Source organism: Oncorhynchus kisutch, linkage group LG24 (assembly GCF_002021735.2).
Source record: "Oncorhynchus kisutch isolate 150728-3 linkage group LG24, Okis_V2, whole genome shotgun sequence".
Lineage (NCBI taxonomy): Eukaryota > Metazoa > Chordata > Actinopteri > Salmoniformes > Salmonidae > Oncorhynchus > Oncorhynchus kisutch.
Window position 1 is genome coordinate 21959379 of NC_034197.2, and position 121896 is coordinate 22081274.

Genomic DNA, 121896 nt, shown 5'->3' on the forward strand with positions numbered 1-121896 from the left:
GTACAAAGCTTGGACAATTACACAGATTAGTTTTCATTACAGTTTCATATCAGGTGACTGTTGTAAGAGACCCTACATTACGGAGCGAGACAGGCCCTGAGGTTCTGCGTAGTTGTAGTTCAGTGTCTCCCTCACCCACAAAGACTGTAAGGCGAAGTCTTTGCATACCGAGGTCATTGGTAGTCATGGAGCGGTTACACACTTAATTTGCATCAAAAGAGAAATTAGGTTGTGGCAAGGAAAAGCTCCCTTCACAGAGGAGAGCATAGTCAATGTATCTAAAGCCAAACTAAGAGCATTACTACACTGAACAAAAATATAAATGCAACATGTTAAGTGTTGGTCTCATGTTTCATGAGCTGAAATAAAATATCCCAGAAATGTTCCATACCCACAAAAAGCTTTTTCTCTCATTTTGTGCACAAATGAGTTTATATCCCTGTTAGTGAGCATTTCTCCATTGCCAATAATATGTGGCATATCAAGAAGCTGATTAAACAGCATGATCATTGCACCTTGCGCTGTGAACAATAAAAGGCCACTCTAAAATGTGCAGTTTTGTCACACAACACAATGCCACAGATGTCTTGTGTTTTGAGGGAGAGTGCAATTGACATGCTAACTGCAGGAATGTCCAGAACTGTTGCCAGATAATTCAATGTTAATTTCTCGACCAGAATGTCATTTTAGAGAATATGGCTGTATGTCAAACTGACCTCACAACAGCAGACCATGCATAACCACGCCAGCCCAGGACCTCCACATCCATCTTCTTAACCTGCGGGATCATCTGAGACCAGCCACCTGGACAGCTGATGAAACTGGGTTAGCACAACCGAAGAATTTCTGCACAAACTGTCAGAAACCGTCTCAGGGAATCTCATCTGTGTGCTCGTCGTCCACACCAGGGTCTTGACCTGGCTGCAGTTCGACGTTGTGACCAACTTCAGTTGTTAAATGCTCACCTTCGATGGCCGCTGGAGAAGTGTGCTCTTCACGGATGAACCCTGGTTTCAACTGTACCAGGCTGATGGCCGACAGTGTGTATGGGACAACATTCCACAGGCCACAATCAACAGACTGATCAACTCTATGCGAAGAAGATGTGTCGCGCTCTGCATAAGGCAAATGGTAGTCACACCAGATAACTGACTTGCTTTCTGATCCACACTACCTTTCTTTAAAGGTATCTGTGACCAACAGATGCATATCTCTTCCCAGTCATGGTGTAAGCTGTTTTAGTCCGTCTCTCGCAGCATCCCACTTCTCCTCTACTTTCACAAGTCAGACAAGAGTTTTGTGAATGTGAAAGGCTGGTAATTGATGGACCACTCGTCCACCTGAGCCTCCACTCAATTACCGGTCTTTCACATTCTTGTCTGACTTGTGAAACTAGAGCAAAAGGTGGATGCTGCGAGGGACGGACCAAAACATCTTACACCATGGCCCATGTGGTAGACAGACAATGTACCCATACAAAATACACTGAACAAAAATAACGCAACATGCAACCATTTCTAAGATTGATTTCCTTATATGAACTGTAACAGTACAGTCAATTGAAGTCAATTCATAAGGCCTTAAATCGATGGATTCCACATGACTGGGAATAGAGATACCTTGGTCACAGATACCTTAAAGAAAAGATAGGGGCGTGGATCAGAAAACCAGTCCGTATCTGACCACCATTTGCCTTATGCAGCGGCAGAGCTGCCTGCCTGTCCAGGCGTCAGGGTGAAGAGTTCAGCACCGGGGGAGTCATCTGTTTGTCCAACCACCGCCTCAAATCTGTCTGCTGTTTGGCTAACCTTGCTCTGACCTCGACCCCTGAGATTTGAGCTGTCTTCTCCAACACACACTCACAGAGACTGTTTAGGGTCTAGATTCAATCCGATCAAGCATTAACCGGCGATAGCAGACACCTGCATAGCGGATGTTTTGGTGGTGTCAGAGGTGCTTTGGAGCTGTCAAATCGGTAAGCAACTACTCTTGCAATTGTTTAAAAAAATATATAAAAAAATAAAATAAAAATTATTTAACCAGGTAGGCTAGTTGAGAACACCTTTATTTAACCAGGTAGGCTAGTTGAGAACACCTTTATTTAACCAGGTAGGCTAGTTGAGAACACCTTTATTTAACCAGGTAGGCTAGTTGAGAACACCTTTATTTAACCAGGTAGGCCAGTTGAGAACACCTTTATTTAACCAGGTAGGCCAGTTGAGAACACCTTTATTTAACCAGGTAGGCCAGTTGAGAACAAGTTCTCATTTACAACTGCGACCTGGCCAAGATAAAGCAAAGCAGTGCGACACAAACAACACAGAGTTACACATGGGATAAACAAATGCACAGGCAATAACATACAGTGGGGCAAAAAAGTATTCAGTCAGCCACCAAAAATCCAGAAAATCACATTGTAGGATTTTTAATGAATCTATTTGCAAATTGTGGTGGGAAATGGCAATGACAGATGTCAAATGTTTTCTGTAAGTCTTCACAAGGTTTTCACACACTGTTGCTGGTATTTTGGCCCATTCCTCCATGCAGATCTCCTCTAGAGCAGTAATGTTTTGGGGCTGTTGCTGGGCAACACGGACTTTCAACTCCCTCCAAAGACTTTCTATGGGGATGAGATCTGGAGACTGGCCAGGCCACTCCAGGACCTTAAAATGCTTCTTATAAAGCCACTCCTTCGTTGCCTGGGCGGAGTGTTTGGGATCATTGTCATGCTGAAAGACCCAGCCACGTTTCATCTTCTATGCCCTTGCTGATGGTAGGCTTTGTTACTTTGGTCCCAGCTCTCTGCAGGCCATTCACTAGGTCCCCCGTGTGGTTCTGGGATTTTTGCTCACCGTTCTTGTGATCATTTTGACCCCACGGGGTGAGATCTTGTGTGGAGCCCCAGATCGAGGGACATTATCAGTGGTCTTGTATGTCTTCCATTTCCTAATAATTGCTCCCACAGTTGATTTCTTCAAACCAATCTGCTTACCTATTGCAGATTCACTCTTCCCAGCCTGGTGCAGGTCTACAATTTTGTTTCTGGTGTCCTTTGACAGCTCTTTGGTCTTGGCCATAGTGGAGTTTGGAGTGTGACTGTTTGAGGTTGTGGACAGGTGTCTTTTATACTGATAACAAGTTCAAACAGGTGCCATTAATAATGGTAATGAGTGGAGGACAGAGGAGCCTCTTAAAGAAGAAGTTGCAGGTCTGTGAGAGCCAGAAATCTTGCTTGTTTGTAGGTGACCAAATACTTATTTTCCATAATTTGCAAATAAATTCATTAAGAATCCTACAATGTGATTTTCTGGATTTTTTTCTCTCATTTTGTCTGTCATTGTTGAAGTGTACCTATGATGAAAATTACAGGCCTCTCATCTTTTGAAGTGGGAGAACTTGCACAATTGGTGGCTGACTAAATAAATGTTGCCCCACTGTAAGGGAAGGTCTATAAACAGTGTGTGCAAATGAGGTAAGATTTAGGGAGGTAAGGCAATAAATAGGCCATAGTGGTGAAATAATTACAATTTAGCAATTAAACACTGGAGTGATAGATGTGCAGAAGAAGAATGTGCAGTAGAGATACTGGGGTGCAAAGGAGCAAAGAAAATAAATAACATGGGGATGAGGTAGTTGGATGGGCAATTTACAGATGGACTATGTACAGGTGCAATGATCTGTAAGCTGCTCAGACAGCTGATTCTTAAAGTTAGTGAGGGAGATATGAGTCTCCAGCTTCAGTGATTTTTGCAATACGTTCCAGTCATTGGTAGCAGAGAACTGGAAGGAAAGGCAGCCAAAGGAGGAATTTGCTCTGGGGGTGACCAGTGAAATATACCTGCTAGAGCGAGTGCTATGTGCTATGGGTGTGTGCCGCTATGGTGACCAGTGAGCTGAGATAAGGCAGGGCGTTACCTAGCAGAGACTTATAGATGACCTGGAGCCAGTGGGCTTGGCGACAAATATGAAGCGAGGGCCAGCCAACGAGAGCATACAGGTCGTAGTGGATAGGTAGGATAGTCAGTTTTACAAGGATATGTTTGGCAGCACGTTTCTAGATTTAATTTTGGATTGGAGAAGCTTGATTACAGTCTGGAAGGAGAGTTTACAGTCTAACCAGACACCTAGGTACAGTGCCTTGCGAAAGTATTCGGCCCCCTTGAACTTTGCGACCTTTTGCCACATTTCAGGCTTCAAACATAAAGATATAAAACTGTATTTTTTTATGAAGAATCAACAACAAGTGGGACACAATCATGAAGTGGAACGACATTTATTGGATATTTCAAACTTTTTTAACAAAGCAAAAACGGAAAAATTGGGCGTGCAAAATTATTCAGCCCCCTTAAGTTAATACCTTGTAGTGCCACCTTTTGCTGCGATTACAGCTGTAAGTTGCTTGGGGTATGTCTCTATCAGTTTTGCACATCGAGAGACTGAAATGTTTTCCCATTCCTCCTTGCAAAACAGCTCGAGCTCAGTGAGGTTGGATGGAGAGCATTTGTGAACAGCAGTTTTCAGTTCTTTCCACAGATTCTCGATTGGATTCAGGTCTGGACTTTGACTTGGCCATTCTAACACCTGGATATGTTTATTTTTTAACCATTCCATTGTAGATTTTGCTTTATGTTTTGGATCATTGTCTTGTTGGAAGACAAATCTCCGTCCCAGTCTCAGGTCTTTTGCAGACTCCATCAGGTTTTCTTCCAGAATGGTCCTGTATTTGGCTCCATCCATCTTCCCATCAATTTTAACCATCTTCCCTGTCCCTGCTGAAGAAAAGCAGGCCCAAACCATGATGCTGCCACCACCATGTTTGACAGTGGGGATGGTGTGTTCAGGGTGATGAGCTGTGTTGCTTTTACACCAAACATAACGTTTTGCATTGTTGCCAAAAAGGGTAGGATAGATATAGGTCTGTAACAGTTTGGGTCAAGAGTGTCTCCCCCTTTGAAGAGGGGGATGACCACGGCAGCTTTCCAATCTTTCCGATCTCAGACGATACAAAAGAGAGGTTGAACAGGCTAGTAATGGGGGTTGTAACAATTGCGGCAGATAATTTTTGAAAGAGAGGGTCCAGATTGTCTAGCCCAGCTGATTTGTAGGAATCCAGATTTTGCAGCTCTTTCAGAACATCAGCTATCTGGATTTGGGTGAAGGAGAAATGGGGAGGCTTGGGCGAGTTGCTGTGGGTGGTGCAGAGCTGTTGATCGGGATAGGAGTAGCCAGGTGGAAAGCATGGTCAGCCGTAGAAAAAATGCTTATTGAAATTCTCGATTATCGTGGATTTATCGGTGGTGACAGTGTTTCCTAGCCTCAGTGCAGTGGGCAGCTGGGATGAGGTGCTCTTATTCTCCATGGACTTTAGTGTCCCAGAACCTTTTGGAGTTTGTGTTACGGAATGCAAATTTCTGTTCGAAAAAGCTAGCCTTTGCTTTCCTAACTGCCTGTGTGTAAATTGGTTCCTAACTTCCTTGAAAATGTACATATCGCGGGGGCTATTCGATGCTAATGCAGTACGCCACAGGATGTTTTTGTGCTGGTCAAGTGAGGTAAGGTCTGGAGCGAACTAAGAGCTATATCTGTTCCTGGTTCTACATTTTTTTGAATGGGGCATGTTTATTTAAGATGGTGAGGAAAGCACTTTTAAAGAACAACCAGGCATCCTCTACTGACAGAATGAGGTCAATATCCTTCCAGGATATCCGGGCCAGGTCGATTAGAAAGGCCTGCTCGCTGAAGTGTTTTAGGGAGCATTTGACAGTGATGAGGGTTGGTCGTTTGACCGTGGACCCATTACGGACGCAGGCAATGAGGCAGTGATCGCTGAGATCCTGGTTGAAGACAGCAGAGGTGTATTTAGAGGGCAGGTTGGTCAGGATGATATCTATGAGGATGCCTGTGTTTACGGATTTGGGGTTGTACCTGGTAGGCTCCATGATAATTTGTGTGAGATTGAGGGCATCTAGCTTAGATTGTAGGATGGCCGGGGTGTTAAGCATGTCCCAGTTTAGGTCACCTAACAGTACAACCTCTGAAGATAAATGGGGGCAATTAATTTACATATGGTGTCCAGGGCACAGCTGGGGACTGAGGGGGGTCTGTAACAAGCGGCGGGCGAAAGAGCGATAAGGTAATTTGAGCAGGACTGAGGGCTCTAAGTGAAATAAAACAATAAAAACTAGCCAAGACAGCAGTAGACGAGGCATATTGACAGAGAGAGGCATAAAGCAATCACAGGTGTTGATTAGGAGAGCTAAGACAACGGGTAAATGGCAAGGAATGGGCAGAGCGGGTTAGTTAGGTACATACAGGACCTGAGTTCGAGGCTGGGGCCGACAGGTAAACAAAATGAGGTACCGTGTTATTGAAGCAGTCCAGGGGGCATCAGCTGTGTGATCGAGTGATCATAGGGTCAAAAGAGTAGCAATAGGTGAGTCATGGTGCAGTTCAGTAGTCACTACTACGCTGGGCAAGCAGCGTTCAGAAAAAGCTAGCGGGCCGGGGCTAGTAGATGGTTCTGTGGTGATATTGTAACAGAATATCCTGTTGAGATCACATCGGGCGATCACGTCGACAGTCCAGTCATGATGGATTGGCGGGGCTCCGTGTCGACAATAAAGGGGTCCAGGCCAATTGGCAGAGGAGGTATTGTAGCCCTAGAATTAGCTGGTATATGGGCCTAGCTCAAGGCCATCTGGTGCTTGCTTCAGGACAGAGGCGTTAGATTACAGTAGCCACTCGTTTGCAGCTCTAACACAGTTCCACCCCCGCTATGCAGATGTTGGCTAAAGCGGATCTGATTGAAACCAGCCCTATATATAAATATATATTTTTTAAATCTCATACACACACGCACACTCTAGATGACTGACAGGGTGCTTTTTTCAATCCACCACCCCTCCATCTTGACACTCGCCCACCATTGTATTTTGGAAGCTATAGAAATGGATTTATTAATGTCTACATTTGTTTTGCCATGTTCATTCTGTTACAGACACCTTAATGCATATGTTTATATTATGTGAGCTAAAACAAACATTTAAAATATTTAAACATTTTTCTTAAAATCAAATAATTAGAAAGTTCTGTTACTGACCCCACTACAACAGGTTATTTTATCCTTGAAACATTTAATTGAAATACTGTGGAATTCCATTCATTTTTATGGAGGGCTGCTCCAACTGGGGAGTGCCAATATGGCCAACTGGTGGCTTCAAAGCCTCCCATTGGGCATTACATAGCATCTGCAATCCAAGGTGTATATACACACACACACACACACACCACATCATTGGTTGGACCATTCCATTCTGAAACATTTCTGGTCTAAAACAGTATGATTGTGCCTCCCTTGCTTTTGTGCACTAAATGTGTCCAAGTGAGTTTGTTTTATCAAAGAATTCCTGAATGGGAGAAAGTTTTGATCAAGATACATCATTGAATGTTCAATATCTACGCCTACTTAAGATGCTAACCATAACCACCGTAACCCTAGATAACCCGAAGTTCAACATAATGTGGGAAAACTGATATTGGACAATAGAGCCCACCAGGCCAGGTATGATTCTCCAGCTGTCTGTGCTCCAGATGGATGACCATACTAAAGAAGATTAAGACAGAGCCGAGAGGGACAGATAAAGAGGGTACCAACAAGTGTGTTCAGTAGGCACAGTATAGGGTCAAATGAATGATGAATCTGAGAAAGTTGATTGTATTGCCTGTGTCCCCCTGAAACCATTTCTATGGGTCTTCAAATGGAAGGAACTTCTCCGGTATACTTTCCTATGGAGCAGAGAGTGTTATGACAACCCTTACAAAACGAACAATGAGCTCACAATTGGCAGGGCTGCAGCACAGGAATGTTGACCATGAGAAGGCTGGAGTCTTTAGCAGACAATAAAAATAAAAAACTCAAGACTGGATCTGCGCAAACACAAGACAGCATATTCACAATACTGTCAAGTGGTAAATCCCCCAAAATATGACTATTGAATACAGATTTAACACCAGTTTTTTCTTTTTTGGGGGTGAAATGCAACTACCAGATGTTACTCATTTGTTAACATACAGAGTACAATCCATTCAACCTAATCTCTGCATTTTCAAATTAGTAATGGTATCATTAGTAAGACAGATGGGAAGTTAACCACAGTGGTAAGGCTTGATCAGTTCTGAATACCAGTCCATCTGGTGCTTAGGCCATGATCCCAAACTGAAAGGCTTTGGAGGAAACACCAACCAACTCCAAGCAGCATAGAAATCAGTTTGGGGCCACCCAATCTGCCAACCCAAACACCACTATTCAATTCAAGATTCCACAGCAAATCTCTTCTTGCACCATCAGGGCACTGTGACCCCAAGTACCCATAGTTCCTAAGGCCTCTGTTGTCTTGGAGATACTTCCACTCATTTGATAGGAAGCTGTTGTGCGGTTCTTAGTGCCAAGCCACAATGTTCGTGCTTCTGATGCCCACTACTCGTGTGTAGCCTCTCCGTTCTTATGTACGTCCCTTGAAGGTGTCCATGCAGGTGTAGCACCCTGAGAAACGCTGGATCTCCTCCAGAGCTGCCTGAGGCAGGAAGCTGTTGGAGATGGGAATGGAGCATGTTAGTGTAACAGAGGTACTTAAGTGAACTTAAATAATTAACATTGTCTGAGACCTGAAGACTTGCGTTAGCACCCTAGACTAATCCCTACGGCTTTAGCTCAGAGGACTAACAGTTTCCGGCGCTCAGAAAACCTGTTGTTACAGCTTCATTAATCTAACCCAGTACACTACTTTGGTGTCATGACAGATTGGGTCCCCCTACCTCTTGAGAATAACGAGAGCATGCATGGTCCAAGGTAAGTAGATGAACGGAGTGTTGGTCCGGACTGCGTCCACCGTCCGCTGGGCCACCAGCTCAGGATTTAGCGGGGGGAAGAGCTGAGGGAACCTGGGGGATGAACACAACACTTCACCGTCACTCTTTTTTCGGCAGCAGGTAGCCTAGTGGTTAGAGAGTTGGGCCAGTAACCGAAAGGTTCTGCCCCTGAACAAGGCAGTTAACCCACCGTTCCCCGGTAGGCCATCATTAACTGACTTGTCTCATTAAATAAAGGTTAAATTAAAAATATATATATTTAGCCATGCAAGACATGTGAAATGTGTCATGAATTTATCCCAAAATGGATGAATCAACAATACTGAACTTATTCCTCCAGCCATTGGTGTGTGAATGGGATTGGTTATTCCATCTATGGTTTTCTTAAGGAACCTCTATCTGAGCCCATGTGTCATTTCTGTGTGCTGACTCACTATACACTGGTTGACCCATAGCAAAACTAGAGTGCCATGTATAGTAGGCCCAATGTATGGGAGGCCCATGGTGGTCCGACTTACCTGACTCTCATGCCCTGGAACATGTCAGTGTTGGTGTGGAAGGGGAGCACGGTGGTGCAGCCCACCCCAGGGCAGTCCAGCAGGCCCAGGGTCAGGCTCTCCATGAACGCCAGGGACGAGGCCTTGGAGGTGCAATAATCTATGGCCCCCGGGATGGAGGACAGGGACAGGATGGAGTTGATACACACCACATGGCCATGGCAAAGCTCTAGCATGCGGGGTAGGAAGGCTTTGGTGGTCTAAAGAAAGAGACTACAATTAAATAAGGAAATAATCTCAGCAAAAAAAATAATCTCTCCTGTGTGCTACCTATATCCCCCCACTAGAATCCCCATACTTTAATGAAGACAGCTTCTCTATCCTAGAAGGGGAGATCAATCATTTCCAGATCCAGGGACATGTACTAGTCTGTGGTGACCCAAAATGCCAGAACTGGACAAGAACCTGACATCAAGACACAGGGGGGAGGGGTGGGGGGACACCTACTTGAAGATGACAGCATTCCTGCCCCAATATGCCACCTCTACGACAAAACCACCAACAAAAACGGGTCACAACTCCTTCAGCTCTGTCACATGCTGGGTAGGTATAGTCAATAGTAGGCTTTGAGGGGATTCCTATGGTAGGTACACCTATAGCTAATTTCTTGGAAGCAGTACAGTAGACTACTTTATCACAAACCTCAACCCAGAGTCTCAGTCAGCCCACTGACATCCCTATCAGATCACAGCAGAATCACAGTCTACATGAACAGAGCAATACTCAATGATTGAGGCATCAAAGCAAACAACTTGCATACTATAGATGGGAGGGTAGTGCAGAAACCTAACAAAAAACAATTAGCCAAAAACCAATTCAATCCCTTTACGACAACATCCTGGACAAAACATGTCACTATGGTGAAACAATACAGAAATACACTAAGAAAAAGAAAGAACAGCATGTCAGACATCAGCTCAATGTAATTGAAGAATCAATAGAATCTAACCACTTCTGGGAAAATTGGAACACACTATACAAACATGAAGAGCTATCTACCCAAAATGGAGATGTACAGATAAACCACTTCTCCAAACTTCTTGGCCCTATAATAACATTAAAAACATATACATGATCAATTAAACAATCTTAGAGTCAGCTTTTAAAGACAACCAGAACCCACTGGATTCTCCAATTACATTGAATGAACTACTAAACCCTTCAACCCAAAAAGGCCTGTGATGTTGATGGGATCCTAAATGAAATGATCAAATATACAGACCACAAATTCCAATTGACTATACTTAAACTCTTCAACAACAACATCCTTAGCTCAGGCATCTTGCCCATTACTTGGAACCAAGGACTGATCACCCCATATCCACAAAAGTGGAGACAAATTCAACCCCAATAACTAATGGGATATGATTTAACAGAAACCTTGGGAAAGGTTTTAAAATCCATGTACACAAACAAGTCTGCTGTTAAAATTGGCAGAAACAGATTTGCGCCTTCAGGGGGGGGGTACTCCCGCGTGGTAAGACAGGGATGCAGCTTGAGCCCCACCATCTTCAAAGTTTATAGCAACATATCGGTGAGGGATATAGAACAGTCTGAAGCACCCGGCCTCACCCTACTTGATTCTGAAGTCAAATGTTTACTGTTTGGTTGGTGCTTCTGTCCCCAACCAAGGATGGCAGCAACTAGATCTTCACAGAGTCTGCCAGACCTTGGCCCTGACAGTTAATCTCAGTACGACAAAAATAATGGCGTTCCAAACTATTTCCAGTTGCCAGGACCACAAATTCTACCTCGACACTGTTGTCCTAAAGCATATGACAATACATACCTCGGCCTAAACACCACAGGTAACTTCCACAAAGCTGTGAACGATCTGAGAGACAAGGCAAGAAGGGCCTTCTATGCCATCAAAAGGAACATAAAATTCAGCATCCCAATTAGAATCTGGCTAAAAATGCTTGAATCAGTTATAGAACCCATTGCCCTCTATGGATGTGAGGTCAACTCACCAACCAATAATTCACAAAATAGGACAAACACCAAATTGAGAGTGCATGAACAATTCAGCAAAAACATCAGTGTACAACATACAGTAAAACACCAATAATAATAAATGCTGAGCACAATTAGGTCAATTCACGCCAAGTATCAAAATTCAGAAAAAGCAATCGAATTTTACAACCACCTAGATGGAAGTGATTCTCAAACCTTCCATAACAAAGCCCTCACCTACAGAGAGATTAACCTGGAGGAGAGTGCACTCTGTCAGCTTGTCCTGGGACTCTGTTCAAACGCAAAACACCTACAGAGAGATTAACCTGGAGGAGAGTGCACTCTGTCAGCTTGTCCTGGGACTCTGTTCAAACACAAAACACCTACAGAGAGATTAACCTGGAGGAGAGTGCACTCTGTCAGCTTGTCCTGGGACTCTGTTCAAACGCAAAACACCTACAGAGAGATTAACCTGGAGGAGAGTGCACTCTGTCAGCTTGTCCTGGGACTCTGTTCAAACACAAAACACCTACAGAGAGATTAACCTGGAGGAGAGTGCACTCTGTCAGCTTGTCCTGGGACTCTGTTCAAACACAAAACACCTACAGAGAGATTAACCTGGAGGAGAGTGCACTCTGTCAGCTTGTCCTGGGACTCTGTTCAAACACAAAACACCTACAGAGAGATTAACCTGGAGGAGAGTGCACTCTGTCAGCTTGTCCTGGGACTCTGTTCAAACGCAAAACACCTACAGAGAGATTAACCTGGAGGAGAGTGCACTCTGTCAGCTTGTCCTGGGACTCTGTTCAAACACAAAACACCTACAGAGAGATTAACCTGGAGGAGAGTGCACTCTGTCAGCTTGTCCTGGGACTCTGTTCAAACACAAAACACCTACAGAGAGATTAACCTGGAGGAGAGTGCACTCTGTCAGCTTGTCCTGGGACTCTGTTCAAACACAAAACACCTACAGAGAGATTAACCTGGAGGAGAGTGCACTCTGTCAGCTTGTCCTGGGACTCTGTTCAAACACAAAACACCTACAGAGAGATTAACCTGGAGGAGAGTGCACTCTGTCAGCTTGTCCTGGGACTCTGTTCAAACACAAAACACCTACAGAGAGATTAACCTGGAGGAGAGTGCACTCTGTCAGCTTGTCCTGGGACTCTGTTCAAACACAAAACAGACCCAACCAAATCCTGAGAAAAGACTTGACACACAGGAAAGAACAAAACAAAAACAAGCAAACTGGAATGTTGTTTGGCCCTAAAACGAGAATATACAGTAGCAGAATACCTGACCACTGACTGAACCAAAATGAAAACCTTTGACTATGTACAGACTCTGAGCATGGTCTTGCTATCAGAAAAAGGCCACCATGGCCTGTCTTCGAGAGCCAGGTCTGCCTATGTGCCCACAAAAATTAGGCGGAAATTGAGCTGCACTTTCTTACGTCCTGCCAAATGTATGACTATAGTAGAGACACATATTTCCCTCAGATTACAAAAACCCACAAAGAATTTGAAAGCAAATCCGATCTTGATAAAATCCCATATATTTTAGGTGAAATACCACAGTGCCACCAAAGCAGCAAGATGTGTGACCTGTTGCCACAGAAAAAAAGACAACCAGTGGAGCACAAACACCATTGTAAATACAACCCATATTTATCTGTTTATTTTCCCTTTCATACTTCATCTATTTGTACATTGTTACAACTGTACATAGCCAATAATAACAATTGAAATGTCTATATTCTTTTAAAACTTTTTTGAGTAATGTTTACTGTTAATTTCTTATTGCCAAAGCACGTGAAATTGACAATGTAAACATATGATTCCCATGGCAATAACGCCGATTGAATTGGAGAGAGCGAGAGAAACGTGACAGTCTGCACATTGTTCTGCTCCACTCACTACTATTCCCTAGCTGTTCCTTCACTCTTCTCTCATACTAGGTTCCCTCCCTACTTCCTGGAATTGGCAACCTTAACAGAAGGGTTGCAGCACTCAGAGAGAAGGGGAACCAAACCTGTTCCACATTCCATCTGTGTAGATCAGAGGACAAACACCAATATCATGTAAGATCCTTTTATTAAGAGTGTCAACCAGCACTCTGTTGCCAGCATTTTACCTCAGGTCCAATGATTCAGTACTTAGAGTAAAGTATAGTTTCTCCCCTTCACATGTGGGATCAATACATATTGAAAGATGACCCTAATATTTCCAATACTGAGCCTCGGAACTGAAACAAATCTAAATTCAGACAAGCTTCAAAACATAATGCCATAATGAATGAGCACTTTTCTGCATACTTATCTTTTTAACACTCACCCAGAACTGGCCCAGCGTGTTGATGTGTTGAGTCTTCATCAGAGCATCATCGTCACTGGCCATCAGACTCTTCCCATGAACCACTGCGGCGTTATTCACTAGAATGGTGACATCGCCCACCTAAGATACAAAAATAAACAGATTTAGTTGTAAAAACCCAAATCTTGTTTTATGCCAGAAGCAAGCATTTCACTGTTCGTCTACAACGGCTGTTTACGAAGCATTTCACAAATAATATTTATCACTTTGTTTCCCTTCGTATAATTGAAAGGCTGATAAGTGAGCGATAATTACATCATGGTAATCCTTGTCTTATTATAAGACTTGAGTTAAACTCAGTGGTGTAGGAGGGTATACACAGGTATAGACCCACGTATTTCAGTGTTTATTGCGCATACTCACTTCATACTGTGTATCCCTGTGAAACACTGGAAGATTCCAAAGGCAACCTTTTTGAAAGACTGGTTGGATGTGTAAGACAATTTATTACTGTCAGGTGTTTGTTATCTACTGTAAATGACTTTGGAACTAGGTCATTAATTTGGGTGCAGCTCTCTCTACTGTACCTTCTCTCGGATCACCTTGGCCTGCTTGTACACCTCCTCCCGATTGGCCACGTCACACAGGAAGTAATGGCACTCGGCTCCGGTGGTGAGAGAGATCTCCTCGCAGGTCTCCATCAGACACCTCTCAGTGCGGCCCCACAGGATCAACTGACAACAGGCAGAGCGGTCAAAAAGGGCAGTCCATTGACATGAGAATGCATATTTGGATTTGTGTTATCTTGTAGGAATCACAAATAAACATAGGCTTTCTGGGTGGTAAGAGGAAGGTTGTTTTTAATTTAATGGTTATATATATGGGTTGTAGATTAATATTCTAAAAATAATTTTGTCAAACCAAAATGTATCATTTTATGTTTCAAATTGCATTGGTAAAATGTTGCATGCATTCTTAAACCAGTGCTCAGGTAGCTTACAGTAGATTCAAACTATACTCTACGTTAACATCTTTGCCATCTGTTTGAGATTGCTGTGCGTTGCAGAGTTCTATATGATTAATTGCTAATTGAGGAGGCATTAGCTAGAGGTTGCGCAACCACAGACAAGTTATTTGATGTGCAGTTGAGGGAAATCCAATGATTTAGGGCTCTGAACTTTAGTGTTTGAAATTTGAAGGCAACGTTCACACTTTAGCGGAGACTATTTACGGTCAATTCTGCATGTCAGCTCAATCTAAAAGTATCATGAGTCTAGCGCTTCAGCTTTATGGATTGAGTAGAGCCCTAATTAATCAAATGTTGACCGGCGATAGCCAACATGCGCATAGCTGATGTGTCTGAGCTGTAAACATGGTTGGTGCCATCAAATCATTGAGCAGCTGCTCTTGATCATTGTCATGAAGCCACACTTGTCCCACTCGCGTTAGAAATTCAGAATGAGAAAATGTAGGCTATATAGAAATAATGCTCAAATTGAAAATCATTACATACAAATAATGATTTCTATCAGCCTAATCAAGGTGTAAATTATGTCGCACATTCCAGTGTTTGAACTTGTAAACAAGGCTGCATGGAATTTCTCTTAATGCGACGCCGTGCAGCCAACGACAAGGTCCGCTTTAGGTATAAAGTCATGAGCCGCTTGGGGATTTGACTGCTCTAATGCAGTTCTACCTCCGACACCGCCAAAACAACTGCTATGCGTTTTGTCGGCTAAAGTGGGTCTAATTGAAGAAACTTTAAGATCTAATTTCTTCTCCAGAGGGGTCCCTGTGCACTGATAACCCAGGATGGATGGCTACTGGCCAGACACACACACACACACACCAGATCATTTTACAACAATGACAAATGCTTTGATGATAAAAGGAATATTTTCACCTTACTCTGAACTGTGCGTTCCACTACCCTGTCAGTGAACTTTATTGAACAGTCACTGGGGACCCAGAGGAGCTAGAGTTGAGGTTAAAAAGGCAACATTGTAGTTCCACGGAGCCATCCACCCAACCTGTCATCGCCCCCATTGTAAAGCACAGGGACCGAGGAAACACCTGTGTTTGTGTGCCTTTACAATAAAAGAGGAGGAGAACACTACACATCATACATCACCCAGGTCAGCTAGGGGCTAAGAGAGTCCAGGCTCCTTTCCACTAGTGTAGTAAGTACTGGGGCTTTCCCAATACTTTTCACATGGAAAAGAAAAGAAAAACTGAAGAAAAAAAAAAAAAACACACCGAAGGTGAATATCAAGTTTTTAATCGAACTGAAGTAATACAAAAATACTCGATTCTGAAGTTATGCTAGAATAGAATAAGATATAAATCATAAAACACTTCCAAACAACTGCCCTTTCTTTCCCCCCCAACTTTCAGATTATTCCATTGTTTTTGGAATTCCTGTTAATATTCTATTTATGAAAACCAGGATAACAAAGGTGCTGTGTGAAGCGATGTGAGTCGTCTGTCTGTTAATGCTTTGCCTTTTTGTTATTATTACTGGGCGTTTATCAAGTAGAAAACAGAAATTGGTAATACAAAGCGCAGTAATTAGTTTACCTTTTTTGCTCCATGTTTTGCAAACTCTTTCCCCAAATGCCGACCGATGCCCCGTCCACCGCCGGTGATCAATACCACCTCTCCGCGAAGATCTTTCCGTCTGCTCGGGAGCAACAACCCCAAGCATGCTTTCAATATGCAGAAGATGATGTGGAACGTGAAAAGCACCGCGTTTCCGAAATTGTTTAAATCCATTACGACTTTGTTAGGTATAAAGATGCCTTTTTCTGAGAATAAAATTAGAGTAGCCACATAGACAATCCACACCTTCCCAAAGTGCGTGGCTCATGCCAGATGGATGTCTAAGTGTTCTCCATACCACTACCCCTCTACGACAAAAGTCTTATCAATCCAGTTTTAATATCAGAGGTACGACACACATACGTATTTGTCATAATAGGAACAGTACGAAAATGCAGTGATAATAGCTGACTTGGAGCGCCAATGCCAACACAGTGCGTGCGTCAACCAACAGAACGACTGGATCTCGCGTCTACAACTGCCTATAAGCTCAGACTGTTCTATTCCAGCACTGTCTAACTACCGGTACTATGGCTTTATATAGCCCTTTCATCTTGATTGACAGTTTGAATGTTGGAGATTAGCCAATAGCCCCTCCGACTTGACAGTGCGTGAGCTGCTATGGCGCATTTCCTTCTTCCAATAAAGCTGCTAGAGAAAGTCGCAGAAAAACAATCAATGATTTGCCGGGGTTACGTCAGTGTTGTCAACCTCAGTCCACGCAGGGACGAGTGTCTGAGGACTTAGACAACCAGGTGAAGTGAGTTACTAAGCAGTAACCTTCATTTGTCAATCAGAGGGTGGAGCGAAAACCCTCAGTGACTCCGCCGTCCGTGAAATGAGTGACATGATCCAAGTTTACAACCACCACTGTTTTCATGGTATGAATTGCCAATAGACTCCAGTAACCATATAGTCTGTAGCCTGTAATTGAAATTGTCTCGGGTGATATTCATTACCTGGGTGTTATACGCAATCACTAATGCCATAAAGATCCAATTACATATTCATGAAGTTTTTAGCTGACAATATTCAACATGACATATCATGTCATCGTAGGCTTAAGTTTCATCACAGATCTCTATGCCCCGCACAGCACATATCCAAACGATAGGCGGAATATTGGTATTTTATTAAGATCCCAAATAACTGTTGCTAAAGTAGCAGCTACTCTTCCTGTGGTCCACACAAAACCTGATAATACAGAACATTTATAGACAATAACAGCTCAAAGACAGAACTACACCAATTAAAAACATCACACATAGCTTACATATCAGTACATACACACAAAATATCTAGGTCAAATAGCAGAGAGGCATTGTGCCATGAAGTGATGCTTTATCTATTTTTTTAAACCAGGTTCGCTGTTCATTTGATCCATCTGAGATAGGAGTTCCATGCAATCATGGCTCTATTTAATACTGTACGTTTTCTTGAATTTGTTTGGGGACTGTGAAAAGAGCCCTGGTGGCATTTATGGTGGGGTAAGTGTGTGTAAGTTTACTGTGCAAACATTTTGGAATTTACAACACATTATTTCTTATAAAAAGAAGTGATGCAGTCAGTGTCTCCTCTACTTTTAGCCAAGAGAGACTGGCATGCATAGTATTAATATTAGCCCTCTGATTACAGTGAAGAGTAAGACATGCCGCTCTGATCTGGGCCAGCTGCAGTTTTTCTATGTCCTTCTTTGCAGCACCTGACCTGACGGGGCAATAATCAACATAATATAAAAATAAAGCCTGCAGGCCTTGCTTTGTGGTGTCAACAAAGCAAAGCATCTCTTTATCACAGACAGACCTCTCCCCATCTTTCCAACCATTGAATCAATGTCACATTGGCTCCGTGACTAAGATTTCTCATTGGTAAAAGAAACTGGGCTGTGCATTAAAGTAGGGCCAGTAGGCCTACCACAGACCATACATTTTCCTTAAAGAATTGCAAGCATTTTAGCCAATGGCCTAAAATATACAGCTCTTTACCTATTTCAATTATTATTTTTCCGACCAAACATTTATTTCAATCAAGGTCTGGCTGACCAAGATATTTCAAAAACATGTCACATTGTATGTGTTCTGGCCTTCAAATAACAGGAAGATGGGGAAAAGCATCTAATGTGGGCCAGCCCACACCAACTCGGTTAAAAAGACCTGTAACACACATTGGGGTCAACCATAAAACATAGCCACTGTGATAGTTGATCGTAGGATGTTGACAAGACGAAAAGGGAACATGCAGTTAGACAGGCAGAGTGACAACAAACACGAAGAGAGTTAGAATGCATGTAGTTCTTATCTCTCATATTTCTGACAATGTTTTTATTTTCAGACGTTGCTTCTATGAAAAGTGAACCGTGCTTTTTCAGGTCCAGTGGCTGGAACTCCAGAAGATGTGGAAGTGAGTGACGAGGGAGAGACTGGAGAGATTAGAGTGACTGAAGAAGGTCATGGGTCCTTTTTGCTGCTCACGTCATCTCCCATGTCAGGGCTAACATTAGCACCATGGTGGTCAGCCCCAGTCCCTCATTGCAATAGGCTGTATCTACTAATAGAAGGAAATAAGTGTTAGTTACCTCATCTTCAGTAGGATGATATGTCTTACTTTGACCATGTAAAGAATTGAGTTCTCTTTTTTCCATTCTCTCTATGCTTACCAACAAAATTGTGTCTCCCCTTCTTAAGTCTGGGGTTCTCTGTTAAAACAGAGAAAACAAAGTAAGTCATGTGCATGAGGAGAGAGGGTAACCTGACACAGAGAACCCTCACACACTCACCAAACACGATAAGCCGTGTGTATGTGTCTGTGGAGCCCAGAGGGTTCTGGGCAGTGCATCGAAACATGGAGCCGTTGAGCTTGGCCGGTACTCGCTCCAGCACCAGCTCCCTCCCAATATGATCCTCTCTCCCGTCCAGCAGAGGACCTCCCACTCTGGTCCAGGTGAACAATGGCTCGGGGAACACCATGTTCTGGGAAGTGCATATGGAAAAGCATCCTTTGTAAATAATTTGTGTAATGAGATTGACAACATTGCAGTCAGACTGCACAAGATCACTGATATGCAAGACACCTTGACTCCCAAATAAATAGTATGTGGTCAAGATGATCAATTGTAGGCCTTGCCAGCTCGCATTACTCTTACAAATTCCCTCAAACATGCGGAATGACTTTCATTCAAATGTACATACGACTTTCATTCAGATGTATCTCCCAGTTGTATTATATAGTTGTAGAGCGACACCTGCTGGAGAAATGTTGTATTTTTTAAGAAGGTTTTCTTTCAATGATGGCGATATATGGTTGTCTTTCCTACAGTTGAATGTACTTACTGGTATGAATAATTTAAAAATAAAGCATTTATTTTGTACTCACCCCAGTGGATGAGATCTGGAGGCCCTGAACTGTAATGCGGACAGTGTCTCCTACTTTAGCCTTACCAGGCGTCATGGACAGTTTGGGGCCCCTGGGAGCAGCTAAAGGGAAGCAAATAAACAAATATATAAAAAAATAAATGTTACATATTTTCAATCTTTTAGCATTTTAACAAAACACTATTTTTCCTTATGTGTCAAATTATTTCTAAAGGAATAAATTAAGCATCTATATTCTCAGCCTTAGAATCCATTTTTATTTGAGCATGCTTGCTAAACCATGGCTGACTGGGAATAACTGTTTTTGATGATGATGAAGTCTCCACTATATCTAGTAATCCACTCAAACTAACTGATATGAGGTTCGACGTGTATTCATCATGAACTGATGCCGGTGGCTGTGCTGCATACAGACCATGTTTGTGTAGGTGTGTGTGCTTATGGAATTACATATGTAACTGTGCAGAAAATGGCTAATCTACTGTGAGATTTCTCGAGCATTTCTAAGCAGAACTAATGGATCCTCTGAACAAAATACTCCATTAAGGAGCATCCTCATTAAGTGAGTCACTGCCTATAAACAGTTGCTGGCTGCTACTGGATCCTGAGCTAAAGCAGTGATCAGGTTCTCTGTATTATATATTCCTGTAGTTGGCTGTAGTTGGGAAGTGCCTATTTTCTGCCATTACTGAATGCATTAGCTCTAAGTAGGGTTGTACATACACTGAGCACACCAAACATTAGGTACACCTTCCTAATATTGAGTTGCACTCCACCTTTTTGCCATCAGAAAGAACAGCCTCAATTTGTCAGGGCATGGACTCTACAAGGTGTCGAAAGCGTTCCACAGGGATGCTGGCCCTGTTGACTCAAATGCTTCCCACAGTTGTGTCAAGTTGGCTAGATGTCTTTTGGGTGGTGGACCAATTCTTGATACACACAGGAAACTGTTGAGCGTGAAAAAAGCAGTAGCGTTGCAGTGGTTGACACAAACCGGTGCACCTGGCACCTACTACCATACCCTGTTCAAAGGCACATAAATAGTAGTCTTGCCCATTCACCCTCTGAATGGCACACATACACAATCCATGTCTCAATTTTCTCAAGGCTTAACAATCCTTCTTTAACCTTTCTCCACCCCTTCATCAACACTTCATAATGTTTTGTATACTCAGTGTATATTCCCCAAATTACGAGCTTTCAGACACCATGTTCATTTTCCGTTAATTCAGGAATTTGAACTATTATTTTAACAAGCTATTATTTTAGAATGTTCTCTCCCCTTGCATCCCTAGCTCTGATAGGTTAATACAGACATGGACTCCTTGGGTAGCCAGTATTTGGGTGGCATTAAAAAGTGGGTTAATGTCCTCATGGAGGAGATATTTGGTATCCAGCTGATTGTCATGTTCTAATTCGGTACTCACACAGAGTGACCTCAGCCTGCATGGGCATGGACAGAGCTGGGTGCTTAACCTCGCAGCTGTACAGGGCGTCGTTGTCCAGCTGGGGGTTGAGGCTCCAGGTGAGCATGGCTCTGACCTCCATGGTGCCGTCGCTGGACACCTGCCGCCGGTGCTGGAAGTAGTAGAGCGGGTCAGTGCTCTGCATCCAGCGAGGGAACTCCCGGCTTACCACTGTCTCTGGGATCACCTCCGGGGTGGTGGGGCTGGGTTCAGACCCCTCCAGACTTCCTGGCTCCCTCCCGGCCCCTACCATCTTCCCCATCCCTCCTTTCCCAGGGGTGTCATGGTCCAGACGGGGTGGCTTCCCCTGGTCAAGCAGGGAGAGGGACTTCTTCAGCTTGGTATCATCCAGGTCTCTACTGATCGGGGGCCTAGAGATACGTAGCCCTGCCTGGCCCCTGCCCTGGGATTTGCCCCCGCCACCCTCCATAATAGAGGGGTCCACCTCGATCAGCTCGCCGTCACGCTTGAAGTACACCTGAAAGGATAAAGACATAGTATGAGCCCGTAACAACCAATCACACCCATCATTTCAAAAGTGTTTTACTTCAAAACATATTTCAGTATGAGTACTGTTTGCATGTGGGCAAACTCACCATAGGGGCTGGCTTTCCTCCCATGACGATGCAGACTAGAGTGAAGTTCTGGGTGTCATAGCGACTGAAGGGGGCCGGGCAGTCTGCTGCCACTACAGAAATTGACTTAGGAGGAACTATGGAGGAAAAATAGCATAGAACCTGTGACTCAAAACGAGAGAACCATCTACATATAGGCACATTTTGCATCTAGTATTTTCAGAAGGGCTACATATAAAACTAACTGAAACATGAAACAAACATGTCTGTACTGTACTTGAGGGCATAACGTTAGTCTCGTAGACCTGGTATACAAGATGTTAGTCTGGTATACAATATGGACTCTCTTGGTAACCTTTATCGCGGGGAGGGATTCCAGGGTGTCAGACAGACAACTCTCCAACAAATCACAAGGTAGACATGCCAGAATGTCGCAATTCGAAACCAACGTTATAAGGCAAAACATTTGCAGTGGTTTAAGTTAAGTTAGTTGTTGCAAACTAGCCACTTGCGAAATGCACTCATTCAAAATAACCTCCGTGATCACCATCTTGCTAGATACTATTTTGTGTTGTATTCATGCAGATCAGGCAGTGGCGTGGTCCCTGTATGCCAAACAGACGTTCTATTACGTACAGACGTGTTAAACGGGAACATTGTGGGAGGCAACACGGATTTATATAAAAGACTATCAGAAAGTAGTCTCCTGTGCATTTCCCACATCTCAACAGTGGGGGGAGGCAGAGGTGATTAAAATACCACATGATCATATCATTATAGCGTTAATTCTCTTGAATCTTACCCATGACAGTGAGCACGATGCTGCCAGAGGCTAAGACCACCCTGTCTCTAGAGGCCTTGTCGTAGATCCCCACGTGGCACTCATAAGGCCCATCATCATCCATCTGGACCTCAGGGAGCCTGGCAGTACAACAACAAACCCCACGAAGATAATAGCGATATATGTTAGGAGTTTTCCAGGTACTCAAAGCATTGAATAAGATCAGATAAAATACAATAAGATACGATCAAATAATTTAAGCTCAAATAAAATAAGCCTACACTTGCGAGTGAAAACACTGACCAATGTTCTCTTTCTTGAGGCTGCCGCCTACAGTTCAAGCTTACCGGACAGTTGATTGGTAGACCAAGTCTTCTCGTCTGCGGAAGTCCTCCATATGGGAGAAGTTGGTGTTGGTCATGGCATCATAGGTGAAGATCTTCTGCTTGGCACTGCCACCCTCTGTCACCTAGAAAGTGAAGGAATACCTCATATTACACAGCCTGGACATGTATCCACCTACTTGTAACACAAGTTTCTACACAAAACACGACCTTGGTATTTGGTATTATATTAGGATCCCCATTAGCTGTTTCGAAAGCAACAGCTACTCTTCCTGGGGTCCAACACAAAACATGAAACATGACAAAATACAGAACATTAATAGACAAGAACAGCTCAAGGACAGAACTACATACATTTAAAAACGGCACGCATAGAGTACATATCAATGCATACACACTAAATATCAAGGTCAAATAGTGGAGAGGCGTTGTGCTGTGAGATGAATCCGTTTTTTTAATCGATGCACACAGTTATTCTTTTCCAATTCATGAAGGCTAGAGAGCTTTGAAGCCTCTTCTTTTGCCACTTTAATCAGTTTAGTTAGTTGTTACTAGGTATTCATTTTATTTTGGAGGAGCTGGGAGCTCAGGGTGAAACAAACTGTCCGTGTGGACTACATTACATATCGCTACATACATTCATAGTTTAAGGAGCTTATCAAACCTAGTAGCTCTTCAGAAGCCATTAGATATAGTACAGTTATGTACTGTATATTAATGCACTCTCTCTTTGCATCAAAAGCTTTGATGCGTTTGTCAGCGTTTTAATTGAAGTGTCAATGGAAAATGTCAGAGAACAAAGCCGACCTAATCAAAAGCTTCTCCTAGAGGTAAACACAAGATACAGTATGTGCTGTTGCAAACAACCACACGCTTCGTACAGGGACATCAAGGCCACCCTACTCACCCGAAACCACACAATCTCTCGCAGGTTGCCATCTGTCATGAAATTGCACTTGAGCGTTACCGTGTCTCCAATGACAACGGGAGGGAGAGGTTCAAGAGTGACAGTTAAATAGCCTGTGGGTCAAAGAAAGAAGTAAAATATGTTACACACATTTCCACACATGTTTATCTCTACAACATACAGTCCCTTCTATGAAACCCATAACATAGTCCAGCACAAAACTTGCTAAAGGCATTCATTAGACATAAAGTTGTTCTATTGTATTTTATGATTCTTAAAGACCCTCTTGTGTTTGTGTTACTATAGTTCGCAAATGACCATACCACCCTGTCTCTGGAGCATTTGAAATCAAACCTCATAGGCTAGCTGTAATTACATGGATTGTTAATAGTGCACAATCAAGGCTAAATGGCCCAAAGTTTTTTTTCGCAGGCTATTACAGCTTTGGATAGGAATATTGTGTGCACACATTTCCCCCTTTTACTTTCATGATCATTATGGACTTGTTCCTTCATTAACCCTGGTGCTGTAGTAGGTGTCCATATCTGTGTAAAGGTAGGGTGGCAATGGCAATGGCAGCACAAGTGCATGTTTATGTCTCGCTATTTCTCCCATTATTGTGGTCTTAGTGTGTGCTAAGTGCTGTGGCTCTGGGTAAAAAGTAAAGTATGGTCAATTAAAAACCAACCTGTTTCCTAAACAAGCCAAAGACATGATATAGTGCTGAGAAGCACAGATCTCTATCTCTAACCTGGAGAGGCAGAGATAACCTAGTAGCGACCTCATTCTCTCTGAGAATTAATGCACTGTCATGATGTGTTTTCATTTATAATAATTAGGTGGTTGCTTATATTTGTCCTATTTCCCATTTACAAGTGTGTATTATGTGCATGTGTGAGTTGGAAACTCCCCCTGAGACACCCTTAGAGAGTGGGGTCATGGCCAGGGTCTGCCATTATCAACGGTGACCCTGGAGCAATTAGGGTTACATTCCTTGCTCTTGGGCACATTAATAGATTTTTCAGCTTGGTGATTGGAACTAGCCACCTTTTGGTTTCCTGGCCTAATGCTCTAACTGCTAGGTTATCTGCTGCACTTTCATCAGCGTATTCTGTGGCAGAAAGAATCTCTAGCTTTACACTAAGTAAATGTTGTCAGTGTTATAGTGTTGTATGGGTCATTCCTCAAAATGAGTCCCTTCTGCACCAATATTGGATTTTAAAAGCCTGTTATATTAAATAAAGTGCCATATCATATAGACCATATGGAAAATTCAATAAATCAGCATTTTGACATGTCCCTCTGTGGACTCTCTGTGACTTCTTTGAAGATTTTAACCCACTTAACCCCAACATTTCTCCAAGTTTTCACCATCATTTGACAACTTCATTTCTGAAGACTATTATTTGGGAGGCAGGGTAGCCTAGTGGTTAGAGCGTTGGACTAGTAACCAGAAGGTTGCAAGTTCAAACCCCTGAGCTGACAAGATACAAATCTGTCGTTCTGCCCCTGAACAGGCAGTTAACCCACTGTTCCTAGGCCGTCATTGAAAATAAGAATTTGTTCTTAACTGACTTGCCTAGTTAAATAAAGGTAAAAAATAAAATGTATTTTTTGTGATTAGTGATTCATTTTTAGATAAAAATACATGTCCCTTATTTGAAGGTCCACCCTGTTATGTGAACTGAACTCTCGTTTTATAATGGTAAAACTATTCCTTTTTAAATACATTTTTATTATTCACATTTTTTTTACCCCCCTTTTCTCCTAAATTGCGTGATTACGGTCTTGTCTCATTACTGCAAGTCTACAACGGGCTCGGGAGAGGGGAAGGTCAAGTCATGTGTCCTCTGAAACATGACCAGCCACGCTTCTTAACACCCGCCCACTTAACCCGGAAGCCAGCTGCACCAATGTGTCAGAGGAAACACTGTTCAACTGATGACTGAAGTCAGCCTGCAGGCGCCCAGGCCCGCCACAAGGAGTCGCTAGAGCGCAATGAGCCAAGTAATGCGCCCCTGGCCAAACCTTCCCCTAACCCGGATAGCGCTGGGCCAATTGTGCGCCGCCCTATGGGACTTCTAGCCACAGCCGATCGCAGTCTGTAGTGACACCGCAACACTGCGATGCAGAGCTTTAGACCGCTGCGCCACTCGGGAGGCCTTAAATACATTTTCCTAAAGAGATATTGAACCTCTAATAGTCAAATCAGGTTCTACACTTTTTGACAATTTTCTGGTGTTTTGTGGTGGAAACTGAGTGGGTCGAGCATAACACGTCAACCCTGTTACCCATAGGTAGACAGCATAGAAATATTTGAACAATTATAACAGCTTGCATTCAATTGCCCCTCCCGGTTGTACACAACAAGCTTCCATTCCTCCTGTCACAAGGGGATTTATGGCTTATTTAAGGTTAAATTGTCAACCCTGTTACAGTCAACTCTGTTATTTTATTTGGCACTTAATTAGGCATTTCCTATAGTCCTTTTTGTTATTTAACCTCTTTATATAGTAAAACATGTTTTTTTATTAAGTTAAACATGTGCTCATCAGAGGGCCTCTCGGGTGGCTTAAGGGTGCTGTACTCAGCGCCAGCTGTGCCATCAGAGACTCTGGGTTCGCGCCCAGTGCGGCTTGGTTGGGTTGTGTATCGGAGGACGCATGACTTTCAACCTTCGTCTCTCCTGAGCCCGTAGCCCGAGTTGCGGCGATGAGACAAGATAGTAGCTACTAAAACAATTGGATACCACAAAATTGAGGAGAAAAAGGGGTAAAATGTATTAAAAAAAATTTTTTTTAAACATGTGCTCATCAGGACAGAATGTTAAAATAAGTTAAATTAACCCAAAAGGACTTATAAACGACCTATATAATAATAATATATAATAATATAATAACCTATATAATAACACCAGGGTGTACATAGTACAGATTAAATCTGTAGGATCAGGTATCCACGATGACCCTTGACTTTTTGGCATGTTGAGTGTGATGGTGTGATGGCCCAGGACTGATCCCAGAGCACTTAAAGAGACCTAAGCGTAGCACAGTGCAGGGCAGCTGGTAAAGAGTGTAATCTCCTGTTTCATACTGCTACTCCAGTATAGAATCCCCACCCCTCCTCCCACCTTGGCCTCTACACCCTGACGTCAAGGTGGATTATTTTTCCTCATGTTTTTCCCGCTAATCCCCCATTTTTCATCAACAGACCCAGGAGAGAACTGGAGGGAGCTTTATACTCACAAACATTTGAAAAAGAAATAAAGAAAATGCTGCATTTTGGAGCAAAGAGAGCTGCCATTCAACCATGTAAGCGTGAGCCCTGTAGGTGGATGCAAAAATACTTGACTCAGATGTTTTTATGATGTCAGTTGACATTTCTTAAAGGGGCCCTTCCACTAAGAATATACAATCCCAATCAGAGTTGTATTTATAAGGGTTTCTTATAGAACAAGGTAGTCCGTCCCTATTTAGGTCCGTTTTCAACTGTTTGGTGACTATCGAACATAACATAACTATTGAGGCTGTCAGCTACATCCTCCTCATCAGTTACTGTTGGTGAGGTTAGGTCTTGAGGGCCCGAATCTGACCAGAATTAAGCTTGCGTAAATGGAAAGTAATTAAGTTTTTATGCCTATTCTGACCTTGAACTTAAGCATGAGAATAGCATGCAATTCAACCTCTATTCCTTGGGGGTGGAGATCAAATAAATGAAGGTGTGACAGAGGATGTCTAGAGATACACTGTAATTCCACCACCTTTATGCGCGAGGAAACCATGAATAATGTCTAGCGAACCTACCGGTTACAAGTGGGAAAAGCATCTAGGCCTACTTATTTTTTTCAGATAGAAATTATACCATTCTCCATGCACTGTAATTTACAACTTGAAAAGAGCTATTGATAAGAGCTGGTTAAATTAGTAATTCGTTTGGATAAGTAAATATAAATTACATATGTTTTAGATATATTTTACCTTATAATCGATGGAGACAAATGTGAAACCAGTCATATGGCAGCAAACTGAAGCATATCAACATATCAACTTTCCCACAGTGAAGTTGATGAAATGCTGTGCCATTATGCAGAATTTAAATTGTACGGCCATTTAACTTGCAGTTTCTCTGTTTTCTATTGTTAAATATTAGCCTCTATCAGTATCGATTTAAAGGGATGGCTTACGATAAATGTACTGAAAAAAAAACCCTATTGAATGAAAACTCAACAAGAAAATCTGTTAGCCAGCAAGTGGGAGGGCTTTCAGGTAGCCAGCCACACCTGCAGATTACTCATTTATTTGTCTCCAGCGACACGACTGAATTAGGTAACGCCTCGATCCTACCGATAGTGTCATTGTGTTTCAGAAGTACTTTAATTTCCAATGGAATACTGCTTTTCCAGCAGAGACAGCTGCAGTGCGTTCTATGTGGTGCATACGGTGGATTTATCAAAGGTGTGCATCAAATTGTATGCGTAGACAGCTTGAAAGAAATGGTAGCTGAAGGTGAATGTTTAACTTTTCTTGCACACATATCCAGATGATGCTGCGTTCCATTTTGAGCAATGACACTGTAGGTGTGAGTATGAATACCAAATACTTACCAAATACTGAGAAGTGCGTAGGAAAGGTATGCATAGGAATGGTATGCGTAGGAAAGGTATGCGTAGGAATGGTATGCGTAGGAAAGGTATGCGTAGGAAAGGTATGCGTAGGAATGGTATGCGTAGGAAAGGTATGCGTAGGAAAGGTATGCGTAGGAAAGGTATGCGTAGGAATGGCGTAAATTCTTATGTCAGAATTGGCCCCTGAATGCATCACCATTGTCTTACGCAGTTAACAAAAGGCAGCGATAGTCCCTACTCACCCAACTAGAGCCCAGACTCACTATATTACCACCAGGAAATATAAATGAATGCGAGTTAATGATGAATGGTTTAAGTACAGTAGTTTTTGTACTTACAGTTGAAGTCGGAAGTTTTACATACACCTTAGCCAAATACATTTAAACTCAAGAACTTTAAGAATGCGAAATGTCAGAATAACAGTAGAGAGAATTATTTATTTCAGCTTTAATTTCTTTCATCACATTCCCAGTGGGTCAGAAGTCTACATACACTCAATTAGTATTTGGTAGCATTGCCTTTAAATTGTTAAACTTGGGTCAAACGTTTCAGGTAGCCTTCCACAAGCTTCCCACAATAAGTTGGGTGAATTTTGGTTCATTCTTCCTGACAGAGCTTGTGTAACTGAGTCAGGTTTGTAGGCCTCCTTGCTTGCACACGCTTTTTCAGTTCTGCCCACACATTTTCTATCGGATGGAGGTCAGGGTTTTGTGATGGCCGCTCTAATACCTTGACTTTCTTGTCCTTAAGCCACAACTTTGGAAATATGCAACTTTTGTCACAACTTTTACCACGGAAGTATGCTTGAGGTCATTTTCCATTTGGAAGTCCCAATTGCGACCAAGCTTTAACTTCCCGACTGATGTCCTGAGATGTTGCTTCAATATATTCACATAATTTTCCTCCCACATGATGCCATCTATTTTGTGAAGTGCGCCAGTCCCTCCTGCAGCAAAGCACCCCCACAACATGATGTTGCCACCCCAGTGCTTCACGGTTGGGATGGTGTTCTTCGGCTTGCAGCCTCCCCCTTTTTACTCCAAACATAACGATGGTCATTATGGCCAAACAGTTCTATTTTTGTTTCATCAGACCAGAGGACATTTCTCCAAAAAGTACGATATTTGTCCCCATGTGCAGTTGCAAACCGTAGTCTGGCTTTTTTATGGCGGTTTTTGAGCAGTGGCTTCTTCCTTGCTGAGTGGTCTTTCAGGTTATGTCGATATAGGACTCGTTTTGCTATGGCTATAGATACTTTTGTTTCCTCCATCTTCACAAGATCCTTTGCTGTTGTTCTGGGATTGATTTACACTTTTCGCACCAAAATACCTTAATCTCTAGGTGACATAACGCGTCTCCTTCCTGAGAGGTATGATGGCTGCGTGGTCCCATGGTGTTTATACTTACGTACTATTGTTTGTACAGATGAACGTGGTACCTTCAGACATTTGGAAATTGCTCCCAAGGATGAACCAGACTTGTGGAGGTCTACAATTTATTTTCGGAGGTCTTGGCTGATTTCTTTGGATTTTCCCATGATGTCAAGTAGAGAGGCACTGAGTTTGAAGGTAGGCCTTGAAATACATCCACAGTTACACCTCCAATTGACTCAAATTATGGCAATTAGCTTCTAAAGCCATTACATAATTTTCTGGAATTTTCCAAGCTGTTTAAAGGCACAGACAACTTAGTGTATGTAAACTTCTGACCCACTGTAATTGTGATACAGTGAATTATAAGTGAAATAATCTGTTTGTAAACAATTATTTGGAAAAATTACTTGTGTCATGCACAAAGTAGATGTCCTAACCGACTTGCCAACACTATAGTTTGTTAACAAGAAATTTAACGAGTGGTTGAAAAATGAGTTTTAATGACTCCAACATAAGTGTATGTACACTTCCAACTTCAACTGTATGTATTGTATATAGTTTTTTTTGTGATGAAGCCCTTGGGCTTCAAACCTCACCTGCACATCTTTTAAAAATTTGTTTTAATCTGTATATCACTTGTTTTCTTTGGTGCAAATAAATGTAACTAAATTAAACAGTAGAAGACCCACTGCAAATACCCAGGGTGCACTTCATCTCATGTTAGTGCGCTACAATGAACAACAAGCTTCTCAGGCTCGCTCCGTCTTCTGAGCAGACACCATGACAGACAACTGTCATCTACTGTATCTAACAGAGGACATTGTAGGCCTTCAATACAGTACACCCAGTCCAATTATTTTGAATTATACGGTGATCAGAGAAATAAACACTGGCACTGTTGTGAGACTTGATTCTTCTGAAAATAGGCACACTCAAGGCCTAAGCTTATGCTTGAAGCCTGCAAGCATTGACTCTGCGAAGGAGGAGGTCGTGAATGAAGCACTGACAGAAAGCTAGCAAGGAGATTACTTTCTCTCTCTCTCTCTCTCTCTCTCTCTCTCTCTCTCTCTCTCTCTCTCCCACTCACAGACCAACTTGATCTCACGAGCCGCTGGTGGTGGAGTGCAAGCGAGACTACAGAGCCAGACTCAGATCCAGAGACACACAGATCCAGGCAGACACACGTGCAAACACACATGTGCAAACACACACGCACACACATGTGACAGAGCAACTTCAATAGGAACTGCATTCACTGAAATCACAATTATGCTCTCCCTCCCCTCAATTTCTATAGCATATATTATTGCCATATGATGGGATTGAAATGCTATACTTACATGTTATCACAGATCCTGATTGCAAATCATGTTACTTATATTAGATGCTTGAAATAATGCATATCCGCAATGTTTTGTTGGCTTGCATTCTGTCAGGTCCTAGAGCCTTGGGACAGTGGCATTTAATCATTTTAGAGTACAGATTACCTGTAAAATGGGTCAGCCAAATAGCCTTTATCCCTCAGATAATCAATCAAAAACTGGATTGGGTAACTAGGATTGTGACATCATAGCCTCACTAGCATGAAACAACTTTTAGCCTATTTAAGTCAAACATGCATTCAACGAGTGTACTCAATGTACAGTCTACAGAAATTGCTGTATGATACAGTGCATCTCCTCGTGGACAAACTAATCGTTTTGGATGGCTGTCAATACCTTGGAACTGTTTACGGTCAATCTAGGCTAGTGTAATGAGTTTCAAATATGTAAGACAGGTAAGAAAATAACGTTTGCAGCCTATAATCATTGCAATGGCATTTCAATCTGCAGGCTTTAGAGCTACAGCCTAACACAGAAGAATGTTAAATGTGAAATATATAGTTTAGTAAAAATGGTCTACAGCAAGGAGCTTTAGAAATAAAATCAAAACTTTTTAGCTAATAACAACAAAATGCTCCATGTAGTACAAAAAACGGAGACATACCAACAGCTAAATCCAAAACATATACGAGGATACACAGAGAAAACGCACAAGTCATCTTCCCCGTTCGTGTGGTCAAATTGACACTCCATCTGTTTTTCAGGCGATAAATCGTGGATAAAGTGCCATCCACAATGTCCACGGCACGGGGTCTGGTCCACATTCGGAGCGCTTCATTCTGCACCGAAACGCAGAGCTACTTTTCTGTTTCTGTCAAGCGACCAGTGAGAAAATAAATCCTCATCCCGATATTGCTTCCAGAATAGTGTGAGGATTAAAAACTACAACAGATTTGATGTGAATAAAGTCTCATCAGCTCTTTCGCGCTCTCTCAACACACGCTTACGCGTGCGTGCGCACACACCTTGGTGCTTCCCCTCTCTCTCACGTTACACACACACACACATATATATATATATATATATATATATATATATATATATATATATATATACGGTACCATTCAAATGTTGACACACCTACTCATTCCATTGTAGAATAATAGTGAATACATCAAAACTATGAAATAACACATATGGAATCATGTAGTAACAGAAAAAAAGTGTTATAAAATATAATTGGATTTGTTTATTTGAGATTCTTCAAAGTAGCCACCCTTTGCCTTTGCACAGCTTTGCACACTCTCGGCATTCTCTCAACCAGCTTCATGAGGTAGTCATCTGGAATACATTTGAATTTCAAACAGGTGTGCCTTGTTAAAAGTTAATTTGTGGAATTTCTTTCCTCCTTAATGTGTTTGAGCCTAACAGTTGTGTTGTGACAAGGTAGGGGTGTTATACTACTATACTACTACTACTCTGGACGGCTCTGACTTAGAATACGTGGACAACTACAAATACTTAGGTGTCTGGTTAGACTGTAAACTCTCCAATCCAAAGTTAAATCTAGAATTGGCTTCCTATTTCGCAACAAAGCATCCTTCACTCATGCTGCCAAACATACCCTTGTAAAACTGACCATCCTACCAATCCTCGACTTTGGCGATGTCATTTACAAAATAGCCTCCAATACCCTACTCAACAAATTAGATGCAGTCTATCACAGTGCAATCCGTTTTGTCACCAAAGCCCCATATACTACCCACCATTGCGACCTGTACGCTCTCGTTGGCTGGCCCTCGCTTCATACTCGTCGCCAAACCCACTGGCTCCATGTCATCTACAAGACCCTGCTAGGTAAAGTCCCCCCTTATCTCAGCTCGCTGGTCACCATAGCATCTCCCACCTGTAGCACACGCTCCAGCAGGTATATCTCTCTAGTCACCCCCAAAACCAATTCTTTCTTTGGCCGCCTCTCCTTCTAGTTCTCTGCTGCCAATGACTGGAACAAACTACAAAAATCTCTGAAACTGGAAACACTTATCTCCCTCACTAGCTTTAAGCACCAACTGTCAGAGCAGCTCACAGATTACTGCACCTCTACATAGCCCACCTATAATTTAGCCCAAACAACTACCTCTTTCCCAACTGTATTTAATTTTTATTTATTTATTTATTTTGCTCCTTTGCACCCCATTATTTTTATTTCTACTTTGCACATTCTTCCATTGCAAAACTACCATTCCAGTGTTTTACTTGCTATATTGTATTTACTTTGCCACCATGGCCTTTTTTGCCTTTACCTCCCTTCTCACCTAATTTGCTCACATTGTATATAGACTTGTTTATACTGTATTATTGACTGTATGTTTGTTTTACTCCATGTGTAACTCTGTGTCATTGTATCTGTCGAACTGCTTTGCTTTATCTTGGCCAGGTCGCAATTGTAAATGAGAACTTGTTCTCAACTTGCCTACCTGGTTAAATAAAGGTAAAATAAAAAATAAAATAAATACAGAAGATAGCCCTGTTTGGTAAAAGTCCCTATTACGGCAAGAACAGCTCAAATAAGCAAAGAGAAACAACAGACCATCATTAGACATGAAGGTCAGTCAATCTGGAAAAGTTCTAGAACTTTGAACGTTTCTTCAAGTGCAGTCGCAAAAACCATTGCTATGATGAAACTGGCTCTCATGAGGACCGCCACAGGAAAGGAAGACCCAGAGTTACCTCAGCTGCAGAGGATACGTTCATTAGAGTTACCAGTCTCAGAAATTGCAGCCCAAATAAATGCTTCAGAGTGTTCAATTAACAGGCACATCTCAACATCAACTGTTAAGAAACTGCGTGAATCAGGCCTTCATGGTACAATTGCTGCAAAGAAACCACTACTAAAGGACACCTTTAAGAAGAGACTTGCTTGGGCCAAGAAACACGAGCAAAGGACATCAGACCGGTGTAAATCTGTCCTTTGATCTGATGAATCCAAATGTGAGATTTTTGGTTCCAACTGCATGTCTTTGTGAGATGCAGAGTAGATGAAAGGATGATTTCTGCATGTGTGGTTCCTACAGTGAAGCAAGGAGGAGGTGTGATGGTGTGGGGGTGCTGGTGACACTGTCAGTGATTTATTTATAATTCAAGGCACACTTAACCAGCATGGCTACCACAGCATTCTGTAGTGATGCACCGTCCCATCTGGTTTGCGCTTGTTTTTCAACAATGTCCCAACACACCTCCAGGCTGTGTAAGGGCTATTTGACCAAGAAGGAGAGTGATGGAGTGCTGCATCAGATGACCTGGCCTCCACAATCACCCGACCTCAACCCAATAGAGATAGTTTGGGATGAGTTGGACCGCAGAGTGAAGGAAAAACAGCCAATAAGTGCTCAGCATATGTGGGAACTCCTTCAAGACTGTTGGAAAAGCATTCCAAGCTGGTTAAGCGAATGCCAAGAGTGTGCAAAGCTGTTATCAAGGCAAAGGGTGGCTACTTTGAAGAATATGAAATATATTTTGATTTGTTTAACACTCTTTTGGTTCCTACAGGATTCCATATGTGTTATTTCATAGTTTAGAAGTCTTCACTAATATGCTACAATGTAGAAAATAGTAAAAATAAAGAAAAACCCTTGAATGAGTAGGTGTGTCCAAACTTTTGACTGGTACTGCATATATATATACACTGAGTGTACAAAACATTAAGGACGCCTTCTTAATATTGAGTTGCACCCCCCTCCCACCCATACCCCTCCCCAATTTGTCAGGACTCTACATGGTGTCGAAAGCATTCCACAGGTTAGCTGGCCCATTTTGACTTCAATACTTCCAACAGTTGTGTCATGTAGGCTGGATGTCATTTTGGTGGTGGACCATTCTTGATAAACACAAGAAACTGTTGAGCATGAAAAACCCAGTAGTGTTGCAGTTCTTGACACAAACCGGTGCACCTGGCACCTACTACCATACTCTGTTCAAAGGCACTTAAATATTTTGGGTTGTCCATTCACCCTCTGAATGGCACACATACATAATCCATGTCTCAGGTCTTCAAATCTCCTCTCCTTCATCTACACGGATTGATGCCACTTGTTAAATCCACTTCAATAAATATAAGGGATCATAGCTTTCACCTGGTCAGTCTATTCCATGGAAAGAACAAGTGTCCTTAATGGTTTGTACTCTGTGTATTTATTTAATGCATTTTAGGATACATGATGTGAAATATAAAAACATTGGCCAAATTTATTTTGTATGCATTTTTAAATGTATTTTAATGCTTGACATACATTTGTTTGTAAAAAAAACTTTTCACATGTATTTTTTTCACACACACACACAGTAGCACCATCTCCCCCTCGGTGTCCAAGATAATAATAGTAGTCTGTTAGCTTGTATCTCAACTGCCTCCCCAAAGGCATTCACTGAGTTGGCAAAAATCAGCAAAAGAGCTTGTATCAGACCATGATCTCTTTATTCAAATAACAAAGTAACACACTGTAAACACACTGTCCAAAATAAGTACCTGTCAAGCATAAAGTAGCTGAGACATTCTTTCCCTTGGTGCTTTTTCTTCTTCACATCTTCTGGATTATTGAAATGGAAAACAGGACATTAGACTAAATTCTCACAGAAAGACAGGACAAGATGTTATTACACAGTATGTTGATCATCAAGTTGATTTTAGAGAAATGTTATATGTAGATTTAGCTTTTTCCCCCAAAAGCGGGATACCTGTCAGTGTACTGTATCTCTACTTTACATTAAGTTAACTGGTAACACTTTATATGAACGTACTCTTTAAGGGGGGGGGGGGGGTGTAAAGAGTTTAGAAGTACTTTATAAACATGCTCCCATACACCCTAACATTAACATTAACATTAGCTGTCATGTTCTGTGTTAGCAACACACGTGATACACTGGCAATAGGAGTCAATTAGAGTGACAATCGAAATCTAACATTCGTAACTGTCACTTTTCAATCACTTGTCAATTATACTTTTTTCAAGAACGTGCAAAATGCAAAATCATGTTGAGTGAACCTCCTCAAATTCCATTTGACGAGACCCCCTGGTCTATATCTGCCAGACTGAAGAAGCATCTGCTGGGAGGAGTGTGTGTGAGGTCCTGAAACATGTCAAACACAGTTTGCAGCACACCACTACTCCCTCAGAAATCCATCCAGAAATCCAACCACCAAGGTGGTAGAGGAATGTAGAGGAATGTACCATCCTGTATAGCCCTTCCTGACAGTCTAGTCATCCTGAATATATATTGTTTAATAGTCTCTTCTTCATAGAGCACGCAATACATCAGGCGAGTGGGAGGAGCCTTGCGGAGCCAGCTCTCGCCTCGTCCAATCAGTCTTGTTTCCTCATGGACTCACTGTTAGTGGGAGTTGCCAAACCATGAGCGTACTTTCATCTGGGTCCCCATTGGCTGCTATAGTCTCCTCCCCAAGTCGACGGAACCCCCTGCCTCCGGAGAAGACGGCAGCCGAGGTCACCTTGTCCTTCCCACGCCCCTCCCTGGCCGGGGGCTGCCCCCGTACCCATACCTCAGGGTCCTCGCTCAGCTCGTAGATAGAGCCGTCCTCAGGGCTGTGCTCCGGGGTCTCCGGTGGGGCGTCACATGGGCTCTGGTCGGGTTCGGCTGTCAGCAGCTTGCCGGGCAGCTGGGTGGTTGAGCGGAGGCGATACTGAAGCAGCATTCCCTTGGCCTTGGTGGGCTCTCCCTGAGGGGAGGAGCAGTCAGGTTGCGAGAGTGACTCCTGGGACAATTCATTCCTCCGCTCCCCACCCTCTCCTCCTCCCGCTCCCCCATTGGCCTGGTCGGCAGTCTCGCAGACAGAATCCCGTTTGAGCATGTCTGGGGACAGGGTGCTGGAGGTGACCACAAGGAAATCCACAGGGCCACAGTGAGCGTTTAGAGACGTCATCCCTTTACCTATGGGACAAATAGCACACAAGGCCTCGGTTAGAAAACACACAACTTGATTGGTGGGTTGGTTGGTTGATTTTATTAGACAATTATAATACAGCCAGTCACACCAATGCAATGGGAGTAACCGGATGCCACCTGATGCCAGTTTTCACGTGAAAACGTCAGTTGTGTCTGTGCTAAGCCTGACCTGTTATTTTGGGGATACCCTCCAGTTTGGGCACGGGCAGGGTAACGATGATGCCCTGGGCAGTGCCCACCCACAGCAGCCCCTGGCAAATGAGTAGGCTGGTGACCCGGACGCTGCCCTGCTGCCCTGGAAGAGAGACACAACCACCATTCTGTCACTTCCTCCTGTTCATGTCAACGTTACAGTTGCCCTCGTCAACATTTATGATCCATTCCTAGCCTCTTTGCCAGCCTCTTGTGTATATCTGAAATAATGTAATAGATTATCACCAGGGGTTAAATTACACCTAGCCTTACATAGGGCAATGTGGAGCTAATGTGGAGCTAATACCTGTATCCAATCCTTTTAGACCTACACAAGTGTCTAAGGACTGGTTTTGAATCATGTAAGTGAAACAAGTGGTCGGTAACCTGTGACCTTCTACACTGTACTTGCCTGGGCTGAGGAAGGTGGAGCGTGTGGAGATGTTGATCTCCTGCAGGTGCTCCAGTGTCTCCGTGTGGAACAGGCGGATGGATGAGCCCTCGGAGAAGGCCATCCACACCCCTCCCCCCGCCCGCACCATGTGACTCACACTGACCAGTGGCTCAGGGTGCGCGTCAAAACTCTTTCAGAGGGGGAGAGAGAATTAGTGAATGAATGAGAAAGAGGTGTTATGAGCAAGCGAGATAGGAGAGAGGTTGTCAATTCACGTGTCCTTTCCTTACTAGCTACAGTATCATATTACACCTATCCAATCCTTTTCGGGTCATATAGTCGCTCTGTCCCTCTTCTCTTCCTCATTCCTTCAGCCCTCTGTAAATGAGGGTGTATAGAAGGGTGTGTTTTGCCAACCTGTGTGTGGAGGCTGGAGCCCTGGATGACGGTGACGTGGTTGGCACAGCTGGCCCACACAGCATTCTCTAGGGTTAGGAGGGTGCGGATGGGGCCACTGCCCACAGTCACCAGCCTGCACGATTCAGGGTCCCACAGCCCCTCTGGAAAAAAGAGAAAATGGTCAATGTTAATGGTTACTTATTTATCCATCACATTGACTTAACCAGGTAGATTATTGAGAACACCATAGAGAAACATCATTATTATATTCAATTTAAGTCTGAGAGCACTGTTCAGGAGAGTGTAGTGGTACAACAGCAGACTGAGAGGCAGACCTATAGGCCTATAGTATGTTCATCTTGATGTTGTCTTGTAACTTGTAATGGAATACCTTGATTATACAAGGACATGGCAGGATACAATATTATACAGTTGGTTTGCGGTCTCACCTCCACTCTTCCGAGCATAAACAGACACTTTTCCATTCCCCAGGCCAGCGAACAGGAAGGAGGCAGAGTGTTTCAGGCACAGAACTGGACAACTGTCTGGGTTGGAGAAGGTCAGCAGGCACTGGGTCGAAGTGTCCACGGTACCGTACACATGAATGCTGGGAAATGGAGTTCATGAGAAATAGGGTGACCTTTTACTAGTTATATGACAATGACAATAACATGAGGCAACTTGAATTCTACTGATAGAGTTGTGTGTGGCCACTTGGGCTGATACGTTCTGGTTTCTACTAACATTGATATGGACAATACAAAAGTCACAATGAACTGAATGGTAAATGTTAAGTCTGGCACTTTTTTCTGATTTGTTGGTTCCTTGGAGAATAGTGGATAACCAAATCCAAAAGGTGCAGCATGAAAAATTCAGCCATGTTCACTAAACACATGGGTGTCAGCATATTGTGTAAACTCATTCTGCAGTGTGTGCTTGTACTACAGTACACACAATGACTCACTTGCCATCCTGCAGGCCTACACAGATGGTGTTGCCAGTCCTGGCTGTGCTCGTGACAGCAGCCTCCGCCTCCCCTTCCTCCTCTGTGGGACAAGGCTCCATCACGTGATCCAGACACAGGACTGGCGCCCCCATCTGGATGGACTTGACCATGCGCGGCATGGAGCGGTTCAGAGAGAAGATTTCCACTTGACCATGGTTGCGGTCACCTCCACTGGCCACCTGGTCATGACAGATACAGGATGTTAATGGGGCTGACCAGCTATCGAACACAGGTCTACTGCGTGACTCTAGATCACATGAGCCCGCTGAGCAAAAAAAGAGCTAAAGCCTAGGCTTAGGTTACTCATCACATGAACCATTATAGTGAATTGGACCACCTTCGCTAGACTTCACCACAACTCAACCACGGTTTGCAGTACTCACCCAAAGGTAGCCCTGCGGCAGAGAGGTGCTGGCTGCAGAGAATGCCAGCAGGGCACATTGGACCGGGTTGTGAAGGGCCGTCTCCAGCTACAGACACAACAAAAGCTCACTTTTACCCACAGACCTACTGTACTCAATTATATAGATACACAGAGTGTACGAAACATTAGGAATACCTTCTTAATATTGAGTTGTACCACCTTTTACCCTCAGAACAGCCTGAATTCATAGGGCATGGACTCTACAAGGTGTTGAAAGCGTTCCATAGGGAAGCTGGCCCTTGTTGACTCCAGTGTGTCCCACAGTTCTGTCAAGTTGGCTGGATGTCCTTTGGGTGGTGGACCATTTTTGATACACACGGGAAACTGTTTAGCGTGAAAAACCCAGCAGCGTTGCAGTTGACACTCAAACCGGTGCTTTTGGCACTTACTACCAATACCCCGTTCAAAGGCACTTAAATATTTAGTGTTGCCCATTCACCCTCTGAATGGCACACGTACATGTCTCAATTCTCTCAAGGCTTACATATCCTTCTTTAACCTGTCTTCTCCCCTTCATCTACACTGATTGAAGTGGATTTAATGTTTTGTAATCTCAATGTATATGTATTCGGGATTATAGACAATATATTGTATATTATAGCTAAATTCTCTCTATGAACGCGATATAACAGCAGCCCATTGAATGTTTTAGCGGACCGTTCCTTTACCTCAATAGCTTTACTTTAATGACATTATAAGAACATCATCCTGCTAGACTTGATGTTCAGAATCAGAGGAAAGTAATTGGCAGTATTTCGAGTATGGATCTAATGCACTATTAAATCCAAAATAATATCAAGCATTTTTTCTGACACTGAAGACTCATAACAAATGACTCATTCAAATGAAGCTGAGCTGTGGTTCTGGGTGCTAAGATTACACTCTGTGTAGTAAATTGTTTTGTTGAATAATTGAATCCAAACATGTATTTATATTTGCATCTGAAGACTAATTAGATTTCCAATGGGGTTTGATTGGACGAGGCAGACGGTATTAGAGGAACAGGGATCAAAACAAATCAGCATTTTCTTTTTACACACACACACACACACACACACACACACATACATACACAGAATGAAGCCATATAACAAGTTTGTTGACCCACAATAATGCAGAATATGGATGCAAATTGGAACATTGTGTGTGTCCTCAAACAGAGTCTAGTCCATCGTCTCCGTATACCCTGCAGTGGTGTGAAGTCCCATGATAACTAGCATCTGCCACTGCTGCTGCATTATCATACAAATGGTGTACATGTATATTTTCGCCAGGAGGACATTTTTTAAACGCCATCCAACACACACAAACGCTCTTTTCAGAGACAGAGGCATCTGAATTTCAAATAGTTAAGATGAAGGGAATGGTGGTGAACAGTATGTAAGAGCTTGGAGGAGTGGAGGGAGTGTGGATACCCTTCCAGAAAAGAACACTGGGTTGCATACAAAATGGCACCCTATTCCCTATATAGTGCACTACTTTTCACCAGAGCCCACACAGGGGGAATAGGGTGCCATTTTGGATGCATGCTGGTCTGTGATTTACTGTTTACTTGTAATTTATGCAGGCATAATTGTGGGAGAGCCTTTCCGGAGAGTCCAGGGGGGGGTTTAGTTTAGAGAAACCAGCCGTTAGTCTTTCAATTTCAACTTGAAAAGACTACTTGGAATGCCATCCAGCATTTTCCTCGCTTCGTGGATTATCTTCAGGAGTCAATGGCCTCAGCCGAGTCCCCAGAAATAAGGTGCTTACCCTTTGATCTCTCCTTTATCCCTAGACACAGATACTATGAAAGCGGAAACTGAATCAGATTAAAATAAGTTAAAGGTAGAGTATGACCAGCAGTTGAGTATGTTGATACGTTTTTGGCAGTGTGTGTTCAAACCTCAATCAAATGTATTTATAAAGCCCTTTTTACATCAGCAGTCACAAAGTGCTATACAGATAGCCGGTATAAAATCCAAAAGAGCAAGCCATGCAGATGTACAAGCACAGTGGCTAGGAAAAACTCTAGAAAGGCAGGAACCTATGAAGGAACCTAGAGAAGAACCAGGCTCCGAGGGGTGGCCAGACCTCTTCTGAAAGGGGGGGGGGACTTAGATTATCACTAGATCGGACTGATGACATGACTCCAGATTGAAACAAACTATGTCATTAATTTTTGTGCATCTTTTAGTGGAGGCTGTGGGTGATCTCTTTGCTCAAAAAATTAAACAGAAGAATAATAGTATCCCATCTCCTTAACAGGACATGTACGCACACACAAGCACACACTCCCAAAGGCTTTTACAAATAGTTTACTTTCAACTACAACTGCATTATTCTAATATAATGAGTAAGTTTGGCACATTCAAGGTGCCAACAATGCATATTTCATATCCTCTTCAATCCTTGTTTCTTTAACCCTGCCAGGCAAACTAAGGGGGTGTGTTAGCATGGCATATCATTACACCTTTCATCTCAACATATTTGCTTTTTCCTCAATAATGGCTTCTTTTGTGACAGCTCAAAATACTGCTTTAAAGTTACGGTGCAGATCTTTTCTCTCTGAGTAACGGAAATGTGCCGGGGGAAATGCGTAGATGAGACCAAGACTTCATATCATCATACCAATCATAATATAGATGAACTCAACTCAGCAGTCTTGAAATACAATCAAGTGTCGGTCATTGCAATGGTAATGTAGTGGTCCCTTAGATGAGCAAGGACTGCTGTTCTGCTCATGTGAGTGAAGGATTCCATTTCCTTTATCAAACAGCTTCCATCTCATCAGTCAGCCTTATCCAGCTCAGCTGCCAGGATCCGTAGAAGAGACTGGCAATGAATAAGATGGGACTATAGCATAAACTGCTAATCATAGCCTGTGACACACAAAGAAACCCCAGTCACACTTCCTTGAGTGGCAATTACTTGGTGTTCCGATTCCCGTTGGATCCAGCCAACGCCTGCTACCTCTTGCCTCTGCTCTCCGTTCGACAGCAAATCCAGCACTGTATCAGACACCTTCACTGAGCTTCCTCACAGCTGTAGCTGCTTACCTTTTGGTCTTGTGTTTTGGAGGAGAAGATGGGAAGTCGGCAGGCTAGCAGGGGACACCAAAATGGATGTCTAGTCTTCCCATCATCCTCTGCAAACACCCAGCCTGGCGTGTTCTCTTCCCCTGTATCAACAGTGATACGTTTAGTTGTACACCTCTGCAACATCCTATCCCAGTGGACAAATTATGACCAATATGCCAAAACGTGCCAACATTTATTATTTCTGTGTTATGAGTCAAAGCTAAGCTAGGTTTACTATCATGTTAAATGGCATTGTTGGAGAGCTCAACTTACTCTTGGCTATCTTGGCGAGGTGTAGGCGGTTGACCCAGGAGATCTTGCTGAGGGGACTGGGAGTGTTGAAAACCACCATGAAACTGACCGGTCGTCCAGATCTGAGGAGCAACAAAATACATGCATTAACATGTAACACACGTGCATGAACACAGACAATCACAATGAAGGATGGTGTGGATGGGAGAGGGGGTGTGAGAGGGACTTCATGAACATCCAGACTACCCCTCAGCTCTCCCTGATCTAGCCCTGTCCCTACTTTCTAGGGCTATGGGCTAGTGGATATCTTTGTTAATGCTGGACCTTGAATTGCTTCAGTGGAGATTGAGTTTCAATCAGAAACATGAATAAACGTGTAAGCTCTAACTGCCCATTTTGGCATTTAAATGGAGAGTTGTAAAGATTCCAATATCAAACCACACAGGAATAGACTAGAGCTGAGAGAGTTCCATCCACAGCTTGGCAGTAGAGGATTAAGAATGTGCCAGGCCTTGCCACCCACTCCAAGCTGCCCTGCCATCTTCTTACAACCTACCCACACATACACACCCCCCACACATACACAGGGCCCCAGTTAACCTCCTGGGCACTCACTTGTCAGGCTTGCCTGGCACAGCCAGCCGCAGGCGGCACTTGTTGGCACACTGGATCTGTTCATCTTTGATGTGGATGAGCCTCTGCAGTGCAAGGCACCAGTCCTGCCCTACTGTTGTGTTCAGGTTCTGGAGAAAAAAAAAGAGAAAAAAAAAAGAGGGTGGTAGAGGGATGGTATCACATGATAAACTGCCAATGTGATACTGTCTGTCCAATAAACAGTTGGAAAGAAAAGAAAAGTTGAACAGTTGAAAAGAAAACGTAGGTGTGTGAGTGTGTGTTTCTCTAACCTGGTAGGTGCCTTGTAAAGTCCCCACCAGCAGGGTGATGCTTTCAACCACATACAGGTCGTGTTGTAGCTCCTCCAGCTCCTGGTACAGTCTGGGAGGGCCCAGGAACACTTTACCTGGCACACACAGTCACATCTTTACTGTCTGCGTCATCATCACCATCCTCCATCTCATCCTATTCTTACTCCTCTTAAAGCAGGCGTGTCCAGTCTTATTTACAAAGGTCCGTTGTGGTTGAAGTCTTTCTCTGTCGTACATCTGATTCAACTAATTCTCTTTCTTGAGGTGTGGACTGTGATCAGCTGAATCAGGTGGCTGGAGAAAAAGACGACACCTATACCTGCCCTTTGCGGTAGGATATCCTGTCTCTGTCACCATCATTCTCTGGCATTTCAACAGTTAGGAAATGTCCTGCTGGGTTTCTCCACCAAAAGACTTCCACAGTAAGTTAACTCCAAATGAGACTGAACCGCAAAATAATACAGGGATGTTTATCTCAGAAATGAGACCGGAGGGACAACATCTGAACTACTCCCAGAGGGTTACAATGTAGCCTCTTTTATCACTCAATTATGGAACTGAAGCCTTTAGAGAGATTTCAAAACTAGTCCGTTCCTCCCAAGCAGGTACCCGGTAATAGAGTGGGAAAAGTTGCTTTTCATTACAATAGTATTTTGTCTTGAATGTGAAAGTGTACAATGCATACTTTTTTTATTGAACTGAATGTGTGTTCTTACCTGGAACATTAGCAACGTTTGGCCGTTTCCCAGTATCTTTGCTCTGGAAGCTCTCCTGTCCCACCTCCACTACCTGCGTCTGCAGCAAGGGGGCACTCCACTTCACTGTGTATTTAGGACCAATGGGAACTAGACTGCTGATATCAGGGGGACCCCTAGTGGAGGAAACAGGAACACATTTCACTGGCCTGAACATAGAGATGTTCCCAAAACTTGTTCTCAATGGCGCCTCCCATGCTGTCCAAGAAGCCGTCACTACAAAGATATTGTCCTCTCTTTTTCCATCTCTATGGTCCTGAACTATAAACAGGTTGGTTGTTTAGCAACAAAACGATGTGTGTGCAACTATGGGGCAAAACATAAAGGGTTGGCTTAGATTGTTGACAACATGTCAATTATATTTAGTCTCCAAATAGTTTTTTAATAGAACTCTTGAGCAGTGGTTGTTTCACAAATACATTGTCACAGATGTTGGTTAGTTAGCTATCACATTTGTCATATTAGCATAGACATGACATGAGTCAAAACAAGACATGGTATCAATAACAGCGAGCTGAAACGAGCCACCTGCGATTCTCCACATGGCAGCTTCTTGTCATTGTTGCTAGTTATCTGACCGTTCAGAATCTTAACACTGTCACACTGGCTTCTGCCTCGTCGATGCCTGCATAATTTTTGTGAAAAAACTTTGAATGTAAGTGATAATGCAAATGCAGTTCATTCTCTTGGTTGTTGGTGTATTGGGGGGGTTATTGGTAGTGGGGGAATGGAATTGTTTTTCTTCGGGGGGGGGGGGGGGGGGGCTGTGGGAGGGGTCTCGAATGGTTGAGGGACAGCTATTGGGGAAAGTGGGGGGGGATCTTGGAGGGTTCGGGATTCACAAGATTGTGATCGTCTAAAAGGAAACTATGACATATTTTATATCACTATCATGCACACGCACCCTCACACATGAGGATGGCTCTGTTGCAGAAAGACTGATACATGTTTGATAGTGTCTTGATGCTGTATTGTTTGTCCTTCATGTTCTAATACTTTAATGTTACCCCTTCCTTGTGTTTTATGTAATAAATAAATAAAAACAATTAAAGAATAGAAAAAGAGATAATGCCATCCTAACAGCAATTGAGAAATCATGTTAAAAGTGTCAGGGCTCTTTGACTCAACAGCATGAAAGGAGGTCAAGGAATACGTAATGCAATTACAGCCCTTCTGATAAGTTGAATCCTTCTCCAAACACCAGCACCCCCAACTGATTTTCAGGGCACATTACTAATCATCAATCCCCATAATTGTGCATGAGAAGAATTGTGATCTGTTCCTCCGGAAATGTGAAAGTTGGGGGCAAAGTTGGCATGAGGCATGAGCCGAATCAAGTAGGGTGCAACAAATAATTTATCAGGCTCTCTGATCAAAACTGAGGTTTTGAAGCGCAAAGTTGCAATACATTTTGGGGGAAACTTTACCTTTGTTCATTTATGACATTATCAGTGCCGTGATTCTCATATCTACAATAGTTGTGTTGGACAAGATGGAGAAAAAGAGAGTTGGTCGACGTGAATACACAGTGTGGTTGTCATTCCACAACATGACATTAGACCAGTGGAGGCTGGTAGGAGGAGCTATAAGAGGACAGGCTCATTGTAATGGCTGGAATGGAATAAATAGAACAGAGTCAAACATGTGGTTTCCATATGTTTGATGTGTTTGATACCGTTCCATTTATTCCATTGCAGCCCGTCCTCCTATAGCTCCTCCCACCAGCTTCCTCCGCATGAGACAGTATGTCTCGTACATAGATGATCTATTTCTATGGTCTCATCCTGGTAGTGCTGACTCACTTGACGTTGACGTTTGCACAGATGAGGGTGTCGTTCAGCAGGAAAACTTTGCGCTCCTTGGACTTAAGGACCTGTCCTTTCTCCCCGTACACTGTCTCAATCAGTACCTCACACAGTATCAGCTGCCTCTGGTCTGAGTTCAAGAGCTATAGAGGGGACACAAATATCACACATCACACTTCCTCACTTACTCTTACACACAATGGAATTGACTAAAACATTTGTTTTTCAAATTTACCTTAAAAAGAAAAGATGTTGTTTTGAGAAAGACAGACAGACATTGGAAATCATTGGTGGTGTCTTTAGCATATGTATATACGTCACCTTGCTCAGTTGACGGTCACCAATGCTGCGTGCCAGCTGCTGGATTTCAGCGACCTGGTCAGCGACTCGTTTCTGCTCGTTCAGCCTCTCGGCCAACGTCTCCAGCTCAGTGAGGGCCAACTGCAGGGGCAGGCGGTCAGGGTGGGCCCGGGGAGTGTTCTTCAGCATGTCCTGAAGGAGGGAGGGAGAGAGCAAGTGGGGGGAGAAGGAGAGAGAGAGAGTGTGTGTGTGTGTGTGTGTGTGTGTGTGTGAGAGAGAATGAGAGAGAGAGAGATAGAAAACAGTCTTTAGTAACAGAGTATTCGGAAAGTATTCAGACCCCTTGACTTTTCCCCACAATTCCTTCGACCTCATAGCTTGGTTTTTGCTCTGACATGCACTGTCAACTGTGGGACCTTATATAGACAGGTGTGAGCCTTTCCAAATCATATCCAATCAATTGAATTTACCACAGGTGGACTCCAATCAAGTTGTAGAAACATCTCAAGGATGATCAATGGAAACAGGATGCACCGGAGATCAATTTCGAGTCCCATAGCAAAGGGTCTGAATACTTATGTAAATAAGTTCTGTTTTTGCTTTGTAATACATTTGCAAAAATATCAAAAAAACTGTTTTCGCTTTGTCATTATGAGGTATTACATGTAGATTGATGAGTGAAAAAATGTATTTAATCCATTTTAGAATAAGGCTGTAATGTAACAAAATGTGGAAAAGGGAAGGGGTCTGAATACTTTCCAAATGCACTGAAGGGAGCCACATTTCACTACAAACACTCGCCCTCTCACTTCCTCAGTATTAATGAACTCATAGGATTCCCCTAAGAAAGCTGTCTGGGTTTCTACCTGACATGCTTGGCAGAGCACACTATAATAAGGCCTTTTTCCAAATACATGTTTATGAGAAGGTTTTAAATAGTTTTGTTTTTTCTTTGTTCCTCTTCTCGACACATGCTTTGTTCCATGGAGCTTAATAAAGAATACTTCAACATAATCAACACAAACTAAAATAGAAGTAAAGATGAGTAAATGTTAGTGTATTTATATAGGTCATGAACAAGTATTATACATGACTCTACAAAAAGATAAGATGCTTGTTTTTGCTGTGTCTTGGTACTAACCTGTAGCAGCAGGATGAACTGAGGGAAGCGCTGGATTGGTTTAACCATAAGGCCATAAAGCGTGATTCTGTCAGGACTTGACACTTGCTTCTTCTGTGGGGGCACAAGCATAGAGGCCAAGTCAACAGGGAGTTCATTACATCGTATCTAAGAGGATGATATACAGTATATAGTAGCCCTGAGATGTCAAACACATTCTCACTTTCAAATTCAGAATTAATCGTCTGGAGGCGAATCTGACTGACCATTTCACCAAATGCTACAAGAAAACACTGAATGCAAATAGATGCCGAACTTTGAACTTATTGCATACGAATAGATGTACTGTAGCAGCAAACAATTCTACAGCCTTGGGAGAGGAAAGAAGTCTAATTCATTGTAAACTGAATGATCAAAGAGGAGAGAGTAGGCCACCTTGAGAAACTCCAGGAAAGCTGGCTTGGAAATGCAGGCTTTCTTGATGAGCGCCATAGCGTTAGTGAAGTTGTTGACGTAGTCGCTGTACACATCTAGTACCATTGACTTGGAAAACTGTGGAGAGAAAAATGGATGCAACATCCAGTCATATAATATTAGTGGAAGGATACAGAGAAGGAAAGGATAGATTTTCTAAGTATTCCAACAGGGCTGTGTTCATTTGCGTTGTGTGCCCTAATGAACTGGAGCCTGGTCCCTGCACTTAGATAGATCCATCCTCCATACTGACCGAGGCCACAAAGAGGTCTCCGATCTTCTCACTGAGGTCCCACTCGGCCACACGGGATGCCAGGGCGATTTGGAACATTGAGTGGCACTGCAGGATCTCCCGCAGCCGGTAAAATATGGGCCGCACCTTCTTATCGCTCAGGATCCGGGCCTCTGGCTCAAGCAAGGGCTTCTGGTACTCCTGAGAGCAGCAAGGAGGAGAACCAATCAGAGTGATGCTCACTGATATCTGGTTAGCTGGACTCATCATCAGTGTTAACACCTATCCAGTCAGTTCAGATCTACACAAGTGCTGGGGGGGGGGGGGTTAGGTGCTGCAACCAGCCACCTGGAGGATGACCTCTGAAGTTAATGTCAGTGAATCAAAATGACTTCAGACTGTCTGGGTATGGTTCAAATGAAGTGTTGAAAAAAAGAACAGTGGAGGTCACTCACCACTAAGATTCTCTTGAGAGAGTCCACATAACTCCTCTCACTTTGTACAATGGAACCAACGATGTGGCGTCTGATAATCTGTTGGGTGCTAAGCCCCTTTGGCATAGGGCTCAGCTGGGGCGGTGGGTGCTTCACTTCAGACACCATCACGTCCAGATAACCAGCGTCATCATCACTCTCCTCTGTATGGTGACAGTGACATACCTTTAAACTCCTTTGCCTGTCTACCCAATACTGCCCTCTTCTCACATGGCCTGAGGATATAGTGTAGCCCCAGCCCAGGGCCCTATTCATTAGGGAATGCAAATGTTTTGCAATAGAAAACATAAAATATGTGTTATTGAACATGTCAAGGTTGTCCCCGTATGTTTCAATCCATTTTCTACCATTTGGTGCCCAATGAATACGACCCAGCCCTCGCCTTGTGTCCTTGTCTGTGGTTGTCTGACACCTTGATGATGGAATTGACAGCCCAGTGCCTACCACAGCCACTTCTTTGATAACTGGGACATTTCACTTTTACATTTGTTTAACCAGCATTGACTAGTGATATTGACAACAACAACGATGCTAAAAACCATGACAATATATGAGCTATGACAACTGACATTAACCAATACATACTGTGTTTAAAAAGAAGAAGCTGGTAATAATAATAATGCTTACCCGTGGTTTCTTTTTTCTGCAGGAAAGAGACTTTACGCATCATAGCTAACTTTGTCTTTTCCAGTCCGTCCTTGGTGCCATTTCTCGCTGCTTTCATCAGCATCTGGACCTGAAAGAGAAGTGAAGGGGAAAGTAGAGAGAGAGAGAGAGAGAGACAGGGTGAGAGAATAATGCTCTGTAAATATGTGAGAAAAGAGAGGAGACACCACAGAGCTATGCTTCCCCTTTACAGAGACCACATCAACCATCCTTTGACCAGAGCTAGGCTAGTCGGAGGGTGTGTCCAAACAGTTTTACACTGCCTCCTATCCCTTTTGACCACTTGATACCCAAACAATCCAGATAACAATTATAGACTAGTCTTTTCACTTACCAGCAGTCAAGGCAGGTAAGATAATGTAAAGGAGCCAGTGAAGAGAAATGGGACACAGTCGCTGTCATACAGTATTTTTACTGTACTCTACAACAATGATTCAGTACCTTGAAGTCACAGCTGCGCATGGCCAGATCCTGCTTGGTCTTGGCACAGCGCTCTTTCAGTCGCCACATGTCCTGAGAAAGCTAAGTTCATCGCCATGCCAATGCCCCCGACCCCACAACCAAGGATGAAGGACAGGACACCAGATCAGGAGAGCGGACAGAAGGGTTGAGGGAAAGAGAGAGGAAGGAGAGAGGAAAGGAGAAGGATAGTCAAGGTGAAAGCAAGAGAGGCAACCAGTGAAATCACAAGATGTGAAAAGGGTTGCCAAAATTATGTCAATTGAAGGTAGAACAATGATTGGTTTCAGAAAGTACAGAGAATCTCAAATCTTGTCATTCTCCTTAGATAGTCATTATAAAAATACATTGGTTCTATTTGTTGAATTGTCTTATGAATAGTCTTTCATTCAGCAAGCAAAGACAAGACACTTTTGTTGCCTTCCCTTAAAAAAAAAAGAGACCATTTCCCCTTGCTCCTAACCCACACAAAATATAATTTCAAATCTCCAATTAAACCTTTTTTGAAATGTTGAAAAACCTTGTGATACATTTTTTTTAAACATACATGCATATCAACAATACCTCATATTATAAGAACCATACTCCTGCCTCTTCAGAAAAACATATCTTAAATCAACACAGATTCAGGGAAGAAAGAAACTTAAGCAGCAGCAGTGGGAGGAGCAGCAGTAAGTGGATGGACAGGGAATATCCAGAGAGGAAGAAGAGGAACCAAGAGAGACTGCTGACAAAGCCACTAACTACTGAACCCACGTGTATCACTTCCTCATCCAGCGAGCAAGGCAGTGCATTTAAACCAGCTGTGTACAGTTCCTCCTCAGTATATAAACATTCATTCACTACATTACCAAAAGTATGCTGGGGTCACACCATGAGGGCACTAGACAACACCACACACACACTCAACAAACTAACTAAACTGCACCATGTTGTTCCTACATGTATTGTTGTCTATAGGTATACAGTGTAAGTATACTCTAGGGTCCCCCAGCTGGCGGCCCGTGGGTGATTTTATTTGCCCGCCCCCCCCCCCCCCCCCCCCCCAAGTAAAAAATGTCAATTGTTGCACATAAGACTATAAAAACACAAGCAAATCAGCTCCAAGTGATTATAATCTGGGAAATCTGTTCCAAAGTATTCCCATGCGTAATAGAGAGATACACTACATGACCAAAAGTATGTGGACACCTGCTCGTCGAACATCTCAATCCAAAATGATGGGCATTAATATGGGGTTGGTCCCCTTTCGCTGCTATAACAGCCTCCACTCTTATGGGAAGGCTTTCCATTAGATGTTGGAACATTGCTGCGGGGACTTGCTTCCATTCAGCCATAAGAGCACTACTGTGGTCAGGCACTGATGTTGAGGGATTAGGCCTGGCTCGCAGTCGGTGTTCCAATTCATCGCAAAAGTGTTCGATGGGGTTGAGGTCTGGTCTCTGTGAAGGCCAGTCAAGTTCTTCCACACCGATCTAGACAAACCATTTTTGGCTTCGCTTTGTGCATAGGGCATTGTCATACTGAAACAGGAAAGAGCCTTCCCCAAACTTTTGCCACAAAGTTGGAAGCATAGAAATATAGACATAGAATTGTCTAGAATGTCATTGTACGCTGTAGCGTTAAGATTTCCCTTCACTGGAACAAAGGGGCCTAGCCCGAACCATGAAAAACAACCCCAAACTATTATTCCTCCTCCACCAAACTTTACAGTTTGCATTTGGGCAGGTAGCGTTCTCCTGGCATCCGCCAAACCCAGATTGCCAGATGGTGAAGCGTGATTCATCACTCCAGAGAACGCGTTTCCACTGCTCCAGAGTCCAATGGCAGCGATGTTTACACCACTCCAGCCAACACTTGGCATTGAGCATGGTGATCTTAGGCTTTATGTTCAGCCATGGAAACCCATTTCATAGAGGTTAGCCTGTGTTGGGGGTATGATATAAAATGCTAACCTCGCCTGTTATTGTAATGGTGAGAGGTTAGCCTGTGTTGGGGGTATGATATAAAATGCTAACCTCGCCTGTTATTGTAATGGTGAGAGGTTAGCCTGTGTTGGGGGTATGATATAAAATGCTAACCTCGCCTGTTATTGTAATGGTGAGAGGTTAGCCTGTGTTGGGGGTATGATATAAAATGCTAACCTCGCCTGTTATTGTAATGGTGAGAGGTTAGCCTGTGTTGGGGGTATGATATAAAATGCTAACCTCGCCTGTTATTGTAATGGTGAGAGGTTAGCCTGTGTTGGGGGTATGATATAAAATGCTAACCTCGCCTGTTATTGTAATGGTGAGAGGTTAGCCTGTGTTGGGGGTATGATATAAAATGCTAACCTCGCCTGTTATTGTAATGGTGAGAGGTTAGCCTGTGTTGGGGGTATGATATAAAATGCTAACCTCGCCTGTTATTGTAATGGTGAGAGGTTAGCCTGTGTTGGGGGTATGATATAAAATGCTAACCTCGCCTGTTATTGTAATGGTGAGAGGTTAGCCTGTGTTGGGGGTATGATATAAAATGCTAACCTCGCCTGTTATTGTAATGGTGAGAGGTTAGCCTGTGTTGGGGGTATGATATAAAATGCTAACCTCGCCTGTTATTGTAATGGTGAGAGGTTAGCCTGTGTTGGGGGTATGATATAAAATGCTAACCTCGCCTGTTATTGTAATGGTGAGAGGTTAGCCTGTGTTGGGGGTATGATATAAAATGCTAACCTCGCCTGTTATTGTAATGGTGAGAGGTTAGCCTGTGTTGGGGGTATGATATAAAATGCTAACCTCGCCTGTTATTGTAATGGTGAGAGGTTAGCCTGTGTTGGGGGTATGATATAAAATGCTAACCTCGCCTGTTATTGTAATGGTGAGAGGTTAGCCTGTGTTGGGGGTATGATATAAAATGCTAACCTCGCCTGTTATTGTAATGGTGAGAGGTTAGCCTGTGTTGGGGGTATGATATAAAATGCTAACCTCGCCTGTTATTGTAATGGTGAGAGGTTAGCCTGTGTTGGGGGTATGATATAAAATGCTAACCTCGCCTGTTATTGTAATGGTGAGAGGTTAGCCTGTGTTGGGGGTATGATATAAAATGCTAACCTCGCCTGTTATTGTAATGGTGAGAGGTTAGCCTGTGTTGGGGGTATGATATAAAATGCTAACCTCGCCTGTTATTGTAATGGTGAGAGGTTAGCCTGTGTTGGGGGTATGATATAAAATGCTAACCTCGCCTGTTATTGTAATGGTGAGAGGTTAGCCTGTGTTGGGGGTATGATATAAAATGCTAACCTCGCCTGTTATTGTAATGGTGAGAGGTTAGCCTGTGTTGGGGGTATGATATAAAATGCTAACCTCGCCTGTTATTGTAATGGTGAGAGGTTAGCCTGTGTTGGGGGTATGATATAAAATGCTAACCTCGCCTGTTATTGTAATGGTGAGAGGTTAGCCTGTGTTGGGGGTATGATATAAAATGCTAACCTCGCCTGTTATTGTAATGGTGAGAGGTTAGCCTGTGTTGGGGGTATGATATAAAATGCTAACCTCGCCTGTTATTGTAATGGTGAGAGGTTAGCCTGTGTTGGGGGTATGATATAAAATGCTAACCTCGCCTGTTATTGTAATGGTGAGAGGTTAGCCTGTGTTGGGGGTATGATATAAAATGCTAACCTCGCCTGTTATTGTAATGGTGAGAGGTTAGCCTGTGTTGGGGGTATGATATAAAATGCTAACCTCGCCTGTTATTGTAATGGTGAGAGGTTAGCCTGTGTTGGGGGTATGATATAAAATGCTAACCTCGCCTGTTATTGTAATGGTGAGAGGTTAGCCTGTGTTGGGGGTATGATATAAAATGCTAACCTCGCCTGTTATTGTAATGGTGAGAGGTTAGCCTGTGTTGGGGGTATGATATAAAATGCTAACCTCGCCTGTTATTGTAATGGTGAGAGGTTAGCCTGTGTTGGGGGTATGATATAAAATGCTAACCTCGCCTGTTATTGTAATGGTGAGAGGTTAGCCTGTGTTGGGGGTATGATATAAAATGCTAACCTCGCCTGTTATTGTAATGGTGAGAGGTTAGCCTGTGTTGGGGGTATGATATAAAATGCTAACCTCGCCTGTTATTGTAATGGTGAGAGGTTAGCCTGTGTTGGGGGTATGATATAAAATGCTAACCTCGCCTGTTATTGTAATGGTGAGAGGTTAGCCTGTGTTGGGGGTATGATATAAAATGCTAACCTCGCCTGTTATTGTAATGGTGAGAGGTTAGCCTGTGTTGGGGGTATGATATAAAATGCTAACCTCGCCTGTTATTGTAATGGTGAGAGGTTAGCCTGTGTTGGGGGTATGATATAAAATGCTAACCTCGCCTGTTATTGTAATGGTGAGAGGTTAGCCTGTGTTGGGGGTATGATATAAAATGCTAACCTCGCCTGTTATTGTAATGGTGAGAGGTTAGCCTGTGTTGGGGGTATGATATAAAATGCTAACCTCGCCTGTTATTGTAATGGTGAGAGGTTAGCCTGTGTTGGGGGTATGATATAAAATGCTAACCTCGCCTGTTATTGTAATGGTGAGAGGTTAGCCTGTGTTGGGGGTATGATATAAAATGCTAACCTCGCCTGTTATTGTAATGGTGAGAGGTTAGCCTGTGTTGGGGGTATGATATAAAATGCTAACCTCGCCTGTTATTGTAATGGTGAGAGGTTAGCCTGTGTTGGGGGTATGATATAAAATGCTAACCTCGCCTGTTATTGTAATGGTGAGAGGTTAGCCTGTGTTGGGGGTATGATATAAAATGCTAACCTCGCCTGTTATTGTAATGGTGAGAGGTTAGCCTGTGTTGGGGGTATGATATAAAATGCTAACCTCGCCTGTTATTGTAATGGTGAGAGGTTAGCCTGTGTTGGGGGTATGATATAAAATGCTAACCTCGCCTGTTATTGTAATGGTGAGAGGTTAGCCTGTGTTGGGGGTATGATATAAAATGCTAACCTCGCCTGTTATTGTAATGGTGAGAGGTTAGCCTGTGTTGGGGGTATGATATAAAATGCTAACCTCGCCTGTTATTGTAATGGTGAGAGGTTAGCCTGTGTTGGGGGTATGATATAAAATGCTAACCTCGCCTGTTATTGTAATGGTGAGAGGTTAGCCTGTGTTGGGGGTATGATATAAAATGCTAACCTCGCCTGTTATTGTAATGGTGAGAGGTTAGCCTGTGTTGGGGGTATGATATAAAATGCTAACCTCGCCTGTTATTGTAATGGTGAGAGGTTAGCCTGTGTTGGGGGTATGATATAAAATGCTAACCTCGCCTGTTATTGTAATGGTGAGAGGTTAGCCTGTGTTGGGGGTATGATATAAAATGCTAACCTCGCCTGTTATTGTAATGGTGAGAGGTTAGCCTGTGTTGGGGGTATGATATAAAATGCTAACCTCGCCTGTTATTGTAATGGTGAGAGGTTAGCCTGTGTTGGGGGTATGATATAAAATGCTAACCTCGCCTGTTATTGTAATGGTGAGAGGTTAGCCTGTGTTGGGGGTATGATATAAAATGCTAACCTCGCCTGTTATTGTAATGGTGAGAGGTTAGCCTGTGTTGGGGGTATGATATAAAATGCTAACCTCGCCTGTTATTGTAATGGTGAGAGGTTAGCCTGTGTTGGGGGTATGATATAAAATGCTAACCTCGCCTGTTATTGTAATGGTGAGAGGTTAGCCTGTGTTGGGGGTATGATATAAAATGCTAACCTCGCCTGTTATTGTAATGGTGAGAGGTTAGCCTGTGTTGGGGGTATGATATAAAATGCTAACCTCGCCTGTTATTGTAATGGTGAGAGGTTAGCCTGTGTTGGGGGTATGATATAAAATGCTAACCTCGCCTGTTATTGTAATGGTGAGAGGTTAGCCTGTGTTGGGGGTATGATATAAAATGCTAACCTCGCCTGTTATTGTAATGGTGAGAGGTTAGCCTGTGTTGGGGGTATGATATAAAATGCTAACCTCGCCTGTTATTGTAATGGTGAGAGGTTAGCCTGTGTTGGGGGTATGATATAAAATGCTAACCTCGCCTGTTATTGTAATGGTGAGAGGTTAGCCTGTGTTGGGGGTATGATATAAAATGCTAACCTCGCCTGTTATTGTAATGGTGAGAGGTTAGCCTGTGTTGGGGGTATGATATAAAATGCTAACCTCGCCTGTTATTGTAATGGTGAGAGGTTAGCCTGTGTTGGGGGTATGATATAAAATGCTAACCTCGCCTGTTATTGTAATGGTGAGAGGTTAGCCTGTGTTGGGGGTATGATATAAAATGCTAACCTCGCCTGTTATTGTAATGGTGAGAGGTTAGCCTGTGTTGGGGGTATGATATAAAATGCTAACCTCGCCTGTTATTGTAATGGTGAGAGGTTAGCCTGTGTTGGGGGTATGATATAAAATGCTAACCTCGCCTGTTATTGTAATGGTGAGAGGTTAGCCTGTGTTGGGGGTATGATATAAAATGCTAACCTCGCCTGTTATTGTAATGGTGAGAGGTTAGCCTGTGTTGGGGGTATGATATAAAATGCTAACCTCGCCTGTTATTGTAATGGTGAGAGGTTAGCCTGTGTTGGGGGTATGATATAAAATGCTAACCTCGCCTGTTATTGTAATGGTGAGAGGTTAGCCTGTGTTGGGGGTATGATATAAAATGCTAACCTCGCCTGTTATTGTAATGGTGAGAGGTTAGCCTGTGTTGGGGGTATGATATAAAATGCTAACCTCGCCTGTTATTGTAATGGTGAGAGGTTAGCCTGTGTTGGGGGTATGATATAAAATGCTAACCTCGCCTGTTATTGTAATGGTGAGAGGTTAGCCTGTGTTGGGGGTATGATATAAAATGCTAACCTCGCCTGTTATTGTAATGGTGAGAGGTTAGCCTGTGTTGGGGGTATGATATAAAATGCTAACCTCGCCTGTTATTGTAATGGTGAGAGGTTAGCCTGTGTTGGGGGTATGATATAAAATGCTAACCTCGCCTGTTATTGTAATGGTGAGAGGTTAGCCTGTGTTGGGGGTATGATATAAAATGCTAACCTCGCCTGTTATTGTAATGGTGAGAGGTTAGCCTGTGTTGGGGGTATGATATAAAATGCTAACCTCGCCTGTTATTGTAATGGTGAGAGGTTAGCCTGTGTTGGGGGTATGATATAAAATGCTAACCTCGCCTGTTATTGTAATGGTGAGAGGTTAGCCTGTGTTGGGGGTATGATATAAAATGCTAACCTCGCCTGTTATTGTAATGGTGAGAGGTTAGCCTGTGTTGGGGGTATGATATAAAATGCTAACCTCGCCTGTTATTGTAATGGTGAGAGGTTAGCCTGTGTTGGGGGTATGATATAAAATGCTAACCTCGCCTGTTATTGTAATGGTGAGAGGTTAGCCTGTGTTGGGGGTATGATATAAAATGCTAACCTCGCCTGTTATTGTAATGGTGAGAGGTTAGCCTGTGTTGGGGGTATGATATAAAATGCTAACCTCGCCTGTTATTGTAATGGTGAGAGGTTAGCCTGTGTTGGGGGTATGATATAAAATGCTAACCTCGCCTGTTATTGTAATGGTGAGAGGTTAGCCTGTGTTGGGGGTATGATATAAAATGCTAACCTCGCCTGTTATTGTAATGGTGAGAGGTTAGCCTGTGTTGGGGGTATGATATAAAATGCTAACCTCGCCTGTTATTGTAATGGTGAGAGGTTAGCCTGTGTTGGGGGTATGATATAAAATGCTAACCTCGCCTGTTATTGTAATGGTGAGAGGTTAGCCTGTGTTGGGGGTATGATATAAAATGCTAACCTCGCCTGTTATTGTAATGGTGAGAGGTTAGCCTGTGTTGGGGGTATGATATAAAATGCTAACCTCGCCTGTTATTGTAATGGTGAGAGGTTAGCCTGTGTTGGGGGTATGATATAAAATGCTAACCTCGCCTGTTATTGTAATGGTGAGAGGTTAGCCTGTGTTGGGGGTATGATATAAAATGCTAACCTCGCCTGTTATTGTAATGGTGAGAGGTTAGCCTGTGTTGGGGGTATGATATAAAATGCTAACCTCGCCTGTTATTGTAATGGTGAGAGGTTAGCCTGTGTTGGGGGTATGATATAAAATGCTAACCTCGCCTGTTATTGTAATGGTGAGAGGTTAGCCTGTGTTGGGGGTATGATATAAAATGCTAACCTCGCCTGTTATTGTAATGGTGAGAGGTTAGCCTGTGTTGGGGGTATGATATAAAATGCTAACCTCGCCTGTTATTGTAATGGTGAGAGGTTAGCCTGTGTTGGGGGTATGATATAAAATGCTAACCTCGCCTGTTATTGTAATGGTGAGAGGTTAGCCTGTGTTGGGGGTATGATATAAAATGCTAACCTCGCCTGTTATTGTAATGGTGAGAGGTTAGCCTGTGTTGGGGGTATGATATAAAATGCTAACCTCGCCTGTTATTGTAATGGTGAGAGGTTAGCCTGTGTTGGGGGTATGATATAAAATGCTAACCTCGCCTGTTATTGTAATGGTGAGAGGTTAGCCTGTGTTGGGGGTATGATATAAAATGCTAACCTCGCCTGTTATTGTAATGGTGAGAGGTTAGCCTGTGTTGGGGGTATGATATAAAATGCTAACCTCGCCTGTTATTGTAATGGTGAGAGGTTAGCCTGTGTTGGGGGTATGATATAAAATGCTAACCTCGCCTGTTATTGTAATGGTGAGAGGTTAGCCTGTGTTGGGGGTATGATATAAAATGCTAACCTCGCCTGTTATTGTAATGGTGAGAGGTTAGCCTGTGTTGGGGGTATGATATAAAATGCTAACCTCGCCTGTTATTGTAATGGTGAGAGGTTAGCCTGTGTTGGGGGTATGATATAAAATGCTAACCTCGCCTGTTATTGTAATGGTGAGAGGTTAGCCTGTGTTGGGGGTATGATATAAAATGCTAACCTCGCCTGTTATTGTAATGGTGAGAGGTTAGCCTGTGTTGGGGGTATGATATAAAATGCTAACCTCGCCTGTTATTGTAATGGTGAGAGGTTAGCCTGTGTTGGGGGTATGATATAAAATGCTAACCTCGCCTGTTATTGTAATGGTGAGAGGTTAGCCTGTGTTGGGGGTATGATATAAAATGCTAACCTCGCCTGTTATTGTAATGGTGAGAGGTTAGCCTGTGTTGGGGGTATGATATAAAATGCTAACCTCGCCTGTTATTGTAATGGTGAGAGGTTAGCCTGTGTTGGGGGTATGATATAAAATGCTAACCTCGCCTGTTATTGTAATGGTGAGAGGTTAGCCTGTGTTGGGGGTATGATATAAAATGCTAACCTCGCCTGTTATTGTAATGGTGAGAGGTTAGCCTGTGTTGGGGGTATGATATAAAATGCTAACCTCGCCTGTTATTGTAATGGTGAGAGGTTAGCCTGTGTTGGGGGTATGATATAAAATGCTAACCTCGCCTGTTATTGTAATGGTGAGAGGTTAGCCTGTGTTGGGGGTATGATATAAAATGCTAACCTCGCCTGTTATTGTAATGGTGAGAGGTTAGCCTGTGTTGGGGGTATGATATAAAATGCTAACCTCGCCTGTTATTGTAATGGTGAGAGGTTAGCCTGTGTTGGGGGTATGATATAAAATGCTAACCTCGCCTGTTATTGTAATGGTGAGAGGTTAGCCTGTGTTGGGGGTATGATATAAAATGCTAACCTCGCCTGTTATTGTAATGGTGAGAGGTTAGCCTGTGTTGGGGGTATGATATAAAATGCTAACCTCGCCTGTTATTGTAATGGTGAGAGGTTAGCCTGTGTTGGGGGTATGATATAAAATGCTAACCTCGCCTGTTATTGTAATGGTGAGAGGTTAGCCTGTGTTGGGGGTATGATATAAAATGCTAACCTCGCCTGTTATTGTAATGGTGAGAGGTTAGCCTGTGTTGGGGGTATGATATAAAATGCTAACCTCGCCTGTTATTGTAATGGTGAGAGGTTAGCCTGTGTTGGGGGTATGATATAAAATGCTAACCTCGCCTGTTATTGTAATGGTGAGAGGTTAGCCTGTGTTGGGGGTATGATATAAAATGCTAACCTCGCCTGTTATTGTAATGGTGAGAGGTTAGCCTGTGTTGGGGGTATGATATAAAATGCTAACCTCGCCTGTTATTGTAATGGTGAGAGGTTAGCCTGTGTTGGGGGTATGATATAAAATGCTAACCTCGCCTGTTATTGTAATGGTGAGAGGTTAGCCTGTGTTGGGGGTATGATATAAAATGCTAACCTCCCCTGTTATTGTAATGGTGAGAGGTTAGCCTGTGTTGGGGGTATGATATAAAATGCTAACCTCCCCTGTTATTGTAATGGTGAGAGGTTAGCCTGTGTTGGGGGTATGATATAAAATGCTAACCTCCCCTGTTATTGTAATGGTGAGAGGTTAGCCTGTGTTGGGGGTATGATATAAAATGCTAACCTCCCCTGTTATTGTAATGGTGAGAGGTTAGCCTGTGTTGGGGGTATGATATAAAATGCTAACCTCCCCTGTTATTGTAATGGTGAGAGGTTAGCATGTGTTGGGGGTATGATATAAATTGCTAACCTCTCCCTGTTATTGTAATTGCAAGAGGTTAGCATGTCTTGGGGGTATGTATTTGGGCATATTCTATTCTCATTTAACATAAATGGGACTCCAAAATTACATAATACATTATTTACCATTATTGTCTATTTGGCACAAAATAATCTTAAACACAACCAAAACAAACGCATTCAACAGTTCGTAGAGAGTCACAAGCTTGATGTAATCATTGCATGCTAGGAATATGGGAGCAAATACTAAACTTTTGACAACCTTAATATAAACATACGTGAATTTGTACCAATCTTTTTGGTACCATAAAAAACTAAATCGGTGGACTGTGTACAAAAAGTGCTGTAGTTTCTAAACTATTCACCTGGTATGGATGGAAATACCTTCAAATTAAAGCTGACAGTCTGTACTTTAACCTCAGTCATTGTATCATTTCAAATTCAAAGCACTGGAGTATAGAGGCAAAACAGCAAAAAAAGTGTCACCGTCCCAACACTTTTGGAGCTCAGTGTATGCGAGCCGACATAGCATCAGACAATGCCTACATTGATTCAACTGACATCATTGGGTGTCATTAAATAATTGTAGCAAGTATTGAGCAAAAAGGTCTGAGCAACAAATAATATAGACATTGCAAAAGCAGCAGAGTGGAGTATACAAGACAGGAGGCTTACCTTACTACTGCTTCGGGCAACAGTGGGTATTTTGGTCTCGCTGTCTGACTGCTCATCATAACTCTCAAACTCACTGTCGCTCCAGCCGTTGTTGGTGCCATGATGGCTTTCTGGCCTCTGGACGTCCTCGTAGATGTCATCTGACACAACAGGGGAGACATTAATCACACACACACAAACATGCATCCATGCACAAACACACACCACTGTATCAGAGTCCCCACCTTCCAGAGGAGAGAGAAGGCTCTCACAGGGCACGTCATCATAGATGACCTCTGGACGACTGGACCTAAAGATGGCCTCTGGACTAGTCATGATGATGTCATCAGGGCTGGTCGAGTTGGTCATGTCATGGCGGAGGGTTGGATCAGTCATGACGTTATCGGGACTGGTGGGGCTGGGTGGGCTGTCTGTGCAGGCCAGACCATCTGGACTTTGCAGGCCCTCTGGACTAGACACATTTTCATTTTCAGGACTTGCTGCATCACCTGGACCTCCTACATCAAGAATAGGGGGAGGTTTCCCTGGAAGAGAGAAGTGCACCATTCCAACCTTAGATAATTGGCTAAAAGGCTCAATTGGGCACTAATTCCAGTCCCAGGTTTATTTTGCCGTAAACATAGTAAATAGCAAAGTAACCAGACTAAAATGGTGGGTAGTAGGCCAATAGACTACGCTCAAGGTTACTACAAGATTACCAAAGCAAGGTCACTAGAAGAGACAGAGCAGAGGCAAGTTAATCTGGTGTACAATCCCACTGGATTTTCCTCTGCAATGGGTATCGTGGGCCACTTTCTGAAGAGTATGCAGTCATGGCACATCATCATCATCATCGAGGACGTCACGTACCAAAGCGAGGCGTCTGAGGGAAAGTGTTTATGCTGGCAGGAATCTGCAGGGTGACCGAAGGCAGCTGTATCTCACAGGCATTTCTGCCGGGCACCAAGAGCATTAGAGACAGGAGTCTCTGAAAATCTCAACCATCCCTACGAGCCTGACTAGCGTGGGGCGAATTAGCTATGGCCCTCTCAGCGTGGAAAAGTATGCCCTATCGATGAAGAATAGGATTCATGTCCTGGTCAATAAATACACATCCATTACAGAGGTGAAGGTGGCTGAATTGTAAAGTGACAGATCTCTGGCCCCTGTAAGAAGTCCAGTTGTATATCTAGCTCTACAGCACATGTTTTGTATTTATATTAGGGAGTATTCAGTTTGCCAAGGGGTGTAATATATTTAATATCCAATAATGAGGTTTGCACAGTGCAATGTCTATTTTCTAACTTTAACCCACACTTACCTGTATAACTAGGGATATCTAAAGAAATAAAAAGCATGACCAAGAAAGACAAATTCCCAATATTTCAAAATGAATTTTACTAGGGCTTCATTGGGTAGGATTTTGCTACGCTGGGTAGGATTGAGGTTGAGGTGATACTGACTAGGGTTGCAAAATTCCAGGAACTTTCAATAAATTCCCTGCTTTTCCAGAAATCATGGTTGGATGATTCAGGGTATTTATTGAAAGTTCACAGAATTTTGAAACCCTAATAGTGACAGGTGCCTTATACTAGAGGAGCTTAGACTGTGGGTCACGTACAGGGTGGCTAAACTAGACTAGTCTGGTGTTTAATATACCTTTATGCAGTCGCAGAGTGAGCTCTGAGACCACACTGAACCACTCCTTGGCTGAGGTGGCTCCATACGGTGCCTGAACTGAACAAATAATGCACACACTGCTGTGAGGACACACACCCCTGAGATCACACATAAGTGGAATCCGGATATCTCATATATATATATATATACACACACACACACACACACACACACACACACACACACACACACGCATGCACGCACCCACGCGTGGGAGAAATCACACATGCAACAGATCTCTCATAAACATGCGTACGCACACACAAAGCGGAGAGACTCTGCCTATGAGAGAGAGAGACTGCCTATGAGAGAGAGAGACTGCCTATGAGAGAGAGAGACTGCCTATGAGAGAGAGAGAGACTGCCTATGAGAGAGAGAGAGACTGCCTATGAGAGAGAGAGAGACTGCCTATGAGAGAGAGAGAGAGACTGCCTATGAGAGAGAGAGAGACTGCCTATGAGAGAGAGGGACTGCATATACAGGGATTTGTAGCCTATCATGTACTATTATACTCAAATAGATGTCTCTGTTTTAGAGCAATGATTACTCTGTACTTGATTAATACAGCCTAGATTTGTCTGCAATTGATTGATAAGCCATCCATTTCCATTGGATGGATAAGGATCTGATTGGTTAAGTGTGATTCTGGGCTGGTGCCCCATGCAGTGCTGATGTCACATTTTTATTTTTTGTTTCACCTTTATTTAACCAGGTAGGCCAGTTGAGAACAAGTTCTCATTGACAACTGCGAACTGGCCAGGATAAAGCAAAGCAGTGCGACACAAACAACACAGAGTTACACATAAACAAACATACAGTAAATAACACAATAGAAAAATCTATGTACAGTGTGTGCAAATGTAGAAGAGTAGGGAGGTAGGCAATAAATAGGCCATAGAGATGAAATAATTACAATTTAGCATTAATACTGGAGTGATATATGTGCAGATGATGATGGGCAAGTAGAGATACTGGGGTGCAAAAGAGCAAGAGGGTAAGTAATAATATGGGGATGAGGTAGTTGGGTGTGCTATTTACAGATTGGCTGTGTACAAGTACAGTGATCGTGCTACTTGTGACTCAGTATGATTGTAAAAGTAGGGAAGTACACAATGTGTGACACCACAGCCCTGCTGAAACAGGGTCACAGACCTGTCTGAGTGTCTATGTGGTCAGCCTTTAAGATAGGGGTGTAGTAGCACTCATTCATAGATCCTGCTGGAGATGGCATTGACAAAGGGGCGAACATTACAATGTGTACTGGCTTATGGCATTGTATCACACAAAGTCAAATTACCAGGGAAAGTTGTCTCAATAGACTATAAAACAACAAGGAAATGTCAGATGTACTGTATAATATGATTACACTCAGAAGTAACATGTACAGTGGGCCTTGGGCCTACAATTTGAACAAAGCGTTCAAGAGTGTCCCTTACCTTCATAAATGCTATTTCTTCTCCCAGAGCCCTCTGTGTCTCCTGACAGTCCCAGCTCAGAGCGGCTGAAACATTGACAACAAATATGGGCATCAAAAAATCTGGGAGTGACACTGCTGCCATGCGTGGTTAATTAAGGGGAGATGACATTTGAGCAGTAATTGATGTCACAGATGACAATTAATGTATTCATTTATTTTTATTTTACTAGGCAAGTCGGTTAAGAACAAATTCTTATTTACAATGACGGCCTACCCTGGCCAAACCCTGTCACAGACGCTGGGCCAATTGTGCGCCGCCCTATGGGACTCCAAATCAAGGCCGGTTGTGATACAGCCTGGAATCTAACCAGGGTCTGTAGTGACGCCTGTAGCAGTGAGATGCAGTGCCTTAAACCGCTGCACCATTCGGGAGCCCCAATACAGTGGACATTGTGGTGTGTAACAACATTACAGTGGACATTGTGGTGTGTAACAACATTAAAGTGGACATTGTGGTGTGTAACAACATTACAGTGGACATTGTGGTGTACTGTATAACATTGTATAGCTAAGTTGATCAATAGTGTTTGTGACACTGAGCAGTAAAAGTGACTAGATTCTCCTCAGAGTTAATGATCTCTAGTAACTTATGAGAACATCTGCTACTGTTTAACTTCTGCTCTCACCCAATTGAAACAAAGTTTGGGAAGAAATTGTGATGATATTACAGATAAGGTGTTTGAATAAATATATGAATGGGTTTCGTCTATACAGTTTAATCATAAGTCATTATAGATATAAAAAGGTAAATATCCTACCCCTCAGGAGACCTTCTTCCAGCCATCTCTGTGGAAAACAAAACATTCACGTTTAGACTAAGTTATTACCTAGATAAAAAACAATGCAGTCAATAGCAGTCTCATTCTACAAGCTTATCTATGATAGCATGGCAGAGCTCACCCAAGCAATTATGAATGAGATCCAATGGGACCATGACCATGCTGAGACAGACTCACCTGAGCTATTGGAATGAGGGAGTGAGTGCATGCTCTGGTCCTCCTTTCCAGCAGACGGCCATCCATTGAGCCTTGGCTTTACTGTTGGGTCTTGGGCAGAACTAGGGCCCATTGTGTTCCTTTTTGATGCAAGCCCCGCCATCACAGTGGCTTCAAAGCCCTTGGCCATGGTAGAGACAGAGTTCGCTGGTGTCGTACTGCACTCTTCGTCACTGTTGTCAAAGTCAAACTTCATACCTTCCTCTTCCTCCTCCATCTTAGAGGCCATGTTGGACATAGGCACTGGAAACATGAGGGGAGAAAGTTAAACAAAATGAGACGTGCTGTTACAAATTACAATTACACAATGCATCGTCAATCATTCCGGAGACACCACATTATTTCCAAAACACTGCAGTGATCTCATATGTTGTCAGTGTACTATTGACTACCAGCGCATTTGTTACTGATCAGCCTTTTCTCTCAACAAATACTGTATGTCTAAATGAGGTATTCTCACACTAAGGCAAAGTATTGTGAGGATTGAGGTCTGCAACAGCATTTACAGTATACAGTGCATTCTGAAAGTATTCAGACCGTTTCCCTTTTTCCACATTGTGTTACGTTACAGCCTTACACCAAGATTGATTAAATAAATACAATATCTCATCAATCTACCCCATAACGACAAAGTGAAAACAGGTATTTAGACATTTTTGCAAATTTATTACAAATAAAAAACAGAAACACCTTCCTTACATAAGTATTCAGACTCTTTGCTATGAGACTCGAAATTGAGCTTAGGTGCATCCTGTTTCCATTGATCATCCTTGAGATGTTTCTACAACTTGATTGGAGTCCACCTGTGGTAAATTCAATTGATTGGACATGATTTGGAAAGGCAAAGATCTGTCTATATAAGGTCCAACAGTTAACAGTGCATGCCAGAGACAAAATCAAGCCGAGAGGTCGAAGGAATTGTCCATAGAGCTCCGAGACAGGATTGTGTCGAGGCACAGATCTGGGGAGGGTACCAAAAAAAAATGTCTGCAGCATTAAAGGTCCCCAAGAACACAGTGGCCTCCATCATTATTAAATGAAAGAAGTTTGGAACCACTAAGACTCTTCATACAGCTGGCCACCCGGCAAACTAAACAATCCTGTTGGAAGGTGAACCTTCGCCCCAGTCCGAGTTCCTTAGCGCTCTGGAACAGGTTGTCATCAAGGATCTCTGTATCTCATGGTCTGTGTAGACAGGTGTGTGCCTTTCCAAATCATGTCCAATCAGTTGAATTTACCACAGGTGGACTCCAATCAAGTTGTAGAAACATCAAGGATGATCATTGGAAACAGGATGCACCTGAGTTCAATTTTGAGTCTCATAGCAAAGGGTCTGAATTCTTATGTAAATAAGGTATTTCAGTTTATTTGTAATAACTTTGCAAAAAATTCTAAAACCTGTTTTTACTTTGTCATTATGAAGTATTGTCTGTAGATTGATGACAATTTTTTTTATCCATTTAAGAATAAGGCTGTAACGTAACAGTCTGAAACGGTCTGAATACTTTCCGAATGCACTGTTGGTGATTTATATACTGTGTTATATTTTAATGCTGGGTTGGAACAAAAGCCTGTACACCTGGTACTGTAGCTCTCCAGGAACAGGGTAGGTGACTACCACATTAAACACAATGGTCTAGTCCAGCCATACTCAATAGGCAGACTGCGCCACTGCAGTTTGCATCCAGACCCAGAACAGGGTCAAAATGGACCGCGGATCCCGACCAAAATAAACACCAAAAACATTTTACTTCTTAAGCCTCCCGGCAGTCTGTCATTTTATTTTTTAAATCATGTGTTTAATGAAAATAACTCATATTTTCATAATTTCCCTGCGCCTTGTTTGGTCCTTGAAATGCTCAGTCTGATCGTGTGGGTGTAATGAAACAAATTTGAAGATATTTACACAGCCCTGACTGGCTGAAAGGATGGCTTAGAGCCCACCCCCTTACACAGATGAAAAAGTAATTGGTCTATTATAAATCAGATCACATTAGAATGTCATGATGTGAGCCAAAAGTTCCATCCTACCTGAAATTCAGAGTGTTATTTAGAGGTTGTCCTTGTCCTATCGCACTCTAGCGACTCGTGGCGGGCCTGGCGCAATGCACGCTGACACGGTCGCCAGGTGTACGGTGTTTCCTCTGACACATTGGTGCGGCTGGCTTCCGGGTTAAGCGAGCATTGTGTCAAGAAGCAGTGCGGCTTGGCGGTTTGTGTTTCAAATTGTATTCGAGTACCACTTGTCTAGCCGCTATAGGTCTGGCGGATTATAGGTCATTGTGGTGCCAAGTCTAATAAGGAAAACAGTCGCTGGGCAGGACTAAACCTTAACATATGGTAGCATTTCATTTTAAGGAGTGTAGCCTATGCCTGGATCTGCCTGACAGTCAGAATCAAGCAGGAATAACATCACCTTGCTGACTTGCCTGGGATCAATCAACTTAGACATATACATCCCAGGACTCTCGGCCCTGTAGATGACAGTGGCTAACTGACTCGCCACGCACTGTTATTCTGCTCCATTAAACCTTACCCTGTCTAAAAAGTTATTCGGCCATCCTCTTTCATGCCACAAAAAAAAATATAGGAGCAATGAACCTACCTAAAAGAGAAGCATTTCATGTCAGGGGCCTAATATTGCTCTGGCTAGTGCATGTTAACTGCCCATACTCCTATTCTCTGCAGGTGGATTCATGTGGAGGGTGAGACATATGGCCCGGGTGGCAGCAGGAGTTCTTCTGACGCAGCATATGGTCAGTAGGCTAAGACCCCATGCCGGGAGCTCTCACCTTTTCCCCTAGCCCTCCCCTAGCCATCCCCTAGCCCTCCCCTAGCCATCCCCTAGCCATGAAGGGATTAAGTAGCTCCAGACTGGAGCCTGTTAGCTGCCAGGATGTTATCAGCACTGCACTCTATTTGTCTGGGACAGGTTCCTTGTTTATGTTTGAGTGTACAGATTCCTCAGGTAGCACGTAACACTAGTACTGCTGCTGCCACTGCTATGTCACTGTGTGGCTGCTGACCTAATTTAATGGTAAAACTCACAAGTCAATGTTTGTCTCCACATTGTTACCAAATAGGGTTTGTAAGGAATGCTTCTCAGATGGAACTTCTGCTTGAGGAAGCCCAAATAGATTCACAAATCCTTTATCACACATGGACATACAGTATGTACATTACTACAACCTGAACCACCTACCACCCGCCTCTGTTACATAGTACTAATCGCTTTGTAATTGTATATAAATGGGAAGTTGTTACAGAATAGTCCCCATAACTCTTGTTTATTTATGACCGTTTTAAATAAGATTTGACCTAAATCTCCTCTTTGTAAGGCAGAAATCTACAGCACATAACGATACTGACGAAAGTAGAAACTCACCTGAGGTTGGAGGGGGTGAAGAAGCCATTGGTGTACTCTGTGGTCACATCAGCCTCTGTAAAAACAAACCAACCCAATGAATCACTGAGTACATTCTTTAACCTGATACGATGTGACAAAATGTCAATATCAGATTTGCTCCAATATAGATTTTTTTAGGCCATTGGACTTTTGGGTCTATTGGATTTTTGGGTCCGTTTCATAATGACCTTTTTGAAAGTATCAGCATAAAAGTTTGTTTTTCTTATAAATATCCATAAATGTTACATCAGTGACTTATGGTAACATACTTTTCCAGGGCTAACTATCCACTAAATAACTCCATGAAAACATATTGCTGCATTTCATGGTGACGAAACTCTGAACAACTCACTCAAATGGTCTGTAATAGTTGACACTTCACCTCTCTCAACCTCAAACCTACACTTAGGAAGACAGCCTGTGAAGACTAGACTGACCAGACAGTTTATTAGGTACACCCATCTAGTACCGGGTCGGAGCGCCCTTTGCCTCCAGAACAGCCGGAATTATTTGGGGCATGCTACAGGGTATTGGAAAAATTCCACAGGGATGGTGGTCCATGCTGACGCGATGGCATCACGCAGATGCTGCAGATTGGACAGCGGTACATTCATGCAGTGAAGATGCTCTATTGGGTTGAGGTCTGGGGACTGCGCAGGCCAGTCAAGTAAACTGAACTTGCTGTCATGTTCCAGGCAATGTTTTTCCACTCTTCAGTTGTCCAGTGTTGGTGATCGCGTGCCCACTAGAGCCAGTAACTTCTAGGTTTTAGCTGATAGGAGTGGAACCCAGTGTTGTCGTCTGCTGCAATAGCCCAACCGTGACAAGGACCGACGAGTTGTGCGTTCCGAGATGCCGTTCTGCACACCACTGTTGTACTGCACTGTTACTTGTCTGTTTGTGGCCCGCCTGTTAGCTTGCACGATTTTTGCCATTCTCCTTCGACCTCTCTCATTTACAAGCTGTTTTTGCCCACGGGACTGGTGCTGACTGGATGTTTTTGTTTGTAGCACCATTCCCGGTAAACCCTAGACACTGTTGTGCGTGAAAAGCCCAGGAGGGCTTCCATTTCTGAGATACTGGGTCCGGCAATCATACCCGACTCAAAGTCGCTATGGTCACTCGTTTAGCCCATTCTAACATTCAATCGAACAGTAACTGAATGCCTTGATGCCTGTCTGCCTGCTTTATATAACAAGCCACGTCTGTAGGAGTGATCCAGTTTTGTGAACGGGCGGATGTACCTAATAAACTGTCCGGTGAATTTATATGTACAGTACAAACACACACATATACCTTGCGACAGTTCCTTGCATGCTCACAGTTGACTGTTCTGCCATAGGCTACCTGCGTGTGTTACATTCTTCAGATGTGTGTGGCAGATCCAGACATGCAGTACAGACTGACTTCACTCAACTGTGATCTGGGCAAGGCAGGCAGAAACTATAAACACATCATAACACAGGATGACTATCATCTCAGGCATGAAAGATCATAAATGCTCCTCATTAATGATTAACAAATCAAAATGGCTCCCAACTCGGTGGACCTTTTAATTCTAAAGACACACCCACACTGTGGTCAAAGGTCTTCATTCAAAGAACACTTATCAAAACAACTAGCGGCTGTAGCTGAATGCAAACACTCTGATAAATGAAGGTGGTAGCAGCGTGCTGTTCGAGGGGGCGTATTGAACTTCTAGCTCTCACACTCCAGGGAGGGTCATTCCTGGCCTGTGTCCCAAATGAAATATCATTGCCTATATAGTGCACTACTTTTGACCAGAGACCATAGGCCCCCAGGGCTATGGTCAAAAGTAGTGCACTATATAGATAATAGGGTGCCATTTGGGATGCAACTTTGATGAATAATTCACAAGGCTATGGGGAGAAGGACGCCCATAGATGGAGCGGTCTTATGAATAGACCCCAACGGAGAGAAACCTCTGATCTACAGTCAGTCTGAGAACAGAGAACAGCGCATGGATTGTTTGGCTGAAGGGAACCCCAGTCAGTGACTGACTCCATACTCCCACACCAAGGACATTACTCAATCGAAACCTCTATCCCGGTTTCTGGGATGTATGTCGCAAACATCACTGCCCCACTGTAGCAAGAAAGCATGTAAAAACTACTGACAACATGTGTTACAGCGGCAACACTGAAGTTTTAATAGTTCATACATGTGTCACTTTTAATATTGATATCTATAACTATATTCAACTAGCAGATTAGTTGTGTTGGTATTTAAAGTAATAAGGGTGGTTAATGTATTTAGTCAGGGACAAGAGATTGGATTACTATGCAATAGTCAGTTCTGCTTGATCAAACATAAGAGTCAGACAATACTGTGGGAATGAAAATTAATCTGCATAATTTTATGACCAGCAAGTGAGTATTACATTTCAAAATGCACCACATAACATTGCAACAAAATATGCCCACACATGACATTTCCCAGACTTTACGAGAGCATGTGACAGACCACATGCATCAATAAAGGTAATAGCTGTTCTTATAGCAGGTGCTGCAAACTAAAGTTTACCATGTCATCCCATCCAAAGACAAAAATAATATATGAAACTGTTGTACTTTATGTCATTACATCTAGACTTATCTCCCTAGGTAAAACCACTGGATATTTTAGAAGATACTTACACCTCTCTCTCTCTCGAGCAGTCAAAAAGAGTCAACCTCAGGCATTTAAATACCCTGTGCAGTATTGCAGAATTTGTTATCTACAATCTTTTCAGAATGCACTTCTCCTCAAAATGGGTTGCTCTGTAAGCTTTTCAAGTACACCAGGTCACTCTCCTGAAATCTGGAGGTCACTCCCAAACACACACACCTCCCCATCCTCCATAGTGGGGTCCAGGCTTTGTTGCAATGTGATGATGCAGAGAAACGGAGTGTAATGGACATCCAAAAACAATGAGATCTCACCTCCTTGTTCTCTGTAAAGATTACCACCAGCCAGCCGAAAGCCTTCCTCCAGCCCTTAATCCCAAGGACTCTCCTCTGCACACCCCCAAGTGTTAACAACGAAGCCGGTTTGTCGAGTCTGCACCATCCCTAATACCCTCACTTGACTTGATGACCAAGCCCCTTCCCTTGAAGCTAAATCAAGGGAGGGTTATAGATGTCCTCTGTACGGTCCACTCTCATAAAACAGGGTTAGCTCTGAGCTTCTGGCTCTTACCAAACAAAGGCTGTCACTAGTTGCTGTTCCCACACTAGGATCAGGAAACTCCTCTCTCTATGCTTAGTGCTCTCGCTCCCTCTCTCCCCGCAGTGCGTTAACCGGCTCTTGATTGGCTGGTGGGGTGTTGAGCGCATTTATGCCTCTCGTGTAGGGATGTGCTGGTTAACGCACTGCGGGAGAAGAGGGAGGAAAAGGGAGGGCGGTTGAGCGCTAAAGCATAGAGAGAGGAGAGTTTCCTAATCCTAGTGTAGGGGCAGCAACTAGTGACAGCCTTGTTTGGTTACAGCCAGAAGCTCAGGGCTAACCCTGCTGTGTGAGAGTAGACTGTACAGAGGACATCTTTACAACCCTCCCTGGAGAGCAATGGTTGAGTTCGTTTTGCATGGCCCGGTGCCCCACGTGAGTGGAGATTTTTCCTAAGGACCAGTGGTATTGTCTAAAATGAGCAAACCCCGCCTACCCGGGGCATGTACAAATTACCTCGACTAACCTGTACCCCAGCACATTGACTCAGTACAGGTACCACTTGTATATAGTCTCTTTATTGTTATTTTGTGTTCGTTTTTATTATGTTTTACTTTAGTTTATTTAGTAAAAAATGTCTTAACTCTTTCTTGAACTGCATGGTTTGTTAATTATGGGCTAGTAAAATAAGCATTTCACGGCCAGGTCTACTACACCTGTTGTATTCGGTATGTGACAAATACAATTTGATTCAACTGGAAATCAAACTCGAAAATTGTCAGATGTCAGAGGCAAGACTGACACCTATAGGCCTTTACTAAGTTACACAGGCACAATGTATTAACTCATTATACTGTTGTCACTAAACTTACCCTATTATAAAAATCTAAGGTTATATTGCCCTATTTTGTTTTATACATTGTCTACAATGTATAGCTCCAAATGTGTTTCAAAAGATCATGCCAGCTCATGGACTTTCAGTCCTTCTGAATTTCAGTGGTGACATTTCCCAAACCCCATCCCTAAATTTACCAAACAAAGTGGCAGGGTCAGGCTGTTGAAATGAACAGTTAAAAAGTATGTAATTCACTGACATTGAGCAATTAGCTCTGGCAAATAATTGTTTTAACTAAGTCCCCTTTTATCTGTGGCTCTATCTTATATAGAGGGGTCCCGAGTGGCCCAGCGATCTAAGGCACCGCATCTCAGGCGTCACTACAGTCCCTGGTTCGAATCCAGGCTGTATCACATCCGGCCGTGATTGGGAATCCCATAGGGCAGTGCACAATTGGCCCAGCGTTGTCCGTGTTTGGCCGGGATAGGTCGTCATTGCAAATAAGAATGTGTTGTTAACTGACTTGCCTAGTTAAATAAAGATTATATTTAAAATCAAATACAAAAAATAATAATAATATACAATTTGCATTTGTAAAACATGTTACACTCATGGATTGTATTCACACCCCCGCCACAAGAGGGCGACATAATACTTTGGTAGCTTAATGGGTTGTAGTTTTCTTTACATTTTCTAAGTCCCATGTGTTTTGTAGTACCGACCGGTATGTCACGTCTCTGCACATATTTACATTTTAACAAAGAAGACAGACGAAAAGGAGGGAGGACTCATAACGATAAAAGACCATCAATCAAAAGACCTATAGGCCAGACATCCACAACGAATCCCAGGTAAGCATTGAAACATATAGCTAGCTATATTTTACAACTTTAATCACATGCAGCAGCTAATATACAAAAGGTAAAGTTGTAAGTATTTCACAAGTTATGGCTTTTTGCATTATCCGACTAACTAGAATTTAACCAATGTAAGGCAGTACCCACGTGGTTTCATAGCGCCGGAGACTAAGATTCTATTGTTTAAAATCAATCAAAGACGTGGAAGACGGACAGATGCACGACAGCCGCAGAATTAGGAAATCCCTCTTGCAAGCTTGTTAATTACAGTAACGTTAGTCACCGAATTAACGTTAGAAGGAAGATTATCTGAAGCCAAAAGGTTTAGCTAAATTTTCTTCTCACCTTCAACTTTTACAGTTGGGGGGGAGAAAGTATTTTAATCGGGAGTATTGCAACTAGTTAGCTAACGTTACCCAATGTTTGTTTTAGTTTAGAAATCGATTGCTAGATTACGCTAGCTAGCTACTCAGCTAGCACCGTTGGCTTGCTAACTCATTTAACAAAGTCCAGTAAACCGTCATTGTGTGGCTATTTGTCATTTCCCGTAGCTAACTGACGTTAGCTAGTGTTATGTTTGCTAACGGGCCATTTTTTTGAGCAACTATCTAGTAGCCACTGATTATGCTAGCACGTAGACAACAAAGAAATACGGACAGGAATGCTAGCTAACCCGCGAGCCGCTATGGCTAATCGTTGCTAGCATTGGTGGCTTTGGCTTATATACTTGAACTTAGTCTTTTAATGTTAAGTTTACGTATATGCTTAGTTTTCTTTGACTGTTTGTTTACATGTCTTCCTCAAGTTCAAACGCATTGCAAATTGCTATGTCATCAGTTCAGCGTAGCAAGAGTTTGATTTCGGTATTGATTTTTAAAATATTTAACTAGGAAAGTCAGTTAACCCACTGTTCCTCAGCCGTCTTTGAAAATGTGTTAACTGTCTTGTTCAGGGGCAGAACGACAGATTTTTACCTTGTCAGCTCGGGGATTCAATCTAACAACCTTTCAGTTACAAGTCCAACGCTTCAACCGCTAGGCTACCTGCCGCTCCATTGATATCACAATACATGTCTGTTTTCACAATGCATGTCCCCCCCCACCCCAGATACCATCACAAACATGCCACGCAAGAAGGTAACTGAAGTCTCTGGAAATGGTGGGATCAAGAGGAAGAGGGCAGGAGGCAAAAAGAAGGAAAGGGAGTTCAGCAGTGATGATGAATTTGATGATTATGAAGAGCAGGAGAACACAAAGAAACCTGGCAAGCCTGCTGCAAAGTCAGGCCTTCAACCAGTCACTGTGCCTGACGACATTAAAGAAAAAATAGTAAGTTTCCTGACCTGCAGGAGGTAAAATCAAAACGTCCAGCTCACCAAAAGAGGGGTTTGTGACTATAGAATTGTGGTTAACATGACTAGATATGTTATTAGTCAAATGAATAAGGAGTGCTTATGCAGAGTAAAAAAGACCCACTGATCTTAAACACTGATCTGTCATTTTCATAGAAACTTGACTTACCTAAAGTCAAAGGTCAACTGCTCATTTTCGGGGCCACCAACTGGGATCTCATTGGAAGAAAAGAGGTTCCGAAAGCACAAGGTATAACCCTGCCAAGTCCTGTAATGAAAACATTGCATAATGCAAGGCTCCAGACTCAAAGCTATCCCTCAATAGCACTGGTGCTACCTGCTTTGGAAGTTTATTCAAGCAATCATCCTAATTGACTGCAGTATTGAAGTCACTTGTTGTGTGTGTGTGTGGTCTCGCAGCGGCCTTCAGGAACCTAGGCCAGAACCTGTGGGGTCCTCACCGTTACGGCTGCCTGAATGACGTGCAGGTCAGCAGTGTGGTGTCTGGGCCCTGTGCCGCCCACAGCCTCCTCATCACCACAGAGGGCAAGCTCTGGAGCTGGGGTAGGAATGTTGTACTTTAATAGATTGTAGTTTATATACTTTCCAAATGCACTGTATTCAGACCCCTTGACTTTTCACATTGTTACAGCCTTTTATAAAATGGTTAATTGTTTTTCAACTCCTACACACACACACCATAATGGCAAAGCAAAAGTGTTTTTAGAATAGGTTGCAAATGTATTACAAATAAAGATAACATTTGCATAAGTATTCAGACCCTTCACTCTGTACTTTGTTGAAGCACCTTTGACAGCAATTACAGGCTATAAGCTTGGCACACCTGTATTTGGGGAGTTTCTCCCATTCTTATCAGCAGGTCCTCTCAAGCTCTGTCAGGTTGGATGGGGAGTGTCGCTGCACAGCTATTTTCAGGTCTCTCCAGAGATGTTCAATCGGGTTCAAGTCTGGGCTCTGGCTGAGCCACTCCTGCATTGTCTTGGTTTCATGGTCTGAGTCTTTAGGTGCCTTTTGGCAAACTCCAAGCTGGCTGTCATGTGCCTTTTTACCGAGTAGTGGCTTCCGTCTGGCCACTCTACCTTTAAAGGCCAGATTGGTTGACTGATGCAGATGGTTGTCCTTCTGGATGGTTCCTCCATCTCCACAGAGGAACCTGACCATCAGGTTCTCGGTCATCTCCCTGACCAAGACCCTTTCCCCTTGATTGCTCAGTTTGGCTGGGCGGCCAGCTCTAGGAAGAGTCTAGGTAGTTCCAAACTTATTTTTAATTAAGAATGGAGGCCCCTGTGTTCTTGGGGACCTTCAATGCTGCAGAAATGTTTTGGTATCCTTCCTCAGATCTGTACCTCGACACAATCCTGTCTCGCAGCGCTACAGACAATTCCTTCAACCTAATGGCATGGTTTTTGTTCTGGTGTGCAACGGTCAACTGTGGGACCTTATATAGAGAGGTGTGTCTTTTCAAATCATGTCCAATCAATTGAATTTACCACAGGTGGACTCCAATCACGTTGTAGAAACATCTCAAGGATGATCAATGGAAACAGGATGCACCTGAGATCAATTTCAACTCTCAAAGCAAAGGGTCTGAATACTTATGTAAATAGGTATTTCTGTTTTATTTTTAATACATTTGCAAACATTTCTAGTCCTGTTTTCGCTTGGTCTTTATGGGGTATTGTGTGAAGATTGGTTAAAAATGTAATGTAGTCCATGTTAGAATAAGGCTGTAGATGTGGCAGAAGTCAAGGGGCCTGAGTGCACTGTATATCTCAGATGCAATCAATCTAGCTGGTTTGAGTCCAGGAGGAAAGGTCCATGTTGACGACCTCCTGCCTCTTAGGTCGAAATGAAAAGGGTCAGCTGGGTCACGGGGACACTAAGCGCCTGGAGGCCCCAAAGCTGATTGAGGCCCTCGCAGACGAGGTGGTGGTGGCTGCAGCCTGTGGACGCAACCACACCCTGGCATTGACTGAGGGTGGCACCGCCTACTCGTTTGGCGAGAACAAACTGGGTCAGCTGGGCCAGGGGAACCAAACTGATGCAGTCCTTAGTCCAGCCCCGGTAAGCAACATAAACTTCCCTATTAATATGCCTCATTATTGTTGCTGCTTTATTATAGGTCTAATATGGCCACTTAATGAGCCTGTGTTTATTGAATCTTCTCCTTGCCCCTCTCAGATCCAGTACAACGGGCAGCCCTTGGTCAAGGTGGCATGTGGGGCAGAGTTCAGCATGGTGGTGGACTGCAAAGGGAACCTTTACTCGTTCGGATGCCCAGAGTATGGCCAGCTAGGTATGGTTTTAACTAATAGTACTGGACCGATTTAATAAATAAAATAAAAAAAATATACACATATCTTCTTCAAAGTTGTTCTTTGAAGAGTTAAATGGCAGCACAGTGACCCAGTCAAAAATCATTCCAAATCAAACACTGACGTAGCACTTATTTTTACCTTGTTTTGGGTCATAGGACACAACTCTGATGGAAAGTTCATTGCCCGTGCCCAGCGCATTGAGTTCGACTGTGAGACCATTGCACGTCGCGTGACCATCTTCATCGAGAAGAGTAAGGATGGCCAGGTGACGCCCGTACCCAACGTGGTAGTCCGAGATGTCGCCTGCGGCGGCAATCACACGGTGAGGAGAGAAAAGACCAGGTCCTGTATTCATTGTCTTAGAGAAGGAATGCTGAGGGCCTCCCGAGTAGTGCAGCAGTCTAAGGCACTTAGATCCGGGTTCGATCGCAGGCTGTGTCAGCCAGCTGTGACCGGGAGATACGTTTGGCCCAGCGTCGTCTGGGTTGGGGGGGGTGTTCCTTCTCCCAGCCAGGATTTCCTTCTCCCATCGTGCTATAGCGACTCATTGTTGCGGGCTGGACGCCTGCAAGCTGACTTTGGTCGCCAGCTAGACTGTGTTTCCTCCGACACATTGGTGCGGCTGGCTTCCTGGTTAAGCGAGCAGTGTGTCAAGAAGCAGAGCGGCTCGACATGGTCGTGTTTTGGAGGACTCATGGCTCTCGACCTTCGCATCTCCCTAGTCTGTAGGGGGGAGTTGCTGCTTTGAAACACTATCAATACAGGCTTTGATCCCTAATGCCACAATTACCCCCATCAGACAGAAATGTGCGTTTAGCCAAAATGTTGATTTACATTAGTTGTCCCCCCCACCCCCCAGTTAGCTGATGTTCTTATCCAGATATACATAACAGTGAGTGCATACATTTTTTTTGCTGGTCCCCCATGGAACCCACAACCCTGATGTTGCAAGCGCCATGCTCTACCAACTGAGCGCCATGCTCTTCCAACTGAGCCTACTCTCTGCTTTTGCATAAATTCTGAATGTCGAGTATTCCCTTCATAGTTAATGAACCTGCAGATGGAGACCTTTGCATTCTGATCCTTAAATCTGGGTCCGAAAAGGAGCTAAGCTGGTCTGAACATTTGGTACCAGCCTGCATTGAAAGCGATACTCTACTCAATGTGTTTTCACTGTCAATGGCTCTGGTTAATTCACAAATACCTTTTTTTTCTACCATGTTTTGTTTGCACGAGGCTAACTCGGGTCAGTGTGTAAACTTTGTGTGTGTGTCCAGCTGATATTGGATTCCCAGAAGCGGGTGTTTTCCTGGGGCTTTGGTGGCTATGGGCGGCTGGGTCACACAGAGCAGAAGGACGAGATGGTGCCCAGACTGGTGAAGCTCTTTGACTTCCCCGGGCGTGGGGCATCCCAAATCTACACTGGCTACCAGTGCTCCTTCGCTGTCAATGAAATGGGTATGGGACACAATGCGTAACTCCTTTGAATGTTGAGTCATGAATAGATAAAAAAATTTAAAAATGTTTTTTTAACCCTATTCTCAATATAATACCGCTATACCCATAAGACTGTTACTTCCCTAAGTACCTGATGTATATTGTGGTGATTTCAAAGGGTACACTAACCAGGATTTGAACCTAGCATCTGTCAGTCTAACGCCTTAGCCATTACGCGATTTGGAAACTCTTGACTAGGATGCTGGTGTTTTTAATAAGGAAGCTATGCTAATTACCTTCTGTGTGCAGGGGGGCTGTTTTTCTGGGGGGTCACAAATACCTCGCGGGAATCTACCATGTACCCCAAGGCTGTACAGGACCTGTGTGGTTGGAAGGTCCGCAGTCTGGCCTGCGGGAAAAGCAGTATCGTTATCGCTGCAGACGACAGCACCATCAGTTGGGGACCCTCCCCTACCTTTGGCGAGCTGGTAAGACGTAATATTTAATTGTATGTATAAAACACATTTCTCACACCATTTTAGAAACATACCGAGGTGCTGGTGTGCTCATAAAAGACTGCTGAATTGGCGCATGTGTTCCAGGTTTTCCACCTATTATGATGTGTGTTTGTTACAGGGTTACGGTGACAACAAGGCCAAGTCCTCCACTACTGCTCAGGAGGTTAAGAGCCTGGATGGAGTTTACGCTGAACAGGTATGGAGCGGCAACAGCGACTGAATAAACACAATGATGCATTCTGTAGATGGGAACTGCATTTGTGTGTTCACTAGTTTGGGCCCATTCTCACTGTGGTGTGGTTGCAGGTGGTGATGGGATATGCACACTCCCTGGTCATCGCCAGACAGGACACTCCACAGGAACAAGAGAAGCTCAAGAAGCTGCCAGAGTACAACCCACGCACACTCTAATATGGTATCCTCCAGCCACCTCACTGTTTTTTGTTTTTTTGCTTTCACTTCAGAGGCCCTCTAGGTCAACTGTCATGATGGATGGCTGGGGAGGGTGGGCTCTCATGAGTATGTATGCATACGCCTTGAAAAACAAGTCGGGCCTACATATATTCTGAGGTTAATTCAGAGAAAATGCGCTGCAAAAACTGAAACAAATCCACTCTGGACAGAATTCGCCCTGACCTCACAACAGTCAGACATCTACAGCTGGAGAGAGGATCTCTACTACTCATACTCCCCTTTCATTCCCCATGCAAGTCCACTGAAGCATTCTCTATTTTCACGTTGTCTCTTTTTATTCTTCAGTTGTGAACTGATCAATGCCCTCGTCTCCCTCACAATAATGGGTGCTACATCAAAGTCCTCTTCGGGCTGATTTTAATTTCCAAGCGAGGGATCAATTCAAGACCAACACTCCATATCTGTGCCTTTTGAAAGTCTTTCGGGGTATGGAGTGAATGCATTTGTTATTTGTTCCCAAAGACCAATAGCAAAATTTAGTTTAAACTTTGTTCAAGAAGTCCATGGCAGTGTTACTGTTTGTGTCTGGTTGATCGGTGTGCACTGTCAGAGCATAATCAGGATCTGAGATGTGCCACCAAGTTGATGCTCTCCAGCCATTGACTTCTGTTACATTCCTTGGTTTTATGTCTCTTCATTTGTATGATTAAATGTTGGTGTTGAGGATGCGTAACTGTCCCTCATGCCAGTCTGCTTGTTATTCTTGCCTTTTTTTTCAGTGACTCTTTTTAGCCTGGGAAACCAGGTGTGGTCACTGCACTCTTGGCAATGAAAACCAGCAGAAATGTGGGTCGTGAGGACTTGAGTCTTACGCTTGTTTTAGTGCAAATGGTCAACTAAGTATGTATGCAATGAGTGGATATTCTGGTTTTAAATCAAGATGGGTTTTCTTTTCATTTTTTAGTCTACCTATATTGCAACAAATAGTTTGTCTGGGTCAGAAGACTCATATCTTGAAACTTTTTCATGGAAATGGTAATAAAGGTTTATGTAAATTGGTTTTTTCTTTAGTCTGTTTTTTTGCCTCCTGCCACACCACTTCAAGTGGGGAGGGAATGCTAGCTACTGCTAGTCTCAGTAAATCTTGTCATCACTACTGTTGGTGTGAGTACATTTGATAACCAATCAGCCACTGTATTTTGCAGTTGCTAGGCCAGTTTTGTACATACTGATGGCTATGTCCACTACTTCATTTGGTGTCACTATTCTAATTCATCTTACCAGGCTTTGCTGCCAAAATCACATTTCCCCATTTACTAATGAACATCACACCTTACACAGGTTCCGAGTTGCCAAATACTAAAGATTCATGATGTACAGGTAACTACCAAAATAATGGAAACTTGAGTAAATGAGGGATCTAAAGTACACTAAAAGCAAGTGCTGCCACACAGGTGTGGTTCCTGTGTTAATTAAGCAATTAACATCATCATGCTTGGTCATGTATAATTTATTTTGGCTACGATGGCTATGCTCCCATCCACAAGCGGTCAGACTGGTTTGATGAGCATGAAATCGATTTAAACCATATGCCATGGCTGTATCAGTCAGATGAAAGTGCCTTAGTGTTTTTCACCTCCACCAAATGATGGAATGTCTCAGAAGAATGGTGTTGCATCCCGCCAATCTAGTTCCAGACACTTGTAGAATCTATGCCACGGGTGCTTTGAAGCTATTACGGTGGCCCAACACTTGGCATTTATTTGGTTATGCTGGATTAACATAGCAGTAGGTTGACTATTGTCTTGATTTTTTTTAATGGCTAGCTTCATCTAGTGCAGGGTTGGGCAACTTTGATGGGGGTGGGGGCTGCATTTGCCTGGTCTGTGTGCCCACATTGCAAACTAAACATTTTAGCAGCTCTCCTCGATCTCAGAGGAAATGATATGCAATTCCACACATTTTGCTATGGGGTGTAGAGAAAATTATGCAATTCTACTCATTTTGCCATTGTCCATGGGTGAAAAATGTTTGCCGGTTTCAATCTGAGACTAACAAAATCAATGTCCCCCCCCCAGGCCGGTAATTCAACCATGATTACTACATTTAGATGGCCGCTAATTTACCAATAATAAAAATTTAAAAAATGGTGACATAAGCAGAAAAACTGATGCACAACCAAATTGAAATTGCACCTTGTCTGTTCTAACTTGCAATAATACGAGACCCTGACAATTTTATTTTAAATTGATCCAATGGCCTTCAAAAAGGGCTGCCAGTTGCCCATACCTGATCTCGTGTACTGCATTGTCACAACACTGACTGATCGTCACCCAGATACAAAATTAGTTTCTTGCTGGACAAATTCAGCTAGATCCCTCCCATTTTTGGACCATTTGCTTTTGTTGGTTCCTAGTGAACATACCCGTTGTCACCATAGAGAAAAAGTACAAAAGAAGTACTCTAAGAATTTATTAAATGTACAAAATCCAGCAGACAGGTTTAATCCTCATCTTCCTCCTCCTCCTCATCCTGGTTGATCTGGAAGTAACGCAGCTCGTAGCTCTCCTTGGTGTTGGCCACAACACGCAGCCAGTCGCGAAGATTGTTTTTCTTCAAGTACTTCTTGGTCAGATATTTCAGATATCTACAGACAGATGGCATTCAGATGTGAGAGGTTGTGCTTTGGCTTTCAATGTTTTCCCTAAAGCAATATACACATACAAAACAACCTAGTAAAGCTAATGTTTGTTGTTGCTGTACACCTCAACCCAACTTAATGAATCACAAAAAAACAGCACAAAGGTTGAAGAATGATACTGTAGCGCAGTCACGTGAGGTTAGCATATTCATGGGCAGGGGTGGATAAACTCAACAAGGACGTCTGAGGGAGAATTCAGTTCACAGCCAGTGTATTTTCATGCACATAATGTTACTGGTGCATGACAGATGCAGGAGAAAAGTCATAAAGCATTTGGGAGTTGGTTAAGTGGGAATTATTAAGTTGAATTCTACATAGCCAAAAGTCAATATTGGCATCAATATCAACACCAGCAACCTAAACAAAAATATTACAGATAAAGGCTATAAAAACACAGGGCCTCTTATCCATCATAAGCAGTGCAAAAGTGTAAGTGAATTATTCATATGAGCAATTATTTTGTGAGGACATAAGCATTTACCAACGTTTTAATAGCTTGAACATGTAAACAATGTATTGGGTGAAAGACTTTTTTTTTCTCCCAAGAACAAATACACAAATGTCTGCATTGCAATTTGATTACTACAGTCCTGAGTTGCCAATGCAGTTACCATACCTTTTGGAGAAGGGGACCTCGGAGGAAACTGTGATCTTGCTCTTACTCCTCTCAATAGACACCACACCACCACCCAGGTTTCCAGCTTTCCCATTCACCTTGATGCGCTCCTGGAGGAACTGCTCCTTTAATCATTAAAACATACTGTGTAAGCATATACTTCTAATTTCCAACAACAAAAGATTGACAGTTGCCCAACGTTACTTTTTATATTTTTTTATTGATTTTTAATTTCACCTTTATTTAACCAGAGACTAGTTGAGAACAAGTTCTCATTTACAACTGCAACCTGGCCAAGATAAATCAAAGCAGTGCGACAACAACAGTGTAGTGGATGTGAAACTAGCCTGTTGGCTGGAGCACATCAGTGACATCACACCTTCACTTGGATCTAAAGCCAACTGTCGTTCATGGAGTGACAAACTAGTCTCTTGCTCTGTCAGCAAACACAGTTGGCTTTTAGTTGTGTTGTTGTGCAGGTCGCTAGCTAGTGTAAACCCCACTTGAGATTTAAAGGTCCAGTTTTATATACATTTCCACACTATGAGGTTGGAATAATGCTGTGGAATTGTGAAGATGATAAAAACCCTTTTAGTGTACGAGTTGTTTGAAACGACAGCCCGAAATTTGAGCCTGTTTTGGTGGGATGGGTGGTTTGTCCTTCCTGGTGACATCACTAGACAGTAAATTAGTTAATAGACCAATCAGAGTTCCAAACCTACCAATAACAGCACATTTTCAGTGTCCTCCTCCCCACTTAAGACCACTCCCATAACCCTACCAAAATTCTTGCTTGAGAAATTGCTCATTGCTAAGAAGCTATGTTTTCTCTTAAAATGATAAAGAAACAATTACAGTACAGTACATAATTGTTACCCATAAATTAACTGATAATGAGAAAAAAAAACAGCTCCATTGGACGATTCTGTTCCAACATGTCGATCCCATGAACTGTCATTTCATAAGCTCCTTCCATCCTTCAGTTTATACTAAACCAAGTGACCATTGTGGAAGGGCAGAAATCATTCAGGATTGTGGCTAATGGGGGTTTCGAATAAGGGCGTTTGTGCAACTAAAATATTAGAATCTTCCTTGCAACCAGGCACAGGTATAAAAACCTGTCAGTGTAACTGCAAAACTACTTACAAAGTTGGCAGCATCCATGATGCCATCTTCAACAGGGTGGGTGCAGTCCAGAGTGAACTTCAGGACCTGCTTCTTCTTCTTGCCACCCTTGGACCCCTTGGTGCTCTGCTTCTTCTGCAGATAATATTGACAGCCAATTAAAACTATGACAGTCACTACCATAGTAGCTGTTCCGTTTAGTTAGCTGCCTAGAATCTAACAGTTAACGTTACCTAACATTAGTTCACCACCATACGCGCTGCAACCGCAGACATCAACTATGTCTAGGCTAATCCCCAATTAAGATGAAGTTTTAGTCAGGTGGCTCCTTATAAGTAAAGACCAACATTTTTGTTATTTAACTAATCAAACTACTGCTGACCATAAAACGAACAGAAAAATGTTAAGCTAGTTTTGTGTAGCTACAACGTGGTGGATCTGGCAAGCTAACGTTAGCTAAACAAAAAAAAAAAACTTGCTAATTTAGCGGGCCTCGTGAAAAACAACCCAATCCAGTGCCTTGTTTAGCATGATTAACGATTACATACTCCCTCTCAAATATACCCCGATTTATACAAATAATGAATTTAAGTGTGAAAAATGTATATATTTGATCAATTTTCCACACGCGATTGTACCCACCACAGGAGCCATTGCGAAGAGTTTAGCAGAAAGGAAGAGCTGTGTTTGCGCGTGCGTTACATTTTGGCCTGATGAATCAATCGCAGATCTAGTCGATACAATCACGGCATCAGAGTTCGATTAAAAGGCTTAACATTATTGTTTATACATCTTATTGAAATTCCATATATTTTGAAGGATAATAAGTACAAACGTGTTAGAAACAATACATCCTTCTACAAATTGTAACAAAAAAACAATACAAACAAAAAATAAACAGAAAAACACTTAGGATGTTGTTGTTTTTTGGTCCATAATTACCTGTTTGGGAAAGGGGATACTTAGTCAGTTGCACAACTGAATGCATTCAACCGAAATGTGTCTTCCACATTTAACCCAAACCCTCTGAATCAGAGGTCCATCATAATGACGTTGTCAAAATCCTGCTCTTTGAATGGTCCTTCATAATGTCATCGTCATAACCCTGCTCGCTCATTGGTTCTTTGTTACGCTGCTCTCTGATTGCTCCCTTCATTACTACGTCATCATAACCCTGCTCCCTGATTGGTGATCCCTCCATGACTAAGTCATCATAATGCTGCTCTATGATTGATCCCTTGATTATGACATCACCATAACCCTGCTCTGGTAGGTTGTTTATTATGACATTGCCATAACCCTCCTATCTGATTGATCCCTTCAGAATGGCATCATCATAACCCTATCTGATTGGTCCCTTCATAATGACAAATACAGTTCTTGGGCTATAGCTCCTTGCCAATAGTGACATAATAAACTCTGGCATTAGTGAGCAGAGAGGCAGACAACAAGGTAAAACATGACAAGATATACTACGTGTTCCCTTTATTGTTCCGCTCTGCATTAGGAACCAATGCATGACATTTGACAGGAGTCAGTGGAGCCTGCAGTGTCCCCTATGAGGCTCTACTAGGCCAGCACTCCATCCCCTCCAGTCACACTCAAAGACCCTCCTCATATCTGTCATTCCTGCTTGGGACAGCAGATAAGGCAGCAAGCAGCAAGGTAATTGTTCAGCCCATATTCTTATTATATTTATTAAGTATCTGCTTCTTAACATATTCATTAAGTATAGGCTTACAAAATCAAATCAAATCAAATCAAATCAAATCAAATCAAATTTATTTGTCACATACACATGGTTAGCAGATGTTAATGCGAGTGTAGCGAAATGCTTGTGCTTCTAGTTCCAACAATGCAGTAATAACGAACAAGTAATCTAACTAACAATTCCAAAAAAAACTACTGTCTTATACACAGTGTAAGGGGATAAAGAATATGTACATAAGGATATATGAATGAGTGATGGTACACAGGTGCATTTTCAATCATTCTCTGAAACGTCACCGACATAGATCAGCATCACTATGATTGGCTTTCCTGTGTTGTATTTTCAGATGTGTGGAGCAATGGAGGCTGCTGAGGGGAGGACGGCTCATAATAATGGCTGGAACGGAGCAAATGGAATGGCATCAAACACATAGAAACCATGTGTTTGGTGTATTTGATACCATTCCACCAATTCTGCTTCAGCCATTACCACGAGCCCGTCCTCCCCAATTAAGATGCCACCAACCTTCTGTGGTGTGGAAGAATATTCTGCCTTTTGGAGAAGCTATATGATCCAGACAGTACCAACTGTCACCCCTTGGTATGCCATGAGCAGTACAAACACCCCTGTCTGCTGAACCTTTACCACAAAGGCCAACTCTCCTGCCGCCACTGTGGGTAAGAAAGTTTGGTGTCTTGTGACTGTATTACAGCAGCTTGGAAACATAAAATGGGTCATTCCATTTAGGGGATGGCATGATATAAGTATTTTAATTTCTTATGGAACAAATTACCTTTGCTTTATCAAATCAATGACCAACTCAGGGGCCTTGTTGGCGCCCCCCCCCCCCCCCCCCCCTTGGGTTGTGCCGTGGCGGAGATCTTTGTGGGCTATACTCGGCCTTGTCTCAGGATGGTAAGTTGGTGGTTGAAGATATCCCTCCTGTGGTGTGGGGGCTGTGCTTTGGCAAAGTGGGTGGGGTTATATCCTGCCTGTTTGACCCTGTCCGGGAGTATCATCGGATGGGGCCACAGTGTCTCCTGACCCCTCCTGTCTCAGCCTCCAGTATTTATGCTGCAATAGTTTATGTGTCTGGGGGCTAGGGTCAGTCTGTTATATCTGGAGTATTTATCATGTCTTATCCGGTGTCCGGTGTGAATTTAAGTGTGCTCTCTCTAATTCTCTCTCTCTCGGAGGACCTGAGCCCTAGGACCATGCCTCAGGACGACCTGGCATGATGACTCCTTGCTGTCCCCAGTCCACCTGGCCGTGCTGCTGCTCCAGTTTCAACTGTTCTGCCTGCGGCTATGGAACCCTGACCTGTTCACCGGACGTGCTACCTGTCCCAGACCTGCTGTTTTCAACTCTCTAAGAGACAGCAGGAGAGGTAGAGATACTTTCAATGATAGGCTATGAAAGCCAACTGACATTTACTCCTGAGGCGCTGACTTGTTGCACCCTCGACAACTACTCTGATTATTATTATTTGACCATGCGGGTCATTTATGAACATTTGAACCTCTTGGCCATGTTCTGTTATAATCTCCATCCGCTACAGCCAGAAGAGGACTGGACACCCCTCATAGCCTGGTTCCTCTCTACATTTCTTCCTAGATTTTGGCCTTTCTAGGGAGTTTTTCCTAGCCACCGTGCTTCTACACCTGCATTGATTGCTGTTTGGGGTTTTAGGCTGGGTTTCTGTACAGCACTTTGATATATCAGCTGATGTAAGAAGGGCTTTATAAATACATTTGATTTGATTTGTTGTATGAGTGTACAGTCGGAGATTGGAACATTGGGGGTCGAGTCATGTACATTGAAAGATATCTAGAGCAACACAACTTCTGCAGTTAGCAATGGTAGGATGAAAGTCCCAGGGGATTATCTGATGGAAATGAACAGCTGCAGTGTAAATCCTGCCTTTGTTTCATCCTGCCTGGCATTAAGCACAGTGTGGTCCTAGAAACCTGGCAACTTTCAGTGACAAGATAAAGAGAATTTGGGCACCTAGGCATTTGAATGATTGATCCCTCTGGGCTCCGGTGAAGTTCATTGCTGTGACCTCCAGGACTGGATTATATAACGTTGTCATTTTGCAGTACTGTGGATATGGATATGTTAATGTCAGTGCAAACTAGTTTAGATGAGATTGTGGTGGTATTTCCAGGATGCATATGAGTTTATTTAGCATAAATCACATGAAGCTTAACATGACATAACTAACTTACTGACATGGATATTAAATGCTCTGTCATATAGGCTATGTGCTCTGTTTTCTATGGGTTGCCTAGTGTTTATGCTTTAGTTGAGGGGTTGTAAACTGTGAGCATTCTATTTACAATGCTCTTGCATGAGAGGGTGAGAGGCTACAGTGGACCTTACTAAGTGTGGGACAAGTCTAGTCAATCCTCTAGCTCCCCTTAAAAGACTGAAAATATGCTCTAAGTAACATGTTCGTTTATGAGATGATTTCAGTTAATGACATGGGAAATCACACTGGTGTAAAGTAATATGCAGTGTTGTTTATCAGAATTCAGTGTGATACTACAGTACCAGTAGTGTAGTAACCTAAAAAGTGTTAAACAAATCAAAATATATTTTATATTTGAGATTCTTCAAAGTAGCCACACTTTGCCTTGATGACAGCTTTGCACACTCTTGTAGCCAGCCTCTGTGTGGAGCTTTTGGGGAAACAACCCACAAGAACAAGATACTCTCCCGCCACGACAGTGTCTCCCTTGCCAATCACACGATGGGGCCCACAAAACATGTGGTGTGTTAAAACTACAATCTTCTTCAATCTTAAAGTGTTACGTACCCCTTTAAAAACAGCTTGAAATATTTTATGGATAAACTAGCAGGTGCACTGAAAATGTTGGTGAAATCCAAGGCTCTCAAACTCAAATTATCTCTTCTCGGAGATTCCATTGTAATGTCTGCATGTATGTCTGATCGTGACTGTTTGTCTGTCTACCCACAGCCCTCCACGATGAGCTAGCTGTACATCATGTTCTCCACAGAGAAGTCCATGCTGTCGATCAACTGTTTCAGAGACATGCAAGTGTGAGTTACAGTCAGCTCCTATCCCTAATATTTTATCACTTAAATAATTAAATAGTCAACTATTAAGCAATATTGAGACAGCACATGTGCAAAGCTGTGAAAGGCTGGACCAAGCCATCATAGTGTGTGCATTCTCCTAATTATAACTCTATTACCTACAGCCGTGGGCCAATTTTATCTTGGGCAGATGAGCCGAAAACATAATAACAAATCATTTGTAGACTGCAAATTGACCGCAAGAAATTTGACTGAAACATAATAATTTTGAACCTTGCTACATTTGAATACAATCACATATACACTATACAGTTAATTCGGAAAGTATTCAGACACCTTGACTTTTTCCATATTTTGTTACGTTACAGCCTTATTCTAAAATGGATTAAATCGTTTTTTCCCTCCTCATCAATCTACACATAATGACAAAGCAAAAACTTTTTTTTGTGTGTGTGTGTGCAAATAATACAAATTTTAAAAACAGAAATATCACATTTACATAAGTATTCAGACCCTTTACTCAGTACTTTGTTGAAGCACCTTTGGCAGTGATTACAGCCTCTAGTCTTCTTGTGTATAACGCCCTTCGCCCCAGTCGGAGGTCCTGAGCGCTCTGGAATAGGTTTTCATCAAGGAGCTCTCTCTGTACTTTGCTCCGTTCATCTTTCCCTCGATCCTGACTAGTCTCCCAGTCCCTGCTGCTGAAAAACATCCCCACAGCATGATGCTGCCACCACCATGCTTCACCATAGGGATGGTGCCAGGTTTCCTCCAGACGTGACACTTGGAATTCAGGCCAAAGAGTTTAATCTTGGTTTCATCAGACCAGGGAATTTTGATCTCATGGTTTGAGTTCTTAAGATGCCATTTGGCAAACTCCAAACAGGCTATCATGTGTGTTTTACTGAGGAGTGGCTTCCGTCTGGCCACTCTACCATAAAGGCCAAATTGAGGGAGTGCTGCAGAGATGGTTGTCCTTCTGGAATGTTCTTCCATCTCCACAGAGGAACTCTGGAGCTCTGTCAGAGTCACCATCACCACCTCAGCGCCCCAAATCCTTCTCCCCTGATTGCTCATTGTTGCCAGGCGGCCAACTCTAGGAAGAGTCTTGGTGGTTCCAAACTTCTTCCATTGGAGAATGATGGAGGTCACTGTGTTCTTGGAGACCAATGCTGCAGATATTTGTTGGTACCATTCCCCAGATCTGTGCCTCAACACAATCCTGGCTCGGGGCTCTACGGACATATCCTTCAACCTTATGGCTTGGTTTCTATTCTGATTTGCACTGTCAACTGTGGGACCTTATATAGACAGGTGTGTGCCTTTCCAAATAATGTCCAATCAATTGAATTACCACAGGTGACTCCAATCAAGTTGTAGAAACATCTCATGGATGATCAATGGAAACAGGATGCACCTGAGCTCATTTTCGAGTCTCATAACAAAGGGTCTGAATACTTGTGTAAATAAGGTATTTCTGTTTTATGTATTTAATAAATTTGCTAACATGTCTAAAAACCTGTTTTCGTTTTGTCATTATGGGGTATTGTGTGTAGATTGATGAGGACATTTATTTATTTAATCCATTTTAGAAGAAGGCTGTAACGTAACCAAATGTAGAAAAATTCAAGGGATCTGAATACTTTCAGAATGCACCGTATATACCTATAGACAGCAATACGTGTGGAGGAACTTGGTGGAGTTTAGTTTGTTGTGTGTGTGTGTGTGTGTGTGTGTGTGTGTGTGTGTGTGTGTGTGTGTGTGTGTGTGTGTGTGTGTGTGTGTGGTGGTGTTGTTGTCTAGTGCCTTCTCATGGTGTGACCCCTGACTCCTAGGCGGTGAAGGAGCTCCAGACGTCGGCCAGAGGCCATCATCCTGCTGAAGGCCATGATCGAGGAGGTCAGAGAGAATGTTGATGAGGAGGAGTGCGCAATCAGCACTATTTTCAACAAAGTGCAGGTGAGCTGACATAGTCATCGGCCATTTTGAAAACATTAAACTCAACTCAGGGGGTGGCAGTTAACTTAGAAGTTAAGAGCCAGTAACCGAAAGGTCTCTGGTTTGAATCCCCGAGCCAGCAAGGTGGAAGAAATCTGCCATTCTGCCTTTGAGCAAGGCATCTCTCTGATTCAAAGGGGTTGGGTTAAATGTGGAAGTCTGTTGTACAATTTCCCTCGATTTCCTCAATTAATCAATGTTGTCGTAGTTTTTTTTATGCAGTTCCGCAAATTGTATTAAATTCTACCACAAGGTGTCACTCTTCATGTCCTAGCTCGTAAAGTAGCTGAAGGTTCAATACCTTGCACAACATTACATTAGAGCAACATTTTATTGACTTATACTGGATACAGTTGTAATGCTCAAGTAGTGCTTTTCATTTACAAACCGAGAGGAAATGTATGTAAATTAGTTTTGGTTGGGAAGGTATTCATTAGAGTACAGTAAATTTAATCTTGAGAGATTTGCAATGCAATTAAATGACCCAGATAATATTGTCCTCTTTTGAATGAAAAACTGTCAGATCGAAAACAAATTATCCTAAGAGCAGCGCAAAGGTGAGAATACATTTAGCTTCATGCTACCTTGCCTGAAAATCATGTTTATCATGTAGCCCTAATGTATAGCCTATGCTCAGAGAAACTGTTAACCTGTTATTGTTTGAATGGGCCTTCCGAACAGAGCGCACACAGATTCAGCCTCAATGGTTGCCTCTAGCCATTAAAAATCGCTGTAAACTCAATTAACTCTCGAAGAAGGAAGTCTTACCACAGACAGACAATATGCGTCCCAAATGCCACCACATTCCCTTTATAGTGCACTACTTTTGACCAGAAGTAGCGCACTATATAGGAAATAGTATGACATTCGGGTGCACAAGACTTCCTGCTTTGAGAATTCATTAGACTGTACAATACCAAGAGATATTGAACAGCCTAATGGCTTGTCTAATGCCTGCCTAATATGTATCCTGTTCCACATGTATATATAGATCCTACTGGGAGATTAAGGTGTCCCTGGCAGCAGACCAATATAGATTAAAGCCAAATGAATAATAATGTGTCAGGACTAGCTACATCAGGCTTGCCTGGCACCACTTCCAACCCAGTAGCAAATGAGAACAGCTCATCTGGCTGCACTCTTACCCACTCTCCAGGTAATATCCTGTCTATGGTATGCCTGTTTATCCTGGAGTAGTGATACATGTTGCCTATTTTTACAATGTCTTATTCACAGTGCCCAACTGTATTTGTAATCCTAATTGATGTTCCATCTTGAGCAGGTGTAATATAATCAACTCAAGCCAATGTTCTCCTCCACCTTGCTAGTGTAGTATGATGCATAATGCCTAATCTGGTTCTATGAATCCAGAAGGGCACAAACCAAAACATTAAATGGAATATTAGCAATTATGAATACAGTCTTTAAGCAAATTTGTTTGACTTTGATATCTGTTATCCAGTGACTAAAGAAGATTGACAAACTGCCACACAGACTGAGACCAGCTCAGAATAGCAGTATTAAGTCCCTCTCTCTTGTCATCTTGCCTCCTCAACTGATGTTTGGTCATGTCACATCCCAAATATTCACCCCATATGTCTTCTTCTATGTTTCTGGTTTAGATCAACACAGAATATCGGTCCGAGTTTGTTTATTGCCTTGAGTCTCTGTTACTGCTGGGCTAAAGACGCTCCGTGTCCATTGCCGGGAGTGTCGGGATGGAGTTTGGTCAATGCCAGCAGACTGTGAGTCATATTTCACCCCTACCATATGGAAATTGTGCAGACCACGCTCAAGGGGAAAATGTAATCAGCATGTTATTGATGTTCCCAATGAGTGAAACCTCAACATTCAAGACAGTATGGTAAAACTTTCCAAATATGCTCATCGTGTTCTGAAATAGCCAGCGTAATATGAGGACACCCCTACCTGTTGTGTAAAAGATATTATGTCAAGATATTTATTTATTGTGTAAATGTCCTTCTGTCTCCTCAGCCTGCAGTCATCCCTATCCGTGCCCTGCCACTTCCCTCCCATCAGTGACATGTCCCTGGGTTCATCCATGGTGCCGAAGCCCACTGCTATATCACCACCAAGGTCCTCCTGGTAAAGGTTGGGGAGACCTCATTTACTGAGCACTGTCGCAACTCTGAGAACAGCTACAACTTCTTTGTTAAACCTCAACTTTATGCTCAACAGAAATGACCTGACCTGTACCAGATGATTACCACACTCTCAGCAACCTCTCGGACGAGGCTGCCCTCAAGAACAAGAATCTACTGGCCAGGGAAGCAGAAAAACAGAGATTTGGAAGATGTCTCCCTAAGCAACTGGATGGGGTCATGAGACTTCAATGTGCTCCCCCATAACTTATGTAAATTATATTGAATATAACATGTACATGTTTCTAACATTACCCATATTAGGACTACAGTAGCAAACCCATGAAAGAAAACAATGAAAGGAAGACAATTTTCTTAGGATAAATTTTATTTTATTTCACAGGACAAAGTTGTTCAATCAATTCAGAACATTTCAGTCAAGTGAATAAAAGTAATCAGCCAAGAGAGAGAAATATTCTCTCTGCATGATACATTTACATTACCTGTAATAAACTGTAGTATTGTTATACTGTAGTGCAACAACTGGCTTTTTCCATGTTCAGCTCAGCTGGATCATGCTTGGAGCAGTAAACAGTTGTACGTCTGCAGCCAACAATGTGCTCTTATATTATTGAATCTACAGATAATCTTCTCATCTTTATTCATCTAATACACATTACTTTTACAGTGCTCGACTGTCCTCATTTCAGAAACTAAACACACACACACTTGTCTTGTGCAACATACAGTTACAGTGCTCGACTGTTCTAATTTCAGGAATTCTCTTTCAATCACACACACACACTCCATACAGTCTGGGCATACAGAGTAGAGGGCAGAGGCAACCTTTCACCTGAGACAAGCGGTAGTTCAGGAGGAAGCAGTGCTGGGTTGAGCTTATCGCAAAGGAGACAACCTTTCCTCTGAACCCCTTAGCCATAGGAATGCATCTATTGGTTGGTTTCAATACAAATGAATAACAGGTGGAGTGATGATCAAGTGGTGGTTGAAAGAGAAACAGTCTTGAGTGCATTTTAAAGATGACTGTACCATGTGGGTGCCCCTATAGTTAAAACCTTATGGAAGAAACAACACCCCTGATTCATAGTTTATATACCAAGGATCAATGTTAAAACTTACAGCACACTGGAATAGAACAGTGAATGGATTGTCAGTGTTCATTATGTTTTCATAAATTCACAAAAGTAGACATTTCTGACTTGATACGCTGTACCGATTGGAAGAATCAGAGAACCAGGCTGCAACTTGCCCAGGTTGTCAAATTAGCAAAATATTAGTGATTGTGCAGCCTTTTGATCCTGAGTGGACATGGGATGTGAATTTAAAATAAATCATTATTTTGTGTAAGGATAAATCAATATTGAAAGTCTGGGCTGATACCTAAAACCAATACATTTTCATAGCATACATTATTTTAATAACTTTGACATTCATCAAAAGGCCTTTTTCTTATAATTTATGAAAGAGCGAAATAACTTAAGGGGAAAAGACCATGATGCAAGGGACCCCATTTCCGTAACTTTCGGGCATTTTTGTAAATGTATAACAAAGTCACTCAGAAATAAATGTTTCTTACTGGGACAGAACACACACACACACGTGTATGTGTGTGTGTATGTGGACACCTCTTCAAATTAGTGGATTCAGCCACACCCATTGCAGACAGTTTAAAAAATAAAATAAAAATGTAATCGAGCACACAGCCATGCAATCTCCATAGACAAATATTGGCAGTAGAATGGCCTTACTGAAGAGCTCAGTGACTTTCAATGTGGCACCATCATAGGATGCCACCTTTACAACAAGTCAGTTCATAAAATTTCTGCCCCGCTAGAGGTACCCCGGTCAACAATAAGTGCTGTTATTGTATAGTGGAAATGTCTAGGAGCAACAATGGCTCAACCGCGAAGTGGTAGGCCACACAAGCTCACAGAAAGGGACCGCTGAGTACGGAATCACATTGCACATAATTTTTTTAATATATATTTTTTAAATGGCCTGTTTCTCGGGTTGCAACACTCACTACCGAGTTCCAAACTGCCTCTGGAAGCAACGTCAGCACAATAACTGTTCGTCGGGAGAATCATGAAATGGGTTTCAATGGCTGAGTAGCCGCAGACAAGCCTAAGACCACCATGTGCAATGCCAAGTGTCAGCTGGAGTGGTGTAAAGCTCGCCGCCATTGGACTCTGGAGCAGTGGAAATGCATTCTCTGGAGTGATGAATCATGCTTCACCATCTGGCAGTCCGAAATCCAAATCTGGGTTTGGCGGATGCCAGGAGAACGCTACCTGCCCCAATGCATAGTGCCAACTGTAAAGTTTGGCGGAGGAGGAATAATGGTTCGGGCAAGGCCCCTTTCCCCTGAAGGGAGATCTTAACGCTACAGCAAACAGTACAATGACATTCTAGACAATTCTGTACTTTGTGTCAACAGTTTGGGGAAGGCCCTTTCCTGTTTCAGAATGACTACGCCCCAATGCACAAAGCAAGGTCCATATAGAAGTGGCTGCAGAGCCCTGACCTCAACCCCATCGAACACGTTTGGGATGAATTGGAACGCCGACTGCAATCCAGGCTTAATAGCCTGACCACACTAATGCTTTTGTGGCTGAATGGAAGAAAGTCCCCACAGCAATGTTCCAACATCTAGTGGAAAGCTTTTCCAGAAGAGTGGTGGCTGTTATAGCAGCAAAGGGGAGACCAAGTCCATATTAGTGCTCATGATTTTGAATGAGATGTTCGACAAGCAGGTGTCCACATACTTTTGTTCATGTAATGCATGTATGAGGGCTGATAAATTTAGCATCCACGGCTCTACATAAAAAATAAATAATGGGTAAAACTGGTGCTCCAAACTTTAAAACATTAAGTGCACAACCTGAAATGTTAGAAATGACCTTGTCCCAGAATGACCCAGCATGCACCGTGCGGCCCCATTGAAGCCACATGGGCGACAATACAATTCCAATGGGGTTTCCCCATCTCAAAAGTATTTGTATTAAACTGTTTGTATTAGAAACAAGCGATTTTTGCTGTGCAAGCATGACACTAACGAATCTGCACCCAGGAAACAACTGTACAGCGAAGCCTTACCATTACAACTAATTGTTATAAAAATTTACTTTCTTTCCGTACCGGTACTCCCAAATTAAAACTGCAGTTCGCACAGTTAAATATTTTGTTGCATATGCAACCAAATTGGGTCACACTGTGCATCCCTAATATTGTGTAAAACCATTCTGATGTCAACGCTGAGGCCTAATAATGATGACTCTGTGATATGACAGACAAACAAGGAATAGAAGAAACTCAACCAGGCTCATTACAGCACTTCTGACTTAGTAACCAAAGCTAAAATCAATTCAGCATCCACTTAAGACCAGGCACCACAGGCTAAAATGTTGCACAAACCTAGCAATTTAGAGTTTTGGGGGAGGGGGGTATTTGTCAATTAATATTAGTATTTTTAAAAAGTAAAAAATATCCAAAAGGTTTATAAAAATATTTGTGTTAGTTTATCATACTAACATCAAAGTGTCATGAACTGTAACCACTTTTAAATGGACATTCCTAATTTGAACACTCACTACATTGAAATCACACATCGCTTAAAAGTCAATTTCTTAGAGAATGTTACTTTGAAGATATGGTGATTGGGTATAAGGTAGTCTTAATTCAGTCCTTGTCTTACTGCCATTTCCTGAAATCACACTCTTCCCAAACGCCAACTTATTTTCTGTGGTTATCTTTAGATGTATTCTCCAGACTTATACATTGGGAATTGTTGATATGTTTATGACACAATCAGATGTGTATGTAAATTCGGTCCTAGAATGTCTTAACAAAATAAAACCAAAATATTTAGGTTGATTTTTACTTCATCCAGTGTCCAGAAAAATTGGTTTGTGTTATATGCAAATATTTAATGGTATAACCTTATTTGCATATTTGTATACAATTTTTCAGAAAAAAAGACAAAAAGATTATAGTGTCCACACTCAACTGGTAAAAGTTGATTGTAATATGATTAAGTGGGGGGGGGAGGGGGGGGAATACCCTATTAGGGTGTGGTGCCTGGCCTTAAGATACATCAGAACATTGGAGATTAAAGAAAAATACAAAACTCAAGTCTCTAGTAGTTGATTTAACCAAACAAAAGAGGGGGTGTGGTTTCTTTTTGAGAGTCTACCCAGGCCTTGGGGGTGGTATGGGGATGGGAGCCCTTCACAACACTCATAGGTGTCAGTCTCTGTGAGCTCTAAGCACCCCAGGGCGGGCAACCACAGGAGCTAATCCACAGTACGCTGACCAGGGCTGCCCCTCACAGTGCCTGTCTGTCTGCCTGCCATTTTCATACATCCAGGACTCCATCTCTCACACCTAGGAGCTGTTGATGCGGATGCCCGAAATAAACGGCAGGCCGGTGCCCACCTTCTTTTTGTACTCCAGGTAGTCCTCTGCAAAGAAATGGATGAGCGAAAGCTCCTCCTCCTCAATCCGTTCACGGAAGAAGCGCCAGCTTGCCATGGTATAGCCCGCGATGCAGACAGGGTTGCACAGCATCACCTGGAACATTGGACATAGAAAAGTGAAATCAGCGTAGTGGGCTTGACTAGAACATGTTTAAGAAACAAACATGTCTGGATTCTTAAAAGGGAACAGAGTTTAGCTTGTGTATTAGCCTGCATGCTAATATTGCTGTGACAAGGGTTGCAATAGTCTGGTAACCCAAGACTGCAAGGATTTCCAGAAATCGCAGTTGGAGGATTCCAGATTTTCTGTTTCCAGGAATATTTCTACAGAGATTTCTGAAAAATCTGGACATTTTGGGAACATTTCCAGAATTTTGCAAACTGTGCCTTGCACATTCAAGAGTTTCCTTAGCTATTGACAGAATAGGCTGGTACCTGTGTGCCAATGCTCCAGTAGAACCATCCCACGTAGGAGGGGTGTCTGAAGAAGGCATAGACCCCATCCGTGACCAGCACGTGGCTCTGGGCCTTCTCGTTCTGGACGATGTGGTTGAAGTTGGAGCCGGCTGTCAGCATGGCAGACTTACGCAGGAAGTCCCCACACAGCACCATCACCAGGCCCACCAGGCTGAGCCAGCTCAGCTGCTTCAGCTCTGAGACATAAAATGCACAGCCTATTAAGACATTTAACTCCTACTGTGACAACATGTCAAGCCCATTTCAACTGAGGCATTGAAAAGTTATTGGCTACGTTCCAGGCTGACTACAACGCAGAAGCCTGCACGACTGCAATTGATGACGTGGCACACAATCATTGGTTGATGCAATGCAACACAAGCAATGTCGTCGGGCTGGAACACGGCCATTGATCCCAAGTGTGGTATGGAGGACAGACCTGGGACAGTGAGCTTCTCTATGGTGAACTCCACCCATGAGGACACAGCAGCCACGGTGTACTCCACACTGTGGTTGAGAAGGAATGAGTCCAGAGACAGGCTGCGGGGGTTAATGATGGCTGTCACCAGGTACTCGGAGTAGTGGAAGAAAGACAAGGAGCACATGTACCTGTAAAGACATGCATTGACTGAGAACTATGCATAACACGTATCGAACTAACAACGGTAGTATTGTGAGTATAATAATATATATATATATAAAAAAAACACACACGAGAGAGAGAAAAAGAGGCAGCATCCGAGAGGATCAAAACCCTAATGTATCATGGGTAAATTGACTGACTGATCTACAAATAATAATAAGTTGTTATTTATGATACAAGGTTCTTTGTAGATCTGTCAGTCGCCTGTAATATTGAACAAACCCGGAGTGTGTGTGTGAGAGGAGAGAGCATGTACAAAAGGTTTATTCATTACGGAAACCGTTTAAGAACCAAACAGAGCAAAACTAGAGTTTTTATTGGACAAACAAAGGTAGGTACTTCCCCATTTCGTTCTGTTTAAGAAACTTTTTTAAATAAGTTTTTGCTTACCAGCCAAAGTGTGTCCATGTGGTTTGGGAAAAGCTTATGATCAAGCCACACCCAAAAGTAAAGCCAAGGAAGCAGGCTCGCACAGCAACCTGGGAGAAAGAAGAGTATGCTTAGGAAACATTTCTACCTTCAATTTGTTTAACTAGCTAGTTATCTAACTATACAAGTAGAAAGCTGGCTCAAAATCAATAGCTAACACAATAACCTGCTCTTAGGCATAGAATATCTGTCTAACTTCAATAGTGTTATCTAATTTACAGTTTAGGGCTCTATCTTTAGCCAATCAAGCTGACAGCTGTCTCAATCCAATTCAGATAATAGGATTAGCTAGCTAGCACAATATATTGTTAGGAAGAAGAGGGGCAATGAAAGTGTACCAATAATTTAGATAGCTAAAGCCTAGCCATCTGGCTGCCGTTTTGGCTAATGGGCAAATAAAATAGAAATCAAGATGGCTAGCTATCTAAGGAGCTTAGCTAACGTTATAGCTATCCATCTTCTTTCAGACGTTAGTTAGCTTACTTACCTTATATAGAGGTCCCTTGTATATGATAAGCAAGAAGCCATTGATAACAGCGATGTACACAGCAATAGCTATTTTCCCCCTCACTCCAGTGAGATAGTCGAATACCCAGTCAAGATGTCCAGCGAATGTTCTAATAAGGGGAATTATAACAACACCCAGTCCTAAAAGAAAGCTTATAATACTTATTTTCCCCTCTAACACCAACTTGCCTGCCATGATGAAGTATCGTTACTCCCTATGGGCTCTCGCGAGTTTTCCACAATGGCAAAATGTACTCACTAATCTTGGCTGCGTTCCAGGTGGTCACGCTGCGCAGATGCATATGATCACTTCATCATCACACACACTCAGCAGGAACCACATCAATATGGCAGCAATCTTCTGAGAACGCCTGGGAATATTTCTTTATTCTATTTATGTTGTTCCTGACACGTTAAACACTTCTCCAGGCGTTGTGAAATGTGATCAACTTCGCAGCGCGACTCTAATAAAGACTACCTACCTGGAACGCCTATATACGTGACGTGACAGAGGACCTTTTACTATTTATTGGCTGTAGATGGCGCTTTAATCCCATATAATCAAAGGTCACTTCTTGAAGCCCAGCAAGAAATGTTTGACCAGACATCACTTTTGCAACTGTCTAGCAGAGGACATAGCACAGAGCAATGACTGCATATATGAAAGGACAAAGCTCTTTGATCACGTGACACCATTCGTTCATAAGTGAAGAATCAATAGCGCCACAGAGTTTCTAAAAGACAGAAGCACAACATCGAGAGACTTTCGGGAACGCTTGCGAAGCAGACCAAGCAAACCAGACCGGGCGTTTGAGAAGTAAATGACCCTATGAGAGAAGTGAAAAATGACTCATTATTTGTTAGTTTCTAAAAGTATAACCTACATTAAAGCCAATGGCTTAAGTAGTTTAACATGTTATTACTCCAACCTCGTGAAAGTGACAAACTGCCACATTTATTTTTTATAAAAAAAGGAGTGGCTTTGATTTGAAAGCACGCGCATCTGCAGTTCGGCGCGAGATGCCTACATAACCTAAAATGAAGACCAAAAAGCACTTCTTTTTTAAAAATACATTTTTACGACATTGCTAATTTGTACTTTGTGGCTGTGGTAACTAGTGGAAAACCGTTAACCCCAATGATGACTGATAGGGGCATAGCTGCATATTCAAATTAAATTTAAAAAATATTGGTCACACACCTGTTTCGCAGATTTTATTGCAGGTGTAGCGAAATGCTTGTGTTTCTAGTTCCAACAGTACAGTAATATCTAACAAGTGATATCTAACAATTTCACAACAATACACACATAAAGTAAGGAATATATATGTTTGTTAACCTTTATTTTACTAGGCAAATCAATTAAGAACTAATTGTTTTTCACAATGACGGCCTACCCCGGCGATGCTGGGACAAATGTGTGCTGCCCTATGGGACTCCCAATCACGCCTCTTACACTGAGATGCAGTGCCTTAGACCGCTGCGCCACTCCGGAGCCCAGATGAGCAATGTCGGAGCAGCATAGACTAAAATACAGTATAATAGAATACAGTATATACATATGAGATGAGTAATGCAAAATATGTAAACATTATTAAAGTGACTAGTGTTCCATTATTAAAGTGGCCAGTGATTTCAAGACTATGTATATAGGGCAGCAGCCTCTAAGGTGCTAGTGATGAAGCCACTGTGCAGCCATCTTGGTACCCCTCCATTGAAAAAAAGATTTTGGAAGCTATAGAAATGCATTTATTAATGTCTACATTTGTTTTGACATGTTCATTCTATTACAGACACCTTAATGCTTACTTTTACTTTTATTATGTTAGTTAAACATGAAAAATATAAATGATACAAATACAATCTTAAAGTATAGAGTACTGTTATTGTCCCCATTAAAAACATTTCTTAAATCCATGTCATTTTGTCCTTAACATTTAATTTAAATACTGTAAAATTCCATAAATTCCTATGGAGTCCTTCTCCTACTGGGGAGTGCCAATATGGCCGACCGGTGGCTTCAAAGCCTCTCTATGACCAATACATAGTATGAGTAATCCAGGGATTACACGGAACCCAAACCGGCTACGCGCGTGCGCTATTGTGCATAAATGTATTTTGTCCCCCTACACCAAACGCGATCACGACACGCAGATTAAAATATCAAAACAAACTCTGAACCAATGACATTCATTTGGGGACAGGTCGAACAGCATTAAACATGTATGGCAATTTAGCAAGTTAGCTTGCACTTGCTAGCAACTTTGTCCTATTTAGCTAGCTTGCTGTTGCTAGCTAATTTGTCCTGGGATAGAAACAGTGAGTTGTTATTTTACCTGAAATGCACAAGCTTCTCTACTGCGCACATAAAACGGCCGACCGAATCGTTTCTAGTCATCTCTCCTCCTTCCAGGCCTTTTCATGTTGAATTTATATGGTGATTGGCATCTAAACTTTCATAGTATTACCACGACGACCGGCAAAACAGTCCGTATCACCCACGTGGGTATAACCAATGAGGAGATGGCACGTGAGTACCTGCTTCTATAAACCAATGAGGAGATGGGAGAGGCAGGACTTGCAGCACGATCTGTGTCAGAAATAGGAATGACTTCTATTTTAGCCCTTGCCAACGCAGACGCTCGTTGGAGAGCGAGCAGTGTGGGTGCAATAATTGAAAAACATGGCTTTCTAAATTTATTTTGCAACGCTCGCGCCCACGACGTGTCCATTCTGGTCAGCATGTAGACACATCAATGGTTAGACCGGATGACATGTTTCTGCACCGGATGTTTAGCTACCCAACGTCACCATGACATCGCCTACAAGTGTGATCTGGATTTTCTATTGGTGTAAAAAAAAATACCGTCCTGCTCCTCTCCTCTCTAACTAACTTCCCCTCACAATCCCTTCAATTTCCCCTAAATCCCGTTAGTTTGGCTGTTTAGCCTACCTTAATTATCCCTCACCCATTATAGCCCTGCCATTCCCAACCAATCAGAGTGCCTGGAATGCTGATCTTGACACCGCACCCGCCCACTCAGGTCAGAGTTTTATCGTCGTCTGAAGGGAGAAGACGCATGTTTCTGAGGACCTTTTATTGTCGACAGTAACACAAATGTCTGAAGGTTGTGCATGCATTGAAATAACCACAACAATAAGATTCCAAGTCATTCGGATTACCAAAATCATATGAACATCCTCAAATCGAAACAGTTGTGTCTGTGTGGTGGAGACGATCAAGACTACAGTGATGGGCCTCAACATCATGTTCTAACCAGACAGCACTATAGAGGTCAGAACCAAACTAATCACTTATAAGTATATAGTGGAGAGGGCATTCACAGTTGACCACTCAGACGGCTGAGGGCATACCAGCTAACTGTTTTTACGTAGTCATTCTAGACGGATTTAGTGACCAACAGTTTTTTACATGGTCCGTCATTTCTCCGGATTTAGCTACCAATAGTTTTGACAATTGGAGAAGCAGTTTCTAACTATCTTCATACTGTAGTGTCTTTGATAGTGCACTGAAGCCATTGAGCTATTGTAAGAACTGGAGAGACAGCCTCCAAGATGGCCGACTGTTGAAGTAATCTACAGTGCATTAAGAAAGTATTCAGACCCCTTGACTTTTTCCTCATTTTGTTAGGTTATGATGCTACAAGCTTGGCACGCCTGTATTTGGAGAGTTTCTCCCATTCTTCTCTACAGAACCTCTCAAGCTCTGTCAGGTTGGATGGGGAGTGTCACTGCACTGCTATTTTCAGGTCTCTGCAGAGATGTTTGATCAGGTTCAAGCCCGGGCTCTGGCTGGGCCATTCAAGGACATTCAGAGACTTGTCCTAAAGCCACTACTGCGTTGTCTTGGCTGTGTGCTTAGGGTCATCTTGCTTGAAGGTGAACCGTTGCCCCAGTCTGAGCTCCTGAGTGCTCTGGAGCAGGTTTCATCAAGGATCTCTCTGTACTTTGCTCCTTTCATCTTTCCCTTGATCCTGACAAGTCTCCCAGTTCCTGCTGCTGAAAGAAAAACATCCCCACAACATGATGCTGCCACCACCATGCTTCACCGTAGGGATGGTGCCAGGTTTCCTCCAGACGTGACGCTTGGCATTCAAGAGTTCAATCTTGAATTCATCAGACCAGAAAATCTTGTTTCTCATGGCGTGAGAGTCCTTTAGGTGCCTTTTGGCAAACTCCTAGCGGGCTGTCATGTGCCTTTTACTGAGGAGTGGCTTCCATCTGGCCACTCTACCATAAAGGCCAGATTGGTGGAGTGCTGCAGAGATGGTTGTCCTTCTGGAAGGTTCTCCCATCTCCACAGAGGAACTGTGGAGCTCTGTCAGAGTGACCATCGGGTTCTTGGTCACCGTCTCTGACCAAGGCCCTTCTCCCCAAATTGCTCAGTTTGATCGGGCAGCCAGCTCTAGGAAGAGTCTTGGTGGTTCCAAACTTCTTCCATTTAAGAATGATGGAAGCCAATGTGTTCTTGGGAAACTTCACTGCTGCAAAAATGTTTTGGAACCCTTCCCCAGATCTGTGCCTCGACACAATCCTGCCTCTGAGCTCTTATGGACAATTCCCTCGACCTCATGGCTTGGTTTTTGCTCTAACATGCACTGTCAACTGTGGAACCTTATATACAGGTGTGCTCCTTTCCAAATCATGTTCAATCAATTGAATTTACCACAGGTGGACTCCCATCAAGTTGTAAAAACATCTCAAGGATGATCAATGGAAACAGGATGCACCTGAGCTCAATTTAGTCGCATATAACAAAGGGTCCAAATACTTATGAAATTGTCACATTTCACTTTTATTTTTTTACATTAAGCAAAAATGTCTACAAACCTGTTTTTATTTTGTCATTATGGGTATTGTGTGTAGATTGATGAGGAATGTTTTTTATTTAATCCCTTTTATAATGCTGTAGTGTAACAAAATGTGGAAAAAGTCAAGGGGTCTGTATACTTTCTGGATGCACTGTACTCACGGTCTCACATGCCAATTCGTGGGAATTGACATCTTGCTTGTTCTGGTTTCTGGGTTGTGAATATTCGTTTAGTGGGGAGGGGAAATCTGCAGGCATGAAGCACCACCACACAACCACTGGTAACATTAATAGAATGCTGTCTGCAAGTAAATTATTCAGGACTAAGAGAAATGTACTCTAGCTTGTTCTACACTGAACAAACATGTAAACGCAACATAAAGTGTTGGTCCCATGTTTTTTGAGCTGAAACAAAAGATCACAGAAATGTTTCATACACGCAAACAGCTTATTTCTCTCAAATGTTGTGCACAAATTTGTTTACATCTCTGTTAGTGAGAATTTCTGCTTTGCCTAGATAATCCATCCACCTGACAGCTGGTGCATAATAAGAAGCTGATTAAACGGCATGATCATTGCACAGGTACACTTTGCGCTGGGGACAATAAAAAAAGCCCACTCTAAAATGTTCAGTTTTGTCACACAACGCCATAGATGTCTCAAGTCTTGAGGGAGCTTGCAATTGGCATGCTTACTGCAGGAATATCCACCACAGCTGTTGCCACAGAATTTAATGTTAATTTCTCTACCATAAGCCGCCTCGGTCATTTTAGAGAATTTGTCAGTACGTCCAACCGGCCTCCCACAACCACAGACCACGTGTATGGCGTCATGTGGGCAAACGTTTTGCTGATGTCAACGTTGTGAACAGAGTGCCCCATGGTAGGGTTATGGTATGGGGAGGCATAATCTAAAAAACAATGAACACAATTGCATTTTATCGATGGCAATTTGAATGTACAGAGATTCCGTGATGAGATCCTGAGGCTCATTGTCGCGCCATTCATCCGCCGCCATCACCCCATGTCGCAAGGATCTGTACACAATTCCAGGAAGTTCTTCCATGGCCTACATACTTACCAGACATGTCACCCATTGAGCATGTTTAGAATGCTCTGGATCATAGTATACGACACCGTGTTCCAGTTTCTGGCTAAATCCAGCAACTTCGCACAGCCATTAAAGAAGAATGGGGCAACATTCCACAATCAACTGCCTGATCAACTCTATGCGAAGATGTCTCGCGTTGTATGAGGCAAATGGTGGTCAGACCAGATATTGATGGTGGTCAGACCACGTCTCCTGATGTACTGGCCTGTCTCCTGGTAGCGCCTCCATGCTCTGGACACTACGCTGACAGACACAGCAAACCTTCTTGCCACAGCTCGCATTGATGTGCCATCCTGGATGAGCTGCACTACCTGAGCCACTTGTCTGGGTTGTATAGACTCCGTCTCATGCTACCACTAGAGTGAAAGCACCGCCAGCATTCAAAAGTGACCAAAACATCAGCCAGGAAGCATAGGAACTGAGAAGTGGTCTATGGTCACCACCTGCAGAACCTCTCCTTTATTGGGGGTGTCTTGCTAATTGCCTATACTTTCCACCTGTTGTCTATTCCATTTGCACAACAGCATGTGAAATGTATTGTCAATCAGTGTTGCTTCCTAAGTGGACAGTTTGATTTCACAGAAGTGTGATTGACTTGGAGTTACATTGTGTTGTTTAAGTGTTCCCTTTATTTTTTTGAGCAGTGTATTTCAGTTGACTGATTTCCTTATATGAACTTTAGCGCAGTAAAATCTTTGACATTTTTGCATGTTGTGTTTTATATTTTTGTTCAGTATATATTTGCACCTCAGGAGACAGTTGTATGATATTTTCTGTTTAAAACAACGCAATCACACAACCGTGACTTGACGCAACTGTAGCTTGGAAACATCAAGTGTACTCTGGGAACTGTAGTCCTCTTAATTCAGCAAATCAAAGGTGTTTTTGATTTTGTTTATTTTTTTGTTGAAAACTGAATCAAAAAGACAAGTTTATTAGACTTTGGTGTAGGCTACAGTAGATTCTGACTCGAGTCCCCTTCCCAGTGCCTCATGTTTGTTTTTTAGATAATACATTCCCTTATTGTGAAACTAAAGCATGTAGAAAATGTATAGTGCAAGATCGTAATGTAGCTGTATCTGGTGTGCGCTCAACATCCTGACCTGTCCCCACTGAGTTAATCCTCTCTCTTAAGTGCACTGAAGTGCCAGTGCATCGGTAGATACATGTACATGGATGAAATGTGGCTTTTAATTTGCACTTAAATACCATTTAGTCTATTTTATAGGGGTGAGGGAGTTTGGTATGGAAAGTCAATGCTGTCATAAGGCTTCAGTATGTTTCAGTTTGGTTGGCGCGTATCCAAACTCGGCTAGTCGAATGAGTGTGCTCTCACTCCCTTAAAAGCGACAATGGTACCGTTTGTCAATTTTGAGATGCCGTAGCCAGTCTCACAATAGTCCGAACTAATCTAAAATAACTCAGGAAATCTGTCATTAATTCTGACGTTTTTGCCGAAGAGATCTTCGTCCTGCAATTCTACATCTAGCTATGATGTTTGGTACAGTATTTTTCAATGAAAAACTGTACATGAAAACAAGTCGTCTCTCATTGAATGACAACAAAGAATTTATTGAAGAACCCCTACTGTTAACCAATCACCGACGAAGGGACATGGACTTTGGCTTGCTTCTAGGATTTTTTGTTGTTGTATCCAAACAGCCGAAAAACACACTCACTAAATTTCAAAACATCACAAAATGCAGTCATAATATATTTACAAACTCTGCTGAACTGTTTCAGCTATTAAGCAGACCTTTAGTCTGCCTTGTAAGATTGTCTGGACTATTAATACACATATAATTGTATTATTCAAAGGCTGTTACATTCCTAGGCAATCTGGGCAGCAAAGTTATACAATAGCTTACTTTTTGAGTCAGATGAGCATGAGTTGATTGGAATGTTTCAATACAGCTCATGCAAACAAAAACAGTAGACAGTAAAAACAGTATTACAAAATGTAAAAACAATACTCTAGGATCTCGAGGGCCACTGTACATACTAGTGACAACTGCTAACCAGAATAGTATTGTCCTCACTAAAGGGCCTTTGAGAGGAAGCCACAGTATGTCCTCAAGGTGAAGAGGTGTTGAAGAGACCCCCCAGGGGAGAAGTCTTCACAGGCGAACATGATGACGTCGCTTGGTTTTCGTAGTAACAGGACCTGCAAGAAGTCGGCCATCATGGCGCGGAAATCCGGGTGCTGCCGCAGGTACGAGGCATGCTCCCCCTTCAATTCCTCCTGTAACACCCTGTGTAACACACACCAGGTCATATCGGAAAATTATGGGTTTACTGGTTTGAAAGTAAGGGGCTAGGCCAGGGTATGAGTAGGGGTTAATGGTTAGGGTGTAGAGAAATACTTAATGTCACCTTTCTGTTCAGGAAATTGGAGTGCATCCACAAGTCCTAACACACCAGACGCTTCTACTCAAACACTGGCTTATCATCCCTCACCTCTGACACACATACACCCAAACATGTAAATAAGGGAAGACTCCTAATTCTGTGTGTGATGTCCTCTTACCCATCAGGCAGGAAGTAGCAGTGCCAACACTGAGGGAGTTCTATTAACCTGAGCTGCGGTGCACCCAGCTATGGTCAGTGACGTGAAAGGTAAAACGCGGTGAGGGAGGAGCGCCCTTCTCAAATGGAACAGTAATCTTGTGCAGCTCAGTCATGTTGTCAACAAAGCAGCATGGTGCATCATTCAGAAACATAAATCTATTTTCTGTAAATATATGTTCGACATTTCAAACTATTTTTCATTGGAGAGGCAGATAAATGTTTTTTTTATCAAAAGCAATCAAATAATTTTGAGCTGACTTCGCCGTTGGTCAGAGCTGGGCTGTTGGCTCACGCCCGGCATGCCCTTACTACCAAGTGGCTGGGATGTCCTCCACTGAGTCCACTGTCCTCTCCACCCCAAACACCTCCAGTGTCTCCAGATTCATAAACTGGTAGGCTGTTTGGAATGAGAAACAGAAACAGTAAGCACAGACTTAGAACGTCCAACTCTCAGACCCCCTCCCCACCATCAAGCAAACATCATTACATAACTAGCTAGTAGCCTATAAGTAAATAGCCAGCTAACCATTTATACACAATATTTTTCAGTCACACAATAGCAAGTACAGTAACGTTACAGTAGCGTTTGCTAGCTAGTTATCTAGTAGGGTCATCACTAGTTACCACAAAGTTATAAACCCTGCCTATTTTCTACAATTTATCATATCAAAATCGTATTTTAAACCAAACGTTAACCGTATGTCTAACCCTTACATTAAATTAAGACCAAAAAGCTCATTTTTGTTTATATGCATTTTTTACGACAGGCCATTTTGACTTTGTGGCTGTGCTGTGGAAACCGCTGGCTAGCATGAAATTGTATTGAAATTAACCTAGCGGCTGTGCACATAAATTAACATTAGCTGTCTAGATTGTCATTATCAAAAACTCAACTAGCTAGCTTGTCTAGCCACAAACAGTTATGATAATTCACGAAAACAAATTACGCTCACCTGAGACTGTGTGATATTAGATCACTAAGAGCAGGTACTGGACGAGTGCATGAGTGATTCCACTGTTCCATTCCTTCTGCGTGTGCATTGTGAGCCAATCTCGTCCATGTATCAGCATGAATATAAAACGTTAATTACTTCGGCTGTGAGTGATTAAAAAATAATAACCCTCAAAGACAATTCATGCAAAAAAATATTGATATTTTTTGCACAAAGGTGATAACCAAAGTATCGTTTTAGGAATGTTGTAAATGTACTTCTCTATGGGAGCGTCTGTGGGAATTGTCTTTCTGGGCTTGGCATCAGTTTTAAACTGTAGTACCGCCAGTCTCTGTGCACATGGGATCAGAGCATGTGAGTTGAGTTGAGCGGTTGGAAATCCGCTCCGGCCTTTCCTACCGCTCAGCTAAAAACTGCCACGCTCACAGGGAAAAAAAGCTCTCGCACCAAATTCGCTCCATTCATTAAAATCATAATTTAACTTAGGGATAGCCCCCTTTTTTCAATATTCACCCAAATGACATACCCAAATCTAACTGCCTGTAGCTCAGGCCCTGAAGCAAGGATTATGCATATTCTTGGTACCATTTGTGGAAGACAATCATGATACCAATAATTGCTTCTAATACACCAGATGTATGGCCTTGAACCGATTATGTGTTAAAATCGCACACAGGATCATTTAGTTGCTAATGGCAGCATGCAGTACCCCGGTCGGCCTTCTACAAAATGAACTGTAAGAAGAAGATATGCATTTATTACCCAGATAAGATTGAGTATCGTTTACATAAAATAGTAGACAGAAAAGCAGCACTTCTCTCATTTGTTTGTTGGCTACCAGCAAAATAGCCATATGCAAACTGTGTGTTGGGTTCGGTAAAGTTGAATGTGTGCCTGCTTGCATGTATATGTTACATGAACATACGAAAAGACTGGCTAGTAGAGCTGCACATTTAGGACTATTATGTTATTTGGGAAATGCTTATTAAATAAATGTGATGTACTCTTTATCATGATCCATAGTTGTCAAGTGATTTAGCAATAGATAAGAAATGACTGAGAATGAACAAAAAAAGCAGACACATTTTTTTTAACAATAAATGTTTTACATTGCATATCAAAAATATAATTTCACTTGTGATCTAGCCTACCATGAGGCTCTACTGTAGCCTATACCAGGGGCGCAACTTTCACTGGGGAAGGGGGGACATGTCCCCCCCACATTCTGAAATTGCATTTTTGACCCCCATGGGTTTATCAATGGAATGTGATACCAAACAAGGCAAAGGCGTGCTTTAGGACCGCGTGGACAACTCCGAGCATTCGGGTAGGCTGTTTGGAGTGTTTATCTGACTTGATAAAACTTTTTTTTTTAAAGATGTCCCCCGCACTTCTAAAACCAAAGTTGCGCCAATGGCCTATACTTATACTTATTTCAACATAAGCATAGGCATAAAAAACAATATGGTTCCTTTTGTATGAAGGAATATGGCTTTCCATTTCAACTCTTTTTTTCAGAGAGTAGTCTTCAATGAACATCTCTGCAAGGAATACTAAAGCAATTCATGCTTTTCTTAAGGCCTACAATGCACATGTTATGGTTATTTTATTGACCAAAGAATATCACAGTCTGGACAGCATATACATACAGTATGGAGACTAAACTCTATTTTTACAAAAGACCATAGATTAAAAGTCAATCACTTATCAATAATAGTCTCTGGAAAAATATATACATCATTTTATCGTTAAAAAAATATATCCCAATCATTTCAGTTGCAAAATAGTCCACAACAATTGACATAGTCCACATCTTTAGTTCTTCCAGAGATAAAGATGGATTTGGTGTGAGAGTAACTTTGCATAGGCTACAAAAACTGCTCATGGTTACTATGCTCAGTCCCACTGCTGGTTTTGGTGTTTCCATGGAGATCCTAACTGGATAAACAGTGGGGCAACATCTTCAACAGGTAATGGAGACAGTCGTAGAGTATCTCTGTAGTACTTTGAGTAGCCATTGTGGAAGAGCAGGGGACTCTTGACTGAGAAGGACGTGTCCCACACGTCTGTGCTGGACTCCGTGTAAAGTTTCTCCACCCTGTCAGTGCACTTTCTCTCTTTACCACTGTGGGAACAAAGAAGGGAAACATATGTTAAATAACCTCAGAGTATATACCTCCCATAAGATTAATTGATTAACATCTTCATCAGTTTAATATCCAGGTCCATTTGATGTGGTCTTTACCGGGTCTGTTGGTCCTTCATGCAGGGCTCTACAGTGCGACCATTTTACTCACATATGAGCTTAAATATTTTGATGTGTGACCTGGAATTTAAATGTACGATTCTAGCTTTATTACCTCAAATATTTTTCATTGTGCTCCTATATTTCTTTGTGTTCGCCTATAGTTTTCAGCTTAGGCGCACGTGTGCTTCTTGTAAAAAAGGTCAGCATAGAGCTCTGTCATGTTGAATGTGCTGTAAGATCTTTGTGTTTTGCCTGCTTTGAAATGAGGATGACTCTGTGTATTTCATGTGGCAATAAGAAGTGCATGAATGAATTAAATACAATGGCCCTGATCCAAATGAACAGGTTGGAGGTGCCCTTTAAAATGGTATTGCTAAATTGATATTAGTAATTCGCATTGACTATTTGATTTGGTGGTAATAGTATAATTAAGCAATAAGGCCCAAGGGGGTTTGGTATATGGCCAATATACCACGGCTAAGGGCTGTTCTTAAGCACAACACAACGCGGAGTGCCTGGATACAGCCCTTAGCCGTGGTATATTGGCCATATATCACAAACCCCCGATGTGCCTTTTTGCTATTATAAACTGGTTACCAGCATCATTGGATCAGTAAAAATAAATGTTTTGTCATACCCCTGGTATACGGTCAGATATACCATGGCTGTCAGCCTATCAGCATTCAGGGCTCGAAAACACCCTGTTTATAATATAAAATCGTACATTTTCATGTATTAGTCAAATAGTCATCATAATATCTAAAAGACTTTGAAGTTTGACTTTTTATTTTATTTCCTTCTCTTACTTTCTCACTCATTCTATTTCATCTCCCTGTTTCTCACAAAGCAGGTCTCACATGGTCCATTGGGTGATAAGTGTCCTATCTGTCCAGATGGTGTTCCTGTGAGATCCCTATGAGAGCCTTGTTGACTGCACTGTGCATGGGCAGTAGGGAGGAGGGGGGCCCTGGTCACTCGAGCTTTGTTTGACGGGGCACACTTCCTTTGTGTGTTCGCCCCAGTGTCATTAACACTGAAGTGTGGGAAGCACAGGAGCACGGCGGCTCTCACGTTCCACTGGGGCAGGAAGGGGGAGCGTGTGACTGGGACACAGGCAGAGCGAGCAGGTGTGTGCTGTAGCAACGCTGGCAATCTATATCTACATGTGTTGGTTTCCAAAACTCAATTCTGGATATATACTGGGTTACAATGCAGACTATTCATGGCAGTTACAACTGTGCAATGTTTATAACACATAAATCTACTACCTGACAAATATACAGATCACACCAAAGTTGAACTTAAAACTTAATGTTGCCCAATCACCACCCCATTAATACATCTTTACATGACATGGCACCAAAGATCCAAGGGAATGAACAGATCTTCATGGATCTGAAAGCAACCTTTTTGATTAAGCTAGTAGACACACAGTAGCCCCATGAGCTATTTGACTCACAGTCCTATCTCAGTCTCACACCCACGTGTGCCCTGTGCCAAAGCACTTTGTGCTCACCCTTTATTCTGTGATCCTGGCAAGAGACGAGCACACTCCTTCCTCTGGGGTCACCACTTTCCCAGATCCACAACGCGGCGCCATGTCCGCCCCCCTCCCTCCACTCCCTCTCCCTCCCTCCCACCCATCCCTCTCCCTCCCCATCCCTCCACCTGCTCCCTGGAGGCACACTCTTTGTCCCCTCAGCAATAAACACTTCATTGAGCATGTGGCAGCCCAGCATCTATCAATGCCATTCCCAGCCCTCTCATTGGCTCCGGACTGTGAGAAACTCCAACAAGCCCAAGACCCACACATTCATATGGAGATTTAGGAGTATAAATAGGAGGGAGAACCAGAGGGAAGACAGCACATATCCAATTGGCTCTTTACTGAGACTTCAGCTCAAAAGAACTACTACTGCTATATCCATTGGCACCAACTATGATTAGACAGATGACTAACCCTAAGCAGCACCTCTCACTTACTAAGGTAAACAAATGCTTTTAAGTCTTTGAATACATAAATACATTTCTTTCTCATTCTATTGCTGTTGATACTAGTACAGGGCAGATCAGGTTGACTAAATTGTTCCTTGTTTTCTCTTTGTGCAGATAAGGAAGCCAGTGGTGGAGAAGATGCGTAGGGATCGCATCAACACCAGCATCGAGCAGCTCAAGTCCCTCCTGGGTCCCGAGTTCCTCCGCCAGCAGCCCGACTCCAAGCAAGAGAAGGCCGACATCTTGGAGATGACTGTCTATTTCCTGAGCCGCCAGCAGCAGGCAGGAAGTTCCTCCACTGCAGCAGCCAATGAGGGCTACTCTCGCTGTGTGCAGGACGCTGTCAGCTTCCTGTCTCAGTGTGAGGTGAAGACACAGTCCTACAGCTCGCTGCTGAGCCACTTCCAGAGCCTGCAGACATCCAGCCAACACAGTCAGGCTCCCTGGTCCTTCTCCCCGCCGGGCTCCCCAGTTCACCAGGCTACCACCAAGGGTGTGATGAGCCCTGTCTCCCATCCACTCTGGAGGCCCTGGTAGAGCAATAATGCTTCAAACTTTTTCATGTCAGACAAACGGAATTGGACAGGCCAGTCTATATTATGACAGGCATGGACAGTGGTGTTCGGAGTGACGAAGGTCTAATTCTTTTGCATTTGGCAAGAGATGCTACGTCGATAGTCTTCATCCAGATGAAGCAAGGGCATATTTTGCCAGTATTCCTTTGAAAGGATTCTATGAAATGATTCAGATTGCTTTGGATACATACTCTGTATATGAAAATGTACACTGAATTAACAGTGTTACTATTATGCATGTTCTTGTCTGAGAACGATAACTCTGAAAGTACAAACAGAGTTAAATTATGCTAATAACATACTTTCATTGTATGTCTAACCCATAATGGGTTGCTACTGTTTATTTGGTGTCTGTGACACCACCTGTTTTTTTACAATATTTACAATAAATTGTCACAATGGTACAATGTATCAATTTGGTGATGTATGAATATTATGCTACAAATGGATCCAATGAATCTACTTTAAATGTACATCATGTCATGATTATGTAAGAATTATGTTATTAATAATACAAATATTCAATGTTCAAGGAAATGCTCAAATGTAACTTCGAAGAGACCCCATTCATAAAGGGATGTTGTGTATTCAACACGAGTTTGTGTACGTTTGTTTGTTTGCCTTTATTGATTTAAATTACACTATTTGGAGTGACATGTCATCAAGCTTTTGAAAATAAATTAACTTCAATTGAAGTTTCTCAACATTTACATTTCTGGTTCTATTTTCTCTGTCGTATCAACTCATATCTGCACAAAGTTCACCACCCACATCCATTGTGATGACATCAGTAGTATGGCTAACTTTTTCATCCACAAATTTATAAAGACGACAACATACTATCTAGTAAGTATATTGATTGACTATATTCACAAACCTAAATCTAGATTGTGAAGAGCACCTATCCCACTGCCCAGAGATGTCAGATCGATATTGGTTCCTGGTTGACAAACCCAAACCTTGAAACCTATTGTTTATTTGTGGTTGGACAAAATCTGTGCCTAAAATAATGACTTTTTGTCAGAGGAATGCATGACCATAACTATGAAGGACTCCCATCAAGAACACCACATTACTGAGGACACCTGTCTAAATGTATATCCTATCTACTATATATGCCTATACTTCACTCATATAGAACATAACCTATTCTTTTTAACTGGTTCTGTCACACCAATTAATCACATGGATTAAGGGATGTGATTAATATCGTATGATATATAGTATGTCCTGATCTTGAGCAGTAAATTTAGGATCATTGTAATAATGGAACGACAGTGCAGAGTAGTGGCAAAAAAGTGAGTCACCAACTTGAATATCTATATAGTTCTTATTAAGAAGAGTAAACTTCGATGACCTTAAACTTTAATATTTTAACTATTTTTGTCAAGTTTCTGTTCCAACCTCTTTGCTAACACACCAGATACAAATAATCAACTAATCATGGTCGTCAGTCTAGGCCATGACTAGCTGAGTCACATGTATTACACCCCCCCCCCCCCCTCAGTGGCATTGCTGAAGTTTCTCAGGGTTAGTCCTGCAGATGGTCTGGCGGTGACTATGGGCCCCTCTCTCCCTTCAACCAGAGATCAAACACCGTGGCTAATGTGATGTGTAACAAGACACACTTCTATTGTCCCCTTATTGAGGCCAGTGAATGGACAGAGAGTGTGGGAAACAGGGGCTAGCACACTCCCAAAGGCAGAGGGCTGATGGGAACCTGCCTTACTCCTCCACAGGCCTGGCAGTCCAGAGTGTATGGCAGGAATTGAGTCTGTGGGTGGGTCACTGTTCACACACACTTAAAGAGCCACGGACAAAGGCTAGCCAAAACTGTCTCGTCACCACACTGTCAATGTGGTCAATTCACGGCTAGCCCGAAAGGGAATGTCTAGCTAACAGGTAAATCATTTTTGTATAGATGAAGTTGACAAATTCCCCTTTATGAGTAGCTCTAACTGTCTTCATGGAAAACGTTCAATGTTCATCCAGGCCAAAGTGGAAGAAAAAGACAGGGTGATCGTGTAGCTCTTTGTCGATGTGCAAGGCACCATTAACTAGATTTTTTCCAGATGGTCTGTGACATAGGGTTTCTGTTTGTCATGTGACAAAGGATCAATTAACATTCCCAATGGGGCATTGGGGGAGCGGCCTGGCTTTTGTAGCTCATCTACCCCAGTGCTGGTGACTGGTGGGAAACTAGGAGGAGAGAGTTCTCCTCACAGCACCCACAGGCCAGGCCACACATCTGTGACCTTTGCGCTGCCTGAACCACAACCATGGCATAGTGCCAGTGACTGTGGCATTGTCCCCAGTCTCCCCACCCTGGCCCAGCAGCACATAGTCCATCAAAGATCATAGATAGAAGTTCTGGGATTTTTCTTGGGAAAGTATCCATTTATCTTATTAGTTACAGTGTTACACTGTAGTGCCTCTTCTTTGTATTCAATGCCATAATATTTACCTCCAGGAGATATAATAACTCTTCAGTTATAGGGCTACATTCAATTGGAAAAATAAACTGTTGCTGTGAGATAATACGCTCTTGAATGAACCTTTCCTGGGTGCAATAAATCCACGCGTGGGCATGAGTTGTCTTGAGCTTTCCCACACTCAACAGCCAATGAGAACAGATATAACAGATATAACAGACAACAGATAACACAATGGTTCAATGACTCAACTGTCTGTCAGTGGGGAGACTGCTTGTCTGGACGGAGTGTGTGCGAGGGGTGAGTGTGAGGACAGTGTGGTGTGTGTGTGGGCACACAACCTCCTCCCTCCGCATACCGCTGGATGTGTGAGAAAAGTCTGAAGTATACATAAGTGTGTGTGATCCCCACATTCCAACACAGCGACAGCCTGTGTCTATGTGATTGTCTTCTGTATCAGACATTAGCATAATTTAGCATTAGCATAATTTAGCATTAGTATCATTTCATAACAATACTAGCCTACTGGTTATTATACCACTAACTTTAAAAAGTGTTGTAAACACTCTATTACACAATTGGCTGCTTAAATAAAATGAATTGTATCCGGATGTTATGTCTTTTGTCGAAACTATGCAACAATTCAAGTCATTTTTGGTTAATTATAATGAATATTGCTTGGAGAAAGAAAACTCTAAAGAGTCATTTTTTTGTGAATTCTATACTGGCTTGATTGTGTTAGATGAAAGGGTTCTCAGGACGTCAACTAGAACATTTAATGAACTGAAACTACATAGATATATTCTTTATGGTCTAAATTAGATATATTCTTTATGGTCTAAATTAGAAATGTTCTTTATTGTCTAATTTAGATATTTTCTTTATGGTCTAAATTAGTCTCTTTGAAGAGGGCTCTTCCCTTCAAAAGTGTGTCTTCGTTTCCCTTGTTTTTACCTGTCATTATGTTGAATGTTAATTGCATGTATAATGTATTCATGTTTTATTAATCAATAGTTGCTGCTTATCTTGGGAAACATCCCTGTATTGCCTCTACTACCCCGTTACCCATCAAGTTATTGATGTTTCTCCTATTGTTGCGATGGGCAGCTCTGTGGTCTCAGTAGTGTGGGAACCCCAGCTGGGCCTGGGCCACATGGCTTTGTCATGCTAATCCCTTGCTATATAAAGGGGGAGAGATCCCTCAGAGGTCCCAGACCACACTCTGCAGCCCAGGAAAAGTAGCCAACAGACCTGTCAGTCTCTCACGCAGACATGGCTCCCTGCTTAACTTCCTCTTTCCACCATCTGAAGTTCGCAGAAAAAGACATTAAGGTATGTGTTAGGTTCAACCAATGTATGTGTGTATATACAGTATAAAATGTGTATATTCATGTATATTATGGCTTTTTATAGTATTTGACTGAATTTCTTGTTGTCATATATTAGAACTGTTGACTAATCAAATGTTCTTCTCTGCCTCCTCAGATAAGGAAACCCATCGTGGAGAAGATGCGTCGAGATCGCATTAACGGCTGCATAGAGCAGCTCAAGCTCATCCTGGAGAAGGAGTTCCACAAAGAGGACCCCAATACCAAGCTGGAGAAAGCCGACATCCTGGAGATGACCGTGAGATTCCTGAGGCAGCAGCAGCAGCCGCAGCCGGCTCCATCTCAGAGGGACTACAGAGAGGGTTACTCACAGTGCTGGAGGGAGTCTCTGCAGTTCCTCTCTGGAAGCCCCAAGAGAGACACCACCACCACCTCCGCTGGACCTCTTCAGGAGCTCCAACAGCAGCTCTCCTCCCAGGCCCAGATATCCTGCAGCAGCCCGATGGGCCGCTCCACTTCCCCAGTCTCCTCCATCTTCCGTGCCACCGCCAAGCTCCAGGACAAAGGAGTTAAAGGTCCAGTCTGGAGGCCCTGGTAGAGAGAGTTACTGGAATCACTGTAAAACCTGAGGGAAACACTGGACTGTATGTCCCTCACTATGTAGGAAATATGCATTTCCATCCTCCTCCACCGTTGTGGGTTTACTGAGCTCTTATTGTCTCATCACATTGATGGCCATATATGTGTGGCACATTTGATTTCTGGCATATTTGAAGTGAGGGTTGTCACTTTTTTGTGAAGATTGTTATTTTTCTTACTTGTTTTGTCACATGAGTTTTTTTTGTTTGTGTTGAAGAATTTAGGTAATTATTGAGTTATGATATTTTATTGTGAAATTTGAATTGATGGTGAGGTGAAATGATTGCTTACTCCAGTGGAGTTCATGTGTTATGCTAGACTTAACCAGTAACTACAATATGCTACTGTATTTTCGCCAGCAATTATTTGAGGATATTTCTCTTTTATTATTAATATGTTATGTTTGGATGGATGTATCTTTTATAAAGGGACTAGTGTGTTGGTATACTTTGTAATAGCACTGTTGCTATTGTTCTGATAGTTTATATTGCATTAAAGAAGCTCTTAAAACTATGTATGACGTGTATGACAATGAAACTATAATAACAACCTGTCTTTTGTCCAGGATTGTTCTTTTTGACCAAATTGTAGTGGATCTTGCAGTCCACCAATTCTGTTCTAACCAGTTCATATGATCCTCCTCCATGAAATGTCTTCTCAAATTTGATTAACAAATTCAAGAAAATCCACATACAACTTTTGCAATAGTTTCCCTTTATAGGCATCTGTATGGGTTTAAATCAGCTGTCCCATTGAGCTCCTGAATCCTGCCACCACAGATACCCAGTGAGAGGGCACACAGACAGACGGGCACTCACACCAACAGAAGGCAAGGCACCTCTCTATGGCCTGCCCGTACAGTGCCTTCAGAAAGTATTCAGACCCCTTGACTTTTTCCACATTTTGTTATGTTACAGCCTTATTCTAAAATATATTAAATAAATAAAACATCTCAGCAATTTACACACAATACCCCATAATGACAAAGCAAAAACAGGTTTTTAGAAATGTTTGCAAATGTATAACAGATAAAAAAGAGAAATACCTTATTTACATAAGTATTCAGAGCCTTTGCTGTGAGACTCGAATGGAGCTCAGGTGCATCCTGTTTCCATTGATCATCCTTGAAATGTTTCTTCAACTTGATTAGAGTACAACTGTGGTAAATTCAATTGATTGGACATGATTTGGAAAGGCACACACCTGTCTATATAAGGTTCCACAGTTGATAGTGCATGTCAGAGCAAAAACCAAGCCATGAGGTCGAAGGACTTGTCCGTAGAGCTCCGAGACAGGATTGTGTCGAGGCACAGATCTTGGGAAGGGTGACAAAAAATGTCTGCAACATTGAAGGTCCCCAAGAACACAGTGGCCTCCATAAGAAGTTTGCAACCACCAAGACTCTTCCTAGAGCCAGCCGCCCCCCCAAACTGAGGAATCCGGGGAGAAGGGTCTTGGTCAAGGAGGTGACCAAGAACCCAATGGTCACTCTGACAGAGCTCTAGAGTTCCCCTGTGGAGATGGGAGAACCTTCCAGAAGGACAACCATCTATGCAGCACTCCACATATCTGGCCTTTATGGTAGAGTGACCAGACCGAAACCACTCCTCAGTAAAAGGCACATGACATCCTGCTTGGAGTTTGCCAAAAGGCACCAAGATTCTCTGGTCTGATGAAACCAAGATTGAACTCTTTGGCCTGAATGCCAGGTGTCACGTCTGGGGGAAACCTGGCACCATCCCTACGGTGAAGCATGGTGGTGGCAACATGCTGTGGGGATGTGTTTCAGTAGCAGGCACTGGGAGACTAGTCAGGATAGAGGCAAAGATAAACGGAGCAAAGTACAGAGATATCTTTAATGTAAACCTGCTCCAGAGTGCTCAGGAGCTCAGACTGGGGCGAAGGTTCAACTTCCAACAGGACAACGACCCCAAGTACACAGCCAAGACAATGCAAGAGTGGCTTCGGGACAAGTCTCTGAAAATCCTTGAGTGGCCCAATCAGAGCCCGGACTTGAACCCAATCGAACATCCCTGGAGAGCCCTGAAAATAGCTGTGCAGCAGCGATCCTCATCCAACCTGACAAATATTGAGAGGATCTGTAGAGAAGAATGGGAGAAACTCCCGAAATACAGGTGTGCCAAGTAGTGTCATACCCAAGAATACTCAAGGCTGTAATCGCTGCCAAAGGTGCTTCAACAAAGTACTGAGTAAACGGTCTGAATATAGCGGGAATGTGAAATTTCAGTTTTTTATTTATAAAAAAACGTTCTTTTTTTATTTTCTTTTTTTTTGTCATTATGGGATATTGTGTGTAGATTGATTAGGAAAAAATGGATTTAATACATTTTAGGATAAGGCAGTAATGTAACAAAATGTGGAAAAAGTCAATGGGTCTATATACTTTCCGAAGGCACTGTATTACCGAGCTGACAAGGTACAAAATCTGTCGTTCTGCCCTTGAACAGGCAGTTAACCCACTGTTCCTAGGCCGTCATTGAAAATAAGAATTTGTTCTTAACTGACTTGCCTAGTAAAATAAAGGTAAAATTAAAAAAATTAAAAATTAAATTACCACTTTCTATTTTTCTAAAGAGAGGCCAGACATATGCCACACAGACACTGAAGAAAGACCACCAAACCAGCTGCATCTTAAGAGGGTTAACTTTGGTTTTAAAACAACAATTATTTTTAAATACATAATCATTTGAGTCTTTTGACCAGGATTGTTATTTTTTAGCAAATTGTAGTGGATCTTGCTGTCCATCAATTCTATTCTAACCAGTTCATATGATCCCCTTCAACTAAATGTCTTGTCAATTTTGATGAACAAATTCTGGAAAATTCACATATAACTGTAGCAATAGTTTCCCCCTAAGAGGCTTGGGTTAATTATGGATGTTTTGCGTTATGGAAAAGACACGTTAACACATTATAGGGCAAATCTACCACTTTTCAAAATCATATTAATTCTCTCCAAAGCTATATCAATGTCTACAAATATGGAAATAGCACATTTCTACATTTTATTGTAGAAAAAGAAAAACCCTTGAATGAGTAGGTGTGTCCAAACTTTTGACTGGTACTATATGTTTACACTGATATGGTGCTGGAGATAACGAGTATGACGTTGAAAAGTGGTGGAATTGCCCTTTAAGGAAATACAAAGAAGGAAAACAAGGTTATTTCTTTATTTCAAATAGTTATTTTATTTCTTTATTTCTTTAAATAAATAGTAAATTTCAAATAGTAAAAAGCGCTATACAAAGAAAAGTATATTAATTGATTAAAGCAACAAGTATCAGAGTACCAAACTTGTACACGTAACCACAGCAGTGTTCTAGAATATTGGACCGTTGGGTTTTATACTTTTTGAATTCTCAGTGCAGCAAAAGCAATTTCTCCAACTGTCAACAGATTCAAATGATTAGAGGACTGGAGTACCAAGAGACGCATTGGTTGGGAATTGTGGTTAGTTGTGCGTTCGTCTGTGCGTCCCCTGTGGATGGGAGTCTAGCTATGTCACAATGGGACACCGGACTATTGTGTCCTAGCTTCTGTGCTTCTGATTGACACTTTATGTAATGTACATAGTGACTCACACATTTGGATTTAAAACCATAAAGATAGATAGATCTTTGTATATTCACAATTATAGCGTTTGTGGCAGCACCATTGAGACTTAGTCAATTTTCTTCTT

General features: G+C 42.6%; 8 protein-coding genes and 1 long non-coding RNA gene across 14 annotated transcripts; 3 read left to right on the forward strand and 6 right to left on the reverse strand.

The window, feature by feature from the left end:
• Positions 1–7113: 7113 nt before the first annotated feature.
• Positions 7114–16801, reverse strand: LOC109869210 (short-chain dehydrogenase/reductase 3-like). Its single transcript, XM_020459184.2, has 6 exons — positions 16268–16801; positions 14278–14424; positions 13712–13831; positions 9387–9625; positions 8815–8940; positions 7114–8586 (listed from the first exon to the last, which is right to left on the reverse strand). The coding sequence occupies exons 1-6, from the start codon at positions 16460–16462 to the stop codon at positions 8502–8504; spliced, it is 912 nt and encodes a 303-aa protein (XP_020314773.1). The 5' UTR covers positions 16463–16801; the 3' UTR covers positions 7114–8501.
• Positions 16802–17401: 600 nt separating this feature from the next.
• Positions 17402–32100, reverse strand: LOC109869209 (immunoglobulin superfamily member 21-like). The gene is made up of 10 exons (XM_020459182.2): positions 31716–32100; positions 23733–23845; positions 22829–22950; positions 22503–22621; positions 21722–21837; positions 21087–21603; positions 19661–19761; positions 19065–19257; positions 18945–18983; positions 17402–18835 (listed from the first exon to the last, which is right to left on the reverse strand). The coding sequence occupies exons 1-10, from the start codon at positions 31873–31875 to the stop codon at positions 18756–18758; spliced, it is 1560 nt and encodes a 519-aa protein (XP_020314771.1). The 5' UTR covers positions 31876–32100; the 3' UTR covers positions 17402–18755.
• Positions 32101–35503: 3403 nt separating this feature from the next.
• LOC109869360 (rho guanine nucleotide exchange factor 10-like protein) lies at positions 35504–72221 on the reverse strand. Of its 5 annotated transcripts, XM_031803646.1 has the most exons (28): positions 71700–72221; positions 68737–68791; positions 65313–65594; positions 65115–65142; positions 64316–64380; positions 64032–64097; positions 61445–61744; positions 61221–61360; positions 49952–50032; positions 49472–49580; positions 48806–48987; positions 48372–48551; positions 48080–48196; positions 47666–47758; positions 46546–46716; positions 46222–46367; positions 44381–44535; positions 43644–43759; positions 43354–43481; positions 42760–42860; positions 42466–42587; positions 39387–39473; positions 38962–39182; positions 38447–38604; positions 38016–38158; positions 37617–37788; positions 37182–37307; positions 35504–36997 (listed from the first exon to the last, which is right to left on the reverse strand). In XM_031803646.1, exons 2-28 carry the CDS (start codon positions 68762–68764, stop codon positions 36426–36428), a joined length of 4089 nt encoding a protein of 1362 aa, XP_031659506.1. In that variant the 5' UTR covers positions 68765–68791; positions 71700–72221; the 3' UTR covers positions 35504–36425. The 5 variants fall into 5 exon arrangements, with proteins under 5 accessions (XP_031659506.1, XP_031659507.1, XP_020315036.1 ...); XM_031803647.1 differs by lacking the exon at positions 64032–64097 and having other exon boundaries at positions 71700–72220; XM_020459447.2 differs by lacking the exon at positions 49952–50032 and having other exon boundaries at positions 71700–72220.
• A 1236-nt stretch (positions 72222–73457) lies between these two features.
• Positions 73458–80734, forward strand: LOC109869361 (protein RCC2 homolog). 2 transcript variants are annotated; one of them, XM_020459448.2, is made up of 11 exons: positions 73458–73608; positions 74722–74942; positions 75122–75215; positions 75386–75529; positions 76830–77050; positions 77168–77282; positions 77460–77626; positions 78582–78762; positions 79051–79229; positions 79378–79455; positions 79566–80734. In XM_020459448.2, exons 2-11 carry the CDS (start codon positions 74736–74738, stop codon positions 79668–79670), a joined length of 1491 nt encoding a protein of 496 aa, XP_020315037.1. In that variant the 5' UTR covers positions 73458–73608; positions 74722–74735; the 3' UTR covers positions 79671–80734. The 2 variants fall into 2 exon arrangements, with proteins under 2 accessions (XP_020315037.1, XP_020315038.1); XM_020459449.2 differs by lacking the exon at positions 73458–73608 and adding an exon at positions 73758–73936.
• Positions 80735–82129: 1395 nt separating this feature from the next.
• LOC109869362 (60S ribosomal protein L22) lies at positions 82130–84862 on the reverse strand. The gene is made up of 4 exons (XM_020459450.2): positions 84758–84862; positions 84137–84250; positions 82991–83115; positions 82130–82320 (listed from the first exon to the last, which is right to left on the reverse strand). Exons 1-4 carry the CDS (start codon positions 84767–84769, stop codon positions 82176–82178), a joined length of 396 nt encoding a protein of 131 aa, XP_020315039.1. The 5' UTR covers positions 84770–84862; the 3' UTR covers positions 82130–82175.
• An 8494-nt stretch (positions 84863–93356) lies between these two features.
• LOC109868927 (protein-S-isoprenylcysteine O-methyltransferase-like) lies at positions 93357–99755 on the reverse strand. Its single transcript, XM_020458697.2, has 5 exons — positions 99498–99755; positions 98972–99060; positions 98378–98547; positions 97918–98135; positions 93357–97576 (listed from the first exon to the last, which is right to left on the reverse strand). The coding sequence occupies exons 1-5, from the start codon at positions 99711–99713 to the stop codon at positions 97391–97393; spliced, it is 879 nt and encodes a 292-aa protein (XP_020314286.1). The 5' UTR covers positions 99714–99755; the 3' UTR covers positions 93357–97390.
• Positions 99756–107009: 7254 nt separating this feature from the next.
• LOC109869601 (uncharacterized) lies at positions 107010–109367 on the reverse strand. Its single transcript, XR_002252052.2, has 3 exons — positions 108980–109367; positions 107986–108423; positions 107010–107710 (listed from the first exon to the last, which is right to left on the reverse strand). It is a non-coding gene; the product is annotated as an uncharacterized LOC109869601 (long non-coding RNA).
• A 3705-nt stretch (positions 109368–113072) lies between these two features.
• Positions 113073–114389, forward strand: LOC109869509 (transcription factor HES-5). The gene is made up of 2 exons (XM_020459702.2): positions 113073–113214; positions 113337–114389. The coding sequence occupies exons 1-2, from the start codon at positions 113167–113169 to the stop codon at positions 113757–113759; spliced, it is 471 nt and encodes a 156-aa protein (XP_020315291.1). The 5' UTR covers positions 113073–113166; the 3' UTR covers positions 113760–114389.
• A 3050-nt stretch (positions 114390–117439) lies between these two features.
• LOC109868894 (transcription factor HES-5) lies at positions 117440–118740 on the forward strand. The gene is made up of 2 exons (XM_020458640.2): positions 117440–117561; positions 117715–118740. Exons 1-2 carry the CDS (start codon positions 117502–117504, stop codon positions 118153–118155), a joined length of 501 nt encoding a protein of 166 aa, XP_020314229.1. The 5' UTR covers positions 117440–117501; the 3' UTR covers positions 118156–118740.
• Positions 118741–121896: the final 3156 nt, after the last annotated feature.

Coding starts and splice junctions, on each gene's coding strand:
- LOC109869210 (XM_020459184.2), bottom strand. CDS start 16,462: ATGGATTTAAACAATTTCGGAAACGCGGTGCTTTTCACGTTCCACATC. Junction 9,626..13,711: donor ACACGCTGGGCCAGTTCTGG/GTGAGTGTTAAA, acceptor CTCTTTCTTTAG/ACCACCAAAGCCTTCCTACC. Junction 8,941..9,386: donor TTCCAGGGCATGAGAGTCAG/GTAAGTCGGACC, acceptor TTCATCCCCCAG/GTTCCCTCAGCTCTTCCCCC.
- LOC109869362 (XM_020459450.2), bottom strand. Junction 83,116..84,136: donor TCATGGATGCTGCCAACTTT/GTAAGTAGTTTT, acceptor TAATGATTAAAG/GAGCAGTTCCTCCAGGAGCG. Junction 82,321..82,990: donor GAGGTCCCCTTCTCCAAAAG/GTATGGTAACTG, acceptor ATCTGTCTGTAG/ATATCTGAAATATCTGACCA.
- LOC109868927 (XM_020458697.2), bottom strand. CDS start 99,713: ATGGCAGGCAAGTTGGTGTTAGAGGGGAAAATAAGTATTATAAGCTTT. Junction 99,061..99,497: donor ACAAGGGACCTCTATATAAG/GTAAGTAAGCTA, acceptor TCTTTCTCCCAG/GTTGCTGTGCGAGCCTGCTT. Junction 98,548..98,971: donor ACATGGACACACTTTGGCTG/GTAAGCAAAAAC, acceptor ATGTCTTTACAG/GTACATGTGCTCCTTGTCTT.
- LOC109869361 (XM_020459448.2), top strand. CDS start 74,736: ATGCCACGCAAGAAGGTAACTGAAGTCTCTGGAAATGGTGGGATCAAG. Junction 77,051..77,167: donor CAGTCCTTAGTCCAGCCCCG/GTAAGCAACATA, acceptor TGCCCCTCTCAG/ATCCAGTACAACGGGCAGCC. Junction 78,763..79,050: donor CTTCGCTGTCAATGAAATGG/GTATGGGACACA, acceptor TTCTGTGTGCAG/GGGGGCTGTTTTTCTGGGGG.
- LOC109869360 (XM_031803646.1), bottom strand. CDS start 68,764: ATGGCTTCTTCACCCCCTCCAACCTCAG. Junction 43,760..44,380: donor AAACGTTGCTAATGTTCCAG/GTAAGAACACAC, acceptor TGTGTGTGCCAG/GTAAAGTGTTCCTGGGCCCT. Junction 37,308..37,616: donor CTCCACCTTCCTCAGCCCAG/GCAAGTACAGTG, acceptor TCTCTCTTCCAG/GGCAGCAGGGCAGCGTCCGG.
- LOC109869509 (XM_020459702.2), top strand. CDS start 113,167: ATGATTAGACAGATGACTAACCCTAAGCAGCACCTCTCACTTACTAAG. Junction 113,215..113,336: donor AGCACCTCTCACTTACTAAG/GTAAACAAATGC, acceptor CTCTTTGTGCAG/ATAAGGAAGCCAGTGGTGGA.
- LOC109869209 (XM_020459182.2), bottom strand. CDS start 31,875: ATGTGGACCAGACCCCGTGCCGTGGACATTGTGGATGGCACTTTATCC. Junction 22,951..23,732: donor GAGAGATTGTGTGGTTTCGG/GTGAGTAGGGTG, acceptor TTCACTTTCTAG/GTGACAGAGGGTGGCAGTGC. Junction 22,622..22,828: donor GTCTACCAATCAACTGTCCG/GTAAGCTTGAAC, acceptor TTGTACTGCCAG/GCTCCCTGAGGTCCAGATGG.
- LOC109868894 (XM_020458640.2), top strand. CDS start 117,502: ATGGCTCCCTGCTTAACTTCCTCTTTCCACCATCTGAAGTTCGCAGAA. Junction 117,562..117,714: donor TCGCAGAAAAAGACATTAAG/GTATGTGTTAGG, acceptor CTGCCTCCTCAG/ATAAGGAAACCCATCGTGGA.